This window comes from Phaseolus vulgaris, chromosome 1 (genome assembly GCF_051622355.1).
Source record: "Phaseolus vulgaris cultivar YP4 chromosome 1, ASM5162235v1, whole genome shotgun sequence".
Taxonomy (NCBI): domain Eukaryota; kingdom Viridiplantae; phylum Streptophyta; class Magnoliopsida; order Fabales; family Fabaceae; genus Phaseolus; species Phaseolus vulgaris.
In genome coordinates, this window is record NC_143498.1 from 29,676,812 (window position 1) to 29,820,990 (window position 144,179).

Here is a 144,179-nt window from a genome sequence, read left to right on the forward strand (position 1 = left end):
CAAGTTCACTTACCAAGCCTCGAAGCCATATAGCCTCTTTCATACCTTCTGTAGCAGCGATATATTCTGCTTCAGTGGTGGACAAAGCCGCAATGACTTGAAGTGAAGAATACTTCTTTTGTGTTAGAAAAAGTTTTCCAGCTTGACGATCTCTGTTGATCTTCATTCCTAAAATTTTCTTGGCAGGACCTAAGTCCTTCATATCAAATTCACTACTAAGTTGGGCATTTAGTTTGTTAACTAAAGATTTATCTCTTGCGGCAATCAACATGTCATCAACATATAACAACAAGTATATAAATGACCCATCGGATGTCTTTTGAAAATATACACAATTATCATAGCTATTTCTGGAGTAGCCATGTCCAACCATGAAAAAATCAAACCTCTTATACCATTGTCTTGGTGATTGCTTCAAGTCGTAGAGAGATTTCTTCAAACAGCATACATGGTCCTCCTTTCCAGGAACAATGAACCTCTCAGGCTGCTGGATGTAAATCTCTTCCTCAAGATTACCATAAAGAAAATCAGTTTTTACATCTAACTGTTCCGACTCCAAATCATACAAGGAAACTAAAGCAAGTAATATATGTATTGAAGTATGACGAACAACAGGAGAAAATACTTCGTTAAAGTAAATACCTTCCTCTTGATCAAAACCTCTTACAACAAATCTTGCTTTATTCCTTGTACTCTCAACACCAGGGATCCCTTCTTTTCTCTTAAAGATCCACTTGCAACTAATGACTCATTTTCCTTCTGGTAACTTCACCAATTCCCTTGTTTCATTTTTTAGAAGACTCTCAACTTCTTCTTGCATAGCAACAATCCACTTTGTTGAGTCGTCACTAGAGATAGCTTCAGAGTAATTCTTGGGTTCACCTTCTTCACCCATCTCTTCTGCAATAGTTAAAGCATAAGCAATGTTGACAGATTCTCCAATTAATCTTTGAGTCGGTTTTCTTGGTTTCTGTTGTGGAAGTTCTTGAGCCATAGACCACGGTTGTGGTAACCCTCGTCGTTGAGTTGGACATTGCTCATGTGGACTCAAATGTTCATTTGTACCATCAATAACAGTTACTTGATCATCTTGAGTACTAGAGGAATTGAGAACATTTTCCTCATGAGCGGGTGTTTTAATCTCAAACTCCACCTTCTCTCGAGCATCTTCCTGATCACCTGTATCAATTGAGGAAATGACAGTATCTTTTACAGAAGAAAGCATAGCATTTTCATTAAAGGTCACATTCCGACTGTGAATTACTTTGTGAGATTCTGGGTCATATAAACGATAGCCTTTAACCCCTGAGCCATAACCCAAGAAAATGCACTTCTTAGCACGAGGTTCTAATTTCCCATGTTTACATGAGAATAAGCATGGCAACCAAATATTTTAAGATTAGAATAATCAACAGGGTTACTTGACCAAACTTCTTTTGGAATGTTGCAATCAATTTATCTGTTAGGAGAGCAATTTATCAGATAACGTGTCATTAAAGTCACTTCAGCCCAAAAATATTTTCTCAAACCAAAATGGGATAGCATGCAATGAACTCTCTCCAGGATAGTTCTATTCATCCTTTCTGCAACTCCGTTCTGTTGTGGATGGTGAGGTGTCTGAAAATGCCTTCCTTCTTGCAGAAATCATTGAATTCATTAGAACAAAACTCAAGACCATTGTTTTTCTTTAACCTCTTTATATTCTTTCCAGTTTGATTCTCAAACAATAATTTCCACTCTTTAAAAGTGGAAAATGCTTCATTCTTATGTTTAAGAAAATACACCCAAAGTTTTTGTGAGAAATCATCAATATTGTCATCATATAACAATATTTACCTCTAGAGGGAACTTTTGACGCACCCCTAAGATCCGAACGAATATAATCCAAAGTACCTTTGGTTCTGTGTATGGCTTTAGAAAAACTAACCTTTTTCTGCTTACCCAAAATGCAATGTTCGCATAAATCAACCTTTCCAGTACAGTGGTTACCAAGGTGACCCTTCTTCTTAAGGATTAGAATTCCTTTCTCACTCATGTGGCCTAATCTCATATGCCACAACTTGGTGTTATCTTTGTCGGGTGAGGCAACAGCTGCAAAACCTGTAACTGTTTGCAACACATAAAAACTATCACATTGAATTGCCTTTAGTAACACAAGAGCTCCTTTAGACACTTTTAAAACTCCACCTTCGGCTGAGTATCTACACCCATGAGATTCAAGGGTGCCTAAGGAAATGAGATTCCCTTTCAACTCAGGGACATATCTGACACCTGTTAAAGTTTTAACAATTCCATCATGTGTCTTGATTTTGATTGTTCCTACCAACAACTTTGCATTGAGCATCGTTTCCCATCAAAACAAGACCATCATAAACTGGTTCATATGTGGTAAACCAGTCACTATTGTGAGACATGTGAAAAGTACAACCACAATTAAGAATCCATTCATTTTTAGACCTTTGTTCAGTGTTGGAAGCTACAAAACAATCCCCATCAGATTCAGTTTCAACAATACTAGCTTCGGCAGATTTTTCTGGTTGTTTACCATTTCCCTTATCTTCTCTATCTTGCTTATTTTTCAATTTATAACATTTAGAGATCACGTGTCCCTTTTTCTTGCAATAACAACAATGTTTCGAGGTCTTGCCTCTAGATTTTGAGCTGGATTTATATTTCTTGTTCTTACATTTCTCTTGGTTTCTCCCTCTAACTACTAATCCTTCACCAGAACTTCTAGAATGAATTTCAGTATCAAATTTTTCGTTGGCTAGTAAATTAGTCTTGACATCATCAAAGCTTAAGGTAAGATAATTACCGTATAACATAATTTCTTTGAATTGTCGATACGAGGGTGGTAGAGAAACAATAAGTAGAACAACTTTATCCTCATCATCAATTTTAACATCCAAATTTTCTAAATCAATTATGATGGAATTAAATTCATCAAGGTGAGATTGGATAGGAGTACCTTCGGACATTCGAAGTGTAAAGAGTCGCTCCTTTAACCGGAGTTTGTTTGCAAGAATTTTGGTCATGTATAGAGACTCCAATTTACTCCATATGCCTGCTACAGTTTTCTCATTGATGACCTCACGCAACACTTCACGGGACAAGCATAACTAGATTGCATACAATGCCTTTTCATCCATCTCATCCCACTACTCATTCGTCATAGTGGTTGACCTCATCATTTTACCTGTTTGAACTTTCTTTAAACCATTCTGGGTGAGAACAGTTAGCATTTGGACTCGCCAGATAGCAAAGTTGATTTTACCATCAAATTTCTCAATATCGAATTTTGACATTATTGAACAACAAATCCTGGTTGAATTATCGAGAAGCTCTGATGCTAATTTGTAGGGATATCGTGTGTGGAAGCGTGATAATTTCAACCAAAGATTATGAGAAATTAAAGTAACAAGCAAATGAGAATAATAGCAGAAATTTTTAGGTGGAAAACCCCTTTAAATAGAGGTAAAAAAACACTGGCGAGAGAGCCAAAACTTCCACTGTAATGGTACTGGGAGTACAATGAATTCCTCTCAGGCTAATAGAGAGTATATGAAAAGAGAGAGGAAGCCAGTGTATGTTGTTGTTTGTTGTGTTACATTGCTCGAAGGAAGCCACTATATATAGTGGTTCTAGGAGACAACAATAATAAAAACAATTAATGGTAAGTAATCTCCATTTGATAACAATTAATTGTGAACGGTGAGTAACCTCCCAATGATTTCAATTAATTGTGAACGGTAAGTAACCTTCCAATTATGCCAAGAAAACGGCAAAGGTGAGTCATATCCCACAACACTGATGACTATTTTAATAATTTGTCTTTAAAGACGGATATCTAACTCACAATGAATAGTTAAATTATTAAGTATAAGATTCACTAAATAGAAGACAATAAGTAAAAGTTTGTAAGATGTTGTGGTGTATGATTGCAAGAATGTAAATGAAGCAAAGTAAAGAGTTGTTGATTCAATTGGAAAAATTGGGATTGGGGTTCATCTTTCTTACATTTTTGTATTTTGAAAAGCATAATAATATTCTATCATTTGATTGATATTGATGCCCATATAAAATTTATTTATATTGATTTCTCGTATATAAAATTATTAAGATGGTCCCCTAAATATCGATTTCTCGCATATTTACAAAAACTTCTTATCTTACGATTAGATGTTGATAGCAATTAACATTTCAAATCTATTCACTAGCATTAAATCTCTATTCATTTTCAAAATGGAAAAATTCATTATTAATGCTCTTCCATTCAAAGAAATAGTTGGATGATATGGTAGTCTATCACATTTTCTCTTATTTGCATATCATTTAAGGTTTTTGTTATCATTCAGATTAACATGAAAAAACTTAACCCTTAGAATTATTAGAAGAAAGCAAACAACCTTCACAATAGGACTATCCTTTCTCATCTCCTAATTATTGTGTTAGTCATTTGTAATGTAAAAATGTACACTCGGGAAATCTTTTTAACTCTTCAAGCTTTTTTTTTTGTATAAAATATAATTATTAAGGTATGTATGTAAATTTTTATACTTCATACCCATTGGAAAAATATATATTTCTTGCCTTATAATTTTGATTGGATAATATATTCCCATCTACAAGCATATCTTTCAACAACTGCACCAATTTTGTAAAGTTTTTATTAGTCCACCCTTTACTTTCCTTCAAATTCATCAACTTTAACATTGTTGACAATTATGTGAAGTTAGGTGAACCAAGTTACAACAAAGTCTTTACATTATTGTATATATTTTCATATACATGTTCTTGAGCAAAAGATTTAGCTTCAACTTAACAGATCATGCCATCCATTTTGTCATCCAGGTCGAATAAAAAAACTCATTAGTTTGTTATACGCTTGGCAAATTTAACAACTTACCATCCCATGTTCATATTGCATAAATTTCAAAGAAAGTTATCATATAGAAGATTCTCCATAATTCTAATAATATGCAATCCTCTCTCATAAAAAAAAATTCATACATGAACACCTAATATTTACTTCATTGTCAGCACTAGTGACATTACGTTGCACAAGCTGTTTAAAATTTTCATTTCTCTCTCATATCCACCATTTATACATATTAAACTAATGCAACTTCGACCCATGTCCATGTCTACATTTTGTACATGCATGACATTAAGTTTTTTCACCAAGCATGTAAATCTCCTTTTCTAATCAAAGTTAGACTCTATCTTTTTAAAAAAGAATCACCTATTTATAGTTTATTAGAACATAACTTCTAATGAAAAATTTCTTATATTTCACAAAATCTAGTAACATTTTGCATTGATTTTTAAGTGACAAAATGAAAGCAGTGACATGAAAATCAATCAAAATCAAATATGCACCAAAAGATCAACACAAAATGAAATCAACCAAAATTTCATGAAATATATTCAATTGAAATTGAAACATACATACTAATGAACTATTAAAAATTAATTAATCTTTTCAAACTGTTCAATCAAACAACTCAAGATTCACTACATCGATTGTCATTACTACCTCTTGTTTTAAATAAAAAAAATCATAGGTATCAGTCAAATTGGAGTTGTAGTAAATAAATATTTGTATTGAATCTCAAATTAGAAACATAATGCTTGAAATACAAACTTTTCAAAACATAAACAATAAAATTTGTTAGGATATAGACAACGCCAGATTCAATTTTGTTCAACAGTCATCAATAAAAATAATATCAATTTAAATAATGTGACACACTAAAATTATAAATGTTGGAGTTCACACATTTTGGTTTTCCATAACAATAACAAAAAGTAAAATAGGATATCATTTGCTACTAGTATATGAAGCAAACAATGTATATGAAGAAAACAAATTGAATTCCTCAAACTAAGCTTGACTACATTGAATAAAATAAAATTAGTTGTATCAAAATATTTAACAATATTTAGAGGAATTAACTTTGATTGCATACCTTTGTATTCCCACTAAACACATCATATAAGCTATCCTTTAATCACATTTTGCTTCACTAACAAAACCCACAAAATATCATATAATCTAATACCACCATAATTAAACAACTATATATTCCCACTAAACATATAATCTTCGCTACCCTTTAATTACATTCCCTCTAATCATAAAATTCACCAAATATCATATCATCAAACAACTCTATTATCAAACAAATTTATATTACAACAATGATCAATAAATTTATGAAAGGGGCATAGAAAAATGACCTAAGGAAGATAACGGAAAGGGAAAGATTGCCATAATGGACAAAGGCAAGATTGAAAAGGCACGAGAGACTTCCTAGACTAAAGACGGTGCTTCTAAAATGGCGAGAAGAGAAAAGCAGCTAGTATGAACAAAAAATGTACTGAAAAATATAGAAAGAAAAAATAGATGAATATTATAATGATAAACTCTATACAAATGCCTTGATTTTGATTTAAAAATAGGATATGACGATTATTTATTGGTAATTCTCATAAAAAATTACATATGATGACGATTTTGTAGATAATTTTCATTAAAAAGTGAATATGACAACATTTTGAATCACTTGTAGTTAAAAAATTCAACAAATTTTCAAAAATTTGTTGTTAATTTCAACAATATTTCTTAATAATTGTTGTGGAAAATGATCATTAATGTTATATTTTACTCTAGTATTATGAGCATAAGATAGATATTATAAAGGTATTGTGAGATTTTTTATTGTTTTTTATATATGTATTCTATTTAAGAACTTTTGTAAATATTATTAAGGATAATTAAAGATTGTGGTTTAATATTTAGCACTTTTATTTTATTTTAGGATTTTACATGTTCAAGAAAGCACACATTCTCTAATAAGTATGATGAGAAGTTTTACTAACTTAATCTAAATTTAATATTAATCTTCCAAAACATATATTTATAATATATATATATATGTGTACTTGTATAGATTGATTCGGCCTAGATAGTACTTGAAACTGGTTGTAACAATTACCTTTAATCCCATGGTCGCTCCTCCTTCGTTCTTCTCATACTCGCTCCTTCATGCTTGGTCGTTCCTCCTTTCTTCCTCTTATATTTCTTAGCTCTTCACGTACTCGCTCCTTGGTGTCCGATCGGGAGTTAACCTGCAAAAGGTTCTTTGACGATCAAGTAAGTACTTTATATAAGAGTAAATGATCTATTTGATAAAAACGTACCTTACTCAAAGGTTTATTTTAGTATTTGGTCATGGGACCTTCGTTATGATGGATCGAATCTATCAAATATTAGTGTTAACTTATTTTTAGGGAGGTTCCCTGATTTCCCAAGGCATTACCCAGATTTGGTAGGATGTGCCCCTAATCTCAGGGAGTCTGTACAACTGCTTTAACTGATATTTATTATAACTGCTTTAAATGAATTTTAACCCAGTCGGTCGGTCACCAAGGTCGAGTGACATGGCTTGTCAAGTACCGACTAGTACACTTGCCCCCAAGGCTCGAGGAACATTTACTTCAAAAGAGTGTAGATGTGACTGTTGGGTGCTTCGAGGTATGAAGTGACTTCTTGTCCTTCTTTGATTGTCAACCAAACGACCTTACTGTTTTTTATCTTTATAGTAGTTGTTTGAATCCCTTTATTGACACTTCTATAGTTTTAAACAAAGTATGTCAAACAATCGTTAGAACTAAGATCCTTTGGACGTCGCTCGGGCTATTGAATAGCTTTACAATTTTGAATGCCAAGCGTATGATGGAATCAATACAACTTAAATAAGCTGATTCTTTAACATATTGAACGTCAACCTGATACTTGAATCAAAATATTTTCAATATGTTGAGTCTTTAACAGATTGAATCTCGACCTGATACCTAGATCAATATAATTTAAATAAGTTGTGTCGAGCTTGAGATAGGTTTAACATCGATCGGGCATTGAGGATTTTTGTTTTATGACAATTTCCTTAATCCAAGCAAACTTTATTTTAACCGTTCGGGAAGGATTGCCTCATGGGGGCAAAGCTTCCTTAGCCGAAGGGTATAGATTGATGATATCAGTAGGGATTGTCGTTTTAAGGCAAAGCTTCCTTAACCATACCGGTGCATTGTGCATTCATTGGGAAAGGGCTGCTAACTATTAAGCAAGTTGCTTTGGCTAAAGAGTTCGTTCGAAAAGGGTTGTTAATTTTTAAGAAAGTTGCCTTGGTTGAAGAATTGCATGTAATGTCGCATGCATTCAGCAAGGGCTGTTAATTGTTAAGCAAACTTCCTTGGCCAAAGAAGGGTTGTACGTGTTAGAATATATGGCCTTAAACAAGAGGGGGGTGAATTGTTTAAAAGGGGTTTTTGAAAACTTTTTCAGGTTTAATGAAATTCTTTGTATAAATCCAAAACAGGAATCAAGTTAGCCAAGAACTCAAGCAATTATACAGAAAAACAATCGCTTGTTTATATCAGCTAAGCTTAAAAAAGAATTTAAATGGGTTTAGGGTAAGAGAGAATCACACAAACAGTTTATACTGGTTCACTCTTAAACCAAGAGCTACATCCAATCCCCAAAATACCACTGGGTAATCCACTAAGCAATCAAACCAGATTACAAAACACAAACCACCAAAGTAGTGAACTTGAACCCTTCAAGAAACACACTACCTTTGGCAAACCACACCAAGAGTATTGATCTTGAACACCTCAAGAACACACAATACTCATTGGCAACACAACACCAGAAATACAGTAGGTTTAGAAAGGATTACACCTAAACACAGTACAATCTGAATTGAATACAATTGCAATCCTATTCCACTCTCTCTTGAAAATCCAAAGCTTAATGTGAATCTTGAAATCTTATAATCAAATCTGTCAAACTGAATTTCTCAAAATTGTTTCTTACATTTTGAAAACATAAACAAACCATTTATATTTTCCAAAGATTGGTCAAAGCAATTAATGAAGGAGCGTATTCAGTAAGAAAACATTTAAAACAGATTCACCATCCAAAACTGAATTCTGTTAGGATTTTCAAATAAACAATCGGTTGAAACCACGAAACAACCGATTGTTTTGGCTTGATAGTTAAGTCAACCAAACCAAAACTGTTTTCAACCCTTTTCAAAACTCCTAAGAGCAAAACAACCGGTTGATTCGACAAAACAACAGGTTGTTTTTCACTTAGTTGGAAAAACTCTTGATTTCAAAAAGGTTTTAAATCACACCAGTTTTAGATTCAACAAAGGAGTGGATCTCACTTTATTCTACCCAGATCCCACCTAAACACAGCAGCAACACCAGCCTTTCATCAAACACCTTGGATTTGGATTCTTCAAAGCACATGATCACTCTTGATCAACAGTATGTAGTGTCGTGTTCGTTCGGCAAGGGCTGCTAATTGTTAAACAAGTTTCCTGAGTCGAAGTGTAGATATTTTTAAGCATTTGAAGGAATTGCCAATTCTTAGGCAAAGCTTCCTTAACAGTGCCAAGCCTTAGGGTATCAAGAAGGGTTGTCATGTTAAATAAGTCGAGTCTTTAACAGATTGAATGTCGACCTGGTACTTGAATCAAAATAATTTAAATATGTTGAGTCTTTAACAAATTGAATGTCGACATGATACTTGGATCAATATAATTTAAATAAGTTGTGTCGAGTTTCAGATAGGTTAAACATCGGTTGGGCGTTGAGGATTTTTGTTTTAAGACAGATTCCTTAATTAAAGCAAACTTTATTTTAACCATTCGGGAGGGATTGCCTCATGGGGGCAAAGCTTCCTTAGTCGAAGGGTATAGATTGAGGATACCGGTAGAGATTGTCGTTTTAAGGCAAAGCTTCCTTAACCGTATTGGTGCATTGCACATTTATTTTAGAAGGGTTGCTAATTGTTAAGCAAGATGCCTTGGCTGAAGAGTTCGTTCGAAAAGGGTTGCTAATTGTTAAGCAAGTTTTCTTGGTCGAAGAGTTGCATGTAATGTCGCGTTCATTCAGCAGATGTTAATTGTTAAGCAAGTTGCCTTGAAGAAGGGTTGTATGTAGTGTCGTGTTCATTCGGCAAGGGTTGTTAATTGTTAAACTAGCTTCCTTAGTTGAAGTGTAGATAATTTTAGGCATCGGGACGGATTGCCAATTCTTAGGCAAAGCTTCCTTAACCGTGCCAAGCCTTGGGGTATCGAGAGGGGTTGTCATGTTAAGGCAAAGCTTCCTGAACTAAATGGTGTTCAAAATTTTGTCATAATTGAAAACTTCCTAGATTTGTGGAAGTCATAATGAGATGAGGGGGCTCAACCTGTTGACAATACTCCAAAGATCAAGTGGGTAAGAGTATAAAATATATCAGTGTTAGTATTTATTGCACAAAATAATACTTATCTTATTTTTAGGGGTCATCCTCTATTTATAGAGTTTTGGCTTATCTCCTTTCATTCGCCTTTTTTCAAGAGAATAATATCACAACATACTTAAATATTAACAATCATATTTGTTATCTTCATAATAATATGATAACAGATTTAAATAAAACAATCATATATGTTATCTTCAGAATAATATGATAACATATTTAAATAATAACAATCCTATCTTTTTATTTTCAGAATAATACCATAACAGATTTAAATTAATAAAAGCGTATCTTACTCGAAGATTTATTTTATAGTATTTGGTCATGGGCCCTCCGTTATTATGGGTTGAATCTATCAAATATCAGTGTTAACTTATATTTAAAGAGGTTCCTTGGTTTTATTGGACATTACTCAAATTTGGTGAAATGTGCCTCTGATTCTCAGAGAGGCTATGCAACTGCTTTAAGTGATATTTATTTTCACTGTTTTAAATGTATTCTAACACGTCGCGAGGCCAAGTGACAATTATAAGTTTAATATTTTTAAAAGAAGTAATTGTTTATAAGAGTATTGCAGGTAGATATCTAACTAGCTTTTTTATTTAAAATATATTAAATAGGTGTTAAAGGTACTTTAAACGAACTTAAAAATTAAAATAAATTATAACTTTTATTTTGAAACTATGTATTTGTGAAAAAAATATATATAATATTTTTTTATAAAAATATTATAGATTATTTTTCTTGTCTTTACCAGAAATATTTCTGGTTCCGCCGCAGCCATTAATGGATGTACAGTTTAAGTGGGATTACACATTGTCATATATTTATTTATGGTTACATTAAATATTTACAACTTGGACTTTATTTTTAATAATCATACTTTAACTCCAGAAAAATTATATTTTATAAACAAAATAAAATCACATTAGCATCTCCTAGGTTTTTCGGATTAATCTTACATCCGATTTTTTTAAAATTTGATACAAAAATTCCATTTGATTTAAAGACATAATATTTTGCACACTTCTCTTAAACTTTAAAATACAACTTAAACCATTGTAATTGTAATTGTAAAAGAAAACAAACAGAGATATAAGTATAATTTAAAAATACTCAAAATAATATTATTGTAGTTTACTCTCTCTCCTCCCCTCTCTATATATCTATATCTATATTCTAACAAAATCATATTTAAAATTAAAAAGATATGCTTGGATTTACCAATAAATACCTTTTATTAAAAATAAAATAAAATAGACCTTTACATAAGTTTTAGTTAGTTTATAAATAAATTAAAATTTTAAAAATCATACAAAAAAGGTTCTAAAAAATTAACACAGATATTAATTAACTTATATAAAAGTCGATTCCAATTTTCCTTCTAATTATTGACATACAGAAAAGTTAGTTAAAATATATTCCTAATCTTAAAAATTATTGTTATGAGTTGACGAGCAATGATTGGCGACAATTTTTTGTTGCTTCAATGAAAAGCGTTTATTTAATGTGCGAAAGCACTTTAATGGTGAATGAAGCTTCTTCTAGTGTCCGTTGTAAAAACAGTTTTATTTTGTTCCTTTTTTCGTTGTCTTCATTAGAAGGATAATGTCATAACCTTTTATAAGATTATATAAAACTATTATATATATATAAGTTTATTAATTTAGTGTGGGAAAGCATTTTCAAGGTTGTTTTATCTAAATTAAGAAAAACATTTAATATTTTTTTATTTTCAATTATACACAATACAGCTTTTAGTTTTCTCTCTCAAAATGCATTATAAAAGTGGAAATAAGAGTATAATTTAAAATATATATATACATTATCTTAAAGTTTTAAAAACAAAGTATAAAAAAGATCAAATTTTCTTTCATTATATATGAATAGAAGGAGTAATTGATAAGCATCACTATAATTAAGGGAAAAAATAAGAAAAATGAGACAAAAATGATGATATTGTTGGATTGAAGGAGTAGTAGAATTGAGGACAGAAAAAGGAGACAAAAAAAGAATACCATTGTGGCTCAATATTCATGCACTCATGGAGGTAGAAAGTGTAATAAGTTTAATGAAGGAAACTTCCCAAGAACAATAACAAAGATACATTTTGTAACTTGTTCTTTTGTTCATTCTCACCTTAAGATTTCCAATAAGTTAAGGAAATTTCCTAAGATGTATTTATAATGGATAGTGTTACTTGATCCATCATGGAAAATTTGATATACACTATACTCTTGTTTTGAATCATCAACACTTTTCTGTGTCTTTGTGTTCTTTTTTTCTGGTTACAGACATCTAAGGAGAGAATGTTATCTTTTACCTAAAATACACAATTGGCCATAGATATTGGAATTTGATGCTACAAATTAATATTTTATTTTGTGAACTGTTTTTATCTCACAGCCACACAATTTTTATCTTCTCAACTCATCATTCTTTCAATAATTCAACTCAGATTGCACGTGGAAGAAGTGGATTATTCTACATTTATACCAAAAAAAAATCGTGAAATAATTATAACTTATGATCGTTAGTGATGATATGAAATAAAAAAAGTTATTATTAAGAAATCTATGTAATAGATATACAGTTTATAAAAAATATTCCTTTTCAATATATTAAAACTTCTTTTTGATGACATAATTATAAGTCAAAGTAAACAATGCACCAAATATGATGTGGCAAACAATGTAAAGGATTCAGCACTAAGACCATAAATGTGGACCATCTTCTCCCTTATCTTCAACCAAGAGGTCAAAAATTTATATTAAAGAAATTTTATTTCATAAGTTTAATTTATAAATTGTTTCTCCTCTTAACTTAACAAGATAGTTTTTAAATAAAATATACACTCCTCCTTTAATTTTGTGAAATTTTTAATAAAATTAAATATTTATAAAAAGAAATAATACCATAATTAGTGAATTTAATATTAATAATTACTATAATATCTGGAAAATCCAGGTTCATTGTATGAACATAAAAAAGTAATATTAAGTGTCCATGATTAATATCAATGTATATAATGAATGAATGACTTGTTTTAAAAGATAGAATTAAAAATTTAATTTAGATAGTATCTTTGGAAATATTTTCCTACAAAGATCACAATAAATGAGGAAGAGGCAATGAAAAATGTACCGATCAGGTCATCGGGTGTGATGATGTGGCAGCAAGCGATAATAAAGGCGTGTTGAACGGGACACCTGGCTGACAGAAGGGAAGTAAATCGGGAAGTTAGTATAGTCGCCGATCGCTGAATTGGCGTTCTCCGATCTCTAGTGTGTGTAACCGACGGTCACCAGAGTTGTGTCACCGTCGCCGTATGAGAGTGCTAGAAGATCGGGCGGTTAGAGATCGCCGGGGAATGCTAGGAGATCGGGTGGTTTACACACCGCCGAGAGGGGCACATCGCCGAACGATCAGGAAAGCTTATTTAAAGGTTTCCAAGAGGTACAAGTATGGAAGACGAGACCATAGTGATGGTGCACGTGTTGGCACCCAGTACTCGCCACTTAAGGGGTCGCGCTCCAAGGAAAGCCATGCATCAAGTTACTCCCTGCGTGGATAACTTAGTCGAATGGCGGAAAGAATAGAAGTGACGCTCAGGTTGTGGAAGCTCCAGATGGTGACACGTGTACAGCTGGATGCGAGCCACGTGTCTGGAGGTGTAACCGTCAGGAGAGAGAAAAGCTCAGGTATATAAGGAGCGCTTAACAGACTTTTGAGGTACGCTTTTAGAATACTTTCTAGTACACTGAGATTCACTACGCACGGTTCCTTGAGTTCAGATATTCTCTCTGAGTTTTTGGTGATTCTTCCACTGACTTGAGCGTCGGAGCGCGATCGGCCGCAGAGGCGCCACTTTGTTTTCTTCAGGTTCTTGCGAGGAATTGAGACGTGAAGAGCAAAAGCTACGTGGTGCGAAGCTGATCCAAAGGAGAGATCTTTGACGTGGCAAGACTCTTGCACTCAGGTCAACCGGCAGGATCAAAAAAAAAATAAAGAGGATAATTATTTTCATAAGAAATGTTGATCTTACCTCTCTCGTACACAAGTATTCTACACCTCTCCAAGTAATTCTAATCTCCTCCTAAGATTAAGACCTCTCAATAAATGAGAAAACATCCTCGACAAGAGAGCAAACAATGAAAGCTCACAAGATAAACTTCACGTAGCGAAGGATTTACAATATATGGTTCACTCCCCAAACTATGAATGCTCTAGCATATATGAAATATTCTCTCCGAACACTAATACAATCAAGACTAGAAAGAATGTAATGATCTCGGTATGCTCATATGCTTCATCGTTTTGTTCTTCATCCTCAAGGTCTTTATATATTGGTTCAGATACTGATCGTTGAAGCTTTCATTCATTCCTTTGTTCACATAGTTCTTAGACGTTAGATTAGGAAATATTTTATCTTGATTGATTCAGTTATGTCTTGGACTAAATTGTATTTGAAAAAATTCTTCTTTCGATCCCAATGTGAACGTTGATGTATATTATGTATATATTCAATATAAATTGGAAGTATATTGAAGTTTAACTTGATGTATTTTACATGTGTGTGTGGGGTGTGTGTTTTAGTCATTTGAGGTTGAATTTAAATAATTATATAGGAATGCATTGAATTATATACGTTATGCTTGGATTCTATAATTTGAGGTCATATACATGGGATGGTATATCGAGTCAATTTGTACCTTATAGTATGGAGCACAGGAACCTATGTTTGGAAGAAATAATCTTGCTTCAGTGATGGTCTAAATCATGTAGATTAAGACGTCAAATAATAAGAAGTTAAGGGAGAGTTTTTGCATCACTAGAACACATTTGTGTACTTAATACAATTATTTCAAAAGATGTTTATTTTGTATTTGATATCTTGTATCCATTTTAAGCTTAATTAGGTCTACATTTGATCTAAAATATTTTGAAATGGATTAGGTAGAGTCTTTAGATTTATGTTGTACTATAAATTATTAATTACTATCTTAATTTTGTATAGTTTACCCTATTGATATTTGTTTTATGACTTCTTATCGTGAATGCACTTGGTACATGAAAAAAAAATGATAAACCTAGATACGTAACCATTAACCATGGTGTGTGTATTATATAAGTATATGTCCTTATGTATATTTTTTTTAATTAATTGGTTTTGTAAACTCTGATTTGAATAAGCTATAACTAAATTATGTTTATGTAAAGTGAAATACTTAATAAATATTCAAAGTTAAATTACTATGACAAAAGCAAATCAAGATTAATAGTCTTCTTCTTGTTTATTACCATTCTAACTTCTTTTAACATTCCATTCATTCCCACACACTTTTAGAGGTGACATTTAAACAATAAGTTCTTATGTTTCTTTATATTATTTGCATTAAGTTTTTTATACAACTTCATCCAGAACGAAGCTGGGAAGAATGTTGGAGCCTACAATGCTAACATGATAATAGTGATGGCAAAAAACCTTTGATTTGAGTTGATTTTAAGATTGCACATAAGATGGAAGGAAGCAAGATGATGACCGAATAAAAAATGAAGAACAAATAAGCAAATGGAAATGGAAATATGGAAGGCATAATGGAAGAAAGAAAAAGAGAAAGATGATAGAAAGCTTATGGAATGGAAGATGGATCACTCCACTTGAAAGGATGGGATTTTCCAATATGAGTGGTGAAGAGCTGTCAGTTTAAGTGCACTATACTCACAAGATAAGACCCAAGAACCTTTAGGAGACTCAGCTCACTAAACACTCTGACAGAGTTTCTTTTCTATTCAAAATTCAATGTGTAAAATACATGAGGCAAGACACCCTTTATATAGGACAGAGTGACTTGGGGAGCAAGAGTGAGAGGCGTAGGAGTGTAATTTGTGAGAAACCTTCTAAAAGGTAGGTCAAAGAAACCCTAAACCTAAGTGAACATGTCATGAAAGGTGGGCTTGACACAAGCTCAAATTACTAAGCACACCGTACTCTAGCTTATTCTTCTATTTTGATCCTAGAGTGGGTCCAACTTATTTACATAAACTTGCCTTTTAAAAGCCCAGAAGAAAGAACATAATAATCTGGCTTATGTCCAGTTCTTCTTCTGTTGAGGTCCTTCTGAAGTTTGATGGGATCTTGTCTTGGATGCTAAGATGACTGACTTAATTGTGAAGTGTCTGTTGTGTCCTTGGTTATCTCCTTGTCTAATTGGGTTGTATCAACCTTGCACTCATCCCGAGTTTGATGAATAAAAAGGAAGTTGTTGAGTTCGGGTTCATTTTAACGTGATAAAAAATATTTGGATTCAGGATCAGACATGATTAGTGTAATCCTAACCCCACTTACCATTTAATCCCAAATCCTAAAATATTATTCTTGTTGCTCCTCCCATTAGTTTTCACATTAAACAATTTCTTCTCCTTAAACTATTCAAGCAAATTACCACACCATCATTCTTCTTCTTCTCCCACCCTTCACCTTCTCAATCCTTCTATTATGGGGCAATTACTTATGCACCTTCATGCCTTATTCATGCACATCTATAGAAGAAGCGAAATGACAATTTTACCATCTTTTTCACCTTCTCTATTGAGCATCCCTTTACATCAATCTCCAACTCCAACTTTCATCGTCACAGTAGCTCTCCACATCCAACGCCACCATCACGGTAAATGCCACCTCTAGTGCCATTATCACGACACCTCCCGTGTTCAACGCAATTGCCGTTGCAGCCCCTCACCTTCACCATCTAAGAAAAAAAATATATATTTTGAATTGCAAAGTACGAAATACAAATTAATGGATTTAATATATTATGGATTTTAGAATTCAAAATACAAAATTTGTATTTCAGATTATAGAATTCATAATACAATGTATTCTAGATTCTATAATTTTTCTAGAATCTGGAATACATTGTATTCCAAATTCTATAATTCAAAATACAAACCATAATTTATATTTCTGGTTGTAAAATCCAAAATACGAATTTATATTCTGAATTAGATAATTCAAAATGCAAATTTTGTATTCAAAATATAAAATTTTGTATTTTGGATTGTAAAATTCGAAATATAATATTTTTATTTTGAATTGTAAAAATCAGAATGAACAATTTCAATATTTTAAAAAATTTGAGGTATCAGAATTGGAGGTACATGGAGAATTTGTCTCTACTATCTATCTAAGTACGCCCAAAAATTTGTTTAGTTTTATGTTTTTATATCTTTGCTATGGCCATTTACAATCAAGCCAACTAATTGCTCCAATACCATTCATTACTTGTGGTAGACATTAATAACTTGTTTTCTTATTCATTCCAACTTTTCTTATCTAAAACTATATATTCAATTGCACCACAATAATAAAGGTATGACCACTTCAATAAGCTTTTAAAGTCTTTTTTTTTAGTACCCTTTATATTCAATTGATTTTTAATACCATAGTCATCAAACTTATGACACATGCAGCTAATCTTGTAACAACGAACACAAAACAACAAAATTAAGGAATTCATAGTTACTCTTACCTCTATTTGTTTAAAAGATAAGAAAACAAAGGAAATAATTTTTAAAATTTTGAAATGAAAAGAAAATGAATAAAAGAAAACTTTCAAATTTCTTTTCTATAAAATACCATTATATTTTTTTCTCTTTTTCTCTTTAATCAAACAAAAGAACATACATTGTTATTCGCATTTTTATTTCTCAATTTTCTTTTCTTCTAATTACATTAAAATATTCTAACTTAAACAGCGATATCTTAAGTTTGAGTTAGAAAAGATTTTGAAAGAAAAAATGAAGTATAAGACAAGAAAGAAAAGTAGATTTATAGAAATAGTTTGATATATTACTAATTTTACCTCTATATTCAAAATTTAATTTTTTTAAAACAATTCTATTTATTGAGTTTTCTTTAACTTTTTTTAGTTATTTTCAACAATTAATAAATAACATTTTATATCCTTTATATTTTCAAAAATAATTTATTTTCATTTTCTCAATTAGCTTTTATTATCAAAAAATGTTTACATTTTAAATAGTATATATAAAGACAATTTTTACATTATACTAAAAAAACAACCTAATCACTTTTATTAATTCAATCAAATCAATCACATATTACGAAATTTCTACTCAAATTTAATATCTTTTCATTAAATCAAACCATTTTACTTTTTCTCTAAATCAATGTTCCACTTTCCACTTGTTCACCAAATAAAGCAGAAAAGAAAGTTTGTCACTCCTTGACCACAATTTCCTTTAGTAGAATCTACTTATAATTTTGGAAAAATTAGAACAAATAAGTTTTTATGAATGAGAAAACAAGATACTGTATGTCAACTCGTTCTATAAATTCATTGGAATGTAAACTTATCATTGTTCTATCATCTTTACTGATAAATAAATAAGTATAGTATCTAGTACTATTTATCACTTCAGGTAAAATGAAGATCAAAGAGACTCATCCCCCACTAATAACAAATTATTCAACCCACACATTCATATCCATATATACAAAACAAATGCTCTTAAACAATTAGAAGACCAATAACCTCATGATTTAGACTAGCATGCAATTTCTGATTGTGAAGCATTAACAACTGACAACAAATATTGAACTATTGCCTGAAGAATGGGAAGAGATTGGATTCTAACTTAACAGTATATATACTTAAATAAGGTGTTTGTTATAGTTTTCATTTCACACCAGTTAGCTACTACTTAATACTTTCTGTGAACCAATCCAGCCTCTATAATCAGAGTATAAAAGTTACATATCTAAGCCATGAAATCATCACCCTAACTGCACAGAGATCAGAAGATTCCCCAAGTTCATTCAACCTACCATTAGCAATTAGTCTGAGGAAATTAGCATTTATCATCAGTTTTTTGTCCTCCAGGTGTATTCTGTGGAGACTTAATAATGCAGCATTTAATTAGGTGCATCACCTGCCAAAACCAAATGTTTCATACAATCATGAAAATAGACAAAGAAGAAACAGAAGAAGAATATTAGCAAAGTATCTTTACCCCTCTTCTCTAACACATCCTTCACTTTACCAAGTGCTTCAGTTATATCTATTTCTTGTTCCTGGAACAAATTATATATTAATATGATACACACTTTGTTAGAATTGTCTAAAGAGTGAAGACATATATTTAAGGTAACTTAATGCATCTCAATAGAAAGACAGTACCCTAAGAGTCCTTCTTGCTATCTCAATATCAACTGGGTCAGGTTTCTCTTTACTGAAAAGCATCTTCTCAACCTGCCAAAAATAACATAAAAAAGATCCTACTCAGTAACTCATTGAGTAAGAATCATTCATATCATAAAAAAGAAACCATGGACGAAAAATATGTGAAGTTTTCAGTAATTTACAAATTTTCATTTAAGAAATGAGACTTCTTAAACGCCACAATATTTATATTCCAATACCTTACAGTATATTTCACTTTTTACCCTTTCATACTCATCAATATAATCTGTAAAATGTTGAATATGAAAAAATTAGCACCCTTTAAAATGCAACAGAAGAAAAGGAAAATCCTTTGCTAGGCATAAAACCTTCTGATTCTGACAGCATATTACAGTTGAGTAATTTTGTTTCTACATGTGCAGTAGAATGCAGTAATATCACAAAAAGAAATGTATAATTCATGTTCAGGTTGCTAAAAAGGCTTTAACTGAATGACTTTAGAAAATTGGTCCTGACAGGAAAAAATTGCAGCTATCAGGTATACCCCAGAAATAGATTGTATCAATAAAAGAGGCTGAGATTCCCCACAAATGAAAACAAGAAAAAAAAAAAAAAAACAGGAAGAGGAAGGTAAGGAACGTGCCCTGCTTTGCACTTTTTATTTAATATTAATAAAAAGTACTCAATGTTGGTGCAAGATTATAGGATGAGATCCAAAAAAATATCAATAAGAACACTTTCCTACGCTCCAAACTAGAAGGTACGCAACAAACTTTATAAACTGTATTCTTTCTTTAATAAAATCAAAGTGTAATAAGAAACAACCTAACAGAAGTGTATACACAATTTTTATCATTATCTTAAAAAAATTTATCATTCTTCCAGACTGGTCATATCTCAGATAACTTCAAATCATTGTCTGAACACAATAAAAGTCTACAATAGAAGCTATGACCGCCTACATGTCACCTAAAATCCTCAATTATATCCACATAAGTACTCTGACGAATATTAATAGCAACCTCACAGATTTACTTAAACTTATCTAGGCCAAATTATACAAGATAATCAGATATGAAGTCCAGGGATTTACCAATGCATTATAATGCATTGGTTTATGTCAATACTTATATCAGATGCTTTACCAATGCATTTCACAATTTATTTTATCAACTAAAAATCATAATAGTGTTCCTTTTACCCCATGATTTATTAAGGTTAAAGTTTATCATTTTATTATCCGTTCCAGAATTATAGACATTGGAACAATTAATATAGTAATGTGCCTTTTCTATATTAATTTTCTCCCTTTATCTTTAGATGATAAATAACTATTGAAGATGTATCCAATAAAATGAATAAGCAGAGCTTGTTTATGTCCCTGTAAAACCACTTTATCTTATAAAAAAGGCAGAATCAAATAACAACCTTTATATTTTCTGGAATTCTTAACTCCATATCCCTCAAACTGTATTTACCCATTCGATATTCAATCCAATATTTCAAAATCATATTGCACACACTGACAAGGCTATTACATCCAGAGATACAATGGATTTATTAAGAATTTTTTATAGACGATGATGATCAACATCTAAGCATGGCTTTATGCACTACAAAGTATGTTTTCTGGTTATCTCTTCATGTCTATAAGTTCCATGAATAGCGAGTGAAAATGAAAATACCGAAAAGCCAATAAAAATGTACATGCATATAAAGATTTTGCTTACATCATGAATAACCCTATCTGTTGGACGAAGCTGAATTAAATCAGATCTTTTCTTGAACTTGGCAGAGTGAGATCTGTAAAGATCCTTCTGCAACAGATGCTTTCCTTTCAGTACTCTCCCTACACCAACAGGTGGTAACCGAACACTATAGCTGAACATTTCCATAGATTGTTGAACTTTTCCATGGACAAATTCGGCAGTCAATGGATCATCATTAAATTTTGGCTGGCACAGACAAAATCACAGTTAAATAAGCCTGAGGCTCAACAGTTTTTTGTGATGTAATTTTGAATGATGAGATATACCAAATGAAGGCATGATGTGAACTGGGAGATTTTGGAGGACTAGTTTTCAGCAAAACATACTTTAAAACTAATTGAGTAAGAATAGTTTTTTTTATAAAAGAAGGAATTCATTAATGAAGGCCATGAAATATTCTTTAACCCAAGACCAAACAGAAAACAAATAAAAGAAAGAGGAGAAAATTAATGGAGAGATGTGTTGGGAATCTCTCGACATAATTTTACAAGGGAAACCAGTCAAACCACATAAAAAATGGCATTTGCATTTTCACCATCAAATAAAAGACAACTATACTTAACAGCATGCTTAGGTCAAGTGTTGGACCATAGAAACCTAAAAAAGGTCAAGTTGTGCTCAAACCCAATGCACTAAAAATGTAGCATAAAGTGAACATTGCCAAAAGTTTTGCCTCTTTACTCCTATCAAAGCCAGGAAAGTTAATCATTAATAACTAATCCAGAGACCTGGGCACACCTAAGATTCAGTTTACAAAAATGCCAAACAGGAATACTATAAAGAAACAGAAGCAGAACAGGCATGAAACTGATTCCTAACAAGCACCACACACATAAATCAGTGAACAAGATGTATGCCGCCTCCAACTAGAATATGTCATAACATTATTAATCTATAAAGTATTGTACATGCCAAATAAAAGACAGAGGTAGCTTTAGAGTTCCAAATGGACTTGTCAAGAAGAAAAGCAACCCTATTCAAAGAATGTGTTAGGAATTGCAAAATCCAGAACATAAAAAAAAAATTGCCAGAAGATCAGTGAAAAGAATCAAATTGATTGTACAAGAGCTGATCTTAAAAGGGTAAAACTTTGGACACAGTGAGAAAATATTATCTTCAGATAGCAAATTATATAAAAGAATGTTTACATTCAATTGTTGCAAATGCATGATAAGGGTATTTATGTAAATATGTTAGGAAGTGTGAGAATTGATTTTTAAGGACAAGTAACAGTTTCTCATTTTAACTTTCAGACCCCAACATCAATTCTCAAACTCCACAATCAATTCTCCTAAGGTTCTGCAAAAAAACGTTTGACATGCTGTTCATTAATCAGGCCTTGTTTCATGAGTGTCTAAAATCTACATCAAACGGACTCCAGATGAAGCAAGAACGCAATACAAATTTAATACTTGTATTAGGCTCGATTGACTCACAGGCGTTGAAGAGGGAATAGGAATAGAAACAAGAGATGTTTGGCTGCGTGACATCTTCTTCTGAGAATAAATTGCAGCAGAGGATGGAGTTTTCAATTTCATCACTGCATTTCCCATTGAAGCAGAAGCACCACGAGGACCACTGGCTTTAATATAATCCTTACCATAAGATGACAATTTCCTCTGCTCCCTGTGAAATAAAATGCCAAAAGTGGTAAAGATCCTAGTTCATAACAACAATCAAAACAAATGTGCATCAGAGATTTAGCTCTTCAAGAGTGAGAAAATGTGTAAACAGAGAAAGTAAAAGTGCATCTACTGTTATTGAAGTATCGAAGTACAACGTAACTTAACCAAGTTTAAATCAATGGTGATATACGTTTAGTCACTTTAGAGAAGTCAAATCCACGTATCAGAATATGGAACCAGAAGACAATCACCTTATCTGCTTAATTAACTCATCGGAATTGATTTTCATTAGGATTTCTCCATGTTCAATATCTGTAACATTTAGTTCCTTTCGCAGCTCAGTCATAAGCCCCTCTTTGCCCTGCAGCCACAAACAAATTTTCAGCAGAAACCTTGTGCAAAGAGAGGCATTGGCAATAGCACATTCAAGATGAGCCAAACTTGATGACAGAGAGCAGTTTCAGAGTAAATATTAATTTACCCAAGTAAGAAGATCAGACTGAGCAATGAAAGCCTTCAAAACAGAACTATAAGCCTCAGTTTCCAGATAGTGGATTTGATGCTCCAAGTCCATTACATCCCTTATCCCATGAGGTTCTGTGGTCAATAAACATTTACTTGCATTTTACATCAACTCCCAGTGATCTAGTGATATAAATTCACATAATGCACTAAACCTTTACTTGCATTGACAAAAATCAATGGCATCAATACTAATCAACATATAACATGAGAAGCATGAGCCAAACACATTTTATAAAACTAATAGCATTTAAGAACAGTTGCATGCACAATTTAAATTGGGGAAAGCATAAATGCTATTACAATCCTTACCATAACTAACTATATATATAACACATCTTGTGGTACTATCAGATGTTGTAGAGCCAAGTGGGACATGATATAGAAAGTGACAGATGATCATGTGCTATAAAATGAGTAATGGGTCCATTCCTCAATAAATATTTTCACAACTACACACTAAAAGACATCAGTTTATAAATCTGAAAATTGCTCCATCTCTTCAAATGGGATTCCTATTTTAGCATAAAATTATTTCCATTTCCAATTATAATGCGGTGCAGGATTGTCAAGGTATAAACACTAGTAAATAAAACCACAAACAGCCCTACATCCTTTAATAAACTATTTCTCATAAAAAAATATAGAGAAATAAAAGAAAAATATATATGAAACAAAATTCAAAAGGGGTGACCAAAAGGTCAGCTATATGTCACAAAGAATCTTGGCAGCATAAGTACTGTCGGCCACTCTAAACCTCAGACTCCATGATCACCCTTTTGAAAAAAACTATTTATTTATTCATTTATTCAACCAGGGTCATAAAATAAACAAATAAGATACAACAAGAAAACACAAATACACAGTACCAAAGCAAAGAAACACATAAAGTTCCTTCCTTTGCATTTGACTTTTAGGGGTTCAGTGCCCATTTATTTAATTACTAGTTTATTTAGTCTTGGGTGGCCAAAACGAATGAACATGCAAGAGGGAACGATGGAAGGAAGTTAACAATAAAATATGAAAAGCAATTCCCAGAGAAAGAAGAAAAAAGAAGAGGGTTTACCAACGGTGGGGTGATTGGTATCGTAAGTGTAGTCCATCATCACTTATTCCCTCACACACTGTTTACCCTTGTCTCTCTTCACTGCTCAGGTTCTTCCCTTAAACCATAAGTCTTTTCAAGTTTAAAACTTCAACTTTAATTTTTTTGTTCAGGTTTCTCTTTCTTAATCCAAATTATGTATCTTTTATGTATATAAATTTTATGCTGTTATATACAGAAAATACGAATCAAATGATACTGCATTGTTTTAAAAAGAACTTGACAGTTCTGTTCTGAACCATGGAAATATATGTTTTAGAACATACAATAATGTCAGTTCATCAGAAAATTATAGGTTAGCATCATAAATTAGTTATAAATTTTTATTGAATGTATATTTTATTTTATTCTAATTTTAAATCATTATTTTTCTGATTAATGAACATCATTGTACTTTATTTAAGTGTATTTTATCCTCTTTTGTATGTAATTTTCTATTTTAACTGTTTTGTACATATATAAGTTATATATTGAACTATAAATTTGTTTTGATCAATCACTTAAAAATTTGAAATTAATTTTTCTTTTCAAATAAATCCATTTTTTGTTCTTTTTTTAAAAGTCCAACCGTTTGTTTAAATTGAAATAACTTATTTTATTTTAAGAAGTGTAAGTTTCAAAGTATATATACATTTAATAATGATAAACACCTCATATTTTTTTAATTTTCTACTAGTGGAAAAATGACCTTATGCTTTACATTTTTATCTAATAATATATATATAATTAAAAAAATAATCATTAAATTATAAGTATAATTAAGTTTATATTAAAATTATAATAAATATTGTGCTGGACAGAGTGCTCGGACTTCAGTGTACGGACAAGACTCTATAGCAGCGTGACCAACGAGGGTTGAGTTTGCCCTCGAGGGATCGTCCTAGGCCATTTTCGCAAGCGATCATGGATGAGCCTCTGCCGTGACACTACATTACGTCCAAGATTATTTTTACAGGGGTGGAAGACCCTGAAAATCATCTCGCGACATTCAATGCCCGATGATTGTTTCTAGAGGAACAAACATTGTTTAGTATAAGATGCTTATGAGCACGTTCACAGGTACAGCCTTACAGTAGTTCAGTGGGTTCCCCGATGGCCACATCACCACTTTTGAGCAGTTCACTAGATTGTTTAGAGAACAGTTGATGGAAGAGGGCCAAGCACCAACCCAAAGGAGAGCCAAACATCAAGACATATTGGGCCAATCACAAGGGCCATGGCTAGGAGGCTTGAAGAGGATTGGAACACTGCTATTGATGGTAGAGAGACTTACCTCTACATGTTCCAAGATGTCCTAATTCAAGCGTAGAATAGTTTTTACTTTTTGTCAAAGTAGCATAGTTTAATTCTTTTTATAATTGTGTTAAAACATGCAAAGCGGTACCTAGAAGGATAAACCTAAGTTTAATTAGAATTTCCCACTTCTAATTAAACTAAGGTTCGGCCCACATCTAGGCCTAATGGAGCGTAAGTTCTAGACCATCTAGCACATGGAAATATTCTAGAACCTACCTTCATTTGTGCTGAAAATAGGCGTCAGTTACACATGTGCCATCACTTTGAATTTCCCTCCTTTTTCTTCTTTGTAATCTGGCCTTTAAGTCCTATATAAGGAGTGTTTTGGCTATTGGTTTTCTAAGATTAATGACATTAGTGAAATGCTGCCAAATTTGTGCCATTCTCACTTTTTACCAAAAACCTCTTAGGTTAGGCTCTTAATCTTCCTAAACCGTCACCTTCCAAAGAGAGTTGGCCTCACCACTCTCTATTTCCTACTTCTCATGCACCTTCAAGATCACCATCACTCTTAGGAGGATCTTGTTCCACCTTCAATCCATGGAGCTTCCGCAAACCATCACCAAAACCGAAAAGAGGAGGACACAAATCCATCAACAGTTCTCGGTCAACCAGGTCAAGCCTCCAATATTGTATGACCTCTTCAACGTGAGGCAGAGGGAGGGGGAGTCGTTGAAGGATTACCTGAACAGATTCTAGGCACTTACGGTAACAGTCCAAACCCAAGATGAAGTTGTAATGGTCACCGCTTTCGAACAAGGGATCGCGACAAGACTATTTAGTGATTCGTTGATCAGGAATCCAGCGGAGACGTTCTCCGAGGTGCGGCAATGGGTTGTTGCCCACATCAATGCGCAGGAGGTTGTGGCAGCTCATTTTCAAGGCAGCCAAAGCCTAAGGGGAGTAGCCAAGCCCGACCTCTGAGGGTTAACGAGACCTCGACGGGGAACAGAATGCAGTTGAGGTACTACCATACGCAGCAGGAGAAAAGTGCCCAAGGAGAAAGCCAGAGGAGAGTTGTCATTTAGACCCAAGTTTCGAGTATCCTATAAGGAATTGTTAGGCGTGCCAGGAGTCGTGGAAAAGCTGAAGTTTCCTCATGAGACTGACAAGAATCTAGGGCCACGAAAGGAGGTATGGTACGAATTTCACAACGGATTTGGGTACGACGTTGAGCGGTGTATAGCTTTGGGTCACCAACTAGCGAATTTGGTGAAGGAAGGGTTCTTAAAGGAATACCTTGAGGCCGATCAAGAAGAGCCGAAGGGAGAGGTTGCTCTCAGGGGCCAAGCACACGAGATACTGGTCCATGGAGAGTTGAACACCATCTCGAGAGGATTTTCTAGAGGAGGGAGCTCTGCTTCTAAGCGTGAGCAGTACGCACGAGCAGTAATGTCCCTGGAGGCGAGGAGGCCCGACCACCCACTAGAGCCCGCTCTCTGCTTCACGAGCTATGATTTGAAGGACGTGGTTCCTCACGGGGATGATCAAGTGGTGATATTTGTTGTCACCGTCGAAAGGAAGGTACACAGAGTTCTCATTGACCAAGGGAACTCGATTGACATGATGTTCTGGTCAACATTCAACAGTTTGCAGTTATCTCCCGATCAGCTAAGGTCGTACAATGGGTGCTTGATTGGCTTTGTGGGAGATCAGGTGGAAGTACTGGGGTACATCGAGCTGATGACGACTTTTTTTTATGGCACCTCATCTCGAACGATTTCTATAAGGTACAATGTTGTTAATGCTTTTTCAACCTATAACTTGCTTTTGGGGAGACCTTCTTTGAACAGATTGGGTGCGGTAGCCTCCATGAAGCACATGGTGATGAAGTTGCCTTCTTCTGAGGGAGGAGTAATTACCATCGGGTTTGATCAAAAGACAGCGCGAAAATGCTACGAGAGTAGCCTGAAGAGCAAGAGGGGAACATACTCAATCATTGTTCAGGCGGGAGAGCCATAAGGGATCGTGGAGGCTGGAGCCGCCAATGAGAGGCGAACTGGACCTGCTGATGATGTTCAAGAAAGAGAAATAAAAGGGAAGAAGTTCAAGCTCGACACATCGATATGTCAAGAGTTGCAGGATAAGGTAGCTGAGGTGATATCAAAGCACATGGATGTTTTCTCTTGGTCATTCGTGGACATGCCCAGGATAGACCTAGATTTCCTATGTCATAGGCTTACTATGGATGAGAAAGTCAGGTCGGTAGTCCAGAGGAGGAGAATGTTTAATGAAGATAAGCGTATGATCATAAGAGAAGAGACTCAAAAGCTTCTGAATGTTGATCACATAAGGGAAATCCAATACCCTGAGTGGTTGGCAAATGTGGTGTTGGTGTAGAAGGCCAACGGAATGTGGAGGATGTATGTCGACTTTACCAATCTGAATAAGGCTTGTCCCAAGGATTCTTACTCGCTTTCGAGTATAGATTCCTTGGTGGACAATGCCTCGGGTTGTCGATTGTTGAGCTTCTTGGATGCGTTCTCGGGGTACAACCAAATTCGTATGCACTCGAGAGACAAGAACAAGACTGCCTTTATGGTCGAGTTCGCCAGCTACTGTTATAAGGTCATGCCCTTTGGCCTCAAGAATGTTGGCGCCACTTACCAGAGGTTGATGGACAAGATTCTCGCCCCAGAGGTCAGTCAATCGAAACATACAAGCATATGTGAACAACATGGTCGTCACATCAGAGGAGAAAGATCAGCACATTGCTGATTTAGAGAAGCTATTCACGATAATAGCTAAGTATATTTGAAGTTAAACCCAGAGAAGTGTGTGTTCAGGGTAGAAGCAGGGAAGTTCATTCAGTTTTTGCTAACTGAGAGACGTATAGAGGTAAACTCCGAAAAATGCGTTGCAATCATAGGGATGAGAAGCCCTGTCAACGTGAAGGAGGTTCAACAGCTAACTAGATGTATGGTTGCATTGTCTTGATTCTTGTTGGCTAGTAGAGATAAAGGGTATCCATATTTTCAGTGCCTCAATAAGAACAACCGTTTTATGTAGACTAGTGAGTTTGAAGAAGCCTTCATCATGTTGAAAGAGTACTTGACTAGTCCCCCTATTCTTTGTAAGTCGTTTCCAGGTACACCCATTCGCCTTTATTTTGCAGTCACACATTGGGAATCAACTCGGTCATTGTGCAAGATTAAGATAAGGTCAAAAAGTTGGTCTACTTTGTGAGTAAGGTACTACAGGGACCAGAAGGCGGTACCAAGCCATTGAGAAGGCCGCATTGGCAATGGTATTCACAACTCGGCGAGTCTGCCACTATTTCCAGAGCTTCACTATGATTGTGATGATTAATCTTCCCATTCAAAAGGTCCTCCAGAAGCCCGTTATAGCAGGTCGAATGGTCCGTTGGGAAGTTGAGTTATTCGAGTTTGATGTGCAGTATGAACCACGGGGGCTGATTAAGGGCCAGATGTATATTGATTTCATGGTAGAGTTATCATCTGAAGGTCCCCAACCTGATCCTAATGACTTCCAGTGGGTCCTTTCGGTGGATGGATCCTCTAACCAATAGGGGAGTGGAGGTGGGGTCATTCTAGAAGGGCCAAGTGGGTTGTTAATCAAGCAAGCCTTGAGGTTCACTTTCAAAGCCAACAACTACCAAGCTGAGTGTGAGGCCCTGATAGCCGGGATGTTGTTGGGCAAAGAGTTGGGTGCTCAGAGTTTACTAGTGAAGAGTGACTAGTTCCTTGCTACTAGGCAAGTCATGGGTGAGTACCAGGCCAAGGATTCACTTAGCCTCATATCTCAGGTATGTTATGCTTCTAAAAGCAGCTTTCTCTACGTTCGAGCTAGTCCATGTCCCTAGAGAATAGAACTCCCAAGCAGACTTGTTGTCCAAATTAGCAAGCTCAGGGAAGGGAGGTCGATAGAGGTCAGTCATTCAGGAGACCTTGAAGTCGCCTAGGACCGTAGAAGGGGAGCCAGCCGAGGTCAACCAAGTGGAGAACTTGGGGGTAAGCTCGAAACAAAGGAGAAGGGACCAGTCATTTTCTTAGGAGACCTTGAAAGTTCCCAGGGTGACCACCTATGGGTTGTTGGAAGATGAGTCTCTAGAGGTCCTACAGGTCGACACTGTAGAGACTTGGATAACTCCCTACCAGCGCTACTTAGCTGATAGTTTGCTTCCAGCAAAACCTATGGGGTCTAAGGCGGTTAAGAGGAATGCGGGGAAGTATACCCTCATAGATCGCAAGTTGTTCTGTCATGGTTATACTCATCCAATCCTCACTTGTGTAAGTGGGGATCAGTGTACCCGCATCATGGAGGAGCTTCATGAAGGCATTTGTGGGAGTCATGTCGGAGGAAGACCTAACTCGTTGAAGGTCACCCGAGCTGCATACTATTGGCCGACTATGAAGGAGGATTGTGTGAAGTATGCACAATGATGAGAGCAGTGTCAGAAGCATATTGATTGGCATCATGCACTAGCCGATGAGTTTCGATCAATTTATAGTCGATGGCCTTTCCATACATGGGGAATAAACATCTTAGGTCATTTCCCTTTGACAGTACGTCAGATGAAGTATCTCATAGTTGCCATTGAATACTTCACGAAGTGGATCGAAGTCGAGCCAGTCACACAAATAAGTGCTCAAAAGGTGCAACATTTTGTGTGGAAAAACATTGTATGTTGTTTTGGGATCCCTAGACACTTGGTGTCCGACAACGGAACCTAGTTTGCAAGTCAACAGTTGCACAAGCTATTTTCAGAGCTCGACATAAAACAAATATTTGCCTCTGTAGAACACCCTCAGAGGAATGGCCAAGTTGAGTCTACCAATAGAGTCTTGCTCAGAGGGATGAAGATGAGACTAAAGAAGGCTAAAGGAACTTGGTTAGAAGAAGTTCCTCGAATTTTGTGGGCTTATAACACCACTCCTCAATCGAGAACTAAGAAGACGCCCTTCAGTTTGGTATATGAGTCAGACGTTATGATACCGGTAGAGATCTAATAGAGCTCTCCTTGGTTCCAAGAGTCTAACGAAGGAAGGAAGGTGAATCTGGATCTTCTAGATGAAGTGCGCGAACAAGCTCGCATTAATTTTGAGGCTTTAAAGAGAATGGTGGAGTTGAGGCAAAAGACCAAGTTGAAGCCTTGTCGGTTCAAGGTTGTTGACTTGGTGATGCGAAAGGCTCACCCCTACCAACTGGAGAACAAGTTGTCTCCGAAGTAGACTGACCCATTTCGCGTAGTCAAGGTGCTCGAGAATGGAGCTTACAGGCTAGAAACCCTAGAGGGGGGGAGCTATACCTCAAACATGGAATGAGGTGAATCTCAAATTTCATTTCAGCTAAGACATTTTGTTTTAATGCTTTCTTTCTGAACGATGTAATGTTTAAGGTTACCTTTTTTTTTCCCTTAAAAGGGTTTTTTAACGAGGTCAGCTAATGATAAAATTGTTCTTGAAAGGTGGTGCATTAGTTTTGCTTATTTGTTGTCACGTAAGACGACCTGTCTCCGTAAGACTATCCGAGTAGGCGCCTTGCGTGTAAATTGATAATTTTTTTTCAGGTAAGACGACCTTTCTCGGTAAGATGATCCAAGTAGGCGTTCTACGTGTAAGTTGATTTTCTATTGTCAGGTAAGACGGCCTTTCTCGGTAAGATGATCTGAGTAGGCTATTTGTGTGTAAAATGGTCATCTATAGGTAGGTAAGGCGACCTAGCTCGGTGTCAGTATGACCACCCGGGTTCAGGCACTCTTCAGATGAGTATTGTGACTAAGTTGTCTAAGTGTATGATAAGTCGAGTAAAGCTCGTTGAGAGGACGATCACCCAAGTTCAGGCACTTTGTGGAATGATTAAGCAATGCGCGGTGAAAGTGTCTGCTTATGTTCATGATAGATTAGGGTTGAGTCAGTGTATTAATGAGCATCAGAGTTAGATACCCTAAGTGAGAAATGAATTGTTCTTAGCGCAGTATGAGATGACCAAACTCAAGAAGGTGCAACTTTCCGAGTAAGTGAAGCAATGTCTGGAAAGGTCAAGGTATATGACCCCTACCGAAGTATGTGAAGTACACCTATGTACGTCAAGAATGGGCATCAGTTCTTTGTGGTTAGGGGGTATAGTTTGTTAAAAGGTTAGTTCCTTGAGAACCCCGTGATTTCGCATGTTTAGTTTGAGCATTGAGTCCTTGTTATTACTTAAAGCTTAAAGCCTAAGTGTTAAATTGATCAATAGTTGTTCTTAGGCAAATCGAAGTTCACTAAGTTAAATAACAAGGCATGCACTAGCTTATACTAATCGAAATTTACTAAAGCTAAATAGTAAGACTAGCAAAGAAAGTCATAGTTAACATGCATGAAATAAAGTACTTGTAATTGAAGGGCATGTATTGTTCCAAATACTTAAAGATTTACATATAAATGAAAAGTAAGTCTACTCCTCCACTAATTGACCATTAACCACGGTTTTACCCAGGCCGAGTTGGGAGTAATCGATGTTGGGGTGGAGTTCTGAAGCTTCTTCAATGGTCGCCTCAAATCCTACAAGGTAAGCTTAGGCGGCGTCTTGTTTGCTTACTTCGTTTTCCTTAGCAAATTCTTCATCTTTGCGAGCTAGCTCCCCTTTAAGTTTTTCGACCTCAGCCAAGAGCCTTCCCCTTTCTGTCGCAACCTCTTGAGCTTGGTTTGCAGACTCTTTGGTCTTCTCAGCCAAGAGTCGCTCACCTTCTTGTTGGAAATTCTTGGTATGTTGGAGCTCGTTTTGCAGATTTTCCACCTCTTTGCGGAGCTTGAGGTCTCTTGGATTCTCAATTCTTCAGCTGTTATCCGTTTGTTCACCTTAGAAGCGGTCAAACAGCTTATGGCAAGAGCTTGGCCAAACTGCCTTATGGCCTCACGAATCAAGTAGCTTTCATCGCGGGTCATGAGTTTTTCCCTCTCCTCGGTACGCAACAAAACTTTTTTGAGGTAGGAGGGATCATCGAGGTTGGGGTTCCATAAGTTTGGTCTTCTTAAGCTTTCTGCCTCGCCCTCTTGGATGACCACCATATCCCGAAGTGGGGTTTGACCTTCAGAGGGAGCATCATGGTGCGAGGGAGCACGCCCATCCGAGTGAGAATGCTCGGTAGGAGTGGCGACTGCCTTCCTCTTCCTTGTGAAAACCAGCCCCAAAGTGGTTTCTTCGTCGTCAGTAGGGACTTGAGTGGGGATAAGAGCTTCCAGTCTTAAGGAATCCTTGGGCACGTTGGCAGCTACCCTCATCCTCTTTGCCATTTCTTTCAACTTTTTCTTGTTGTACTTTGACAACATCCTCTCTGCAAAGAAAAGCAAGCAAATGGTTAGTACAGGAATAAAGGTTTGTCTCATTAAGGGCAAGGAATGGGAAGTACTAGTGTAAGCCTTTACAACTTTGGGAAAGAGTTCCTGACCTAGGAGGAAGGAAGTGTCAAAGACCACCTTCAGGCTCGTGAGGAACTAGCAGACCTCCTGATTTAAGGGGGGTGGGGGGGCAGATCTTCCAGGCACTGAGCACCCTGGAATTGTGGGTCCAATATAAGGGGAACCCATCCAGAAGGGTTGGTTCCTCTTGTTACATCAAAATTTCATAAATTTGCCCTAATTTTTTTTATACAAAGCATGGAAAAGGGTGAGCAAAGCTCTTCCAAATACACCATTGAAAGAGACCTATAGTTGGCGACCCAAGCGTTTGGCCTAAAAAAAGTAAAGAAAAACTTGCACAATCGGCGAAATGTCGAGTTAGGAACAAAGAATGGAAAAGGCATGTGTGAATGCCCAACTATTTGGGTGTAGCTGGGCAGGAGCCACATTTAGCTCAGTTAGCAATTTTTTTTCAAAATTGGTTAAAGGGAGGCGTAAAATAACTTTTTTGAAGACAGTGGCGTAAAAGAAACAAAATGGACCCTCTGGGTCCGAGGATTTATCGCAACATACTGACTCATCCTCCCTGGATGGAACTATGTTCAACTTGTCATCCTCTTTGCCAAAATGACAATCACTCTTTCTTAGGGTTACGATAAGTTCATGCGAGGTATACGAAGAGGTTTTGATGGAAGAGGGTCAAGCACAACTTCACAAGAAAGACAAAAGTCAAGACATGAGCATCCAAAGCCAAACCAAGAGCGTCTAGGGCTAAGGGAGGAGCGTCTAGGCCAAAGGGGAGGAGCGTCTAGCTCAAGGTGGAGAGCGTCTAGGCCAATGAAAGGAGCGTCTAGGACCAAATTGCTAAGCCCATGGCCAAGCGAATCCATGCAAATTTGTTTATGCTACATGAAGGCCCATTAGGGGTAGCTTAGTATTAGTTGTGGTGTAAATAGCATAAACTTGATTCCATGAGACTTGACCTAGATTTGCTAAAGATTTTGTCACTTTCTAGAAGGATTCTCCACATGGCCATGTGCTCCATGTGATGTAAATTTGCATTTCATTTTGATTAGCATTAGGGTTGCATTATGGTCCTCTTTAGCCTATAAAAAGAGGAGCCTACACCTTGTATTTTCAAGTTTATTGTGAGTAAAGTTATGCTGTCATTTTGTGCCAAGCTTTGCTTCTCCCTAGAACTCTAGGCTCTAAACTTCACATCCTTCACCTTTCCTTGGACTGGCCGAACCTCCCTATGTTCATACCTATCATGCACCTTCAAGATCAACATCACTCTTAGGAGGATCTTGCACACACACCTCCATAGCTTCCGCACCATTTTCTTACATGATTCAAGAAGACCTTCATGAAATTTGCCATCAGGTTTCATCTAAGAGATTTTGGGGTGCCCAAGGATACAAGGCTTTGTAATCCATTTGCAGAGTATATCTAGAACACAAGCATAAACAGATATAAACGACCAGGCAATTTAAATCCATGCAATCATCGACAAACATCGGCAAAAAAGTAAAAAAGAGAAATTCCAAATTCAGGAAATATGACGAGCTTAGGCAATATAATCAACAAGATTGAATGGTTGATAAGGGATAATGGTAAAGAAAAAGTACATGTTGTAGTAAGCAAGCGAAAAACAAAATTTTCCTTGCTTTGGGAGAACTCGAGTGTGCGAGGAAGTGTGGAGAAGAAGCTAAAGGGTGTGCAAAGGGTTTGGAGGTTTTAGAGAAATGAAACAGTGAAAAAGAAATGTGTTTTCGAACATTGGTTTATACGAGTGAAGGAATATTAAGTGGCAATGCTTTCCCACTGTTGAGGGAGGTGCCACGTGTACGCTTGAGATTGAGTGTGGTGAAATGTCACCTCAGAAACGCTTTGTGCGTTGTGCCACACCTACCCACTAAGAAACTGTCATGTCTACCGCCAAAGCACTTAGAAGCCTCTTTGCTTAGCCAAGCTCAGCTCGAGCCTGGGGGGGCTTGTGTACTGGACAGAGTGCTCGGACCTCGGTGCACGTACGTGGGTAGGTCAGCTCGATTGTTGAGCCCAAAGGGTAAGTCATAAGTTTGGCCCAGTTATATTGGTAAGTCCATTAGAGAATAATTAAAATAATATTCTTGTTATATATTAATATAAGGATATTAATAGAATATTTCTTAACCTAAAAGATAAGTGCGCGTGGTTGTTAAGTTACGTAAATACATGCATACAGTTGTTGGTTGAAAAGATAAAGTTGTTAAATAAGAGACGCACCGTGAGTAAAGGTGCACACGTAAACAAAATATTTTCCTGCTGCTAGCACCTGAAGATAAGTGGTGCCCGTTAGCAGGTGATTTTTCTGTTATTATTTTATGCTTTCAGTAGAGATAAGATTCTCATGAGAGAAAACTTTTACAAGAGTAGTTATAAGAGGGGCATGAGAGCCTAGGTAAATGTACGTTGTTTCTGAGACTGAAACTGAATACTTCTCTTGTTTTGTATGCTCTTATTAACTTGATTGTCGGAGTGTGATCAATCGGTAGAGCCCCCTCTGTTTCAACGGAACCACGTTCCAGTGCAACAAGAAAAACAAGAAAACGTAGAACAAACTCCAGAATAGACAAATCAGAAGTGGAGCTTCTCACCAGAGTCAACCGGCGAGAACAAATATATACATGAAATAGTTATATTTTATTAATTTTTTATTATAGAAACTAATACTTAACGTGAATTTTTTAGGAAATTATTAAATTAATAAAATTAGTTATGTTGATAAGGATATAAAAAACAAAAGAAATTCTACATACAAAAAAAAGTTATGTTTTATGGTAAATACAATTAATTTTTAAATATTTTTTTATATAATAATATTATATTATAAGTTTATTTGTATTTTTTTAATTAATATATGATAAATTTATGAATATTATTACAAATTATGACATATATTTAATTATATATATATATATATATTTAAAAAGAAAATACTAATATGTAATGTTATAATTGTGTAATAATTAATAGTATGTTTATTTCTCACAATTGATTTCTGCTAGGCGAAGAAAACACAAAAATCAACTGATTTCCGCGATGAAGAACGACGAAGAAAGCAGACAAATCCACGAATAAAAGATCAAGTAAAATGAAAAAAAAGAGACAAAATATTTTTGACATTATTTGTATGTATAATTGCGAAGATTTGCAAATAAAACATAGCTATGATAATCGATTATGTGAATTCATAATCAATTATAAATACATATTTTATTATATACGTTTAATTATTATATTAAGTATATATTATATTTTTATTTTATTAATTTATTGATATTAATATTTATATTATAGTAAAATAAATCTAATTAATTTTATAATATGATATAAATAATAATAATTATTAAAATAATATAAAATATTATTAAACATATAAAATGATAATTAAAATAAATAATAAATTTATGAAATAACAACTATAATAAATAATTAAAATAATTATAAATAATAAATAAAATTAAATAATAGTAATAATAAAAAAATTAAGATTATTACTTAATTATAAAATTACTATTTTTATTTAGTTATATATTATTTTATAATTTTTAAACTTTATTATATATATTAAATCAATTACAATTTTTCATAAAAAAAATTTTCACTTTCCATTCTATTCAACTTAATTTAAACAACTTCACTTTCCTCACACATTCTTTTCAAATCCACTTTTAAAAAAACACTTCGTACTTTTGAGTTGAACATGTCATCCATAATTAAACAAAAAACTATATAAAAGAAATTAATACAATGTATTTATGACATATTACTAGTATAGTGAATAATAAAAGATTGAATAAATAATAAGAACTATAATTAAAAGAATTTAGAAAGTGCATATTATATATAGTACCTCGTTATTGGAGAGAGTAATTTTCTTTTTATCAAATTTGAAAATTGTGTTTTATTTGCTGTTAATGTGGAGCCTCATCTAATAGAATAAGTTTGCAAACGATGAACCTAAAATGAAGAAGTGGATCCATATTAATAAAAATTGTTGTTGTCATCATCATTATGCAACATTATTATACATTATTGTCAATTGATTTAACCAATGTTAGTGATTGGTGATCATTCCAAGTGTTCTATTATTTTACAAATTTAATTTTTTATGGAATAATGTCAATTATCAATAAATTGCAAAATAAACATATATGTAATATACATATATGTAATATACATATATTGACAATTACATGTTTGTGTAGACAAATGTCTAAATGTTATATTTTTGTATTTTCATTGAATTGTAAGTTCTCCTTGTATTTTACATTACCTTTAATCTAACAAATAGTATTTATTAAATATGTCTAATTAAGTAAAATATTAAGATATACATGCTTATGTAACACATAAATAAAAAGGAATATAATGATTTTTAGATAAAAAATTTTATTTATAAACAACATTTTTTTGTAAAATTTTCATCTTCTCCTTCAAGGTGTCATTCTTCAATAAGAATTTTTTTGAAGTTTGGGGAACACATATTGACAATGCAACATATAATTGATAATGATTAAAAACATGTTGTGAAAGATAAATTCCAACATTGGGTATATTTTGTCCCCGTGATTTATTTATACTAATGGAAAAACTTAGTTTCACAATAAATTGTTTCTTTAGAAACACATATGGCAAACCTGCTCTTTCTACTTTATGTTTAATTATTGGTAAGAAAGATTTTTTTTTCCAACATTATGACCTGTCAATATTTTAACATCAAACATGTTCATGTAGAACCAATGATAGAATAATCTTGGCTAATTACATAACCCAAATTTAGGGTTATGTTTCACAACAATATTAATGATGCACCTTTTTTAAGCTTTAAAATATGGGACGACAGGCCACTTGAAGCAATGAAGTGCAAACACTTTTGTACCGCCCTGGTAGTCGGAAGTAATGACGTGGCATCAAGCTATTATATAGGCGTGTTGGATGGGACACCTGGCTGGCAGAAGGGAAGGAAGTCGGGGGGGCTCGTGTAGTCGCCAATTATTAAGTTGGCATGCTCCGATCTCCAGCATACCTAAACCGGCGGTCACCAGGTTGAAGATGAAGTCGCCAGATGTGAGCCCAGGTGACCAAGTGATTAGAGATCGCCAAAACAAGGACGTCGCCGAAGATGAAGTCAGATAGTCATTCCCAGCCGGCCAGAGGATGAGCTCGGGAGATAGCACACTTGAGCATACACGGTGAAGCAAGAAGAGTAGATCATGAAGGCGGCCGGCGAGACCACATGGAAGGTGTGTACGAAGGCACCCGAACTCGCCACCCAGAAGAGATCACGCTCCAAGGCAATTATGCACTGAGTTGTGTCATGCATAAGTAACTTAGCCAAAACCCTGAAGAGTAAGAAGTGGCGCCCAAGTCAAGGATGCTCCAGATGATGGCACGTGTACAGCCGGATGCGAGCCACGTGTCCAGATGTGTAACTGCCAGGAGAGAGAAAGTGCCCAGGTATATAAGAGTTTCCAACGAACTTTGAGGTACGCACGCGTTTAGATTACTTCTTTACAACTGCGAGAACGAGAGTACGCTGAGAGAGAACTTTGCACGGTTCCTTAGAGTTCTTGAGTTTTTCTCTTAGTAATTGGTGGTTCAGTCGCTGACTTGGGCGTCGGAGCGTGATCGGCCGCAGCGGCGCCGTTCTGTCTTTTGCAGGTTCTTGAGGTAGATCGCGGTGAAGGACGGAGGCTAACACGGCGCAGAAGTCGATCCAGGTTTGACGAGGCAAGGCTCTAGCGTTTTGGTCAACAGGCAGGATCAACTTTTTTTGGTATAAATTTTGTGTGTCTCCTTCAATCTCATCATATGACAATAAAAGCATATAGTAACTTCTGGTATATTGTTTAAAATGTCTACTTTTAGACGAACAACCATAAAATATTTGAAGAACACATTTAGAACAATAACATCCGAAAATAACACTTTTTCACCTAAGCAACACATATATTGTGATTCATGGTAAAACAACCGAAATTTCATCATTGCAATAATATTTGAAAAGTTTCGAGCATTGTTATGCGTATGTTGAAATCTATGTTGCATTTCTACATTCTTAATAATTTGGAATAAATTTTTTTTGTATTTTTTAATAGAATTGCATATTAAAGGAGAAGTAAAAGTACTTTTCTAAACTACCATAACTTAAATATTATGATAAAAGTATACTAACCATATTCAATGTCAATTACATGTGTATTACTTAGTCATTTTTCATTGTCATTCGATCCTTGAAATCTTTGTTCTACAAAATTATCATTTGTCATGTTAAATAAACAAAAAATACACATAATATATATTATAAAATTAATTAATGATATATATAGAATATATTAATTAATTATTTTTCTTAACATGAATTACAAAGAATATAAAAAAATTTGAATATGTACTTATTGTATAAAATATTTTTAAATTTTATATTAAAACAAAGTTTACATTAGGAGAAATATAAATAAATTAGTAAAATATCATAAATTATATGCTGGTGATAAAAAGTGTACCAATCACGTTCAATTAAAACTATTTTTTTTAATGCAACAATCTTTAAATTGAAATACTTAGAAAAATTAAAAGAGAGGTATAAACGAATTAATAAAATATCGTAAATTATATGTTGGTGATAAAAGTGTACTACTCATATTCAATATTATTAACATGTATATTACTTGGTCGTACTTTATTATCATTAGATCTTTCAAAATTTTGTGATGCAAAATTATATTTAAATTAATTAGTAATTAAAAAACTCATATGATTATGTCTCTTTAATGTTATTTTATGATATAATTGTATTTTACTTACAATATATTTATATGATAATAAATTTGTATTATAATTTTCAACTATAAGATTATATAATTTATTTATTAATATGGAAGGAAATAAAAATTATATATATAACTACAATCATATAAAAAAAATTCAGAATTTATCTTTTTATTTAAATTTTGTTATCATAGAATATCTAAGAATTCTTTTATACAAAAAGTTTTACATTTTTTATGTAAAAATACTTTATAATATATTTTTGTAAAAATGTTTTACAGTTTTATAACTAAAAAACTAATATAAGATAAAATATAAAGTATTATTTTTTATTTAAATTTTATGTTAAATTAAAACTTAATTAAATTTAATTTTTATATTTGATTTGAGTGATTGTGGACAAATATCAACAGTTTTGAGATTTAGAAATCTTTTTGAGTTAAGAGAGGTGTAGGAAGAAATACAAAGGGTGCAGGAAGTATGAATGAAATACCGAATAAGAAAGCCCATAACCTGAGCGCGCGTCTGAACCAAATAGCAGAAGCGGATAACGGCAGCGTTTTCTCCTTCTCTCTCTTTCCTCTCTATCTATCACTCTCTGTTCCGCTCTCACTCTCACCACTCTCTCACTCTGAGAAGCAACAACTTCACCTCGCTCCACAGTCCAAAACCCTAACAGCGAAAGAATAATAAGACGATGCTAGCATGTCCTAGCAGCTCCCTCCATGGCCTCGCCACGCTGCAACGCCATTCACAATCACCTCACTTTCTCCTCTCCAATTCGCTCTTATTCCCTCCCTCTCCTCGACTGGCCACTTCCCGCAAATGCAACTTCCGCTCGCTTCTTTCTGGCAGGATTAGCCGCCGCTCCGCGGTCAGAGCATCCGCTAACTCACCGGAGGTGTCGGAGTCTGTCGTCGGCGACGGTGGCGCACTGCAACCGTATTCCGTGAAGATTCCCGTCGGTGATAGACATGTGAGTTTGGTTGCTTGAATTTCTTTCTGTTTTTGCGCTGTGTAGAAGTGTTTGGCTTGTTTTGGTTGGGACTGGGTTGTGGACTTAGAGGTTTGAATTATTTTTCAATTATTCAAATGTACTTGACAGATTGAAATTTGATTGTTTGGTCTTGTAAGAGAGTGGTTTTGCTTTAACTGTTGACTGAAATTTGAAAATGTTTCTCATAGCATAGTGAGCTACAGGATTTAAATTTTGGATATATTTATAGTCAGGTAAATAAAGGGAGTAGTCATCGGGTACTAATTGGTGAAGACATTTCAACCCAAAATACTTATTATCATCTCTCTCTCTCTCTATATATATATATATGTGTGTGTATTAATATAAATTATAAATATTTTAGAAGTTTTAATTTTTTTCAGCTTAAAGCGTTGACGTGAGAGAGATGCTAACTTTTCTTTTATTGAAAGATACTTTTACTTTTCTTTTGTAAAAGTTAAGTTACTAAATTTGTTTAAAGCATTTTAGAAAATGTGTTTGGCCTTGCTTCTTCTTCCAAGGAGAAGAGAAGTCCAAACCCAGCTGGGCAAACACTGCGTATAATTATTTATGCTTCCTTCTTCTGTCTCTTTGAAAGATTATCAATATACTTGATAGTTGTGCATCTTTTCTTGTAAAGGATTTATTGCAATTTTAATGTTGTTTAGGTCTGATTGAAAGTCTAAAGAGCCAAAGTTATCCATATTTGTGTTCTGAATTGTGAGGCTAATTTTTGAGTCATGAATCATAATCTGTATCGAATGTAAGATTCAGAAACAATGAAAAAGACTTCATTCAAATATATAATATTGGACCATATATATGGTTGAATTTAAGAGCTAACACAACTAAACCATAAGTCTCGTGAAATTATATTATTAGTTATATTATATTTAAGTTTGTGAAGCCTTTATTTTAGAAGAGTGGACATGAAATGAAACAATGAACAGCCAAACAGTGCATGCATTAAGTGAATAAGTAGCAAAAAAAGTAGTGAAATAATCAAATAGGGTAAGTTTGGAACTTATCCTTCAATTCCTTTTTTTAATGATTTAAGCTTATATGATTTCAATTTCTTTCAAGAAAATTAGTGAAAGAAAAGTAAAAAAAAGAAAAAGAATATTACGAATCGTTGAAGTATTTGATTTTTATTGATGATGCGATATTGCAGTGATTCACTTGTATGTAAGATCCAAAGTCATTTGAGATTCATCTTATGATATGAATCAATATCTAGCTGAATTGCATCGAATCATGGATAGTAATATTCTAATAGCTATGTCAAGAGAGTTTTACAGTGGAAAATTTAGGTACAGTTGGCTCTAGAGGGGTTGAGTGGAGTCTTTAACTCTTTTCACAGTGGATAACAACAACAGTCTAGTAGATTGTCTAGCTGATCATCTAATAGAAACATTTTTGTAGAACCATCTAACAAATGGTTTATCAAGAAGAATAGAGTAACCAACAAAGCATGAGTAACAAGAGTAACAAGAGATAAACACAAGAATTTATCCTGGTTCACCCATACCTGGATTACATATAGTCCCCTTAAGCAACGGCATAAGAGCTTCCACTAACCAACACACTTGGTTATAACGAGTATTCTTACTCTCCAGGTTATGAGTATTCTCATATCTTCAGGTTACACCTTCTTAACCTACCCCAGAGATTAAGAACTCTCAAGAAAATAAAGAATACTCCCAGAGAGAGCATAAAAAAGGCTCACAAGGGTATAACTTCACAATGTGAAGAAATACAATGGTTTAACACTCAACCCACAAGACTAGACGTGGTCACTATAACTCTTGTAATTTCAGCAAGATCATTTGAACAACTTGGCTTACCTTGCTTTTGTTCTTTACCTCTAATCCCTTTATATAGTTTTTCAAATCTGTCCTTTGATACTTGAATTGGTTAGTTTGATACTTGAATCTTCCTTTGTTCTTTTTGACGATAGACGCTTAAAACAGAAAACTTAGATTGCCAATGTTTCAATTTGTTTTTTCTTTGAACCTGTTTAAGAAACAAATTTGAAAGTATTTGCAATATGGATTAGTAAAAACAAATTAAAACATAATCAGAAAATCTTTTCATTTAAGATGAAACGTCATACTAAAATAGAGTACTCGAGATTTTTCATTATTCAAATTGTTTTTGTTAAAAAAGGTTTAGAAATATTTGCAATATATTAGAAATATATGTGCAAGATTTATTTGAACAAATTTGTTTAGGATAAGATAGATTTTAGAGTTTTAAAAATCAGGGTCAATTAGAGTCACTCCACAAAATATGTAGATTGAAATCTTTTCATTTTTGGATATAATATCTCTTTGATTGAACACACTTTTAGTAGATATATATGATTTAAAAGATTTTGTTTAATTCTTATAATCAAGAACCTGTTACATGTTTTGTTCATCAGACTGTCTATCATGAACAATTTATTAGACTGTCTGTCATGAACAAAAGTTGTAGACGCTTAGAGGATTTACTACATACTTACAAAACACTATTAGATTATTCAAATCACAAATAGAACATTCAGTATGAATTCTGTTATGCAATTAACAAGTTTTATCATATGGTCTATTATGAGCACATGCTATAGATGCTTAGAGGGTCTACTGAAAACTGTAGTTGTACAAAACATTGTTAGAACAATCAAGATACAAGTAACCCATTTATTTAGTTTTTGTTATCATCAAAACATAAAAATAGAAACTCCACTTATGATTTTCTGGTCATTAGACCGTCTAGTGGGTCATAGACTGTCTAGGGATTTAACAGACTGTCTAGGGGCTTGATAAATTGTCTAGGGGCTTAACAGACCGTCCAAGGGCTTAACAGACCGTCCAAGGGCTTAACAAATCGTCAATGGGCTTAACAGACCGTTCATGGGATTGACAAACTGTTTAGGGGATTAACAAACTGTCCAGGGTCTCAGCAAAAAATTTAAGAAGGATTGCTGGCTATTTCTTTGTGTAACCATGGGAAGGTGAAAGAGTCTTGGGTTTAATAGTTGTTGCCTTAATATATTGCCCTTAAGTTAAATACTAAGAGTTTCCCTTGGAACCTTGCTGCCTATGCCACACTTAAGAGTAAGGACTGGCAGGAAAGCAGGTAAAGTTGAGTGAAATAGAAAGGTTTGGATGGGCTGGGTGGAATATTCAGCTCTGCAGCAAAATCTCCATTGTTATGCTCTTGTTTTATTGTGTATTTTAGTTTTGATCATGACTTGTGTTCTAATGTTCTATTTTTGTAAGTTTGGGTTTATAAATGAAAAGTTTTTGAACTCAAGCTCATTAGTACTTACATTTAATTGGTTTGGAATGTTTGTTGATTAAGATGTGAATCACCCCTAATTTTTGGTTATCAACTAGGTGACTGTTGCAATAAGCATACTTGAGTCCATGGAAGTGACTGCCTTTTTGTAGCTTTAATATATATTTTTTTTATTTCTCTGCAAGATTTTATGTCCTTGAATGCATATATTTTTTTGTTAAATGACAAATCTTCATTTTATTTTTATGTTACATTATTGTTGTATCTAGGGTGTTGATGCAATATCCTACAATATCTTTATAGAATGGAAATGGTGCATTCGGTACTAGTTTGATTTACATATTAGGTTTTGTGGCATTTTACAGATATTGGTTGAGACTGGTCATATAGGAAGACAGGCAAGTGGCTCTGTTACAGTTACAGATGGAGAGACTGTAAGTTCCCATATTTCTTCTAGTAATTAGTTTATCCATGATTGCAAACATGATCACATGGATAAAAAATGTGTTAAAAGAAAAGAAAACTAATTGCTATCTGTGATCATATCTTAGGGTGCATTATGTTCTCAATTGTGTTAAAGGAAAAGAAAATTGATCATTATGTTCTCAATTGTGTGAAAAGAAAAGAAAATGGATCATTATGTTCTCGATGATGTTTATTTGTTTGTTTTAATAAACAAACAAGCTTATGCTTGATGTTAAGCTCAATCATATAAATGAGTTAAGCCGAAGCTTGATATTAAAAGCTCATGAATAGGGGTGGAGCTACTTGTATTTTGTGGGTGGTTATGCCTATGAAGCATGAACATGGACATGGATACAAAGATACAACTAAATTAAAAATTATAGGACATCATATATATATATATATATATTTATATTTATATGATTATAAGTCTATTAAAATGTGCTAATTTTATAATCTAAAAAAATCAAGAGAAACAATTATAGAAAAGTTCTACAAAAGAAAAATTTATGCAAACTATCATGTTTGATCATCCTCATGAAAAAACAACTTCTAAGTTTGGTTCATCAATAGTTAAGCTAGCAATCTTAGAATCCCATTATCATCCAATGAAAAGTCATTTTTTGCAATATCCCACAATTTAGTTGTCTCTTCATTGTATTTTGAGGAGTTTCTTGAGGGAAGATGAACATATACTAGATTCTCTGCATTTTGAGGTGTTATCCCATTTTGTTTCAAGGAATGTATAAAGGAGTATGTACTCCAATTTCTTTCACAACAAGAAGAACACGGTTGTTCAAGTAACTTAAGTGCTATCTTTTGAAGTGTTGGTGCATGAGTTCCATGAATAATCTCCATTATGATTTTGAATCCATTTCACCTTTATCCCTACAAGAGTCAACATTGGCAAAACCTTCCGTTCCATTTGGGAAGTTTGCAAAAATCTATATATACTTGTCTCCTTACATGCACATCATCAAAGTACCTTTTAAAACATTTCTTCCTTTCATGAGTAAGTTCCATTGCTTGATATAGAAGTTTTTTTGAATCTTTACTTAGCCGTTCATGACTACAATATCTACAACATTATAAATATATAAACAAAAGTTAATATAATTCTTAAGATATGAGTTTTTGTCTAAATTAACCTTACAAAACAAGCTTGTAAGGTAAGGTTTGAACCATACTTATATATTCTAATTTGGCCTTATCTTTAAACGCGGGACTTTCAACATGCCCCTCACGCTTAGGAATGCACATCTCGATTGTGAGATTAGATAATTGTGGGTGGTTCAATAACGACTCGATAATGGGTGATACAATAGGTCGAACACATCTTACTAAGATAGACTTTGAATGACTCTGATAGCATCTCAAGAAATGAGTTTATGCCTAACTTAACCTTACAAAATCAACTTTAAGGTGGGTTTGCATCCCACTTATTATGTATATTATAATTTGGCTTAATCTCTAGTCGTTGTTGCATCTCCAATAATAATATTATAAATAAAAATGTTCATAGCAAAATATAGTCATAAATTTTTAATTTAAGAATATAATGTATTACCTTGATGAAGGGATGTGATACTCTTAGTCTAACAATCAATTAAGGATAAATAGTTAGTTTAGTACAACAAGTATTGACATATTTTTTTTTAGTACAATAAGAAAAAAAACTATAGTCTTTAGTACAACACCTTTAATTCTGCTAGTTTGATTTGAACTTTGTTATTGGTTAATATAATTGAACACGTGTTTGGTCTCTAATAATGATCACGTGTGTCTATTAAAGGAAAAAAGCAAATGGTAAAAGGCTTATTTCAAGGTTAACTGCATATTAATGTTAATATTACCTTCAATAAACACATAACAATTAATAAAGACCAAACACGTGTTCAATTACATCAACCAACTGAGTTCAAACAAAATTAACGAAATTAAAGTTTTTGTACAAAGACTGTAATTTTTTCTCTTGTTGTACTAGAAACAAAATATGCCAATACTTGTTGTTCTAAATCGACTATTTACCCATCAATTATATTGAGTTTAATACTTCATAAAGGATGAATGCTCAATTTTTGTCTTTCTTTCATGTTAGTATATGACATTTCTCACATTTTCAATCATTGAATTTCATATGCCAAGTGAAGAGAAACTGTATTCATGTATGTTTTCCCAAGAACATCATTAATAGGGAAAGTGAATGCAAGTGTATAATTAACCTTTGTCTATCAATCATCAGCCAACAAAGTTTCTTGCACAAATTGTGCTTTATCCACATTATTCTCTTTGTTAGAAGACCTGATGCAATCCTAGCTTGCATGGCTTTGTGTCTTTTGTTTTATATGTTTGGGGTGCGGAATTTGGTGGCTAAAATGAGTGAAAGAAATCGTGAAGTATTGGTGTATGGAGAATGATAATGAAGCTCAAGAGAGGTTAGGCCAACTCGTTAGAGGTTCCATGCTAAAACACTTAGAAATAAGGCTAGCAAGGAGTGAGCTAAGAGACTAGTTGAGACTGAAATTTGGCAGCAATTCAATAGTCTATTCAAAGCTAATTTACATGGGGGCTAACACTTGTATTTATAGTGCTATGGGCAGCCAAGGTGCAAGATTTAATCCTAAAAACTCTCCACTCATAGAAGGACAAGTGAATCTTTCTAATTGGAGCAAATCCTCTCAACTTAGAGGTTGACAAGTGTCCTCCTCTATTGGAGAGTATCCTCTCCATTCCTATGAAGACAAATGGCCTTTTAGCATTGGTAGGAATCCTCTCCATTGAGGGGATGACATGTGGACCTTCATGCCTTCCTTGCCATTCCATGCTTTCTATTTGCACTCTAGTAATTTATTTGTGCACCCTAGATGTTCCAGAGTGTCAATGGGTCCAAGGAGGCTCAATTGTAACTCTAGCTAGACTTTTTTTTTTCTATTTACACCCTACTCTAATCGGCCCAATACATGGCCCAAAACATGACCCAAGAAAATGGTCCATACACAAGCCCAAAATAAAGCCTATACTATATACAATGTTTATAGAACTAGAGAAAAATGGAAGAGAGACAACAATTAATTCTCCTTGAGATGAGAGTCTTCTGAGCTCCTTTTCTGCTTCCAGTCTTCTTAGCCAAATGTTTCGAGGCTGGATGAGTTTTCATCAAGACCATTCATCACTAATAACCATCTCCTAAAGTTCTTTTTACTAACTTCTAAACCTCTTAAGCATAACTATGGCTGGAGAAAATCTTGTCGAAGCAACAAAAAGCAACTTGAAGAGTTGAAGTTATTGAACATTGATAATCTCATAGAGTACACCACAAATTATGTTTCCAATTTTTGTGATCCAAGAACATTGCTGGTTACTATCATTCTTTCTTTCAGTATTTTTGGTTGCACAAATATTTTTCAATGCAAGATTGGAGGTGTGCACTACACAAAGAGTCTAATAGATCGAAGGAAATTCTAATTCCATTAGCATTCTTGTTGCCTCATAAAATTAAGTTTTTAATATAGGTAGCATCATCTGCAATTTATGTGATCCAAGAACATTGTTGGTTAGTATCATTATCTCTTTAGTATTTTTGGCTGCACAAATATTTCTTTGACATTGTCATCTTCTCTGAGTCGTGTCTTTTCTCATCTCTTCAAAGAGGGGTGTGTGAGGGTTTTGTTTTGCCCACCACCACATTGTTCTCTATTTAATTTTTCCTATTATATTTTTATCTATTTTTTAAAATTTTAATACTAGTAGCGGACTTTGTTCTTTCTTTATTATTTATTCTCTATGTTGGATCTGTTTGTTTTTAGATTTTGTATTTTTTTTTCTATTTCTTGTTTAGTTGCAAAAATTTTACAATGTTTGGAAGTGGGACTGGTTTAAATTCTTCTAAGGCCAATGTAAATGCATCCTCACTTCCTAGACCTAGAAGTAAAAATGTTGTAGGACATGATAAATGTTGGGTGGAAACGTGGAAATGACATTTTGGGCAATGGAAAAAAGTTAATTGTAATTATTGGTCAAAGACATTCAATGGAGGAATGTTCAAATTCAAGCATCATCTTGCCGGTACTAGATATGATTTTGAACCTTGTACCTTAGTGCTGGATGAAGTTAAAATTGCAATGATGAAAGTGTTGGCATCAACTAAGGAGGCATCAATGAAGAAAAGAGTGCTGAATAACATTGAAGAGTTTGATGATGAACAAAGTGAAGGGGTGAGTACCACTCAATGTAGTAGTAACATGTTCAAAAATAAAGGAAAGGAAAAATCAAGTGATGATGTACAAGCTACTTTAAATCAGTTGTACAGAAAAGGGATTAAAGAAAAGTTGATGCTCAAGTTGTTGAAGAGGGAGATATTGAGTCTGATGATGAATAGATTATTTTAGAGGGAAATAATATTGAGGTTGAGCAAGTTCAAGGTGAAGGTAATGGTGGAAATGTTGATTAGTTGGACCAAGTTCAATTGGTCCAACTCTTGATGCACTTGATCTTGATAATATAGTTTCTGATGCTACTGTTGATGATGCACACTTTTTATCCTAGGAAGAGCTTGATGGTGATGAAGATGATGATGATTTTGGAGATGATGTTATTAGAGGATTGGAGATGGAAACTTGAGTTTTTTTTCCCACTTTTAGTTATTTAATTGTTGTGCCTCAAGAATTTATGTTATGTAATTGTATGAACTTATCTATTTTGGTGTAGTTTCAATTTACATAGTAGTCATGTGCACTAGTAAACTTAGTTATTTCATCATTATGGAATTATTGTTTACTATTTTGATTAATTATGATGTTGAAATGTTGAATTAGTATATTATATTTTTTTTCAGACAATGTAGACTCTTATGAGTCAACAAGTCGAGTTTACGTAGACTCTCAAGTCTAATAACCTTGAGTATAACTCTATCCTTGCTCATGAATAACCCAAGAATATTTCATTTACTATAATGAAAATGTCTTTTAATTAATAAATTAATAAATTTGAAAATTCCATCAAGAATGTATTTGATAATAGGAGTAAAAGATCAAACTTTAAATGACCTACAAAAAACGAGCTGAAGCTTCATATTTTTTCGACTAGTCAAGTCTAAGCTTTAAATTTGGCTTGTTTAAATAATTTTGTGAAGCTTAAGCATCACATTTGCAAGCCAAGTTTGAACTTTGAACTTTGAACTTTAAGAGTTCATCTTTTCTTTACTAGTTTACATGTCCAATATTTTTCTTCTTTTACAAAAAAGGCAATTATAGAAAATTTATTGTATTGTGGGTTCAAAATATGGTTAGTTTTTCTATGTACATTCTTTAAAAATTGGGTCAAAATTTGTTGTTATGTACATTCTGCAAATATATTATTAGCCTACTCAAGTAGAAAATGTACTGTTTTTTTGCCATAAAAGGAAAATTCAGCATTTATTCTTTTGAAAATTCAAGCTGCTGTTTTTATTATTGTAGATTGTGTACACTACTGTTTGCTTGGATGATGTTCCTAGTGAACCATCTGACTTTTTCCCCCTTTCTGTTCATTATCAAGAGCGATTTTCAGCAGCTGGTCGTACTAGGTATGGCATATACATTTCTGTTTCCAGATTTCTTTTTACTTATTGCATGATTTTTTTTATTTAGTTGTTTAATACTTCAATTTACAATTTTTCAGTGGAGGGTTTTTTAAGCGAGAAGGAAAGACAAGAGACCATGAGGTACTGTTTTTCTAGCCATTAACTGTGGCTTTACAGTAATGTCAATTGACAAATGATCTTATCCTGGACACCCATCTTAAATTTCAACAATTTGTGACATATACTGGCATTTTGCTTTCCTCTGTGCTTGAGATTCACTTTACTTACACGGTCAATTATTGATAGAAAACTGATACACTGATTTCTTATTATGAAAAGGGTAAAAGATACTAGATGAATATGAGACTTTGTTAACATAAGGCTATATATACAGAGCTTAGTTACAAGTTAGCTGTAACTGTCTAATAGAACAGTTACACTTGCCAACAGTACTGCTGCTATAACAAAAAACAACTTTCTCACTGAAACAACAGCACTGACAGACTCAATACATGTCAAACAGAGTATTAGACTCACAATTATGATCAACACTTGCATTCTAGTTTCCAATCAGCAAAACAATGAAATGTGGAGAGACTGGAAGATGCCTGACTATGCTGCTCCCCCTCCTCTGTGTTGCTATTATGCTTTTGCTTAAGGAGGACCCATTGTTCTCCTTTTTACGTGAAAGTAAATACTAACAAAAACCTTACCACTGTTTAAGGTTAGCTATATCATTTTTTACATAAAAGTAAATAATAGAGGAAATTCAGTCAAAGATACTTATTAAAGGAAAAGAAAGAATAGGGTCACTCCCTTGTGTTAGGTTATGTTTATATAAGAAAAGAAACATATGGGCTAAGCCCATTACATAAATATGAAATATCTAACAATATCTCATAATATCTATTAATATATAATTGAAAGTGATAAGCAATTAGGATGGCTGAAACTCATCATGCAGACATTGTATTTGTACTAAACGCATGGATGAGGACATACTATATATTTGAAAATGATAAAGACCAAATGAGAGTACAAGTATTACATCTTGTAAGGGTTTAGTAAAAATATTTGCTAATTGATTATTTGAATTAACAAACTCAGTCTTGATATCTCCCGATATAATCTTTTCTCGAATGAAATGATAATCAATCTCAATATATTTGGTCCTTTCATGAAAAACTGGATTTGAGCTAATATGAAGAGCAACCTGATTATCACATATAAGTGTCATTTGAATGACCTCTCCAAATTGCAATTCTTTAAGCAATTGTTTAAGCCAAATAAGCTCACAAGTAGCCGATGCCATAGCTCTATATTCTGCTTCTGCACTAGATCTTGCCACAACACTTTGTTTCTTGCTCTTCCAAGAGATCAAGTTATCACCAATGGAGACACAATAACCGGAAGTTGATCTTCTATCAGATGGAGATCCTGCCCAATCAACATCTGAATAACAAACAACTTTAGTATGATTATTATGACCATATAACAAACTTTTTGCAGAAGAGCCTTTAATGTACTCCACTATACGAATGACTGCATTCCAATGATCTTCACATGGAGAATTAAGAAATTGACTCACCACACTGATTGCGAAGGAAATATCAGGACGAGTAATAGTGAGATAGTTCAATTTTCCAACTAATCTTCTGTACTTCTCAGGATCTGAAAGAGGCTCTCCCTGATTGGGTAGAAGCTTGACATTGGGATCCATGTGAGTATCAATAGATTTCAAATTCATCAACCCAATTTCCTCCAAAATACCCAATGCGCATGAGAGATAACAATACCAATATTGGATTGTGCTACCTCAATCCCCAAGAAATATCTGAGTTTGCCAAGAACTTTGGTATGAAAGTGTTGACAAAGGTGTTGTTTTACTTGTGAGATGCCATGGTGATCAATGCCTGTAAGAACAATGTCATCAACATATACTATAAGATAGATACACCCAACACTCGAGTGACGATAAAAAACTGAATGATCTACTTCACTAAAATTAGGGTTTAATGGTTATGTAGTGTGATTTAGGGGATTAGGGTTTTGGTTTTTTTAGGTGGCAAAGTGGGGCGGGCCGGCCTGCTGAAAAAAAACGCAGGGCGGGTTGCTTATTTCAACCCACTGGCCCGCTTAGGCCCGCCCCACATAACCCGCAACTCGCGCGGGCCTAGTGTGGGGTGGGGCGGGTTGGCCCGTATAACTCGCATAATTTTAAAATGTATAATTTTTTTTTGCACCCCCATATTTTCTTCATGTAGCCTCATATTTCACATTCCGAAATTTTTAATAACATTTTACTACTCATGTCTCATGAAAATAGTATTATGAGATCATTTACCTAATACATCTAAATAAAAGAAAATCAAAATTTTTATTTAAAAAATATTTTTTAAAGAATTATTTCTTATGCGGGACGGGCTAGAAAAATTAGCCCGCAAATTCTATGTGGGGCGGGCCGACCCGACCCGCTTTTTGTGGGCCAAGTACGGGGCGGGCCAGCCCGCATTGCCACCCCTAGTTTTTTTAATTGGGCTGCAGAATACAAGATGGGCTTCATATTGGATTTTTTTTATTTAGTTGAGCTGCAAAATTATGTTTGTATTTTTTAATTGGTAAAAGTTGCTGCAAATTTTTTTTTTGGGCATAAATTGAATTTGGAGGAGCTGTATATTTGTATGAACTTACGAATATAAAAAGTAAACTCTTACGAATGTATGAGTCGAGTCTACGTAGACTCGCGAGTGTGACAACCATGTTTGAAAGGATTCTGAAGTAGGGCAAGATTGGAGACACGAGGTAGCCATTTGTCTATGGATATTATCTTTGGTTCCCAAGCCTTCAAGAATGAAGCCTGATAAGAAATTACTAGATAAGCCTTCCTTAAAGACTGATGTTTTAGTTTTTCTACACAAATGAGACAACAAGCATGTGATAGTGCAATGAAACAATAACTGGATGTACTTTATTTAAGCAACCCAAATAAACATAAGAAATGGGTGCACTTTAGGCAACCCTAAAAATCAAGGGACCGCAACTAAGGCGACAACAAATAATACGAGGAAGCTGAGCCCCTAGATCGGGGGCTCTAGTACCAACTTGAAAAGGGTTTGAGTATATGAGAGAATGGATCTTTATTGAATTGATTCAATTTGAAATAGTACATGGGGATGTATATAGCGATCTCTATTCCTAAAGTAATGATTACATAAGATCTCTAATATCTTACAACACCACACTTGTAATGATTACAGTATCTTGTAACTCAACAAAATATTTTCTCCTAACTCAACACTCTATTATCAATTAAGAATAATGATTTTAAAAAATATTTTCGGTGGTTGCTTTTCAAGAGTTGGAGTGCTGAATTAGGTAAAGAGGCCATGCTGCTGATGGAAAGAGTCCAAATAAATCCCTGTTTAGCATGTATTTCATGTGTTGAAGCTGGAAGTCCAAATAAACCCCTGTTAAGCATGCATTTCATGTGTTGAAGCTGGAAAACGTGATTGAATTTCTTATGGGCTTGAAATGATGATTCTGAAAAGCCACTTGAAGTTGTCAGTCATCGACCTCCCACCAAGTGGACCTATAGAATGAGGAAGCCCAGCAATACAATTGGGCCTGGGCTGTAGTCTAGAATCTATGAAACTAACAAATAGGAAAGTTGAAGGAAAGGGGGGCAGTTAATCAGTGTGTAATTGGTTGGGAGGCTCTAAAACACGTAGTAATCTTATACTCTTCCTTTCATGTTTTCTTTTTCAGTCTCTGTTCTTTCATCTCTGTTTGGGAATGTTTCCCTGGAGATTATCATCAATAGATTGGCTATGTTTACAGAAATCTTTTTATAGATTTAACCAGTTCTATGATTATGTACTAGGAGTTGGTGTGGTTGGGAAGTTTCTAAGCGTTTTTGACTGATTCAACTTCACTTAATATTGGCTTCTATGTTTTATTTACAATTTGGACGAACTGTCTTCTACAATATATTTTATAGAGAAGGTGATATCTTATTTATATAAATGTTTTGTTATCTGTAAAAGGTTTTCTTTTTAATTCTTGTCCTTAACTTTTCATCGCCATCTGTTGCTTGCAGGTTCTTATTTGTAGATTAATTGATAGGCCTCTACGTCCTACCATGCCAAAGGGATTCTATCATGATACTCAAATATTATCTTGGGTATAGTCCTTAGAATTTCACTTCTTAAAATTTTGTTGTTAGTGTCTACCTTTGCTTTATGTGCTCGTGGTCCAAATTTATTGTCTTGGGATAGAACTGCTGTTAAAAGAGTTCAACAATTATATTACAAAATTTTAGAAAGATATAACATCCATTGACCATTTATTAAATTTCAAGAAAAATATCAGATTGAGGAAGTTAATTTTTTCTTAATTGACTCAATTTATATATTTAAATAAATTATCAATAATTTTAAAACTTGTGAAAATTGAGATCCTACCTAGGAATGGAAAATAGGGAAAAGTATGCAATCCATGGGATTACAAAACTAGATAATGAAATTCTACTCCTCTGGATCCATAATTTTTTGAAAATGCATTAGTAGGTCACATGCTCCTCATGAGTCACAATCTCACATGTGCTAAAGTTACAATGCACGAAGCTAAAACACCAAAAGAAAATAGTCCAATCAGAGTAGTCAATTGTGTGCATTCACACCAGTGCACCGCACCCTAAGGGGGAAGGTTGCATCACATTAGACCTTGGGGTTGCAGTCGTTGCATGACAAAAATCACAAGAGATTCTTTTTTGGTGGTCTTTGCTGTGATTTATGTTTGACTTAAGGGACGGAGACTGAGAAATACTGGTGAAGAGTGGGTTCACCAAAAAAAATTTGAATCCTAACCCTATGCTCTAGATACCATATTAAAATATGAAAAGAAGAATAGGATAAATCCCTTGTGTATATTGAACACATAAGGTTATGTTTATATAAAAAAAGGAACATATGGGCTAAGTACATTACATAAATAGAAATATCTAATAATATTTATATTATCTCATAATATCTAATAATATATAATAATATCTAACATCTTACATAGAACACTCTCCCATGACCAATTCAGGGTTGTTATTAAAACCTCTTTTAAAGCAAAGGTTCAGCCTCTCTCTATTTGTGAATACCTAATATGCAAGACCCTCCTCGTTGTGATGCATTAGCAGTACTATTTTTATTTAAAAATTATTCGTCATGTACTAATAATCTACTTAGGTTAAAGTAATGGCCATCTCACTTGTATTTTCTCCCTGTAATGGTTTTTGAAGGCAGCCTGTCCATGCCACTTTATACTTTTGACTACTGAGTCACACTCTACATATTTCTAGCAAACTATTAAACCATGATTGTGATAGCCATCATTGTCCCGTTAATCTTTATCTTCTTCAATTCTTACAAAGTGGTTTAGGTTTAACTCAACTCTGTAAGGTCAGTAATGCCTCACTTATATTCTGTATTTTTACATTATCTTTGGTCAATGTAGGGAAATACTTTCTCACATCCAATACTATTGTTCATGGTATAATACGGTGACTGGTCCTTTTAATAGATTTGGGATAGGCTCTGACACTCCTAAGGCGTTGTCATTTCTTAGTGAAAGTCCAAAGAATGGAATTGAGTTAATCTCTACACATGTGTAGCAAATTTTGGAGTTCTCTATGTTCATCCCACAAGAATTGGACCATTGCACTGGATTTTTAGTTTTAACTCCGGCCATGACTACTACTGGACTGCAAAAACTTTGTAATCCTTGAGATCTTCTCGTTTCAAGCTTAATTATTTCTTCAACAATCAATTCCATACAATATCACATGTTTTAAAGTTGTTGTAGGTTTCATTTAAGCTTAAGCAATACCATTTTGTCATAGACACTCATCCATTTTGTTTATTCATTTTACAAAATTTATAGATAAATAGTTGTGGGAAAACATTAATTTTTATTATTATTTTCTTGTTGGCTTCAAAGTAGGTTTTAGGAAATACCATATGTTGAAAACCTCGTACCTGCATGTGAAACAGGACCGCTATCACCCTTTGCTTTGTTCTTTGTCTGTTAACAACTGAATGATGTTTATTTCATTACTCTGCTATTATGAAATGATGTATTTGTCATGCTTTTGTTCATTTTTATTTGGTGTATTGTAGTGACTGTACCTTGTGGAAATTTCACATGCTTTTTGTCTACTGTAAATTTTAGGTTTTGAGCTATGATGGACTGCACTCCCCTGATTCTTTGGCTGTCACTGCAGCTGGTATAGCAGTGTAAGTTCGTCATTCTGTTTGCTGGCAACTGAAGGACATTAGACCCCATGCAAAATGCTATTTATTTCCTATTTAAATTATTAAAATACTTCTTACTCTAATTTTTGTTTGCCAATACATAATACCGATGATAATTCAATGAAAGGGGAAATAAACAAAAGAAGAAAGGAGGATGAGATGATGGGATAATCCAATATAAGATGTAAAAATAAGGCACATATGTATTTTGACACAAACAAAGATAGACGTCAGTAGTCCTGAGATATCTTTGTCACATGCATTGTGCTATCTAAACATGCTCACTAGCACTCTTCATGGCTATTTATTGGAGATTTCACATCGATTAGAGTTATGGTCAAATTATATAGTATATTATATAGGTGAGGACAAACTTTGTTTTAGAAACAGTTTTTGGTAGGGTTGTGATATGTCTAAACTCACATTTAAGACTATTAAGCTTAATCGTTTAATTTCCAGTGCTCTTTCAGAAGTACCAATGTCAAAAGCAGTTGCTGGGGTTCGTGTTGGTCTTGTTGGTGATAAGTATATAGTAAATCCTACAACTAAGGAGATGGAACACTCTGAATTGGACCTCTTGCTGGCTGGCACAGATGGATCAATACTGATGATAGAGGTAAAACATTGTCCTTTCATGTGAACAACAGCATGATAGGAATACCAATATACTGATAGAGCATGTTAGATAATTATTTGTAACTTGCTTGCAATAGAAAATCATGCTTGTATAGCTATCCTAATATTTTGGAACTAGAAAATAGAAATATCTATGAAGGTCATAGACATTATCTTACTCTTCATGCAATACAACTATTTGTTCTGTATATGTTTTGCTTTAGCGTTTTTTCCCAGTTATTATGATAAACTCTGATCACTCAGACTCAAAGGATGAGCCTAGAGGCAAATGATATGATAAATAGCTTGCCATGATTTGATGCTAGAATACATATACAAGAAGGCCAGTATCCTCATTCCTGCACTTGAATAAATAACATGGAGAAAGCAGTGTGTTCAACCTACACTATTGTACCTTTTATTGATGGATATATATAGGTTATAAAAAGAGGCAAGTCACTTACCTTAAACCCTAACCCTAAAGCTGGGTACATACAAAAGAAATAATAATAAAATAACATTGCATTTCAACACCTGCTTTTGCAACCTGCTTGCTGAGATTAATAATTTACCTAGCCTGCAATTTGGTTGGGAGTGATTCAGAGTTCTAAAATTTGTCTCATTTTCACATTCTCTTTCTGTTTCAACTTGGCATATAAATAGATTATCACATATAAAGACCAACTGTGAACTGCAAAATGAAGAGACTTTCAGGAAGGCCAGCTGAGTTACCCTTTAGGATATTTATTTTGAAACAAATTTAATCGTGAAAACAGATGTTAGATGAAGTTTTATGTCATTAAGTTCAAATAATTGAAACTCATAATTAACATATTTGTAATCCTTATCCAAATCAAGTACTTGCAATCTCAACAATTATTTTTACTTGACCCGCAGCTGTCAGCCGAGAAGAGATTCAAAATTTTTCCTGCCCTTCTAATTTGTCAGTATTTTGAAAGCCAAGACCTTTCACCACTTTCAGCTGTCTTAGAGTCAAATTGCAGGAAATTGCATTGGTTGGTATAAAATAATAATGATAAAATCATATCATTGCAGAATCTAAAATATGTTGAATGTGAATCATGATTCTGGAAACTCTTATGGTTGTACTTTTATGCTGGCTCAACTGGTATATATATTCATTGCAGGGCTATAGCAATTTTATTCCAGAAGAAAAGTTACTCAGGGCTGTCGAAGTTGGTCAGGTTATTACCTTATAGTAGTACTATGTAGATAAGCTTATAAAACCCATTGTTTCTTAAATTATTATTTGTGCTGCATCATGCAAGACATTTATTTGTGGCCATTTGATATAGAGCACTGAAAGCAAAGAGTCTCCGCACAGGATTTTGATCTTTAAAATTGTTGTTGTTATCTACTTACAAATTTAACAATTTGAAAATATTTCAAAACAACCTTTTTGCTATCTACATCTATCTGTGTTGTTAAAAACTTCAATTCATTTTTCCATGACTATTATTGCTTGGAGCATATGAATATTTCACTAAAAAAGCTTATGTAGTGCAAGAGTAAGCTATGTGCCTCCATCCATAGCAGGATTTTAGTTATAGTGGAATTGTGATGTTTACAGTTTAGACATTTCCATCTTTGTGTGATCTGTTTTCTTTGATAGTTTATGAATAGGCCTGCTTAATGTTGATTGTATTATATTTTTCCTGTTGTTCACTATCAGGATGCAGTAAGAGCAATCTGTAATGAGGTAGATGCTTTGGTTAAGAAGTGTGGGAAGCCAAAGATGTTGGATGCCATCAAGTTACCTCCTCCTGAACTTTATGAACATGTTGAAGTATACTCCTTACTATCCTTTATCATTTTCTGCTATTAGTTTAGTCCAAAACTTTAGAATTACTCCTCATTTGTGAATGTCTATCTAAGGGCTTGTTATTCTCCCCTTAACAATTCCTACATTACTTGACAGCTCCTCTATAGTTTGTATATTACATGATTTTGTTGTTTGTTTGGACAATAGTGCTTCACAAGATTAATGCTATTGACTTAACGTGGGTGGGAACAGTGGCCAACAATAGGACAAATCACAAATATTAGCAAGTTAATCATAAAGGCTGAAGAAAAAGAATACTGAAATCAAACTGCAATATCTAAGCCAAATTTGGGGATTCTAAGAAGTAGAATGAGTGTGTTGAAAATATAGAGTTGAGTTTAGGTAGGAGTCCTATAAAGAAAGGAAGCTCTCAATATCAATGTTATGAAACTTGAGGATCGTAAGAGGATCAGAAATGGGATAAAAAATCATAACTTGAGGAGCATAACTCGACTCATAAATGTTACTAGTATATGAAAAATTATATTTATAAACATGTGCATCCATTAAAAATAATATAGATGATAAAGATAACCATACATAATAATAAATCTTTAAGTAGTAAGATTCAATATATAACAACTAAAAATAGTTTCGTAATTAATAAAGTGTTTATGCATAAAACAACTAATAAATTCATAAATATTTTATACAAACAAACTAACCAAGGAAATCCTTCATATTAAACATAGGATAATCATTGTCATCCTCCACATGATCTTCATTTTCATTAATGTTATTTCCTCCATGACCTTCATCATAGTTGAAAGGAAAAATTGAATATATTTTTGAATGTGTTTACAAATGTGATTGCAGTGTAAATTTATAGACTATTTACAACCTAATTAAGGAAATAAACAAGTAAAACAAGAAATAATAGGTAATTAAAGCTATACAAATCAAATCAAATCACCAAAAGATACTAAATCTATCCTAATAAAGAGAAAACAAAATCTGCACTAATTATGGAATAATTATCTCCTAATTATGCAACACTCCCCCTCCAGCTCCAGCTGGTGAATGTATATCTATCATTCCCAGCTTGCTTGCAAGTAAGATCTTTGAAATGTTTTATGGGAAGCCCCTTAGTGAACATATCTGCCAATTGGAGTATTGGAGTTTTGAAGGAATGTACTCGGTGACTATAAGATCATTATCCAACTTTTCCTTAATGAAATGTCGGTCTATCTCGACATGCTTAGTTCGGTCATGTTGAACTGGATTGTGTGCAATACTAATGACGGACTTATTCTCACACGCCAAACCCATAGGAGCTTTATATTTTATTTTGAGGTCATCGAGTATGATCTTCATCCATAATAGTTCACAAACCTTTTGAGCCATGGCTCTAAATTCTGCCTTTGCACTTGAGCTTGTGTTGGAGATCTCACATCGACCAGAGATTGAGATAATTCATTCTTTATAAGTGGCTGCAAACCTCACCTCATAAGCCGGTTTTATGAGGCTGAGTTAGGCTTAAAGTTCACTTCATAATACGGTATCAGAGTCATTTTCGAGTCTATCCTAGCTAGTGTTGGTTGGGCTTATCAGGCCACCCGTTATCGGACCGTTATCGGACCACCCATAATATGTTGTCCCTCGCACGAGCTATCAGTCTCAGTGTGACGTGGTGTGTTGGAGATCCCACATCGACTAGAGATTGGAGTAATTCATTCTTTATAAGTGTGTGCAAACCTCACCCCATAAGTCGATTTTATGAGGTTGAGTTAGGCTTAAAGTCCACTTCATAATAGCTTGCAACTACATTTTGTTTTTTGCTCCTCCATGTTGCCAAATTTCCACCCAAGAACATGCAATAACCTGTGGTGGATCTCCTATGAACAATTGATCCTGCATATCCAACATCAGTATATACTTTCATGGATAAGTTTTCCCCTTTTTTGAATAGCAATCATTTCTTTGGAAAGGCTTTTAAGTATTAAATAATTCTATTTACTACCTGCAAGTGTCTTTCTTTTGGATCATGCATGAATTGTCTAACCACACTAACTGCATAGGCTATGTCTGGCCTAGTGTATGATAGATAGATAAGTTTTCCCACAAGTGTTTGATATTGTGTCTTCTCCACCTTTGGGCTTTCCTCTTCATTCCCAAACCTATGATTTTGCTCTATTGGCACTTCAGTGGTCTTACACCCCAACTTACTAGTCTCTTTTAGGAGATCAAGGGTGTATTTTCTTTGAGAAACAAAGATGTCCTGTCTAGAGTAAGCCACATCCAAGGAAGTACTTCAGCTTCTCAAGACCTTCATTTGAAATTGAGTAGCCAATCTCTCCCTCAAAGTCTGTTTTTTAGTTTCATCATCATTTGCAATAATCATCCTGAGACCAAAAGTAGAGTGAGTTTACCATCCTGAGATTGCTTTATAAACAGAGTATGTTCACCTTGGCTTTGTCGGTACCCCAAAGATACCATAGCTTGAGTAAAATTTCCAAACCTAGTACGAGGTGATTGTTTAAGACCATACAAGGCCTTCTTAAGTCTGCACACCTTATTCCCTTCATTAGTGGCACCATAACCAGGTGGAATCTCCATGTATACTTCTTCCTCCAAGCTTCCATGCAAGAAGGCATTTTTAACATCAAATTGATGCATTTCCCAACCAAAGTGCGCTGCCAAGGAGAGAATAATCCTGACTATATTCATTTTTCTCACTGGAGCAAAAGTTTCCTCATAATCGATCCCATAGGTTTGGGTGAACCCTTTTGCAACCAACCTTGTCTTGTACCGGTCCAATGTGTCATCAGACTGATACTTAACTGTGTATATCCACCTACAACCGACTGCCTTCTTATCTTTTTGTCTTTCTACAATCTCCCAAGTCTCATTCCTTTCTAATGCATCCACTTCTTCATTCGTGGCTCGAATTCAATTCTCATCTTTTAAGGCTTCTTTTACTAATGTAGGGATTTTGATAGACTCAATAGTTGAAAGAAAACTTCAGTGTTGCATAGAAATCTAGACACAAATTGGGATATAGTATATTTGGCACAAGATCTTTTTTCTTTTCTCAAGGAAATAGGTAAATCGTTGAAGTTAGGTTCAAAAGCAGTATTTAAGGTGTCCTCAAGAGTCTCTTGGTTTTGAGTTCTTTCCTCCGGTTCGGACAATTGAAGTTGTTGTTCGACCAAGACGGGTTCTTGTTGCCTTCGCTGATATTTTTTCTCAAAATATTTGTCCTTATTATTCTTCTTTGGTAATGATGTTGATGTAGGGTCTTTGTCATCCTCCCTAAGAATGAAATCCTACAACAAAAGAAAAGGTGACAACTCAAGAACCTTGACTTCTTGAATACTCTCCCTAAAGTTGAGAACTAGGAAAGAAAGACTCTGTTTTATGAAAGGTGACATCCTTGGAAACATAGACTTTACGACTTTGTAGATTTGTACCACTTTTTGTTGGGGGCATAAGCAATGAAAACACATTTGATGGCGTGAGGATCTAACTTACCCCAATAAGGACTATGAACATGGTCAAAAGCAGGACAACCAAAGATACGAATATGAAGACTAGTCAAAATGGGAATAGAAGTCTAGAATTTGGTCATAAGCTGATAGGAGTAACACCCTCTAGAACCCGAGAGGGTAATCTATTAATCAAATAAGTGGCAGACAAGACTGCTTCCTCCAGTAAGATCTAGGAATAGACGTTCGGAGGAGAGATGACAATTTTTTCTTTCTGCAACCCCATTACCCAAGTTAATTCATGAAAACTCCATTTTCCTTAAGGAACTTGGAAAGGTTTTGGTTCAGATATTCTTTTCCATTATCAGAACTCAATCTCTTAATTGGGCTTCCATATTGTGTTTGAACCATTTTGTAAAAATTGACAAATAAGTGAAAAACTTCGGACTTATTTGGCATGTGGAATATCTAGGTAACACAGTACAATTTTTAATTAATGAAACAAACCATTTTACACTCGAGGTATTAGGAATAGGTGAAGGTCCCCATACATCTGAATGAATAAGATCAAAAGGTTTAGAAATTTTATTACCATTGGAAAGAAAAGTTGTCCGATGGTGTTTAGCAAACTGGAAAACATCACAATGAAAAGACTCAACATACACTGCTGTAAATAAAACAGGAAATAAATACTAAATGGAGGATGACCAAGACATCTGTGTTGAAGCCATATCTGAGAAGATAACCAAGATTCAGGGTCTTGCTGAAGATTAGAAGCGTGTGCTTGTAGTCCAACACACTTTTTGTATTTTTCTTGATGTAAAAATGTAACCCGCCTGCTCTTTGGCAATTTCAATAGTCTTCCCTATGGCAAGATCCTGAAAAACACAATGGAAATGAAAAAAATACAATTGCACAATTTAAATCTTGGGTAAACTTTTGAATTGACAAGAGGTTATTAGATAGTTTGGGAACATGAAACACATTTTTTAAAGGAAAGGAAGGTTGAAGGTGGATGTTACCACGATCAGTAATGAGGGTAATGGAACCATTAACAACCGTAATATGTTGGTTACCAAATAAAACAATGTAGGATGAAAAATAAAAGGAATGAGGTATCATATGATTAGTAGTACCAGGGTCTATATTCCAAATATTTTCAGTACTAGAAGCATTAAAGGATAAGAAACTAGAACTCTTACCACTCATAGTTGAGTAACAATAGCTAGATGTCTTACTAAGGGAGTCTTGAGAGCCAAAACCAACTGAGCTTTGCAAATGGGCAAATTTTGGTCGTGTTCACACAAAAAAGGTTAGCCGGAAAAAAATTTCTGACATCGGTTTCCCATGGATTCCGATGGTGGTAGGCAGCGGCGGTCAATGGTGGTGGCAATGATGGTCAATGGTGCAAGGTGGTGATCAATGGAGAAAAGAGAGAAAAAAACAGTTGCAGCAATTAAGGCTGCCCGTAAAAAGTAATTGTAGCAATGAAGGATGCCCAAAAAAAGAAAATAATTGCAGAAAGAGTCTCCCAGATCGAGAGCTCTAATACCAAGTTGAAAGAAGAAAATTGAATATATTTCTGAATGTGTTTACCAATGTGATTATAGTCTAAATTTATAGACTATATACAACCTAATTAAGGAAAAAAAAAAGTTATTTAAAGCAAGAAATATTAGGCAATTAAAGCTATACAAATCAAATCAAATCACCAAAAGATACTAAATCTATCCTAATAAATAGAAAACAGAATCTGCACTAATTATGGACTAATTATCTCCTAATTATGCAACAATCATTATCAGCAATTGGAGGAACCTCCAAATCATCCATCGGTGCAGCAACATCTTCTCTACAACATCTTCATCTTCTCTAACTTTAACTAAGATGCTTCATCATCTAATCTTGATTTTGCTTCATTGTGCTCCATAATCCATTTATCATTAGAAGCAAGATCATCAATGTTATAGTCTTTTGTTTTCCTAACATCCTTCTTCTTCAATCTTGAATTAGCCTTCACAATCACCAGATCATTCATGGTCTTTTGCGTTAAACAGTTTCTTTTCTTGGTGTGGACCTAAATAATTATAAAATTAATTAACACATCATATTATCCTAAAATTTAAATTCTTACCCTTTCAAAATCACTCCCATTACGCTCACAACCAAATGAACTACAAGTCAAACTCAATACTCTAATCGCTAATCTTTGTAATTCTAGATGTTCATCATCATATGATTCCCACAATTGTCATGGAGTTTTGGTTGAGTGCACTTTGAGCTATTGGACTACCAAAAAATCTAGACTTGCTCTTGAAACTCTCAATATGAGCATAATCTTTGTTATCTCATCAATGTCTCCCACCAACCTATCCAAACAATCATACATTTCATGTTTCACCTCATAATCAACTTTAAACTCCACTTCTTTTTCGAGTTGCATCACCTAAACCACATAGATGCATTTTTTTACCTTCAAAATCTAAATAAAAGTAAGTAGCGACAAACACCATAGGAAAAGGAACAAAGAGAAACAAAGTGATGAGTAAAACAAAAAGAAGCAAGAACAATAATAGAAGAAGCAAGGATGGTGAGCTTTGACGACTGCAATGGCGACGAGCGATGGTTGTGACTCTTTACATGTACCGTGTGCCTTGTGGGGTTGTGAATTTTCATTTGCGATGCGACCCTAGTAGAGAAAAAGGTACGCATATAGCACCACATACTCTTTGCAAATTGGGCCTTATCTTGTTTTTTTAAGCAATAGTTAGGCTTCAAACCCTACCAATAGAAGATGAGAAGGACCGACATGGCCCAACGATCCCCCGATTAAGTGAGCAGCATCGTGTACTTGCTATGATCTGTGCTGTTTGCATTGCTTTCCGCGTCAACTGATTCCTCCTCATACCCGTTAAATCGTGCAATTTTGTGATTTTAGTCACTAATTTAATAACATTGCTCAATATTATTAGAATAATATTAATTTGGAGTTAAATTATGCAAAAAACACTAAGATCTATGTTATTTATGCTAATACCAATCATGTGTATTGCTAATGTAATGAGGTCATCAAAGGCATTAGGTGTCCTTAAGAGGCTAATGGCTTTTAATGCCTTGGGGACAGGGAAACAAAAGGCACAACCCCAATTGAAGAAAAGTGCTAATAATAATAAATTCTTTTAACCCTTATTGCATCTCTTTTTCTACTGTTACAACTCTGCATTCTGTTGTCTTCTTCTGGGATGTTTTTAAAATGTGTTGGGCTAGTGCCAATACGCACTGGGCAGTGGGCCCAAAGAAGACTTCCTTGAATCAGGGTTATCAATTGGGGGCAGTAGAGGTACTATAGTGCTGTCAAGTAGTGGCAGGTGGCTGCAACAGGTGCTCAAATTCATTGCGTTTGTGGGATGTGGCCACTGTGCTTAATCACAGCCACTATAATGGAAACAAATGTGGCTGTTTTGGCCACTTTGATAAACAGGGGTTAAAAACACTAATTTTTCCTTGATTTGAATTTATTTTCTTGGGATAGTCTCAAGATAAAGCTATGTTGTTGTGGTTGTCTACTCTGCCTTGAAATACCTTGGGCCTCGCATTTGACCTCATTCCAAAGACAATTCTTCCACTTGTGTAAGTTGTGTCATACTGAAATTTTGCCATTGAAACTCAAGCTGAGATTCTGGGAAGAGTTTGAAAGGACTCAGTACCATTTATATACTTCTTTGGACTTAGGCCAGATTTATCACTTCTTGCATGTTCATGTATGAGAGGACTATACTTTTACTTTATTAATATTTGTTAGACAAGATAATTGAAGACTTCATTAAATAGTTTTGTTGAATAGTGTTTGGATAGATACTGAAGTGAGAGGGAATCTGCAGGAAATTGCTGGTGATGAAATAGTAAAAGTTCTTCAGATTAGAAACAAAATACCCAGAAGAAAAGCGCTTTCATCATTAGAAGAAAAGGTTCTGAATATACTCACAGAAAAAGGGTTTGTCTCAAATGACTCAAAACTGAGGAGTAATTCCGAGACCATTGCGGAGATTCTTGAGGATGAGGATGAAGACGAGGAAATAATTGTTGATGGTGAAGTTGACGAAGGTGATGTTCATATAAAGTTGACTTCACACAAACCAGCACTGTTAGTAAGTACCATGCACATTTCTAAATTTATTCCCTATTTTTTTGAAATGTATTAAGTGATGCATATATGGTTAACTTAGGCTTAGTGCTCTCAGTTCTTAGTTATTTTTTATGGCCATTTCTAAGGTATACATGCAAACAGACTGGATTGCTCAAATAAGTTGATTTTTCTTGTTCTCTTCTTTGGTTCTGTAGTTTCTTTGTAGCCTTAGGAGGCTTAATCGTACTTCTCTCTTTTTTTTCTTAATGATTTCTTTTGCTAAAACTGTATTAGCAAATGTTTTTGTTATTTCTCCTCTGCTTGTGTGCAGGAAGGTCCTCATGTTATCTGTTGATTAAAGGATTACTAAAATTTCTGAAAGGAAGATTGCCAATACGAGGTTCTTTAGGGATTCAGAATATGTTACTGCTGACATGATTTATGAAAGAAATTAGGAGGCTACAGCTACTACTAAAAAGTTGTCCTGAAACATAATTCTTCCCAATTTTTCTGTTAAGGAATTTAATAAAATTGTTCATGATTTCTCCCTAAAATTCTTAATGTGTTGTAAGAGAACTTTGTGCAGCAGAAAAGTGTAGTTGAATGTGTGGATCTGTGTACGAAATATTGAAGGACTTTTACACTTAATTTTTAAAAACCAAACATGGCTTGCATTGTGATGAAAGCTTCTCTTCCCTAGACTGAATACATCAGGATGTGCTTTCCCCAGCTTCAGCAATCCTAGATTGAAATGTGTCTAACAATCTACTAATTTCAGTCAGAGTTGACAAACACCTAGCTAAGTGTTCATGCTTCTTCTACTAGTGTATAGGTTTCCCCTCTCTTGTTCTCTGCTTGTGATTGTTTTAGGTTAAATACCATTCTTTGCTACATTCTTTACCCCTTTGGTTTTGTTTTCCTTAAATTTCTCTGTTTATGATGATACCCTACTCCGTCATATTATTTTTTCTGTTCTATCTCTTATATGTCTTTATTTATACCTCCCCCCAAGAACTGAGACAAAAAAAGGATATTACTCATGTTATATTTTCTTTGTTTTGTGTATGCAGTATCCTAGTCTAGGTCAATCTTTCTGGCAATTGACATTGTTCTTTATAATTTCTTTTGTGTATTTGAATTGTTTAATGTTTATACTTTGTTCCTTGATTCATGTAGAGATCATGCCTTGCCCTCTTGTATATCTGTTTTTCTGAACCCATTTGGTCTTACTATTTAACATTATCTATTTCATTTCCCTCTACAGTATTCTGAGGTAGATGTCAAGTTGGTATTTAAGGAAGTTACATCCAGATTTTTGAGGAAGCGCATAGTAGAGGTATGAATACTTCTAATGAAATAATTAAGATTACTATCCATCAAAATATTATGTGTGCTTTTTGTTGTCTATGGGAGAGTTCTGTCAAATAGTCTCTAAGTGTCTGTTTTCTTCATAATGGAAAAGCTCTTTCATTAGTGTTGAAAGTTTTAGTTATGAGCCTAAGGGAGTAATCTAATAATCGTGGCAAACACATCTGTTAGTCTTTGTGGAAGCACAAATGGAACATGTATTCCTTCAAAAGAGTCTTAACAGGGTTGCTGTTCTCAACTATTGAAATTTAAACGTGTGATGTTATTCCATTCCATGCTATCAAAATGCATTTATAGTTTCAACGGGCAATTAGGTAGGAAATGGATAACTATTTATCATGAATTTATTATAGCAAACACCAATCTGTTGGATATAAAATTAGTTGTAGGCGTGCATGTTAAACAGCTTAAACAATTGGTGACATGGTATTAGACTGAAATGTTATGTTTCATGTAAAACAATGGAAAGAAATAGATGAAATATATTTCTGAGATATCTTACAAATATGATTATAGTCTCTATTTATAGACTATTTTACAACTTAATTAAGGAAAGAAATAATAGGTAATGAAAGCCAGAAATAATGGGTGTTTAAAGCTGTACAAATCAAATAAAATCAAATCACTAACAAATCTGTCCTAATAAATATAAAATGGAATCTGCACTTAATTATAACATAATTCTCTTGATTATGCAACACTCCCCCTCAAGTTGGTGAATGCATATCTATCATTCTCAACTTGCAAGTAAGATCTTCGAATTGTTTTGTGGGAAGTCCCTTAGTAAACATATCTGTCAATTGGAGTCTTGAAGGGATGTACTCAGTGGCTATAAGACCATCATCCAACTTCTCTTTAATAAAGTGACGGTCTATCTCTGTGTGCAATACTGATAGTGGACTTATTATCACAAGCCAATCCCATAGGAGCTTCATATTTTATTTTTAGGTCATCAAGTATGATCTTCATCCATAAGAGTTCACACACCCCTTGAGCCATGACTCTAAATTCTGCCTCTGCACTTGATCTTGCAACTACATTTTGCTTCTTGCTCCTCCATGTCACCAGATTTCCACCCAAGAACATGCAATAGCCTGTGGTGGATCTCCTATCAACAATCAATCCTGCATAGTCAACATCAGTATATACTTTCATGGATAAGTTTTTCCCCTTTTTGAATAGCAATCCTTTTCATGGAGAGGCTTTTAAGTATTGATTGATTTTGTCTACTGCCTGCAAGTGTCTTTCTCTTGGATCATGCATAAATTGGCTAACCACACTAACTGCATAGGCTATGTCTGGCCTAATGTGTGATAGATAAATGAGTTTTCCCACAAGTCTTTGATATTGTGTCTTCTTCACTTTTGGGTTTTCCTCATCATTCCCAATCCTATGATTTTGCTCTATTGGCACTCCAGTGGGCTTATAACCCAACTTACCAGTCTCTTTGAGAAGATCAAGGATGTATTTCCTTTATGAAATAAATATGCTCTGTCTCGAGTAAGCAACCTCTATCCCAAGGAAGTACTTCAACTTCCTAAGATCCTTCATTTCAAATTGAGCAGCTAGTCTCTCCCTCAAATTTTGTTTTTTAATCTCATCATCACCTGTAATAATCATATCATCTACATAGACCAAAAGTAGAGTGAGTTTACCATTCTGAGAATGTTTTTTAAACAGAGTATGGTCACCTTGGCTTTGTCGGTACCCCAAAGATACCATAGCTTGAGTAAAATTTCCAAACCTAGTACGAGGTGATTGTTTAAGACCATACAAGGCCTTCTTAAGTCTGCACACCTTATTCCCTTCATTAGTGGCACCATAACCAGGTGGAATCTCCATGTATATTTCTTCCTCCTAGCTTCCATGCAAGAAGGCATTTTTAACATCAAATTGATGCATTGCCCAACCAAAGTGTGTTGCCAGGGAGAGAATAATCTTGACTGTATTCATTTTTGCCACTGGAACAAAAGTCTCCTCATAATCGATCCCATAGGTTTGAGTGTACCCTTTTGCAACCAACCTTTCTTTATACCGATCCAGTGTGCCATTAGACTTATACTTAACTGTGTATATTCACCTACAACCCACTGCTTTCTTATCTTTTGGTCTCTCTACAATCTCCCAAGTCTCATTCCTTTCTAACGTGCTCATTTCTTCATTCATGGCTCGAATCCAGTTCTCATCTTTTAAGGCTTCTTGTACCGATGTAGGGATACTGATAGAATCAATAGCTGAAAGAAAACTCTTGTGGTGCATAGGAAGTATTTTTGTAGACACAAATTAGGATATAAGATATTTGGCACAAGATCTTTTTTCTTTTTTCAAGGCAATAGGTAAATCATTTAGGTTAGGTTCAAAAGCAGTATTTAAGGTGTCCTCAAGAGTCTCACAGGTATGAGTTCTTACCTCCGGTTCAGACAATTGAAGTTGTTGTTCGACCAGGACGGGTTCTTGTTGCCTTCACTGATATTGTTTTCCAAAATATTTGTCTTCATTATTCTTCTCAGGTAATGATGTTGGTGCAGGGTCTTTGTCATCCTCCCTAAGAATGAAATCCTGCAACAAAGGAAAAGGTGGCAACTCAAGATTCTCAATTTCTTGAATACTCCCCCCCTGAAGCTGAGAACTAGGAAAGAAAGACTCTATTTCATGAAAGGTAACATCCTTGGAAAAGTAGACTTTACGACTTTGAGGGTGACAACATTTGTACCCCTTTTTGTTGGGGGCATAACCAATGAAGGCACATTTGATGGCGTGAGGATCTAACTTACCCCGATAAGGACTATGAACATGGAGAAAAGCAGGACAACCGAAGACACGATTCTGAAGACTAGTCAACCTGGGAATAAAATGATAGAATGTGGTCATAAGCTGAATAGGAGTAACACCCTCTAGAACCCGAGAGGGTAATCTATTAATCAAATAAGTGGCAGTCATGACTGCTTCCCCCCAATAAGATCTAGGAACTGATGTTTGGAAAAGTAAAGCTCGAGTAACCTCAAGGAGATGGCGATTTTTCCTTTCAGCAACCCCATTTTGTTGAGGAGTGTCCACACATGTTAATTCATGAACAACTCCATTTTCCTGAAGGAACTTGGAAAGGTTTTGGTTCACATATTCTCTTCCATTATCAGAACGCAATCTCTTAATTGGACTTTCAAATTGTGTTTGAATCATTCTGTAAAACTTTACAAACAGGTGAAAAACTTTAGACTTATCTTTCATGAGAAATATTAGGTAACCTGAGTACAATCATCAATAAATGAAACAAACCATATTACGAAGTGGACTTTAAGCCTAACTCAACCCCATAAAACCGGCTCAATGAAGTGAGGTTTGCACCCACTTATATACAATGAAATGTTCTCATCTCTAGTCGATGTGGGATCTCCAACACACCCCCTCACGCCGAGACTGTCAACTCGTGCGTGAGACTATATATTATGGGTGGTCCGATAGCGGCCCGATAGCGGGTGGCACGATAGGCCCAACACAAACACTCGCTAGGATAAGCTCGAAAATGGCTCTGATACCATATTACGAAGTGGACTTTAAGCCTAACTCAACCCCATAAAACTGGCTCATGAGGTTGAGGTTTGCACCCACTTATATACAATGAAAGGCTCTCTAGTCGATGTGGGATCTCCAACACACCCCCTTCACGCCGAGACTGCCAACTCGTGCGTGAGACTACATATTATGGGTGGTTCGATAGCGACCCGATAGCGGGTGGCCTGATAAGCCCAACAAATACTTGCTAGGATATGCTCGAAATGACTCTGATACCAAGTGGAAAGAAATAGATGAAATATATTTCTGAGATATCTTACAAATGTGATTACAGTATTTATTTATAGATTGTTTTACAACCTAATTAAGGAAAGAAATAATAGGTAATGAAAGCCAAAAATAATGGGTGTTTAAAGCTGTACAAATCAAATAAAATCAAATCACTAACAAATCTGTCCTAATAAATATAAAATGGAATCTGCACTTAATTATAACATAATTCTCCTGATTATGCAACAAAAACTATTCCATGTCATGGGGCTAGCTTATTAAGCTTTTAGTTTGAGTTGGTCCTAATAAACAAAAGGCATCATCAAGTGATTATATTTTTAAACATTGTTAAAAATATGATTTGATTGCATTAAGTAGGGAAATATGGTTTGAATTGATTACATCAAATATAGAAATATTATATGATTTTATCACAACAAATAGGGAAATATCTTTGTTCCTTATTACTGATTCTTTTCATTGTAACAGTACTCACGTGCGTATAGGACACACAATTACAATTTTTTTTTCTTTTTCTATATGGTTTCCTTGTGGTGCTATCCTCTATGACTTGCTTTGTCAATATTTCATTGTTTAGTTCCCTAAACAAAAAGAAAAAAAGAATGCAACTCTAATTAGTGACCTCTTCTAGCATGTCTAAGATTTTGTGCCACTTCGATTCATAGATGTTGTTCATTGACTTTGTCTCTCTAACTTTTGCCCCTCTTGGGTAAACAAAACACCCATTGCATTATGTTTTTCTACCCAGCCACACCCTCCAATCATTTTTGTTCCCAAGCAGCGCAGCCTTGCTCTCTAGTAATTTTACTGTGAGCCCTCAAGCAATTTTACTGTCAGATTTCGCACTATCTAAGCCATTTGCTCTTCAAAACTATTGTACTCTTCAAATATTTTTTCTCTTCGGCAACCACCATGCTCATTTACCATATTACCATCAAATTCTCTAAGCAGTTTTTCTCTTTGGAAGTCATTGTGCCCTCCAAGCATTTTTTTTTCTCTCCAGCCATTGCGTCCTTCAACCTCAAATGCTACCTCGCAATCAGAGCTTCCCTTCTCTGGTTACCACTATGCTGCCTCTCGGCCACCCGCCAACATGTTCTGTTGGCACACCTGCACCAAATTGATGCGTGAAGCTTTGCCATTATTGACTTTGTTAGGTCCAGCAACCAATTGACTGACAAGTTCACCAAGTTCCTCAAGGGCTTTTGTGTGATAAGATTTTGTAACAAGCTTGACTCACATGATGCGTATGATCTAGTTTGGGGAGTGTTAAGGTATGATTTGATTGCATTAAATAGGGAAATGTGATATGATTTGATTACATCAAATAGGAAAATATCTTAACAAATATTCCTATCATTAGTAAAAGGTCTTATAAATAAGAGTATCCATGAGTGTACAAGATGCAATTACAAGTAAACCCTTTCAACATATACACTCACTCTGACTTGCCCTTGAGGATGTTGTTGAGCGCTCGGTTATCCCTGTAATTAAAATTGTCAAATTTCAATTGCTTCATATATGGAAATGTACGGCAGTTCGTAATTCATAATCCTAACAATATCTGCCTCATGGTAGTTATAGCACTCTAAATTCTTAATATTAATGTCATAATAACTGCCATAGTCACTGTCTCATGACAGTTATTGCATTCTATGTGCAGCCCATAGTAAACTTTGCAAATGGATGGTATGTCTGTACTTTGTATCCTCTCCTTGTATTTCATTTTCAGCTTTGTGTGGGCCTTGGTATCTTCCTTTGACATACTGTCTGATATGGAATTAATATTTACACCAGAGATGTTCAAATAACTTTTTTGTTTTTCATTTCCTGTTTCTACCATTAAAAGATAATGCAGTGGCATCACTTTTTGCAATATTTTTGGATGCTAAAATAGCAGATAAACATATCTGTAGTACCTGTATGGGGATGCGATAATGCAACACTTTTATTTTTATGGATGCTGTTTGCATGCTTTGAAAAACATGATAAACAGGTTTAAGTGTTAGTTGTAACAGTTTAAAACTGTTTTACCTGCATCTTATGCAGAATTAGGTATTATAAATACCCACTCTTTTCTGTTCTTTGTAATATTCTGAAATATTGAATAATACAGTTTTCTCTTTCTTTCTCTCTACAACCTTTTATTAAGAGATCAATTATCTGATCCATGTTATTTATTAAAGAAAATTACATCCGGAATAGGAAGAGGTGTACAAGGAAAAGGCTATATCTAGGTAATTAATAAGCAAAACAACTTTTTAGGACAGACTACTTAACCTATCGAAACAAGTTATATAATCAAGATAAATTAATTTAACACCCCCCCTCAAATTGGAACATACAAATTGTCTATGCCAAGTTTGGAACATATAAATTGAATCTAAGGTCCTCTTACGGATTTTGTTCGCACATTTGCAAGTTGATCATTGTTTGGCTTCTCTTGAATAAAATGATAATTAACTGTCTTTGGTCCTCGTATGGAATACAAAGTAGAGGAAATGTAGAGAGCTGCTTGATTATCACAATACATCTTCATTTGATGCATGTCACAATTTTAATTCTTGAAGAAATTATTTCACCCACACAAGCCTTTTTGAGGTTCCTTAGGATGTAGTGATAACATTCCAATGATCAATACAATGATTTTGTGTAAACTAACTAACCACACCAACTGCAAATGATGGATTAGGTCTAGTAACGGTGAGATAAATAAGCTTCCCAACAAGTGTTCTATATCTCTCTAGGTCAGAGAGAGGTTAACTTTGATTTGCCATTAATTTTTTATTTAGATCCATAGGGCTATCTACTTGTCTACAATCAGTTATGTATGTTTCTTCCAAGATATCTAAAACATATTTGCTTTGAGAAACTACAATGCCTTCCTTTGATTGAGTCACTTCAATGCCTACCAAGTATTTGAGATATCCAAGGTCTTTTTGGTATGAAAGTTTTTGCATAGGTGTTCCTTTAACTTTGAGATTCTAGTAGGCATCATTCCTTATAATGACTGTTATCAACATACACAATTAAGTAAACATGTTTTACATATGACAATTGTTTTTGAATGATGACTCATTATGTTTTAGTCCAATCCTTTGAACAATGTGACTGAATTTTCCAAACCAAACACAAGGAGATTGCTTGAGACCATAGAAAGACTTCTGTAACTTAAAAACCAAGCGAGACTCCCTTGATGTAAGAAGACATTTCTCCAAGTAAATCTCCTCTTCTTGATCATCATGAAGGAAAACATTTTTTTACATCTAATTGGTGGTGGAGAGGCCATGATGTATAACTACCATGGCAAAGAACAAACAGACAATAGTCAATTTGACTATGGAAGAAAAAGTATCACCATAATCAAGGCCTTAGATTTGAATATATCCTTTGGCTAACAATCTAGCTTTGAGGCGATTAACTTCACCATTTGGCCCAACTTTAATGGTGTAAACCCAACAACAAACAATAATCAACAACCTTCTGCCCAAGTGGAAGAGGAACTAAGTCTCATGTAGCATATCCGAAGAAGACACGTTTGATAGCTCGTGTTGACAGTGTGTCCAAACTTGGAGACACATGTACCAAACACACACAAATTGAGGAGAATGGAAAATAGAGGTTCATCTGGAAAGACAATAGAATATGAAACTTTATGCTCCAAAGAAGTAGAGAGCATTCATTAATAAGATAACTCGAAGTAAGAACGACATCACCGTAATGATGGACAACTTATTGACACTAAGTGTCTATTTTTTTCTATGCTATACCATTTTCCTGAAGTGTATGAGGACAAGTGGACTGCTGTTGAATGCAATGTGAATTTAAAAGAGTGAAAAAACTAAAAGAAAAATATTCTTTGTCATTATCACTCCATAAGATCTTGACCACTTTGCCAAATTGATTTTTAATTTCATTAAGGAAATACAAAAAGATATTCAAATTGGGTAGATAGTCGGTTTAGTACAACAAGTATTGACATATTTTGTTTTTGGTATAGTAAGAAAGTAAAAGTATTGACATATTTTGTTTTTTGGTACAATAAGAAAAAAAAATTACAGTTTTAGTACAAAAACTTTAACTTCATTCATGCTTATTGATTTATATTCTATATGCTATAGGGGGGAAAGAGGAGCGATGGGCGGACACCAAATGGAATACGTCCAATCTACTCTAGATGTGGTCTACTACCTAGAGCACATGGAAGTGCTCTTTTTACAAGAGGCGAAACACAGGTCTGAGCCAACTTTATTTGTTTACAAGTTTATGCTTTGGATGATGTATGTTGGTGTCTATAAATGCTTGTCCAGTCTTGTTATCTCTTTTAGTTTGTTATCTCTTTTATTAGAAGGGATATATAATGAACAAATACAAAGGAGGAACAAAACTAATAATATTGACTCTTTGGACCTTTATCACAAGGGATTGGAACAATATATGGAAGGATGGGATTCTATATTTTCTCAGCCTTAATGATGAAGGAATAGCATGTTATCTGTTGAGCCTTGTGTATTGCGTAGAACACCATATTTAGTAATAATTTATAATCTATCTTTTATTTCTATGTATAAACTACTACTCTTAATTGATGCCCAACAAAACATAACCACCTTGGGAAGAGTTATTTTCTCCAAATGCTCTTCAAGAATGCCAGACACTTCAATTTTGACTTTCTTGTGTTAAGAAGCTTCTACATGGAAAAACATGTGTTTTTCATTCTGACTTTACCTAAAATCATAAGAGTATGTTTGTTTCTTCATCATCAATTTTTGGGTCTGGTCACTAGTCTTCATGTTGCCCCATTTTTGCAATTGTGTAGTAGAACCTCTCATGATTACTAAAAAAATCTATAATTTTCTACTCTTGTACTTTATTATTAGTTTCACTTTCAGTACTAGTAAGTGATACTGATATCTGCATCTTAACCTGACTGATTACTTGGCTTATCTGGTTGGCAGTCACTAGCAGTTGTTACACTTGGGGATAAACAAATGGCACAAAGAATTGATGGACTTGATGGTCATGATGAATTAAAGAGGTTCTATTTACAGGTCTCTTAAAATTCTGCAACTTTTATGTTCTTTTATATTTTTGTGGATGTTACCTATTCTGAGAAATTTGAGCATATTTGAAAAATCAACTAGATTGACTGGCTTGACCTGTGAAAAACTCAACTAGTTTGGATTAACCCAATTAACACAAGAATCCAAATCAAGTTTGTTAGATATTATTAGATATAATTAGATATTATTTGATATTATGAGATATTATAGATATTGTTAGATATCTCATATTTATGTAATGGGCTTAGCCCATATGTTTCTTTTTCCTATATAAACATAACCCTATGTGTTCAATATACACAAGGGATTTACCCTATTCTTTCTTTTCCTTTAATATGGTATCTAGAGCATAAGGTTAGAGTTTAGGGTTTAGGGTTCAATTTTTATTGGTGAATCCACTATTCACTGGAATTTTCCAGCCACCACCCCCACTGTCTCGCCGGACCTTCGTCGGACCTTCACCGGACCTTCGCCGGACCTTCGTCGGACCTTCACCGGACCTCCGCCGGACCTTCACCGGAACTTCGCCGGACCTTCGCCGGAGACGCCGTCGGAATCTCGTCGGAATCGCTGTCGGAGCCTTCATCTTTGTTGCTCCCGCCAATTAACCGGTGACTGGATTTGTCCTTATCTTTTATGGCTTCTTCCGCTTCCGCTGCCACTATGGCTTCTTCTTCAATCATTATGCCGGATTCATCTATTTATACTAATTACGTCAATGTTCATCTTTCCATTGACAAATTGGATGAAACCAATTATGACACTTGGGCATCAGATATTAAATTATGGCTTAAGAGTCAAGGTTATGTTAATCATCTTACTCATCCTACTCTTGCTGAAAATGAGGTTGTTCGTTGGTCGAAAATTGATGCTCAATTATGCATTGTTATCAAATCGACCATTCACTCATCTTTAAAACAAATTTTTCGTACCTATGAAACATGTTCAGAAGTTTGGGAACAAGCAAAATTATTATACACCAATGATACTCAACGTCTTTATGGTGTGTGTCAAAATCTTCTCACAATTGTTGCTCCCAAACGTCTTGATGGTACAATGGCAGAATATCTAGGTAAACTTCATGCTCTTCTTCATGATTTTAATGAGTTATTACCTCCTGCCTCTACTCCTTCTCAAGAACTAGAACAAAGATCCAAGTTCTTCATGTTATTGGGTTTACATGGTCTTCCTGATGATTATTCTCACGTTCGTGATCAAATTTTGGGATCTCCTATTGTGCCCAATTTTACTTCCACTTGTTCTACCCTTTTGCGCGTGCCAGGTAAACACACCGCTGATATAACGTCTCATGTTGATGAATCTTCTGCTTTAGTATCTCAGCATAATGATCGTACTCGCCCTCACAAGCCGGGCAAAGGGCGTCACAAGTGTGACCATTGTGGCAAACTTGGCCACAAAATTGACAGATGTTATGCCTTACATGGTCGTCCTCCTAGATCTGTTGCGGTTGCTCAAATTGCCCCTGTGCAACCTTCTACCATGGACCATACTTCAATTGATACCCCAAGCCAGCCTGCTATTTTCAATGAATTTCTTAAATGGTATGAGGATCGTCAGAACCCTAGTTCCACGACTTCTGTTGCACATTCAGGTACATCTTTTGTCGGCCTCACTCACTCCACTTCCCATGGCCCTTGGGTTCTAGATTCAGGTGCCACTGATCACATTACTGGTAATAAATCTTTTTTCTCTTCCCTATCTACTACGGGTTATTTACCTTCAGTTACCATGGCCAATGGATATAGGGTACCATCACATGGTGTTGGTACTATTAATCTTTTTTCATCTTTATCTATTGATAATGTTCTTTATGTCCCTGGGTCTCCATTTAACTTATTATCCATTAGTCGTCTCACTCGTTCCCTTGACTGTGTTATTTCTTTTACCAAAGATTCTGTTACTTTACAGGACCGGAGTTCGGGACGGATGATTGGCACCGGATGTGAGTCTCATGGACTTTATCAACTACAGATCTCTGCACATGTTGGCGCAATTATGGATTCTCCATCTCTCATTCATGCTCGGTTGGGTCATCCTAGTCTTGCCAAGATGCAACAGCTTGTTCCAAGTTTGTCTAATGTGTCTACTTTATCGTGTGAGTCGTGTCAGTTAGGGAAACACATTCGTAGTTCTTTTCCTCGTAGTGTCTCACAACGTGCTTCATCTCCTTTTGCCTTAGTTCACTCTGACATTTGGGGACCAAGTCGTATTAAGTCTAATTTAGGATTTCAGTATTTTGTTACTTTTATTGATGATTATTCAAGATGTACTTGGGTATTTTTAATGAAAAACCGTTCTGAGTTGTTTTCTATATTTCAAATATTTTACAATGAAATTAAAAATTAATTTGGAATTTCCATCCGAATTTTGCGCAGTGATAATGGACGTGAGTATCTTTCTCATTCTTTTAAAAATTTTATGGCTTCTCATGGTATTCTTCATCAAACTTCATGTGCTTATACACCTCAACAAAATGGGGTAGCTGAGCGCAAGAATAGACATCTTGTTGAAACAACTCGTACTATTTTAATCCATGGTGATGTTCCTCAGCGTTTTTGGGGTGATGCTGTTCTTAGTGCATGTTATCTCATTAATCGCATGCCATCTTCAGTTTTAGATAACAAAATTCCTCATTCTATTTTATTTCCACATGACCCTCTCCACTCTTTACCTCCCAAAGTTTTTGGGTCCACATGTTTTGTTCATAATTTTAGTCTTGGTCTTGATAAATTATCTCCTAGGTCACACAAATGTGTCTTTTTAGGGTTCACTAGATCACAAAAAGGATATAAATGTTTCTCACCGTCTTTAAACCGTTATTTTATTTCAGCAGATGTCACCTTCAGTGAATCTTCCCTTTACTTTAAGTCTTGTCCTTCTCCTTCAATTTCTTCATCTAATCAAGTTAATATTCCTCTTGTTGTGCCTAGTGCACCTAACAATTTACCACCGCCGCCAACTCTTCAGGTGTATAGTCGTCGTCAACCGTCTCATCGTCCATCAGCAGACTCTATTCTGGTGCCAACACCTCATCCCCCTCCGGCTCCTATAGTTGAACCTCCGACTGTTGAACCTGATCTTCCTATTGCTATCCGTAAAGGTATACGTTCTACTCGTAATCCCTCTCCACATTATACTGCTTTGAGTTACCATAGACTATCTCAACCCTTTTATACCTGCCTTTCGTCTATTTCTTCTGTATCCATTCCAAAATCTGTAGGTGATGCCTTAGCCCATCTTGGTTGGCGTCAGGCCATGCTTGATGAAATGAATGCGCTTCAGAATAATGGAACTTGGGAACTTGTTCCTTTACCATCTAGGAAATCTGTTGTTGGTTGCAGGTGGATTTTTGCTATCAAAGTTGGTCCTGATGGTACTATTGATCGTCTCAAAGCTCGTCTTGTGGCTAAGGGTTATACCCAAATTTTTGGTTTAGACTATGGTGATACTTTTTCTCCAGTTGCAAAGATGGCCTCTGTTCGCTTATTCATAGCTATGGCTGCTCTTCAACAATGGCCTCTTTATCAACTGGATGTTAAAAATGCTTTTCTTAATGGGGATTTGCAGGAAGAAATTTATATGGAGCAACCTCCCGGTTTTGTTGCTCAGGGGGAGTCTTCTGGATTGGTATGTCGTCTTCGCAAATCCTTATATGGCCTCAAGCAGTCTCCTAGGGCTTGGTTTGGAAAATTTAGCAATGTTGTTCAACAATTTGGTATGACTCGCAGTGAAGGCGATCATTCAGTTTTTTATCGTCACTCGAGTGCTGGGTGTATCTATCTTGTAGTATATGTTGATGACATTGTTCTTACAGGCAGTGATCACCATGGCATCTCACAAGTAAAACAACACCTTTGTCAACACTTTCAGACCAAAGATCTTGGCAAACTCAGATATTTCTTGGGGATTGAGGTAGCACAATCCAATACTGGTATTGTTATCTCTCAAAGAAAATACGCATTAGATATTTTGGAGGAAATTGGGTTGATGAATTCGAAATCTGTTGATACTCCCATGGATCCCAATGTCAAGCTTCTACCCAATCAGGGGGAGCCTCTTTCAGATCCTGAGAAGTACAGGAGATTAGTTGGAAGATTGAACTATCTCACTGTTACTCGTCCTGATATTTCCTTTGCAGTCAGTGTGGTGAGTCAATTTCTTAATTCTCCATGTGAAGATCATTGGAATGCAGTCATTTGTATAGTGAAGTACATTAAAGGCTCTCCTGGAAAAGGTTTGTTATATGGTCATAATAACCATACTAAAATCGTTTGTTATTCAGATGCTGATTGGGCAGGATCTCCATCTGATAGAAGGTCAACTTCTGGTTATTGTGTCTCCATTGGTGATAACTTGATCTCTTGGAAGAGCAAGAAACAAAGTGTTGTGGCAAGATCTAGTGCAGAAGCAGAATATAGAGCTATGGCCTCGGCTACTTGTGAGCTTATTTGGCTTAAACAGTTACTTAAAGAATTGCAATTTGGAGAGGTTACTCAAATGACACTGATATGTGATAATCAGGCTGCTCTTCATATTAGCTCAAATCCAGTTTTTCATGAAAGGACAAAACATATTGAGATTGATTGTCATTTCATTCGAGAAAAGATTATATCAGGAGATATCAAGACTGAGTTTGATAATTCAAATAATCAATTAGCAGATATTTTTACTAAACCCTTACGAGGACCTAAGATTGATTACATTTGTAACAAGCTGGGTACATATGATCTATATGCACCAGCTTGAGGGGGAGTGTTAGATATTATTAGATATAATTAGATATTATTTGATATTATGAGATATTATAGATATTGTTAGATATCTCATATTTATGTAATGGGCTTAGTCCATATGTTTCTTTTTCCTATATAAACATAACCCTATGTGTTCAATATACACAAGGGATTTACCCTATTCTTTCTTTTCCTTTAATAAAGTTAATTAAATTGGTTCATAATTTTAGCCTAATTGGACCCAACCCAAAATAAAGGAATCAAATCTGATATTTATTAATTCAGGTATCAGATACTTGTTATTTACAAATATGATAAACACAAACCAAACCAATGGTGTGATATTTTCTATTTAGTTGATGCAACCAAATTACAATAAAATACATTCTTTACAAATTTTAATGATAGAATCATTGTGAATTTTTGGATATTACCTTTATTCAAAATATGATTTTGCCCATTCTTGATCAGGTTGGTATGGTTTTGAATTGTGAATTTGAAAATTTGGAAGCTTTGACTTGTACTAAAAAAATGGACAAATTGGAAGCTTTAATTCTGCTAAAAGAAATTGAAAAATTCTAACCAAGGAAAACTGATTGGTTTAAATTTCATTTTTTTCTAAATATAATTCACACTGAGCCATGAACACCCTACATGTTGTGCCTGTTGTTTATCTAGCTTAGTGCCATTTGGTTTTGCTGGGGTTATTGGAGCGGTTCTCTATTTTTTTTTATGCTCACTGAAGAGTTGCTAGAGTTACCAGAAAAGTCGACATAAAAATTTGATACTTTGTAAATAGGGAGATACTCTAGGAAAATATGTATAGCTAAAATCAGGGATTATATCCTTCATTACTCTTTATTTTGATTCCTTATTTTTTATTCTTGATCATTATAAATAGAGAATCATGTCTGTTTTGACATATTTAAAGGCTATATTTCCTATTGATCTGCCGGAGAATGTGGCAGAATGTTAATACCTGTTATTTTTGTTTAGCTCTATCTTGTTTGCTGTCTGTTATTCTTTTTGTTAGGCTGTTATAGCTTTCGACATCATGACGCTATAACTGACACTGCTGTAGCTATAGCTTTCTGTTAGGCTGTTCATATATATAGTGTTAAAAGCTTAGCATCTTTCTCTCTCTTTCTTTGTATATCCAATATGGTATCAAGAATATCAGATCTTGCTTCTTTCTTATTCCCGTCTATATCATAAATAAACTTCTTGCTGCTCCTCTCAACTCTAAGGTTTGTTATGTTGTTATTGTTTCAAATTCGCACATGAGTATAACATTCTAAAATTGTTTGGATGTGCCTGTTTGTCAAAACTACAACTTAAACAAGCCTGTTTGTGAAAACTACACCTCAAACAAGCTCAACTAGATGTAATTCTCGAGTATCTTTCTCAAGTATTCTTCCCATGCAAACTAGATGAAAATATGACATAATCCAACCTTGTCTCCATCTATACTTCTTGCGCATGCGGGACCTTGTGTACTAAGAAAGAATGAGATATATTTGTGTTATATTTTTTCCCCTTAATATCAGAATGCTAATTGTTCTCTACCTCATAAATTGTGCAGTATTCATTTCCTCCTTCATGTGTTGGGGAAGTTGGTCGGATTGGTGCCCCAAGCAGAAGAGAAATTGGCCATGGGATGCTTGCTGAGAGATCCCTTGAACGAATATTACCTTCTGAAAATGATTTCCCTTACACTATACGTTTAGAGAGTACTATCACAGAAAGCAATGGCTCTTCAAGGTGAGTGTTTTTTTCTTTTCGTTTTCAACTTCACATTTTCATTATTTCTTTGTCAATTGGCATGATTATTCTAAAAAATCAAGATTGAATGAAAAGGTTTGTTTGGGTACACATTTGTTCTGGTATTTATAGTTTAACTTTCAATTCGAGTGATTACAAGAGTTAGGGTCTGCTTGGACAAGCTTCTTCATAAGCCCTTCTAGGAGAGAAAAATAAGAAAGGAAAAATGAATTTCATTATGCATAAGCTAAAATTAGAGTTGAAAGAAGTTTAGATGAAATGTATTTCTGAGATATATTTACAAATGTGATTATAGTCTCAATTTATAGAGTGTTTACAACCTAATTAAGGAAAGAAATAATAGGTAATGAAAGCAAAAAATAATAGGTAATTAAAGCTATACAAATCATATCAAATCCCTAAAAGATATAAAATCTATCCTAATAAATAGAGAATGAAATCTGCACTTAATTATGGAATAATTATCTCCTAATTATACAACACTCCCCCTCAAGTTGGTGAATGTATATCTATCATTCCCAACTTGCAAGTAAGATTTTTGAACTTTTTTGTAGGAAGTCCCTTAGTAAACATATCTGCCGATTGCAATCTTGAAGGGTTTGGATTATGTGCAATACTGATGGCAGACTTATTATTACACGCCAAACCCATACGAGATTCATATTTTATTTTAAAGTCATCGAGTATCATCTTCATCCATAATAGTTCACAAACCCCTTGTGCCATGGCTCTTATTTTTGCCTCGGCTCTTGATCTTGCAACTACATTTTGTTTCTTGCTCCTCCATGTCATCAGATTTCCACCCAGGAACATGCAATAGCTTGTGGTGGATCTCCTGTCAACAATTGATCCTACATAGTCAGCATCAGTATATACTTTCATGGATAAATTTTTCCGTTTCTTGAATAGCAATCCTTCCCCTTGAAAGGCTTTAAAGTACTGAATAATTCTATTTTCTGCTTGCAAGTGTCTTTCTCTTGGATCTTGCAAGAAGACATTTTTAACATCAAATTGATGCATCTCCCAACCAAAGTGTGCTGTCAGGGAGAGAATAATACTGACTCTATTCATTTTTGCCACTGGAGCAATAGTCTCCTCATAATCTATCCCATAGGTTTGAGTATACCTTTTTGCAACCAATGTTGCCTTATACCGATCCAGTGTGCCATCAGACTGATACTTAACTGTGCATATCTACCTACAACCCACTGTCTTCTTATCTTTTGGTCTCTTTATAATCTCCCAAGTCTCATTCCTTTCTAATGCACTCATTTCTTCATTCATGGCTCCAATCCAGTTCTCTTCTTTTTAGGCTTCTTGTACTGATGTAGGGATTTTGATAGAATCAATAGCCGAAAGAAAATTCCGGTGCTGCATAGAAAGATTTCTCTAGACACAAATTCGGATATTGGATATTTGGCACAAGATCTTTTTTCTTTTCTCAAGGCAATAGGTAAATCATCTAGGTTAGGTTCAAAAACAGGATCATAGGTGTCCTCAAGAATCTCACGGGTATGAGTTCTTACTTCGGTTCGGACAATTGAAGTTGTTGTTCTACCAAGACGGGTTCTTGTTGCCTTCGCTGATATTTTTTCCCAAAATATTTGTCCTCATTATTCTTCTTTGGTAATGATGTTGATGTAGGGTCTTTATCATTTTCCATAAGAATGAAATCTTCCAACAAGGGAAAAGGTGGCAACTCAAGGACCTCAGCTTCTTGAATACTCTCCCTCTGAAGTTGAGAACTAGGAAAGGAGTCTATTTCTTGAAAGGTGACATCCTTGGAAACATAAATTTTACGACTTTGATAGTGATAACATTTGTATCTCTTTTTGTTGGAGGCATAATCAAGGAAGACACATTTGATGGCCCGAGGGTCTAACTTACCCCAATAAGGACTATGAACATGGACAAAAATAGGACAACCAAAGACACGACTCTGAAGACTAGTCGTAATGGGAATAGAAGGATAGCATGTGATAATAAGCTGAACAAGGCTAACAGCCTCTAGAACCCGAGAGTGTAATCTATTGATCAAATAAATGGCAGTCAGGATTGCTTCCCCAAGTAAGTCTAGAAACATCTGGTTGGAAAGTAAAGCTCTAGTAACCTCAAGGAGATGATGATTTTTCCTTTTGGTAACCCCATTTTGTTGAGGAGTGTCCAGACAATTTAATTCATGAACTCCATTTTCCTTAAGGAACTTGGAAATGTTTTGGTTTATATAATCTCTTCCATTATCATAACACAATCTCTTAATTGGACTTTCAAATTGTGTTTGAACCATATGGTAAAGATTTACAAAGAAGTGAAAAATTCCAGACTTATCTCTCATGAGGAATATCCAGGTAACGCGAGTATAATCATTAATAAATGAAACAAACCATTTTGCACCCAAGATGTTACGAATAGGTGAAGGTCCCCATACATCTAAATGAATAAAATAAAAAAAGTTTAGAACTTCTATTATTATTCAGAAGAAAAGTTGTTCTATTGTGTTTAGAAAACTGACAAACATCACAATGAAAAGACTCAACCGATAATTTTGTAAATAAAACAGGAAATAAAGACTTTACGGTACTAAAACGAGGATAACCAAGACGTCTGTGCTGAAGCCATATCTAAGAGGATGACCAAGATTTAGTGCCTTGTTGAAGATTAGAAGTGTGTGCCTGCAATCTAGTACACTTTTTATTATCTTCCTGTTGTAAGTAATATAACTCGTCTTGCTCTTTAGCAATTCCAATCGTCCTGCCTGTGGTAAGATCCTGGAAAACATAATGGGAATAAAAATATCACTACACAATTTAAATTTTGCATAATCTTATGAATAGACAAGTTTGGGAATGTGAAGAACAATTTTTAAAGGAAAGGAAGGTTGAAGGTGGATGTTACCACAACCAATAATGTGGGTATTGGAACCATTAGCAACAGTAACATATTGGTTACATATGATCAGTAGCACCTGAGTCTATAATCCAAATATTCTCAGTCCTAGAAGCATTAAAGGATGCTAGAACTCTTGCCACTCATGGTTAAAGAACAAGAACTAGAAGTCTTACTAAGTGAGTTCATGAGAGCTTATAAACGTTCCAACTCTTCTTTGTACAGAGTTGGGACCTCCTTTGCTACGGGAGGGGAAGGTTGGGTTTCCGCAATTTCAGAGTCAGATGATGCTTGATTAGCATGCCTTTCTATGGTACCTTTGAATCCTCTGCTGCATTGCAAGACCTTCTTCGTTCCATGAAGTTTGAAGCACCTTTCCTTAGTATGACCCGTCTTCTTACAATAGTTGGATCAACGATCATCACGATTAGCCTTTGTGGGAGGCTTTCCAAATGAAGGGAATGGACCTCTTATAGGGCCCTTTCCAGTAGCCAAATTGAACTAGCAACAAAGTTGCCAGCAACCAGAGTTGAACTATCAACGGAGTTGCTCCATCCAACATTACTGACCTCCAAGTTTCTTCCTCTCCTACAATGTGAAAAACCTCTGAGAGTGAAGGAAGTTTTTCCTTACCCAAAAATCTGAATCCGAATTGGATCAAACTTAGGGTTCAATCCAACAAAAAATTTAAATATTCATACTCTTTCAAGGAACTATACTAGTGTGATAGAGTCATTTGTGCACTTCATTTTCAAATTTTGATGTTGATCTAATTCGATCCTTAAACCATTCAACATACTATAGTAGTTTGATATTGAAAGGCTGCTTTGGTTGGTATTGAAGATCTTGTTTTCTATCTCGTAACATGCTGCAATATCCTTTTTCATAGAGTACGTTTGACAAAGGTTTTCCCAAATCTCCTTAGCAGTGGAGAAGAACATACAATTTTGGCTAATCTCTGGTGTCATAGAATTGCATGACCAAGTCATGATAAGAAAGTCTTCATCGTCCCAATCTTCATATTTAGGGTTAGTATTGGCTGGAGGGTTCCGTTCTAGGTGATTCAATTTCTTCCTTCCCTTGAGGGTAGCACGAAATTACTGGGCCCATTTCAAGTAATTGATTCCATCCAGACGATAGTTTCTTTGTAACACCTGCAGATCATTCGACCTAAGAGGGGTTGTCTTTTTATTCGACATAGGCAAGAGTTCACAGCAATGACACAAAACTGATTGGGCTTTGCAGATTGAAAAAAAAACCTAGAGGTTGTCCCTGTTCGGAAAAAAATTGCCGGAAAAATTTCCCAGCAGCGGCGCTTAACCGTGAATGTCGGGGCTTGTAGTGGCGGTAAACGACACATAGTGGTGGTCAACAGAGAAAAGAACAAAAATAGTTGCAGCAATGAATGCTGCCCAGAAAAATAATTGCAGCAATGAAGGTTGCTCAGATTTTCTTTTTTTTGCAGAAGTAGAGTCTCTCAGATTAGGGCTTTAATACCAATTTGAAAAAAATAGATGAAATGTATTTCTGAGATTTATTTACAAATGTGATTACAGTCTCAATTTATAAACAGTTTACAACCTAATTAAGAAAAGAAATAATAGGTAATTGAAGTTATAAAAATCAAATCAAATCACTAAAAGATATCAAATCTCTCCTAATAAATAGAGAATGAAATCTGCACTTAATTTCAGAATAATTCTCTCCTATTTATGCAACAATTAGCTTGTGCACAAGTTAAAAATAAAAAAATAGAAAAGCTATATGAGAGAGCTTCTACAAATTAGCTCATGCATAAACTAGTTTTAGCTTATGTAGAAGCTATGCTCAATTTTTCTTATTTTCTAATCTAGAAGGATTTTATGAAGAAACTTGTTCAAACTGACTCTAATATTTGCTAATCAGACACTAATCTCCATCCTAATAATGTAATAACTAATGCTTGATCTAATCTAATAAGCTTGAATACCATTGTTCGAGACGGAGCACACATTGCCGGAAATAGGAGCATTTATTGAGTATTACTCTTCCAAGTAGCTTAGTTATTGTGTTTAGCTTAGTTTGTACCTTAGGAAGTAGTAGTAGTTATTTATTATCTTTGTAACTGGTATTATTATATTTGTACACATGTGTACGCAACACACAATTACAAGTAATCCTATTAATAAACATTCTTATATTTTTGCACACTATACTATTGTTCTTTTCTCTTAGCTTTTAAAGTTTCCATGTTTAATATTAATTTTTTATTTTATTTTATTATAGCATGGCTTCTGTTTGTGGAGGTTGCTTAGCATTGCAAGATGCTGGGGTTCCTATTAAGTGTTCCATTGCTGGAATTGCAATGGGTTTGGTACTAGACACCAAAGAATTTGGTGGGGATGGAACTCCGCTTATTCTGTCTGACATAGTTGGATCTGAAGATGCATCTGGAGATATGGATTTCAAGGTTGTGATTTACATCATTGAACTTGTGATACTTATTTTTTCACGTGATTATTTTGATGATATTTTGGAAGTTAAGTTGGGTTCCTTCCGTGTTTTTTGTTTCTAGTTCGTTTTAGTTAAAAGAAATAGATGAAATATATTTCTAAGGTATTTTACAAATGTGATTACAGTCTCTATTTATAGATTGTTTTACAACCTAATTAAGGAAAGAAATAATAGGTAATGAAAGCAAGAAATAATGGGTGTTTAAAGCTGTACAAATCAAATAAAATCAAATCACTAACAAATCTGTCATAATAAATATAGAATGGAATCTGCACTTAATTATAACATAATTCTCCTGATTATGCAACACTCCCCCCCAAGTTGGTGAATGTATATCTATCATTCCCAACTTGCAAGTAAGACCTTCGAATTATTTTGTGAGAAGTCCCTTAGTAAACATATTTGCCAATTGGAGTCTTGAAGGGATGTACTCAGTGGCTATAAGACCATTATTCAACTTCTCCTTAATAAAGTGTCGATCTATCTCTATGTGCTTTGTTCGATCATGTTGAACCGGATTGTGTGCAATACTGATAGCGGACTTATTATAACACGCCAAGCCCATAGGAGCTTCATATTTTATTTTTAGGTCATCAAGTATGATCTTCATCCATAATAGTTCACACACCCCTTGAGCCATGGCTCTAAATTCTGCCTCTGCACTTGATCTTGTAACTACATTTTGCTTCTTGCTCCTCCATGTCACCAGATTTCCACCCAAGAACATGCAGTAGTAGCCTGTGGTGGATCTCCTATCAACAATCGATCATGCATAGTCAGCATCAGTATATACTTTCATGGATAAGTTTCCCCCCTTTTTGAATAGTAATCATTTTCCTGGAGAGGCTTTTAAATACTAAATAATTCTATCTATTGCCTGCAAGTGTCTTTCTGAGAGGATGACCAAGACGTCTGAGTTGAAGCCATATCTGAGAGGTTGACCAAGATTCACGACCTTGCTGAAGATTAGAAGTGTGTGCTTGTAGTCTAGCACACTTTTTATTTGCTTCATGCTGTAAATAATATAACCCGTTCTGCTCTTTAGTAATTCCAATAGTGTTCCTTGTGGCTAGATCCTTAAAAACACAAAGAAATATTCCTCATTGTTGTTTCTTTCCTCACTAGCTTTTATCATCTCATCATCCATATTAAGGCTTTATTTCTTATTTAATTTTTGTTGCAAACCAACAATTTCCCACACTTCCTTTTTAACTTCATCAGGAGCATCCTTGCATGCTCTAACATCCTTTTGAGTACCAGGCAAGTGATGCTTCAATTGATAAACTCTCCATGTTAATACCTTTTGACCGTATTTGCATAGAAGTTTTCTAGTATCACAAACAACTTAAATATAGTGGTCCAAGCAATATCTCTCCTATTTCTTGGAGCATTTTTGGAGTTTTCGTCACGGGTGTAGAAGTCATTTTAATGATGGGAATTCGAGATTGCAGTCTGGGTACAGTGCAGTGGAAAAAAAAATGAAAAGAAAATTGCACTATGGTTGTGGTGAGAAAAACAAAGGAAGAAAGAAAATTGCATCTGGAATGCAGTGTACAGTAAAATTAAATAGATGAGGGGAGGGGAGAGTGGGAGTCATGACTTTTTATTCTTGGAATTATTACAAAGTGGACTTTAAGCCTAACTCAACTCCATAAAACCGACTCATGGAGTGAGGTTTGCACCCACTTATATACAATGAAATGTCCTAATTTCTAGTCGATGTGGGATCTCCAACACACCCCCTCACGCCGAGAGTGACAACTCGTGCGTGGGATAACATATTATGGGTGGTCCGATAACGGCCCGATAGCGGATGACCTGATAAACCCAACAAACACTTGCTAAGATAGGCTCGAAATGGCTCTGATACCATATTACAAAGTAGACTTTAAGCCTAACTCAACTCCATAAAACCAACTCATGGAGTGAGGTTTGCACCCACTTATATACAATGAAATGTCCTAATCTCTAGTCGATGTGGGATCTCCAACAGAATCCAATCACTACAGTGGGGAAGTTGGAAGAGAAGGAGTCCATAAATTGGCTTAGAAAAAATTAATTATGGGGTAGCAACTGTTCAGTGAGTACTGTGGGAGAAGTTGGAAGAGAATGAGTCATTAGGTTTCAAAATATTTAAGTGAATTGCAAATTGGTTTAAAAAAAAGTGTGGCATAACATTCTCTAGCCGTGGGAAGTTGGAAAAGAATTAGTCATAATGTTATAAGTTGGTTTTATACGGTTGAGTTAGACTTATAGTGGAGGAGGGTTTGGACATCACACATCGACTAAAGATAAAGACATTTCATAGTATATAAGTAGGTACAAACTTCATTTTATAAGTTGATTTTGTAAGGTTGAGTTATGCTAGTCCACTTTTTTTAAGAGCCACTAATATATACATGTCACGAGAAAAGTTGTGGTCAATGAAGAAGGATATTGGAAGATGTACCATGAAAGTGGGTAGTTCACAGTGATGGTGGCTGTTTGAGGTTGTGGATGACAAGAAGAAGGGTCAAGCGAACAATAAACTTTTGACAACATAATTAGACATAATGAATGGTTGGAGTTTCTATTTCTTTTGTCTTTGGGAACTCGACATAGAAATAGTGACAAAATGGGTCAAAGAGGTTGGTACCAGTATGTTACCATGTTGAAAGAGAGAAAAGGTATTGGACAAGCTAAATAGTGTCTAGGGTAAAGAACAAAGTCCAGTTTATATAGGATGTTCGCAATAACTTGTAAATAATTTGGAAATTATATTCATAATTTGGAAATTTTATTCCTACCTATATGTGATATGATATACCTATGTATCAAACTCTAACAAATCTGATTCTTATGAATGAGCCTATAAATACAAAGAAGAAAAGAATTCATAATATATAAAAGAAGAATAATTCTCTAGAAATCATGTATAGCATACTCTAAAATATTCTAAATATAAAAAGTATATCATTAGATATTTCTCTTATTTTATAACAACAATGATAAAATGCAGGTTGCTGGAAATGAAGATGGCATAACAGCATTTCAAATGGACATTAAGGTAAATATTATGAACATTTTAATTATATATCTTGATATGCTCACTTCCTCTTTTTATGTTTGTTTTGGATTTTGAAAGCCTACGTTTTTCAAGGGAGAACATTTATGTATTGATTAACTACCTTTTACTTATTATTTATTCATTTCTTGTCCTGAATAAGTTATTTTAGTTAGTGTCTATATTTTTTATGTTATTGTTTGCTAATTGTTGCAGGTGGCTGGAATCACTTTGCCCATAATGAGAAAGGCACTCCAACAAGCAAGAGAGGGCAGGAAGCATATACTTGGTAAAGTTAAAACTTGAGTTTTATATGTTGCAATTAATGAATTTGTACATTTCGTAACAGTTGAAAGAAATAAATGGAATGTATTTCTGATATATTTTACAAATGTGATTACAGTCTCTATTTATAGATTGTTTTACAACCTAATTAAGGAAAGAAATAATAGGTAATGAAAGCAAGAAATAATGGGTGTTTAAAGTTGTACAAATCAAATAAAATCAAATCACTAACAAATCTTTCATAATAAATATAGAATGGAATCTGCACTTAATTATAACATAATTCTTCTGATTATGCAACACTCCCCCCAAGTTGGTGAATGTATATCTATCATTCCCAACTTGCAAGTAAGACCTTCGAATTATTTTGTGAGAAGTCCCTTAGTAAACATATTTGCCGATTGGAGTCTTGAAGGGATGTACTCAGTGGCTATAAGACCATTATTCAACTTCTCCTTAATAAAGTGTCGATCTATCTCTATGTGCTTTGTTCGATCATGTTGAACCGGATTGTGTGCAATACTGATAGCGGACTTATTATAACACGCCAAGCCCATAGGAGCTTCATATTTTATTTTTAGGTCATCAAGTATGATCTTCATCCATAATAGTTCACACACCCCTTGAGCCATGACTCTAAATTCTGCCTCTGTACTTGATCTTGTAACTACATTTTGCTTCTTGCTCCTCCATGTCACCAGATTTCCACCCAAGAACATGCATTACCTTGTGGTGGATCTCCTATCAACAATTGATCCTGCATAGTCAGCATCAGTATATACTTTCATGGATAAGTTTTCCCCGTTTTTGAATAACAATCCTTTTCCTGGAGAGGCTTGTAAGTACTGAATAATTCTATCTACTGTCTGCAAGTGTCTTTCTCTTGGAGACTGTAATCACATTTGTAAAAAATCTCAAAAATATATTTCATCTATTTCTTTCAACTGTATTCTTTTTGAATTTCACCCATCTTTTTGTTTGATTAAACAAGATTACAATTATTACTTTTAAAGGCACTATTGGAACTTCCAATTTTCACTTGCGTTGTTATTATTCTACCGTAAACATTACTTCTAAGTTGAGAAAAACAGGTGATATACACAAGGGAGGGTTGAATTGTAGTTTTTCGCAAAATCTTCGTCTGATTAAAAATAGTTAGATAAAGTTTAATTGGACAAACTCATTGTCAAGATGTTTTCTCAAATCTAGTTAAGACTCTTCTTCTTCAAGGTTAGATTATAGTTCAATAATATCCCATCTCAGTGTTAAGAGTAAAGGTGGATTTACACTTTATATTTTTATATTGGTTTGTCTGTTAACAAAGATTATCGATTTGATTGTGTTTCACTAGGTAAACTTTAGCTGCAAAATACAAGACGACTATGCTTTGGATCTTAGTCACTCCTAAACAACCAAGTATTATTTGAAACGCAATCATTCTTGGATTGAAATTTAGTAGACACAATTTGGTTGAAATAGTCCCTAGCATTGTCAGACTTAAATCTTTTTATGTTGACCCCAACTTGATTTTGAATCATTAATTAAAACAGGGAGCAATAGTGCTCACATTAGATTTTTGTTTAAGGAAATAGAGCCGAATAACCCTATTGCAATTATCAATAATAATTACAAACCAATGCACCCCTGAGATCTTTGGTATAGTAGATGGTCTCCATATATCATTATATTAATTGGAAAGGTTGTGATTTCTATTATTGCTAATTCGCAAGTCTCACAATGCAGCTTTGTTGTATCTAGACATTCGAATAAATGGGGAAACATAATTTTTAAAATAGAAAATGAAGGATGTTCTAAGCGATAGTGGTATAACTAAAGAGTGTCTTTATTTTATATGTTGAGTAGAGACATGGATTGGTTAGGTTTGGATTCTTGAGATGGTTCTGAGTTGTAAAGTCCATTTCTTTCCTTAGCAAGTCTAATCCTCCTCCCAAATCCTGCTCCTGTAAAACACACAAAGATGGAGAACACATTGCAAGGCAAAAGAGGTCATATGTTAGCCTTTTGACAAAGATAAGACTTGTTGAAAATTTTCGGATATGTAGAAGATTTTTAAGAATAAGTTGGAAGATAAATAGATATCTCCATATCCTGCAAATGTAGCTAAAAGGCTATTGGCAATAATAATTTTCCTACAGCTTGGAGATGGGGTATAAGAAGGAAAGAGTTGAGGTGAGTATGTCATATGATCTGTAGCTCCCGAATCTACAATTCAAGAGTTAGCACTATGAGACACTCATATAAGAAACATTACTTGAAAGAGTAAGAGAGTACAATTCAGAGAGTTTATCAAGTGTTCCCAATAGGTCTTTCAGTCTTTCTATCTTCTCAATATTGAGTCCTCACTCTATGATTTTGGCTCAGACATCATGTTGATGCAAATCAGCAACTGGTTGTCTAATGGGTGATTTTACAAATAGGAGGAAACAACAATGCAATGAAACTGCAGCAAGTAAGGCTGCACCCTCTTGAAGATATAAAGGCAATGATGGTCATAAGTGGTAAAATTAGAAACCAGAACTCCAGGAATAACCTAGGGCTCTGATACCATGTTAAAAAAAGTGTTGGCATTAAGCAATAATTATGGAATTATTATTCTTGATCTAAAAAAACAATATATTTGTACGTAAAGGAAAAATGAAATCCTAATAAAAGGAAATAAATCTCTAGACATAAAGACTCTAAATCTACAGAAACTTTACCAAATAAACTCCTAATCTCAATCTCTTAATTTTAGGGATTTCTTACAAACAAATCTATATTTATTATCCAATCAATCTATATTTATTGTACAGTAAATGCATCATATTTACACCATATTTCAACATTATGCTTAAATTTATTGCTTTGATTTAAATAATAGGGATGTGAATGTAACTTGATAATAAACACTAGATAGGTAAGTGTCTAACTAAAAACTAAATGGAGGTTGAGTGTCATTTGGGAAGAGTTCTGGGAAGAGAATGTAATTTTTATGTACTCAGCAAAATAGCCTGTAAACAGGCATCTCTGTACTCAGCAGTTAGTCAGATCAATCAAACGTTGAAACTTGTATAATATGTGTGTGAATACAGAAGAAAAAAAAACTTTTTTATATTTTTGAAGTTTTAAATTAATTTTCTTTGATTATTGTTGACATCTTAAATATCTTTCTCCCTTTTGTTACCTAATTTAGAAGCAATGATGAATTGCTCACCTCCTCCAGCAAATAGGCTTTCCAAATTTGCTCCTTTGATATACGTTATGAAGGTCTGTTTCTTGCTTTCCTTTTTCTCCTTCATTGGCTATCACTCTATCATCTATGGGTTATCACGTGCTCATTTTTTATAGGTAAATCCAGATAGAGTAAATCTTATAATTGGTTCTGGTGGGAAAAAAATCAAGAGCATTATCGAGGAATCTGGAGTAGAAGCTATTGATGCAGACGATAATGGCACTGTACGAGAACAATCAGCTTGTTGACATGCTCTTACAATATTATTTATTACAGTTAACTATTCTATTGGTATACAATAAGTCTTCTTGGGCTTTTGCAGGTGAAAATATTTGCAAAAGATTTGCTAAGTTTAGAGAGGTCTAAAGCTATTATTAGTAGTTTGATGATGGTTCCAACTATTGGTGACATATATAGGTAGCTATCACTTCTTTTTCTGATTATATGTGTTTCCTCATTTATTTTTCTTTTTCTCACAAATTTCTTTCTTATTATGATTCTCACAACTGTTCCCCGGAATTCCTTAGTTTTACTTTTTTTGTACCCATTTAGTCTCTTTGTTTGGGTTCTATTTTGGGACCAAACAGAAAATGAGTGATATTTAGAGAGGTTAGAAAATAAGCAAAATGAGGTCTAAATTACAACCTTTTAAAAATGAGGGATCTAATAAAAATTCATAATATTAAAGCTTTTCAAAACATAATTTAGCCAAAAAATATTCCTCTTTCTTTTCCTTAATTATTTTCTAATTTGTTTGCAAAAGAGAACTATTGATAAATTGTATGTATAATTGTGCTGCCTTCTATACTTCAGGAACTGTGAAATCAAATCAATAGCTTCATATGGAGTTTTTGTAGAGATAGCACCTGGACGAGAGGTACATAATTCCACCTAGTTGTTGCCAAAAACATAAACATAGATAATTAGAAGCAGATATCATTTGATTGCTTCTTACACTTAATTCAATTTTGGGTTTTCTAGTGAAGTTGTGTCATTTGTGTTTTGTTTCTTAAACCTTGTAAATGTTTTGAAGTTATACTTCATGTTATTATGTTAATAACTATCAGATGATCAGAAAGCATTTCCTTTTTGATGTTTGCAAATTTTTAGTAAATGCTTTAAAAAGTTTTGAAAGAAAATGGGGTTTGCTTCTGTTGATCGGAAATCTCAAACTCTATCACCACTATTTGGATACAACGCAGGTTTAAATTAGAGAAGTATATGCATTAATCAGGATCCTAAGAATTGAAAGAAAAAATCAAATTATATACTAAAATGGAACAAATCTGTACCCCTATAATTAGAAGAGTTGAATGTATTAAAAATAAATCCCCTGACCTTAGCTATAATATACTGTTGTAAATAGGGGACTATTAGGATAAAATTATCCTAATATCTGTAGTAATAAGGAAAAATATCCCTAGAATCTACACATTTGTTCCAGTTGATTTTATTCCTCTTTTTAGAGAAGGTTACAAATAGAGGACTTGAGAATGTAACTAGCATGATTGTAATTAATAAAATACTTTTTTATTCCTTCCCATGATTCAAGTTGGTGTTAGAGCTTCCGACTTTTGGGACCTTGTTTCTGCTGCTGCCACCATCATCCGTTAGTTGTTGCTGTTAGTGGTGGGACAAAAGTGTGCATCTCATTAGTGATCACAACACCAACAATTGGGTCACCGATAAAAATGGCACGCACTACTATCGGTATTGGTATGTGCAGTTCACACGCCCTATTTGCATCTAGGACATAGAAAAGGCTCTTAGCAAGTGGGTTTATGCCTAACTTAACCTCACAAAACCAACTTTTAAGTTGAGGTTTAGCTTATAAATAAATATATATATATATATATATATATGTGTGTGTGTGTGTGTGTCTTATAAACTGGCCTTATTCTTACTCATGGTTATCAAACTCGCGAGTTAACTCGTCCGAGTTTACGTTCCCACTCACCCTAGCCGAGTTAACTCGAAAGCAAACTCGTTTTTGGACCAAAATCGGTAGACTTGTCGTAAACTCGGTTGAACTCGCGAGTCTGTTTTCTAGTTGGCAAGTCCAGATTTAAACCTAAAACAATGTCGTGTTAGGGTTCCCGCGTTAGGGTTCATCCTATTTATGGTTTCCTTTATCGCTCGCCTCGTCTCTTTCTGTGATCGTGTTCGTCTCAGTTGTGCGATGATTGCATTCGTGATTGTGTGGTGGTCGTGTTCATTTGGTGTGGTGGTGGTGGTTGTCACGTTCATCTGGCACAATGATCATGTCGTCGGGGTTTCAATCTGCGGTGGTCTCTCTTATTAGGTAAGAGAAGACGTGGTGTTGTTGGTTTGTGTTTTCTTTGCTTGGTGCAAGATATTTCTTTCTAAGTGGGGAGATTAGGGCAGACACTGTAATTAATTAGGGAGATTTGAGCAAACACTACAATTAAGGAGATTTGAGCAGACATTGCAATTACTTAGGGATATTTGAGCCAAAACTGCAATTAATTAGGGAGTTTTGAGCAGTGCATATCTCCATATTACAGACTATGAAAATTTTGAATTTATTTTGCAATTGAATTGTATTTTTAATTTCAGAATATTTTATTTTTTAAATTCATGATTTTTTAAGGTATGTGTCTGGGAGTGAATCAAATTCAACTGGGGACAATCCATATTTTCATCTATTGAAAGTATAAGTAAAATTGTTCCATGCAATAAATCAGATTTTGGATAGAAGCACGAAATAGAAATTAATGGGATTGGTAAAAGGGTGAAAGATAATTATTGTTTAAAGATTGTGAGTGTAGGAATATTTAGATTCAAGTATCATTAGAGAATTGGACATAAACTTGACATTTTTTTCATTTTGTAATTATTTAATTTCTATGACTTTAACAACCTAACTTTTGTAATATTTGTGTAAACCTATTTATTTGGGATACTTTTGAAGTTATATAATTCTCATTCACTTATAGTTATTTTAGTTAGTTATGGACTTATTTGCTTTAACTACTTTGATTAATTATATTATTTAAATAATTTTTTTCATATATGAGTTGAGTCTATGGAGCTCCCACGAGTTTACTTAGACTCTCGAGTTTGATAATCTTGTTCGTACTTGATATGGGATTTCCAACATACCTCCTCACACTGAAGAATGAACATATCAAGCATAGCATAAGATTGTAGGTTGTTCAATAGGAGCTCGATAACTGCCACAATAGCCTCAATGAACTTTACTAGAATAAGCTCTGTTATCATATTAAGAAGCGAGTTTAAGCCTAACTCATCCTCATAAAATTGGTTTATAAGGTGTGATTTGGAACCAAATTATATATTATAATTTAACCTTATTTCTAATCAATGTGAGTTCTTCAACATCTCCTCATGCTGAAGACTGGACATCTCAAGCATGGCATTTAGGCATAACTCAATAGTAGGTGACACAAGGCCCACTTATATATTGAGATATGATCACATCTCTAGTTAATGTGAAATCTCCAACAGAGCCAATATATGCACCCGAGACAAAGATAGAGCTAGGGTTGTCAACAAAAAAGCTTATGGTAGTAAACAACAACTATAATTTATACAATGAAAAAGTGATAATTAAATAAGAAAACAAATCATGAATTATAAAAGAAAGTAAATCCTAAGACATAATCTAAGCACGCTAAAATATTCTAAAATAATATCATCAGAAAATTTTCATATTTCTAACCATATCCAACATTTCTTATTTTATGTAGGGACTTTGTCATATCAGTGAACTGAGTTCAAGTTGGCTACCAAAGGCAGAAGATGTAAGCATTTTCTTTTGATTACATTTTCCAAATAAAATTAACAGCATAAGCAAATAATGCGGGAATAATATTTGACTTGCATCCCTGCAGGTGTTCAAAGTGGGAGATCACATTGATGTAAAGCTTATAGAGGTATATCATGTTACTAGATGTTAGTTATGAATCATGCTCAAATTTACCAATCGCTCAATATGCAATGTTGTAGTAACTCTTTTTTCTTAATGGTGCTATAATTAAGCCAAGCTATGTCTTCATTTGGTGTTTGTCAAATTTAGTGGGTTATTTTAGTGAGTTACATACATGTTTTGAGTTGAGGGTGTTTGTAATATTCTATTGATAATTGACTGCATGATTTGTGCTTTATTTCCTTCGAGAAACATATGGTAATCATATTATTTTGTTCATGTAATTTAGTATAATTTGATGATCAGGGACTTGAAAGGATAGTATTGAAATTTCTGAATATCCAACTGTTCAAGGTTTTACAATGTATAAAAATCTGCATGTCTGCTTTACTAAAATATACCAAACAATACGGAAACTTAAATTTATCCTAATTAAAATATTTACGAGATTTAATTACATACGAAGTCTGTCAGAATAGGTTATGTAAAGTACAATTTTACTGTAATGTGTACGAATTGTCTTACCTCATTCTTTCTGCTCTGCTCTCTAATTTGCTCGTTCTGCCTCCATGACTAGAAAACAAAGGGAGGAACTGGTAGAGAAAAGTGGTTGTTTTAATTGAACTTAGAGCAGTGGTTAATGTCACTATATTTAATGTTATTTGCTTTATATGAATGATCAGATCTTGGGTTTCTATCCCTTAAATTCCTGCAATACATGTTTAGCTTTCAACTTACCCATTAGAAAGGAACTGAACCTAATTCATCCCAGCATCTAGCTCCAAGGGAGAGCATTTTCTGAGTCAGTATTTTTTCCATATTTGTAGCCAATACAAGACATCTTATACATCTCCTTTCCCATTCTCTGAAGTGGAAGTGAAGCTGAGCTAAACAGTACTTGATAGAATAATAGATACAGTCAGTTCTTTGCCTTAACCATATCCATGCCTTTGTGGATGGCAGTTTCAGTTTCAGTAAGAATATTAAGGAAAGCCTAAAGACTATCAGACATTGTTTAGTGATGTCTGTAGTAATCCATTTTACTGTTATGAACTCTGATCAGTGAATACAGTTCTTATGTTTTTATGCATTTGGCTAAGAATCATAACCAACGCTATTGGCAAGTCTGTTGTAACAGACAATCCTGTGAGTTGTTGATTTGTTGTAATGGATTCTGACAATCGGCTCAATTATGGAAGAATTATCTGTCAGCTATTACACGTGAGAGACATTCTTACAAACTGAAATTTCTTCATTTTTAATTTTTAATTTTTTTCTATATTCTGCTTTACAGATTGAATTTTTTTTATGAAATTGGTAAAATTGGTCAAGTTAACCACCTTTTCATTACTTCCAGACCCACTTTTATGAAGTATTAACTATGTCGTTTTACTCTATCTTGTTAAAAATCAAGATATATCGTTTCTTTAATTTAGAGACTTCTTGCTGATAAACTACTGCACAGAAAATGTAGAATATTCTATTCTGATTTTCAAATATCTGACAAATATGATTCTTGATTTGATTTTACCATATTGTGAGGTAGGTATTCTGTCTTATGATTTTAAGCATGCACTGCAGATAAATGAAAAGGGCCAGCTGCGCCTGAGTCACCGGGCACTGCTTCCTGATACGAATCCAGACAACTCAAATATTAAACAGTCTACTGGTGAACTAGCTGACGACACAGAAACTTCATCAAAATCACCTGAAAAGTCTAAGGATAAGTCTAGCACTCCCAAAATCACAGCCTCTTCTAAAAGGAGTTCAGAGGATGATTCAGTACTTCCGTCTAAAAAGTTTGTCAGGAGATTGGTCAGCTCTTCCGAGGATAAGCCTTTCACTAACAAAGACAAAACAAAGAAGAGTAGCAACAAAGCAGTTGGTAGTGGGTCTGTCAAAGATGAAAGCAGTTTGGTTAGTGGAGAGGCGTAAAACTGAGCCAAAATATTTTCAAGCAGAGACAAGTGATGATACTTGCTAGAAAAAACTTGGTTTCATATGCACAAGAAGGCTGAAATTGCAAGCACTTAAAAACTAACAGTTGAATGGTATGAGCAACCTATATCAATTCTCTGCTTATTTTTTGTTGCATTGGTATACCTATCTACAAATACCCAAACTTTCAAATTTTCCCTAAAGGAACTTTCATATTGGTAACACTATAAATTATAAATAAGAGAAAAATGCCTGTATCAAACTGCTCAACCCTGTTAAGTGACTGGCAATTCAGTGGCCACATTATTTAGAGGGTAAGCCGTGGCACAATGAGAAGGTTTCTGACTTGTGAATGGGAAGGTCACAGGTTCAAATCATAGAAACAGTCTGTCCCCTTATGGGGATAAGGCTTACATCTATCCTTTCCATTCCTCACCAGCCAGGAGCTTCATGGACTGTTGCTCTTTCTTAAAGCTGAGGTTATTTATAATGATAATTGCTATACCTTGATCGAAGTTGAATTTTTTTTTATCTATCACTAATTATTTTGATTGCAAGTATCTGATCCAAAGTTTTGGTTTTTTGAGAACTAAGCATGATTCAGGTTTTGGTGGCAGGTTTTCTATTACCAGGTTATTTTACTTGCCCACTGATGATCCTGATCTTATTGGCAGGGAATTTTTTTGGAACAAGCTGGTGCCTAAACTACGAAATCATGTGACTTGCCCCTTTCTAAGGCAGATAATCTTGCTTAATGGGAAGGTGAAAAGGAATACTCTGTATGGTCTGTACATCTCACAAATGCTTCAGATGTTTGTGATTATGAATACATCATGCCAATTTTGTGTGTTTTATCCCCCGATGACGCCTCTATCTATAACCTGTTTCGTAGTTCTTTTTCCAATTACTTTTTGTGATGACTCCCACTTGTGAGCTCCTATTTTGGAAGTATCAAATGTAAATCTTAGTTCATCATTAAGGGAGAGGGGTGAAGCTTTACACTGCATTGTATTTTTTGTATTCTTTTACTTTAACAATTAAAATTATGATATTTTCGATACTCCAAATTCTTCAGTTGTTACTAGACTCGATAATACTATTCTTACTGTGGGAGAAAAAAGGGAAGAACGTTGAATAAAACATGGAATGAACAGATAATTTCATAATTTTTTCAAAATTAAGAGTAAAAAATATTTAGCTAATAGTGTACATCTTAATTAGATATCCGTTTATAATCGCTATTGAAGATATCAGATATTTAATACCTTGCATGATTTGTTTGCCAAATTGGAACGTAAATTATAACTTCGAATTATTCTGATGCAGCTGTAGTTCTTTCTATCCATCGCCAAGCTTCCTATAACTTGAATTTTGGAAGAAAAATAATCTTTTATTTCTTTATTTTTCCTTTCAGCTCATCTTTGCAAGATGAGTTTTAAATACAAAATAAATTTAAATATCCATCAGACTTGCTAAAGTTTTGATTATAAATTACTTTAAACAATAAAATATTTAGGTTATAATTCCAGTGAGATAAATATCCTTTTCTGCCTGAAAGTAAATAAGTACATTTTCAGCTTCTCCACCTAAAACCATTGACCTTTTACCTCCATTTCAAAAAATGTGACTTGTCTTTTGGTTATTAATTAACTACAGGAAATGTAACCAACATCAATTTTATAGTAGTACCTTACTTCGAAGTGTGAATCATGAATTTCCAATTTCTGATGGTGTTTGATAGCCACAAAATATTCTCCAACTTTGCTTGTCAAAATTCATTTCTGTTATCATCAATCTTCTTTCTCGAAGGCAGGCATTAACAACACAGCAAAGTAACTTCTTTCAATAAAGCAATTTCAAAACTCCTAAAATCAGTTATTGAACATCCCAACATTCATGCTCTCATTAAAGCCCCTCATAAATTGCATCCCTTCTTTATGCTTCCTTGCTCACTATTAAAGCCCCCATCCAACACAATCCGAAATCACCCTCACTGCACAATTTCAACCATCAAATTAACCATAACCTATGTAAAATAATAAAAAAAAATAGGACGGTTTGGTTATAGGCAATTTTTCTCTGCATCATATCATTTTTTATATCCATTTTACATAATTTTTTAAATCCAACTTTGTCCTTGTCTCCTTTATTTTGGAAAAAGCTATAGAGAAGCTTGGTGTTTATTTAGCTACAGAGGAGTTGGTGTTGTGCAGTGTGGAGGGTAGCTTTCACTTTTAGTTGCGGTGTACATTTTTCTGAGATAAGAAATCATCATGCATGTTCGTTTTTGTCATTTTTGAGTTGAGATATTCTCGATGCGATATTTGGATATATGCTTACAGATGCATGAATTCGGAAGCCATTTTCACGATCTCCAGATATAACAATCTGGGAGGTAATTTTGATTTCCAATTTAAGGTTTTGAATGCACATTTCGGAAGTGAGGTATGTGTTCTTGATATTCATATCCATAAATGGTTTTTGAGTTCTAAATATTTATATCCATAAGTGTTTTCTGAGTTTTGGATTGCTATATCCAAAATGCTTTGATGAAGATTATGGATATTAATATCCGAAAGGCAATTGATATGTTTTTCTTCCACCATTGACAATGGATACAGTGGGCTCATACATGGGAATTTTAGGAAAGATTGATATGTGGAGGTGGATTAGATGATGTTGATATGGAGTAGTCAATAACTTATAACGCATTAGATAATGAACATAGGGCACTTGAGTGTAGTGAGGCGTTTACTACAAATGAGGTAAGGTAAATGTTATGCGTGTGAATTGTAGTTTATAAATGATTAAAAAATTTGACATATGTTATTGTAAGTATTTCTTAATCGAGATACTAAAATGAGACAACGAGGAAGGATGACGTACGTATTATTAGGTTGTGAGAGAGGAGGTAAATACAGACAGTATAAAAAAAGATGTAGATACCAGTTGAACTGGAAGTAGGAAATGTGAGTGTCCTTTCAGATTGCATGACGAACTCGTCAAAGGTGGTCAAGGGTAGAATTAATTTGTGGTTCTCACAATCATGATTTGGCAGAGACATTAGTGGGTCATTTTTTATGTTGGAAGGTTAAGTGTTGAGGAAAAGGCTATGGTTGAGGATATGACTAAGACTTTAGTAAAGCCAAGAAATATTTTACTAACCATGAAAGAGAGAAATGAGAAGAATGTGACAACGATAAAATAAGTTTATAATGCAATGAATGTTCACCAAAGATCACAACGAGGTCACAAAACAAAAATGCATTAGTTCATGTTGTTATTGGAGTGAGACATGTATGTGTATTGGTGTAGGTGTGAAAAGGTTTCAAATGTCATGCAAGATATGATTTGGACACACCCAAATTTAGTAAAGCTAGTGAACTCCTTTAACATTATCATATTGATGGATAGTACGTACAAAATGAACAAGTATAGGATGTCGTTACTTGAGATTGTTGGGATTACATCAACTGGTTTGACTTTTTCTGTTGCATTTTGTTTACTAGTAGCTGAAAAGGAAAATAATTTTGTGTGGGCCCTAGACAGACTTAAAGAGTTGTTTTTTATAGTTGATTCATACCCTAGGGTGGTAGTATGTGATAGAGATATTGCCTTAATGAATGCAATCAGAATTGTGTTTCTTGAAGCTTATAATTTGCTTTGTCGATTTCACATTGATAAAAATGTGAAAGCAAAATGTAAAATGTTGGTGCATCCAAGAGAGGCATGGGATCGAGTAATGCAAGCTTGAGGATTTGTTGTGGATTGTGATATTGTTGAGGCCTTTTAAGATTTTGTCAATGCTTTTCAAGTTGTTTGTTCTCCAAAACCTATATTTGTTGATTATGTAATGGGTACATGGTTATGTCCACATAAAGAAAAATTAGTAAAGGTGTGGACAAATAAGGTGATACACTTAGGAAACACAACAAGTAATAGGGTTTAGGCAACACATTGGAGCCTAAAGAGAATTCTTCAAAACTCCACGGGGGATTTATGTTTTTGTTGGAATTTAATCAACAAGATGATTATTTTACAACATAATGCAATCAAAGCTTCATTCCAAAAGAGTCTACATGTGGTTGGACATCGGTTTAAAGTTACAACATACAAAAAATTGTTAGGTTTTGTGTCTAAATATGCTTTGAACCTTGTTGTTGAAGAGCTTGATAGAGTTAAATTTATGGGGTTTGATAAAAGTAGGTGTGGTGGATGTACTCTTACATGTACTCATGATCTTTCGTGTGCGTGTCAATTGGCTTCATTTGTTATGGGTAGCATACCACTTAAATCAATACATGTTATATGGATTCGATTAAGCTTTGAAGATATTGCAACTCAACAATGCTCATTTGAGTTGTCATTTGAGAAAGAGTTTGGGATGATCTCGAAGCGCTTTAAAGAGTTGGACGTTGCAGGTAAGGTTAACATTAAAACTAAATTACAAGAGATTACCTTTTTAGAGAAGACATCTATCTATGCACCACATGATAAGGTCAAAACAAAAGATGTTGTAAAGATGGCTCAACCAAGTGAATCCCTTCTTTCTTTGAACATGTGGATTTCATTCACTCACAACATGATAGTTGTTCGAGTAAAAAATCTAGTGAAAGACAGATACCACAAATTCTACCAACACAATCCATTCATTTGCTTGATCAGTTCCTTATAGGGTATCACCCGTACATTTTTTATGTTGTCGACGTTAAGGCTGATGGCCACTATGGGTACCTTGTTGTTGCTGCCGAATTGGGTATGGGAGAGGAGTCATGGGTTGTTGTTCGAATGATTTTTTTAAAAGAACTAAGTGAATGAAGATTACAATATTGATGGAAGAAGTGCCTTCATGTTTGACGAAACTTGAATGTGTTGGGTTTAATAGTGCCAAAGTTCAAGAGGGGGGGGTGAATTGACCTTTTAAAACTTTCTCGCAGAAACAGTGTTTAACACAGTTTTACAGAAAATAAATCGATTTATGTGAAAATGAACAGATTTATTTCAGCATTGTTTTTGTTTGAAAAGCTTTTAATTCAGCAAGGTTAATTACAAGATTATGCAGATAGAATTTACAGATGCACACACACAGATATCAGATTGAAAAACAGTGTAACACAAAAACCAGCAAACCTTAATTCCAATTCGTGTGTTTTAGGTTCAGTTAAGGGCTTGACAATTAGTGAGACAATTTATCACACACAACCTGTTTGATTAGCCTTTAACAGATTGTCAGTGTTCTTATTGAAATCAGACAGTTTACTAGGAATTAAGAACAATGAATCACAGAACAGCAAGCTTCAACTTTAAGCAATTGTTTAAGGTTCAATTAATAGCTTTGACAATTTCTTGAGCAACCTATACCAGTCAATCTGTTCCAGTGGCTTTTAGCAGATTTTATATGTTCTTATCAGATTCAAACAACTTTTCAGAAATTAAGAACAGTATGCACAGTGCCCAGAAAGAACAGATTTATTTTCAATTGAACAGATTTATTTCTTTGCTGTTTTATCAATTATGCAGACGAAATTGCAAAGAGTGAGAGAAAATGAACACAAGCAGTTATACTGGTTCACTCAATTGAGCTACATCCAGTCTTCACCAAAACCAGGTGGAAATCACTAAAAAACAGTACAACCAAGTACAATTCCCACTGTTCTTGAAACCTACAAGAACTTAGGTACTCTTGCTGAAAAAACCTATTTCAGCTCACACACACACTCTCCAAGAAAACCTATCAAGAAGAGTGTTCAACCAAACAATTACAAGAAATGAGAAGTGAAACGATTACACTTGATTGAGGATACAAAGATCTGCCTTAAACCAGTAGGCAAGATTGCTAGAACAGTAGCAGCACCTCACACCAAGCTTTTGGAACCAAACCAAGAACAAGCACTTTGTGATTTTTTAAATCTTTGAAGAACAAATGCTAATCCTTTGTAAACACTTAACTCTCTGCTGTCAAAACTTGTTTTTGCAAATGTATGAATTGGTATTAAACTCAGAAACAAGTTTGCATTTTATAGAAAACCAACTTATAACAGATTTTTGAAAAACAGTTAAAGCTGTTATAAAATGAACAGATTGAAAATAAAATGAACAGATTTATTTTCAAAAGCAGTTAGAGAATTTGTTAAGTGAGGAGACTTAGTCAACCATTCTGGTGCTGAGATAAAACTGAAAAACGTTTAAGCTTGACATGGCACCAGAGACAAAAAGAATCTATTCATTTACAGATGAACAGATTTATTTTTCAAAACGAAAACAGAGAAAGTTTAACTATTTAAAACTCAGTCGTTTTGAAAAGAAGAAGACTTAGTCAAAATACCTGATGCACAAAAACTAATTTTTACAAGACTTAGCCAAGACATCAGTGTAAAAATGAATCTGTTTATTTAGAAAAGAACAGATTTATTTTTATGCAGTAAACGTGTTTTTTGTAAAACATGTGAAAAACAGTTTAAGAAAACTTATGCTTGTTCTTATCACATGGCCAGTGGTTATGAGGTGAGATACTCAGCAAAAAGCCCACTCTTAGACAACCTCTAAGCACTACTTAAGACACACTTAAAGCAAAGCAAAATACAAATGAAATGTACATATAAGTCTTCATCAAACACAATCTTGAAGGGGCAGCAACCATCTTCAACAGAATGATGGTGGCAGGAGCATATGAAAGAGGCGTGCAAGGATCTTCTAAGAGGTGTGGTATCCTTGAAGGTGCATAAGATGTATGATGAGTGATAGGTGAGGCCTAATCACTTGGAGGGTGAAGAATGAAGATCAAATGTCTATCCTAGGGAGAGTAGGAGACAAGAGTGCAATTGGCTCAAATTGGGCAGCAATTCACTCATATGATTAATCTTGCAATTACATGAGCCAAGCCCTCTTATTTATAGTGTTTAGAGGGCTGGAAATTCAAATGAAAGTGTAGGGAAATTAAAATGAATTCCCTCCCAAAAATAGCGCCCAAAGAAGCACATGGGAGGGGTGTGGCTAGTTTGCATTCTCACCCCCTCTATGGGCTTTCTAGACCGGCCTTGGTAAATTTAGAGGTTTTTAGAAACTCTAATTTTACCTAGGTTTGTGTTTTAGGTGCCAAAATTAATTCTAAGAAAAATTACAAATACAGTTCCTATGCTAATTTTGACAAGAAATTAAAGTCTACTCTACACTAGAGCTTATGGCATTTTGAACATGTATAAGAAGGTTTCTTTGCCATCAGTAGCAGCATTCCAGTCTTCTTGGATCCTCTTGGCCATGGCACTAGTGGTTGGCCGAAATCTACCCTTTGGTGGGCTTTTATGTGAGCTTTGCTTGGGCCTCTTCCATCATCCTCTCTCTCTTGAAAATGATTTGTCCTCAAATCCAATGCTTCTTCTTCGTCTTCTTCATTGTTACCAACAAAAGAAGTTAAATCAATGACATTAAATGTATCATGTACCCCATGCTCCACAGGTAAATCAAGTTTATATGCATTGTTATTTATTCTCTTGAGGACTTCGAAAGGTTTATCACCTCGGGGACTAAGTTTGGACTTTCTCTTAGTTGGAAATCTATCTTTCCTAAGATGAAGCCAAACTAGGTCTCCTTCTTCAAAAATTATTTCTCTCTTTTGATGTTGTATTTGTTCTTTAACCCTCTCATGCATTTTCTTAACAAATCCAGCTTTTGTAGCTCCTTCATTATACACAAATGTGTGTGGATTAGGAAGTGGCAACAAATCCAAAGGAGTAAGAGGATTAAACCCATACACAACTTCAAATGGAGAAATATTAGTAGTCTTGTGAACTACCCTATTGTATGCAAAATCAATATGGGGAAGGTACTCATCCCAAGATCTATGGCTACCCTTCATGACTGCCCTAAGCATAATAGAAAGAGATCTATTGACTACTTCCGTTTGGCCATCCGTTTGAGGATGACAAGACGTTGAAAATTGTAGTTTAGTGCCATGTTTTTCTCAAAGGGTTCTCCAAAAATGACTGATAAACTTTGGATCTCTATCCGAAACTATGCTTCTAGGTAACCCATGAAGTCTTACCACTTCTCTAAAGAAGAGTTTAGAAACATTTTGAGCATCATCCACCTTGTGGCATGGAATAAAATGTGCCATTTTACTAAATCGATCCACAACCACAAAAATGGAATCAAAACCTCTTGCGGTCCTGGGAAGTCTTAGAATAAAATCCATGTTAATGTCTTCCCACGGAGCATTTGCAAAAGGTAAAGGAGTATAAAGTTCATGAGGCATTGTTTTAGACTTAGCTTTTAAGCATGATATGCAACTAAAACAATGTCTTTGGATGTCTCTTCTCATATGTAGCCAAAATAACTTTTCTTTTAAAAGCTCAAGAGTCTTATCAACTCCAAAATGGCCCATGAGACCTCCTTCATGAGATTCTTTTACAAGGAGTTTTCTATGGGTGTCGTGAGGTATACAGAGTTTTCCTTCTTTAAAAAGATATCCCTCAGACACATAAAATCCTCCTTGTGCTCTATGTTCACATTTAGCAAAGATGGATGCAAATCATGATCTTCTTTGTAAAGTTCAATTATGTTGTCAAATCCAAGAATTAGGGCTCCAAGTTTTGAAAAGAGGGCGTGTCTTATGTTAACCTTTCAAATATTTTAAAGATTCATGATCACTATGAATGACAAATTCCTTAGAAACTAGATAGTGCTCCCAAGTCTTTAAGGCCCTCACAAGTGCATAGAGCTCTTTATCATAGGTGGGATAGTTAAGGGTGGCTCCATGAAGTTTTTCACTAAAATAAGCAATTGGATGTCCACCTTGCAACAACACAACACCCATGCCTACTCCCGATGCATCACACTCTAGCTCAAAAGATTTTGCAAAGTTTGGTAAAGCTAGAATGGGTGCATTAGTGAGTTGAGATTTTATCCTCTTGAAGACTTGATCTTGCTTCTCGGTCCAACAAAATGGAGTGTCCTTTTTCACTAACTCATTGAGTGGTGAAGCTAGACTTGAGAAGTTCGGCACAAATCTTTTATAAAAGCTTGTTAGACCATGAAAACTCCTAACATCTCTTACATTTTGTGGTGTTGGCCATTCTTGGGTAGCTTTGATTTTCTCGAGGTCAACATGTACCCCATTTATTTTTGTTAACTATAAAACCCAAAAACACTACACTATCAACACAAAAGGTACATTTATCACTATTAGCAAACAAACTATTAACTCTAAGCACTAAGAGAACTTCCCTAAGGTGTCTTAGGTGGTCTTCTAGGCTTTGACTATAGACTAATATATCATCAAAATAAACTACTACGTATCCCTTAAGACATGATTCATGAGCCTCATGAAAGTGCTAGGTGCATTAGTGAGACCAAAAGGCATCCCTAACCATTCATATAATCCAAATTTGGTTTTAAAAGTGATTTTCCACTCATCACCCTCTTTAATTCGAATTTGGTGATATCCACTTTTAAGATCAATTTTAGAAAATATGATGGACCCATGCAATTCATCAAGCATGTCATCTGGTCTTAGAATTGGATGCTTATACTTGATGGTGATGTTATTGATGGCTCTACAATCACAACACATTCTCCACTTGTCATCTTTTTTTGGCACCAACAAGACAGGTACAACACAAGGGCTTAAGCTCTTTTGAATCGAACCCTTCTCCAACAAATCTTGTACTTATGATTCTATCTCCTTAGTTTCCTCGGGATTAGTTCTATAAGATGGTCTATTGGGTAGACTAGCTCCCGAAACTAAATCGATTTGATGTTCTATACCTCTAAAAGGAGGAAGTCTTATGGGACCTTTCTTAGAGAATATATCATCAAATTCTTGTAAAAGTTCTTTTACTTGAGGAGGTAGAATACAAGTCTCAACAAGTGTGGCAGTGCATGTAAGTGTTCCTTTACAAATTAAAAGGCTTGAAAGTTTTTCAACAAGAAACATGTTTTCAAATGTATTTTCAATTCTTTTTTCTTGTTGAATGACCTTGTGGGAAGGAACACTCTTCTCCCACGCCTTTTGCTCCCTAAGGGCTTTTTTTTCTTTCTATTTTTGTTTTTTTTTCTCTTCATCCCTCTTTTGTTTCATTTGTACGTTGATCTTTTACCACTTGGGAATGTGATAAAGGATAAAGTATAAACTTCTTTTCTTTGTGGGTGAAGGTAATCTCATTGGTTAGACCATTGTGCATAGTTTTCTTATCAAATTGCCAAGGTCTACCCAACAAAATATGACAAGCTTCCATGGGAACTACATCACATAAAACTTTATCTTTGTAGTTTCCCACAGAAAACTTGACTTTCACTTGCTTGTCTACAATTAATTCCCCATCTTCATTGATCCATTGAAGTTTGTAAGGTTTAGGATGAGGTATTAATTGTAGATTTAGCTTTTCAACCATTCTAGCACTACAACAATTGCAGCAAGATCCACTATCCACAGTGAGAGAACAAACATTTTCAAAAACTTTGCATCTTGTATGAAAAATTTTCTCTCGTTGTGTCTCTTGGTTCACGCTATATTGATTGTTGAGGGTTCTTCAAATCATCATTAACTTCCCCTCACATGGATATTCTCCCTCACTATTCTCCTTCTCTTTCCCACTAGGTTCGTCATCATGGCTACTATATTCATCTACCCCTCTTAAAAACATAGTTCTTTGGTTTGGGAATTGAGCTTGAACATGATCTCTACCATAACATTTAAAGCATTTAACACCCCTACTAAGGGTGGGTGGAGTGAGCACATCTTTTCCTACACTCTTGGGAGTTTCTCTTGGTTTTTCTTTAGGTACACTTTCCTCTCTCTTATACTCCCTTTTTGGATAAGAGTTAGAGTATGAGCCTTCCTTACGACTTGAAGTTTTCCTCAAATTTTGTTGTTCAACTTTGATACACAATTGAATTAAATCATTCAAGTCTTGGTAGGGAAAAAGTTCAACTCTATCTCTAATCTCAAGGTTAAGCCCACTTAAGAATCTTGATATGGTGGTGGGTTTAGACTCCCTAATTGAGGCTCTCATCATATATAACTCCATTTTCTGCCTATATTCCTCTACACTCACGGTCTTTTGTTGTAGTCTTTGGAGCTTGTCCATTAACTCCCTATTATAGTAGGAGGGAATATGGCAGCGTCTTAAGGCTCCCCTAAGATCATTCCAATACTCTATGGGAGGATCCTTATGAAGACGCCTATCTCTCTCAAGGGTCGTCCACCAATACATTGCATTACCTTGGAAACTTAGAGTGACTAAGGGTACTTTTCTATCCTCACTTACTCTATGGCAAGCAAACAATTGTTCTACCTTCATTTCCCAATCTAGGTAAGCTTCTACGTTTTCTTTTCCATGGAAATAAGGTTGATCTACCCTAACCTCTCCTGGGCTCTCTTTTCTTTCCTTTCTAGCTTTCCTAGGGGATGGTTGATAGTATTCATTAATTCTAAGGCTTAGTTCCTTAAAAGATTCATTACCCTTAGAGCTAGATGCATGAGAACTATTTTTGGATTTGGTATTTTCATCTCTCTCTTTAACCATTTTCCATTCATCTTGTATCAAAGCAAATTGAGCATCCCTTTCTTTGAGTAGGGTCTCATGTTGCAATTGTCTATATGAAAGTGCTTGAACATCTTGTGCTATTTTTTTCAAAAGAGATTTGACAAATTCTCCTTCACTTTCATTAGAATGACGAGAATGAGAAGACATGGTTAAAGCTATGTGTTGTAAGTAATTTACCCTAAAAAAGAGAAGGAGAGTAATGAAGGTAGCTTCCCAGGAAAGGGAGGTGGATCACTTGGATCTCTTAAGTACCAAGTCTTTCCTTTCCAGAATCTATCCCTCAAGACTTTTCACAAATATTTTTCTAAGTAATTCACTTAGATCACAATTAAGGATGAAAAACACAATTTTATGCAAGAAGAATGCAAAGCAATTAAACAATACAAAGCAAGTAAACAATGCAAAGCAATTAACAAAAACATAATTGAAGTAGCTAACTAGAAAGCTTTTAAGCTAGACGAATCCTATGGTGAGGTGATCCTGTCGCCAACTCAAGCGTGGAGGAATTGCTTTGTCGCTTCCTTACCCCGCCTATGCAACTGTGCTATCCGCAAGAATGCTCTTAGAACCTCCTCCGGGAACTTCAAACGCAACCTGCAAAAAACACAGACGGCGCCTCTAGCGGCCGTTTGCACTCCGACGCTCAAGTTAGGTCACAGAACCACCAACAAAAATGTCACTGAATCTCTCTCTGATTCTCTTTTTTCTCTCTCTCTGTGTCTGTGCCTAACAGAATTCTGTTACGCTATCCTCTGCGTGTGTCAGAATTCTGTTACGCTATGGTGCGAAAACGTACCCCAAAATGAGTAAAAACGTGGGTGTGTGTACCTTTCACGACGCGGAGTGCACTTTTATCTTGGCCGCGCCTCTCTCAGATGGTGACACGTGGAGGCATGCAACTCACATCTAACCGTACACGTGCCACTACCTGAAGGGCTTTAGCGCATCTCTTTGTGCGCCTAAGTTATTCCCTTGCGGAGTAACTTAGCGCGTTTCTTCCATCTGGGTGAATCGCACACTCCCAGGAGAACGCCAAGTGTGGCTGGACTAGGCACACTCACCAAGCATTGCTCTCTGCACAAACGATTTCCCCTTCACGATGTCATGCACGTAATGGGTTAAGAGAGTCACCAATCACTGACCGGTTTACTAACTCCCTCAGGCCACTCTCGTGCACGATTCTACCGGCGAGCAGCTCCTCTTTCTCTGAGATATGATCATGCGAGGTCCATGCGTAACGCTCTCGCTGGGAATCTCAGTCCCAGTTTAACTGCGTGTAACACGAAACCCCGATGACCATGCACCCGATGACTGATCGGTGCTCCATTGTTTCTCGCGTTCTCCCCCCAGGTGTTTATCTTGGAACTGATCTGTCGGTGGCCACTCGGTTACTGACCACCGATCACCGTTCTGGGTGATCTCCTCCCTGATTTCTCTGCCACCTGATCCACGTGTCACCCTGCGAGTGGTCCACGTGGTTATCTGCTGCTGACGTCATCGACTACCGATGACCGACCGGATCATGAGGCTTCTAGGCACTTAGAACCATTGAAGACACACTCGTCGTTCAATGCGTAATTATTCCACTAATTAATCAAATTTTAATGCAATTACAACTCAAAGAAATACAATGACAAATTGAATTGACAAAAATTAGAAATCCTATTTTATGTTCTTCTTTTGCTTGTTGGCACTCCTTTTTGTTGTTACTCTTGCTATTGGCACCCACTCTTTGTGTATTTTGTGAACTCACTTGTTGTAGCACTCTTGTTCAACCTCCCACAAATATTCAATTTAGATCTTCAAAACAGCACCTACTAAGTGACAATGGACTCACCACAAAGGTTAGCTCCAACTTAATCTAGCACCGCTTTTGAAAATTTTACCACCAATCAAAGAGGTCAACAAATTTCAAAGCAAAGAAACAAATCAATTTGGAATTGGACAACAACAAAGGGATTAATTATATGACACAACTTGAAAGAGTATTGAATGAATATGACAATCAAACAAATAAGGAACTCAACAAAAGGTGGCACACAAATTGAACCTAAAGAATGGCACTAGAACTGATTAATAAAACCAAAACAGTACTATTGGAATTTTGAGGCACAAAATGCGTGACTTAAAATATTTATACTGAGCTGTATAGTTCAAATTTTAATTTGAAATTTGAATCACAAACAGTTCAAGATTTTAGATAAATTTTGGCACTGGAATCAAACCAAAACAATGCACCAATTAATTTTGATAAACTTTTTAAAACTGATGCTATGTCACCATTTTTTTCGCGCCAGAATTTCACATTGATTGTATTTGATTTATCATTTTTTTTCTATTTTGAATTTGGCTTCAATTTTTTTTTCACTTTTTTCTAACACTTCAATCTGTTTAAATCCAGAATTTCATAATTTTTCTCCAACGAATTTTAATTTCATAAGCAAAAACAGCCAGCACAAAATCAAAAACAGAGGAATCCTAAGAAGGTTTCTCTACCATCGGTAGCAGCATTCCAGTCTTCTTGGATCCTCTTGGCCATGGCTCTAGTGGTTGGCCCAAATCTACCCTTTGGTGGGATTGTGCTTGGTCTCTTCCATCAAATATGTTGAACTGTTTGGTGGTGATGAATGATATGAATAATTGGAAAAGTCATTTATAGTTGATCTCATGTCAATGGTACCAACCACTGATAACCTTTCATTTGCACTTTGCATTTGCTTTCTTCATTTAACTTCGTCCGTCATTTGTACTTACAGTTGCTCATAAATGTGGGTTAACACAATTGTCACCCAATCATATCCCCCAGCCAGCCTCAGATCGACAAAAAATCCAAGATATATCACATTCACCGAAGTAGCACTCTTCACATCAATAGTGCAACCAACAGGGTGAAGTAAATAAGCTTTGGCTGCTACAATCCATTGCCTCCTTGAGCATGCGTCCTCATACACATCTCTCAAATAACTCAGGTGTACATGAGCTCCTAAAAAATGTCTTGTCTCTTCAGATGCAACTTCATGGTCAACACGTATGGATTTTACTAACAAATCATTCGTTTCATCTGCATCTAAGGTCTGGTGCGTGTAAAATTGGCAAAAAATGGGCAAATGCAACAACTTTGACTCATCATCAAGAGTGATGGTCATCTCCCCAATAGGTAAATGAAATGCGTTTGTCTCTACAAGCCACCTAACTTATTTATCTTTCTCCTATGAGAAACGACCTTCAGCTCATCATGATCCTACAATAATCAACATATATCATCAATAAATACATACATACATAGATACATAAGATACTCAATTATAAGAAACTAAATTAATGTTCATTACTTACCAAACCATCTCATAACTGTCTGACCACATGATCTTCATAATTAATCAGCAATGACTTATCCATTGGCCCTCTTGGATAGTCTTCATCATCAATTTCAATTTCTTCTTGTTCAATATAATCTTCAAAGTCCTCATTTGGAACTAAAGTAATAGGACCACCACCCTTCTTCTCACAGATGTAGTTGGTCGCACACGGTCCACATTAGAAGATCCTTCTCCTCTAGTCCTCACCATGTTCCTAATCATAAAGTACCATCAAATCAATAACAAAAAAACGCACACACACTGACTTCTGGATTTCCACATCCAAAACCACTCGAAAACACTATCTTTAGGATTTTCTCATCTAAAACCCATACGAATCCAGAAGCAATTAATAAAAAAACCCTTCCGAACATAACCATGCAGAAGTTCTCTAGATATACACTTTCAGAACACAATAACACACTTCCGAATATAGAAATTCGGAAATCACAGAATTTATGAAACTTTACTGTTTTGCACTACGTATCCTCCTCTGTCAACGATACCTTACCTCCTTCTCGCTACGCTGCCGCTCTCTGTCTTTATCGTCATGTCTCAAGGAACGCTAGTTGTGTGTATGGAATTGCGGATATGTTAAGTTCCGCCCTAGCCTTAATGATCAAGAGGACTGAATGCAGCGTGGCAATGTTAAGTGTTGGGTGCAGCTTAAATGTAACCTTGTTTCTACTTTATCAAGGGTAAATAGTCATTTAACATATTAACATGTTAGATGCCAATATAAAATGATATGTGTTATAAGTAGCAAGTACACTAATCAATCCACATTCAATTCATATCTTGTAATAAACATTTCAATAAATTATAAAGAAATCTCAATACAATCATTATATGTCTTCCTCTTGTTCATTATTAATTCTTATACTAAATCTAAAAATATATTTTGAAAAATATTTTGAATTTTGTTATCTAAACATAATTTTACTATCAAAATCTAGATCGTAAGCAATTTAGACTTTTCCAACGCTTCATGAAAATATATGAAGAAAGCATGGTAGTGGAGAAAAAATTATTCCACTGAAGTGGTTCGTTGAATTTTAGCGAAAACAATAGAGAAATTAAGGATTATTGTTTTTCATTTTAAGGATGTTAAAAGACAATAAATAAAATATTTACAATTTTTATTGACCAACATAATATTATAGGAGGGACGGGAAGTCTTTTGAGAGATCTGACTTAGTATGTGACATTAAGCTCCTAACCACATAAAACTTAATTACTAGGAGAGAATTGAACCTATTGGGGAAACGATCATGTGAATCGCTAGGAATTCTGATCTTTAAAGTTTATAAACAAGAATCTTTAGATTTTTTTTTTTAAAATGCTTTGAAATGTTTTATGTTAAAAAAATAGTTTAGGTATAGAACTTTTAAACAATTTAAAATTTTAGAAATTTATGAAAATTATTTGATTATTTAAAGTTAGATGATTTTAACTTATACCTAAAATGAATTAAGGATTTTCCAATTCATGTATTTATCTTTCATATTTTCACTTTGACTCAATTTCGATCATGATATTATCATCACGACTTTAACCAAGACGTCATTAGTTAGGGCTCAAAATTGTTAGAAATAGAGGAGTTAAAAATGTAAATAGCATGATTGTAATTAATAAAATATTTTTTTATTCCTTCTCATGACTCAAGTTGGTATTAGAGCTTCCAACCTTGGGAACTTTGTTTCTACTACTACCAGTGTCATTCGCTAGTTGTTTCGCTAGTTGTTGTCGTTATTCTTGAAGATGGTGGTGGGACAGAAAGATGTGTCTCATCAACGATCACAATGTTGACAATCATGTCACACTAGTACAAAAAGACTAAATAAGAGCAACTATTTTACATTTACAATAGTGACTATATAGTCGCATTTGATCAACACGCATTCATAAATTGAAGAGATACAAGAATGACTATATAGTCACATTTGTAAATACAATTTATAAGGACAACTATTTCTGGTAGTCGTCCTTGTATATGCTTATGAATCAGGGTTTAGGGTAATGCATTTATAAGTGCGGTTATTACCATAGCCGCACTCGTAAATGTAAATGTGATTTACAAGGGCGGCATGGTAATAACCGCACTTGTAAATCCTGAGTTGGATTTATAAGTGTGGCTATGGTAAATAACCGCTCTTGTAAATAGTGGTTTTTTTACTGCAATTTGTTTAGTGCTAATTGATGGAAGAGGTCCAAGCACAAATCCACGTGCAAGCCCACCAAAGAGGAGATTTGGATCACTAGAACTATGGCCAAGAAGATCCAAGAAGATTGGAATGCTGCTACTGACGGCAGAGAAACTTTCTTATACATGTTCAAGATGCCATATACTCTAGTGTAGAATAGACTTTAAATTCTTGTCAAAATTAGCATAGGAACTTTATTTTTAATTTTCTTGGAATTAAATGTGGGCACCTAAAACACCAACCTAGGTAAACTTAAAGTTTATAAAAAAAACTCTAAATTTACCAAGGTCGGTCTAGAAAGCCCATGGAGGGGGTGAGCATACAAACTAGATACACCCCTCCCCATGTGCTCATTTAGGCGCCACTTTTGGGAGGGAATTCATTTGAATTTCCCTTCACTTTCTTTTGAATTTCCAGCCCTCTAAACACTATAAATAAGAGGGCTTGACTCATGTATTGGGAAGATTAATATAATAGTGAATTGCTGTCAAATTTGAGCCAATATCACTATTTGTCAAAAACATCTCAAGGTTAGACTAGTAATCTTCAATTTCCATTCTACCAAAGAGAGATGGCCTCACCACTCTCATTTCATACCTAACCTGCACCTCCAAGGCATCCACGTCTCCTAGGAGAGCCTTGACCGTAGACCTCCATTAAGCTTCTGCAAATTCGACCAACAAACCTCCAAGGATTAAGGCACTCTTACATCACTAATTCCCATATAAATTAACCTGTTCAATTATATATACCCATCCAGACAAATACATAAATTCATAGAATCAAATATATATTGATCAAAATGTACATTACAAACACTAATCAAATTACATGTAATCCCTACACTATTTATCAACTATCCTAGAGTTATAAAAATTTATGAAATATGTGGACCAAGAATGTCTCACATATGCTATGGCTTCCAAACTCATTGGTATTTCTTACGTGAATAATTGCATTTCAAAATATAGTTGACATAAATTAGTTTTAAGATACATATATGTTCAAGAATTATAAAAATAATTTAACATATCATGATACTGTTAGAATGTATGGCTTTAAACTAGAGGGGGGTGAATGGTTTAAAGAGGGTTTTCGCAAACTTTTAAGCCTAGAATGAAATTACTTTGAGAATAATTTGATTAAGAAATCAGTTTTCCAAAACACAAAGCAAATAAGCACAACACCAGAAAAACAATCGGTTGTTTCGCAGAAACAATCGGTTGTTTATACCAGTTTACACATATAAAACTGAAATTAAAGAGTTAAAGGATAGAGAGAATGCACACAGAGGTTTATACTGGTTCACTCTTAACCAAAAGCTATATCCAGTCTTCCCAGAAACCACTGGGGAATCCATTAAGCAATCAACCCTAGATTACTTACACCACCACCAAAGAAGTGACCTTGATCCTCTCAAGACACACACTTCCTTTGGCTTCAGCACAACACAACTAAGAATGTTGATCTTGACAACCTCAAGAACACACAACACTTCTCAGCTATACACACAGAGTTTCTTTCAAAGTACAGAGGATTACACTTGTTACAAAACAAATCTGAAATCAATACAAGATGAAAATCCTATATCACACTCTCTTTGATCCAGCAATCTCTAAGTCTTTCAAAAGCAAAATCAGTGAAAAACTCAAATATGTTTTTCTTTGATTAAAACTTAGTTGTTTGTTACACAAACATAACAAACTATTTATTGCTTTCAAAGACTGGTCAAAGCATTTAAAACTGGAGCGTATTCAGTTATAAAATCATTTAATGCTCAGTCAAAGCACAAAACAGTTTTCTGTTATGGTCCCAAAACAAACAATCGCTTGTTTTCACGATTCAATCGGTTGTTTTGGTTTGACAGCAAGTCAACCATCAAAAACAGTTTTCAACCTTTCGAAAAACACCTAAGTATAAAACAATCGGTTGTTTCGACAAAACAACAGGTTGTTTTTCATTTAGTTTGAAAAACTCATTTCAATTAAAAGGTTTGAGATTGCTTATGCTTTGGATTCAATCAAGAGTGGATTTATACATAAAATCTACCCCAGATCCTATCTAAAGACAACTCAGCAACAACAAGCACATCCAACCTTTCATCAACTTTAAAGGGGTTTGGATTCTTCAAAGCTTGAACACACTTGATTCAACAGATACCTCTTTCCAACCAGTTTTAACACCTAGTCTTACAATGGTAATCATCCATTGCATAACGTAATAACCGCACTCATAGCTTCTTGGTTGTTTATTACACTATAATTCAATCAAAAGTAAAAGTTAGTCTATTGATAAACAATGAAAAGAGAAAGAAAAAAATTACAAACCTTTATTCTTTTGAACTGGATCGACCTTTTAGGATGTTATATCCACGCCATGAACTGGTTAATACAAAAAACCTCGTCAGTAGATGGTTAATTAGTGTTCCTACCGGTTGACAAGATCGTGCTTCGTGCGTAGCTAAGACTTCGCGTATCAGGGACTCCTTCTTCTTTGTTCCAGATCACCACCCTTCGTCGTCGTGAGTACCTGAAACAGAGAGAACAAAGGGCGCCCTCGCGGCCGTTTGCACTCCGACGCTAAAGTCAGTAGGCAGAAAACACTATGCACCTCCGTATCGGAACACCGTAACTCTGATGTTCTGAAGGCGCGTAACTGTATTCTAACGAACTTCTCTCTCGTGCTCAAGTCACTCGTGCGTATAGTGTGTAAGCTAGCGAATGATTCAAGCGTGTGTAAAGTGTAAGAACGTACCTCACTAAGATTTCAGAAAAGCTTATATACCTTGGGTTTTAGTGTTACTGCCACGTGTCACTTATGACTTAAGCGCAACTCCACGTGGAAGGCCTTACGACGCTGTAACCCAACTCAGGGAAATCCCAGCGCGTAAGTCTTCCCTCCTCGAAGTGCATCCGGCGCAGGGGGTGACTACCTGGGTGCCAACTCATGCGCCGCAGCCTCTAGTCACTCGCCCTGGGAGTGTATCAGCCTTCCTCTCGCACCATGCACATAGATTACCCCTGGGACGTGGCCCTCTCCCGGGTCGTGTCTGTCCCAGCGGTTCTCCAAAGGTGGCGTGGGTAGCCACGTCCCTACACCTCATGCATGGGTACTTCACGAGTCAGGTCACTCCCTGCTGGTACTGGGAACATGACCTTGAAGCCACCTTTCTCTTCTCTTTATTACTGTTCTGAGGTACCGGGGCCCGAGGCCTCCTCGTCTGTACCGTGGCATCTCACTGTGCCGCCCCCTCCACGGTCTTCCCTACCCGTGGGTATCGGAGGGTGTCACCATCTGGGCCAAAGCACACTCTTAGGACAACGAGTCACGCCTTTAAGGTGGGAGACGCTTAAACCTGTCGACGCCCACACCTGGCGACGCCCATACCTAGCGATGCCCAAAGCGGTCAACACACTAACTTTCCTCCTTGGAGCCCATTGGTGGGTCCCATCGTATGTTTGACTTTGGTCAACGCCCGAGGACGGGTCGGTACAATTAGTAACATACAAAGTTAAGTTTATAGTGTACTTACGTATCAATGATATTCTTAAGATTTGTGGGTATCTTCTTGTGTATGGAAAAGAACCACACAATAGTCTTATCAACCATTGATAAGACAAGTAACTACCAATGACGCCTATATCATCCATGAAAAGAGTTAGTAAATATTCAAAACATGAAATAGTGATACTTGACGACATATAATTAAACTTACTCATTAATATAAGGGCATAAATAAATTTGTTTTCCTTATTTTTCCAGGGTGTTAGTGATGTATGATTGGGTCTTAATTGCCTTTGGTCCAATGGGATTAGTATATGCAGGATGTAAGAATCCATACACATTTTCCTTCTCCTCAGTGAGATAGACTCCATGCAAAAACCTACAAGTTATTAGTTAAAGCATAATCAATAATAATTTAACATAAAGTAAATTGAAATATACGTAAAGATACTTATATCATAAAAAATTGAATTATATTTATATTGAGCTCCTGATCCCTAGCTACAAATTCTAATAAATATGTGTTGTACATGTACAGTGGCAGTTCAGTGTTTATTTGAAAAAACTTATCATCCCAGGGAACTTCAAAAGGATCATGACCAATCTGTCTAGCAGCTAGAGCTAAGGAAGCTATAGGATCGTCAACCGGAACCTGATGCTTCTTTTCTGGACTTGGTTTCCGACGAGGTTTCTACAAAATAAAGAACATTTGTATTCGATTATATTTAATATATAAATATAAATTAATATAATGAAATGAAATTATTACATGAGATTTTGGCATAAATTGAATGAGGTGTTTGGGCCAGACAATGAATGCTAGAAGGCATTGGCCATAGTGGTTACCTCATCTGAAGGTAGTGGAACACGAGCATCAGGTACTCGTACTCTTTCAACTATTACCTTCGCCACATCAGGGGAGAGAGGAACGTTATGTAAGGTGGTGGCCTCTTCATAGACTTTTCCAAGGGCCACCACCTGAGGAAGCTTGTCGCCCGCTACCAGTAGCTCACATTCCTTCGTCTGCCCAATGATATCCTCCCCTGATGTTGTAGGAGCCGCACAACTCCCCTTTGTGATCTTGGGAGTGGGACTAACAAGGGGTTGAATCGGCTTAGCACAAAGTTGTTGCGATAGAAACTCTTGTCGCATTCGATCATTCTCCTTTCTCATCTCTAGCCGCATCTGATCAGTCTCTTTTCTCACCTCCTCCATTAATTATTCACGTATCTTAGTCTTCATTTCTACTTCGCTCTCTTTGGGGGAGGATGACTGTCGTTGTGAAACTCCAAAATATAGTTTAATTCCAACCCCTTTTCCAGCTGCACGAACACGACCACAGGGCTTAAGTCATCCAATTGCTTCAACCAGGATATCATGACGACCTTCAGGAACAAAATTACCTTGAGATTCTAAGGAATCCTGCAAGAGACAAAAATCATATAAGTTTTTAATATAATTAATGCTTTAAAATAAATGAAAAAAAAAACTAAAAATAACTTACAATTTTTTCGATGATAACCCCGGATTGCTCAAAACTTGGTGCACCCGACTTCTTAATTTGGGCCCTCTTCCATTTTACATGGCGAAAAGGTGGTGATGGAGGAGAAGTGACCCCTGTTTCCACATTCTCAAACGATGCTCCCTATCCAGATTGCTCCTTTTCCACCATCAGTGATTGCTCAAGTTTCTGATACCTCGAACAAGAGAGTACGTGCGGGGTAACATTCTTCAAAGCTATCTCTTGAGTTTTCTTCTGACGATCCTGTCATAATTGAAATAAACAAAGTGAATTAAATAAGATAAACTTATTAATGTTATATAAATAAAAATAGTTAAGTTACTTCACTTACCATCCAAGCTTCATTTTCACGGCTTTCTTTAAAAAGACGTCATGTCTCTTCATCAATATGTTTGTACTTTAAACATGGATTTTCGTCTTTATGGTCGCCAAAAACATATCTCGAAGTCAGTCTTGACTTAAAGTGACGAAATTTAAGTCTGATATTGGATATAATCTTTGATCGAAGCGGTTCCACATCAGGAATTTCAAAGTTTGCCTGGAAAATAACATTGTTGAATCAAGTGTGTTCAAGCTTTGAAGAATCGAAATCCTTTGAGTATGATGGAAAGCTGGATGTGCTTGTTGTTGCTAAGGTGCTTTAGAATAGGATCTGGGGTAGATTATCTTTGTAAAATCCACTCTTGATTGAATCCAAAGCTAAAGTGTTTTTCAAACCTTTTGAATTGAAAGTGTTTTTCAAACCTTTTGAATTGAAAGTGTTTTTCAAACTAAGTGAAAAACAACCTGTTGTTTTGTCGAAACAACCGATTGTTTTACTCTTAGGTGTTTTGAAAAAGGTTGAAAACTGTTTTTGGTGGTTGACTTGTTGTCAAACCAAAACAACCGATTGATTCGCACATTCAACCGATTGTTTGTTTTCAAATCATAACAGAAAACTGTTTTATGTGTTGACTGAGCTTTAAATGATTTTGTAACTGAATGCATTCCTGTTTTAAATGCTTTGACCATTCTTTGAAAGCTATAAAGAGTTTGTTCATCTTTTTTAAAAAACAAGAACTGAGATTTAATAATAGAAAAACAGATTTGAGTTTTTCACTGATTTTGCTTTCAAGTGTTAAAGATTACTTTGAGCTTGCTTTGATCAAGAGAGAGTGGAATAGGATTTCATTTGTATTGATTTTAGTTCATTCTGTAACAAGTGTAATCCTTCTGTACTTTGTGTAAACTCTAGTGTGATAGGCCAAGAAGTGTTGTGTGCTCTTGAGGTTGTCAAGATCAACATTCTTGGTGGTGTATGTGCTGAACCAAAGGAAGTGTGTTTCTTGAGGGGATCAAGGTCACTTCTTTGGTGGTGTGTGTAAGTAATCTAGGTTTGGTTACTTAGTGGATTCCCCAGTGGTTTTTGGGAAAACTGGATGTAGCTCTTGGTTTAAGAGTGAACAAGTATAAACTGTGTGTGCAATCTCTCTCTCCCTTAAACTCTTTAATTTCAGTTTGCATATTTTTCAACTGGTATAAACAACTGATTGTTTTTCTGGTGCTGTATTAAATTGCTTTGTGTTTTTGGCTAACTGGATTCTGAATCAAGTTTTCTCAAAGGAATTTCATTCTAGACTAAAAAAAAATTTGCGAAAACCCTCTTTAAACCATTCACCCCCCTCCCCCTCTAGTTTAAAGCCATACTTTCTTACAAACATCACCAAATTAAAACTAGAACGAAAAACTTAGTGTAGTCAACGTCCTATATCTCTTCTATAAACCCATAGTATGCCATTGATCCAAGTACTGGATTTGTATCTTTTGAGGTCGAAAACTACATTGACTTGGCTTCAAGAGTAACACCAGAATATGAAATGTACTCTTTTCATCCACAGACTTCGTGTAAAATATACAATTATTCACTTTGTACACTTTACATGAAATGACATCAAACTTCAATCCAACAGCCAACCAGTTTCAGGTCTCTGATGTCGTTGAATCCTTTAACACCTCGTCTTTAAACCAAGGCATGAAAGTTCTATTATGTTCCATCAAGACCCATTTCTCTGCTTGTCTTGGGTTATTTGCCTTCACAATGGCTTTATGAGCTTCTATGTAAGGTATAACTTCATTTGTGTTATTCAATATATACAAATGTGCTTGCAAGACTTCTGATCGAGATTTGCTTACAATATTCACACCACGTAAACATTTACTTGTAGAACGCCTGTGGTGCCATGAATTAGCTAGAAGACCTATTGAATTTGCTTTTGACATGTACTCTGAACAAAATTCAATACTTTCTTCAGGTATGTACCTTTCAGTCATTGAAGCTTTTGGACGATAGTGATTTTTCACATAACCTTTCAAAATTTTCATATACCACTCAACAGGATACATCCATCTTAAGTACACTAGTCCACACAATCTAACCTCTCTTACCAGATGCACCACTAGATGAACCATGATGTCAAAAAGAGATGGAGGAAAAAAATCTTCAATTCACACAAGATAACAACAATTTCATTTTGAAGTTCATCTAGTTTTAATGGATCAATGACTTTACAACAGATGGAAGAGAAGAATGAGCACAAACGGGTTATGGTATGTCTAACATTTTTTGGTAAGATCCCAAGAATAGCTACTGGCAACAACTGTTTCATCAAGATGTGGCAATCATGAGACTTTAACCCAATTAACTTCAAATCTTGCATTTGAGGAATGTCCCTATGGCACTTTCACACCCTTTAGACATTGACAAAAGCTATTGTTTTCATCTTTTGACATTGTATAACAGGTTGGGGGAAAATATGTACGCTTACCCATTTCTATGGGTGCCAAGTTGCCTCGTATGTTCATCTCAATCAAATCTAAACGAGCATTTGACCATCGTTCGTTTTCTTGTTAATGTTAAGAAGTGATGGAAGAGGCCCAAGCACCACTACAACTGAGAGCCCACCACCATGTCATTTTGGGCCAATCACTAGGGCCATGGCTAGGAAGCTTGAAGAGGATTGGAACACTGCAATTGATGGCAGAGAGACCTATCTATATATGCTCAAAGACGCCATAGCTCCTAGTGTAGAATAACTTTTAATTTCTTGCCAAAACTAGCATAGAATATTTCTTTTGTAATTTTGTTAAAAATTCAAATTGGTACCTAAAATGTTAACCTAAGTTTAATTAGAATTTCCTAAACTCTTAATTAAACTTAGGACTGACCCAAGCTAGCCCAAGGTCGAGCGTAAGTTCTAGATCTATTTGCACATGCTAGATTCTAGAACTTACTTCCCATGTGCTGAATTTTAAGCGCCAATTCACTCTTTGCATAACTTTGAATTTCCCTCCCATTTCACCTTGCGTAAATCGGCCTCCAATGCTATTTAAGGAGTGCCTTGGCTCTTAGTTTTACAAGATTAATATACTTAGTGAATTGCTACCAAATTGTGCCAATTTCACTTCTTGCCCAAAAACCTCTTAGGTTAGGCTATTGATCTTCACAAATCTCCCTTACCAAAGAGAGTTGGTATCACCACTCTCAATCCCTACCTTTCATGCACCTTCAAGGTCACCATAGCTCCTAGGAGGATCTTGTTTCGTTTTCACTCCATGAAGCTTCCACCAATCACAAATAATTCTACAAACAATGAAGGCACTTCTCCATCAAGAAGTGTACCAATTAAGTTATCACACACATTCTTCTCAACATGCATTACATCTATACAATGTCTGACTTCTAACCTCGACCAGTACGGAAGATCAAAGAAGATTGATTTCTTCTTCCAAATGTTTGTCACAGATGACTTTTTGTTTGACTTACCGAAGGTGTGGTCTATGTTATTTACCTTTTTGTAAACCTCAACACCAGTTAATGGAATTGGTGGACCACTAGCCTCTTGGTGTCCATTAAAGGCTTTATTCAACCTCCGGTAAGGATGATGACTTCTAAGAAACCTTCGATGCCGAAGATATACTATCTTCCTTCCATGTTTCAACTGTTGAGAAGCAATGTCTTCTTCACATATTGGACATGCTTTATGACCCTTAACACTATAACCTGATAAGTTACCATATGCTGGAAAGTCATTGATGGTGCAAAATAACATGGCATGAAGCTTGAAAGTTTCATTAGCAAATACTTCAAAACCTTGGTCCCACATTAACTTCAAATATTCAATTAGGGGACTTAGATAAACATCTATATCATTCCCTGACTGTTTCGGACCGGATATCATCACAGACAACATCATGCATTTTCGCTTCATGCATAATCCAGGAGGTAAGTTGTAAATAACTAGTAAAACAAGCCATGAACTGTGATTTGTATTCATATTACCAAACGGATTCATTCCGTCTGTAGCTAAACCAAGTCGGATATTTATTAATTCTTTACCAAACTCTGGAAACTCATCATCAAATTTCTTCCACTGAATAGAATCAGCTGGATGTCGGTACATGCCATCACATTTCCTTTCATCTACATGCCATCTAAGATTCTTATCATCGTCTAGGTTTGCAAACAAACGCTTCATCCTTGGAATGATGGGAAGATACCCCATAACCTTCACTCGGGGTCCATGCTTTTTTATATCTTCAATAGTATCATCATCTTTTTGTTTCAACTTAAAACGTGATAACCCACACCTTGGACAACTTTTCAACAATTCAAAATCTTTCCGGTATAATATACAATCATTAGGACATGCATGTATCTTTTTATACTCCATACCCATTGGACAAAGAATCTTTTTGGCCTCATAATTACTATTAGGTAGAGTATTTCCCTCTGGAAGCATATCCTTCAACAACTGAAGCAATTCCGTGAAGCTTTTATCAGTCCATCCATTTATTGCCTTCAAATTCATCAATCTTAACACCGTCGACAACCGTGTGAAGTTAGTTGATCCAGGATACAATGAAGTCTCTGCATCGCTTGACATACTTCCATATCCATGCGCTTCTGCAAAAGACTCAACTCCCACATTACGAATCATGTCCTTCAATCGATCATCATCTACATCACCATGTACTACATCATCCATGGTGGACCCCAAATATTCTTCAATTACGGAAACACGTTGTAAATTTAACAATTCACCATGCCATATCAAGTTTTATAAGATCGAAGAAACCCATCACATAGAAGGTGTTCCCTCATTATCTTAACATCTAGTATCCTTCCATTTAAACAGTTAACGCACGGACACCTGATCTTTGCTCCATCATGACCACTATTAATCGCGTTACGTTGTGCAAATTGTATAAATTCTTCTACCCCTCTTTCGTACTCATCACTTATGCGAAGATAATTAATCCAATTTCGATCCATTCTATTCTGAAATAGTCATGCAAGTAATTTTTAATCAATGTTCTACCTAACGCGTTTGCTGAGGGTCGAACACCCCCTGACTCATACCAACACGTATCAATTGTCGAGGGTGGAACACCCTCAGACTCAATACAAGCACGATAATTCTATTCTATACTAACAACTAACATAATTTAAATTTAAATTTAAATCAACACTAAATAATATAAATTTTAAAAAGTAAAAATTATAATACATAAAAAAAATCATAACATTAAAAAAAATTCAAAAAATACAACCAACCTTGTGTGTGAAGGTAACGTTCCCAAGGTGGCACTGCGGTGGCAGCGGACGAGGCAGTGGACGCGGAAGCAGCGACGGAGCACACAAGCTAGAAGAAAGAAACCTACGAAGGCAATGCAACAGTATCAATGAAGGCAATGCAACAATATGAACAATATATATAACGTTGTATGATTGAAAAATACATTGGTGAAGAAGAAAGAGAGCTCACAAACTTACCATGAAGGCACAAAAGCTTCAAGAACAGAGGAACGCGAAGTGCAAATGAGAGCACAGTGAATGGCGAAACGCTTCTAGAGAAAGAAAGAGTAGTGAATGGCACTCTTCTGAAGTGGTTTAGGGTAAAAAAAAGATTTACGAGGGCGGCTATTTGTAACAGCCGCACTCGTAAATCAAGCGCTTTGATTTACAAGTGCGGCTATAATAAAAGCCGCACTCGTAAATCAATTGCTTTGATTTACAAATGCGGCTATTTGTAATAGCCGCCCTTGTAAATCAAAGGTTTGATTTACGAGTGTGGTTGTTACTATAGCCGCCCTCATAAATCAAAGCGCTTGATTTACGAGTGCGGTTGTTACAAATAGCCGCATTTGTAAATGAATTTAATTTAAAAAATGTCACCGCGTTTTGTACGAGTGCGTTTGTTTGTAAAACCACACTTAATAAGGCCCCTTTTTTTTCCTTTCTGCACTAGTGTCACCTACAAAAACATCATGCACCAGTATTGGTGTTGGCACATGCAACTCATATGCCCTAATCTGATCAATGGCATTAATCTGCTACCATCGCTACTACAAGCATGCTTGCATCCGTCATGTGGATTTTACTGATCTTTCAAATATGGTGCATCCCTATGGCTAAAAATTATTTGCAGTGGAGCCAGTACATTTAAGGAATTCTAAAATAATGATCAAGGTCATACCACATTGTATGTGGCATTTTGTGGTTCCTGAGTAAGTCCAAATTATATGTCTTAGTCCTTTGCAAAAGAAATTTGGGATGACTTAAATAACACTTTTTCTTTGAAATGTACTTTGCTCCTTATTATGACATTGAAAGCAAGGTGTTTAATATCAACCAGGGTTTTCTCTATATTGGAATATCGCACAACTTTGAATGGTTGTGAATCGAACTATAGTGATACCAAAATTTGGAGTTGTGAAAAACATGTCACCGCACATTCTAAAGCCATTGAAGGATAAAGAATTTTTAAATTCCTACAGCATTTGAACCATAAACATGACCCAAGGGAGAGAAAAATTTCATGCTTTATCAAGTGTCTATTGTTAGAGTTGATAGTATGCGCATATGCAAATCTAGGAATATAGTGTTAGAATCATCTATTTAATTAAAGTGTGTTTTATATGTCTCATAATGGTCAATAGTTTCATCTCTATACAAAACCCAACAAAAGACAATAACTTATACTCATTTAATTTTCAAAGATTCAATCCTCCACTCACAAGCATTCTAATTAGGTACGTAATGATGGAAGAGGCCCAAGTACAAGCCCACATGCAAGCCCACCAAATGGTAGATTTGGGCCAACCCTAGAGTTATGGCCAAGAGGATCCAAGAAGACGTTCTTTTACATGTTCAAATGCCATAAACTCTAGTGTAGTAGACTTTAATTTCTTGTCAAAATTAGCATAGGAACTTTATTTGTAATTTTTCTTAGAATTAATTTTGGCACCTAAAACACCAACCTAGGTAAACTTAGAGTTTCTAAAAAAACCTCTAAATTTACCAAGGCCGGTCTAGAAAGCCCATGGAGGGGGTGAGCATACAAACTAGACACACCCCTCCCTGTGTGCTCATTTAGGCTCCACTTTTGGGAGGGAATTCATTTGAATTTCCCTCCACTTTCTTTTGAATTTCCAGCCCTCTAAACACTATAAATTGAGGTGCTTGGCTCTCATTTTGTAAGATTAATTTGAGTAATGAAATGCTGCCAAAATGTGCCATTCTTACTCCCTTGCCTAAAATCTCTTTAGATTTAGGTCTCTAATCTTCAAACCTTTCACCTACAAAGAGAGTTGGCCGAACCTCTCTCACTCTCCTACTCTTCATGCACCTCCAAGGCTGCCACAACTCTTAGGAGAGCCTCGTTCCACCTCAATCCATTGAAGCTTCCGCCAAAACCACCACAAAAACCGCAAGGAGAAGAGCTCAATGCCATCATTAGGTATCTAGAGCTATGGTCTTCAAGAGATAAGTGTCTCTTTGTATTTTTCTGCTTGAGTTCTTCTTATCTTCATGTTGTTCATCTTGTGTTCATGTTGTCTTGTTGTTTTTACATTTTTAATTTGATTTAGATGCTATTCTAAGCATTTCAATCAGTAGAAATTGTTCAATTTGTTCTTGAGCACCTTATTTTCAATTTTGTGTAGGATTCTATGGTGAATTGTGTTGTTGTTTTTATTTTAGGATATTTGAGTCTTGCTTGAATTTCTATTTGGTTCATTGATGTGTTTGAGTCATTTTATTTTCTGAATCTATAAGTTTTGTCTAGTCATGTGATTCCAAATTTGTCAACAAATCTTAGTAGTACTTTTCTTGATTCATTTGTTTCTTGTTTTGATTTGAGTGCTTAATCTGAATTCTGTTTTGATTTGATCCTTTGGTGCATTTTTCCTTTTAGTTTGAGTTCATATTTGTATGTTAGATCCATACAAATTCCATCACATTTATTCCATTGTGTTTTTGAAGTATCTCATTCTGTTTTTAATTCCAAATTTAGAATCCTCTGTTTTAACAAATTCTGTTATGGCTGTTTTGTTTTATGAAAATTAAATACGTCAAAAGAAAATTATGAGATTCTGGATTTCGATGGATTGAAGTGTTAGCAAAAGAAGGCAAAAAGAATCAGTTGAAAAAGCAAAATAGAAAAAAAAAGAAAAAAAGATAAATCACACAAAAAAGTATGCATTCTGGCGCTACAACTGGCGGTAATTGGACACTGATTTTAGAAAAATTATCACAATTAATTGGTGCATGTTCTTGGAGTGAAACCAACGCCAAATGTTTGTTAAGAAACTGAATTTTTTGTGTTTAAATTTTCAGAAGAAAATAAAAAATAGCCAGCTCAGCATAAATCATTGAAGTCAGGCTTTCTGAACCACAATATTTTCAATAGTGCTGTTTTGGTTTTTCAAATCAAATCTAGTGCCAATCTTTAGGTTCCTTTTGTGTGCCATCCTTTATTGAGTGCCTATTTTATTTGCTTGTCCAATTTCATTCTGAACTCTTTCTAGTTGTGTCACATTATTAAATCCAATTGCAGTGGTGATGTTTTTAAATTTTAATTGTTTCCTGCTTTCTTTTCTTGACCTCTAAAATTGTTGGTGGATAAATATCAATTGGTGCTTGTTGAGTGGGAATTGACTTGAGGAGAGTCTAGCTCTACCTGGTAGGTACTGTTTTGGAGAATTTAATTGCTTAAACCATAAGAGGATCAAGGCAAGGGGCAGCAACAAACACAAATACCAAAATACACCATACACTTTGAAGGACACAACAAAGAAGAGTAACAACAAGTCAAAGGAGTGCCTTGCTGAAATTTAATTTGTGCAATTTAATTTCTTTGCATTTCTTGAATTGTAATTACATTTTACTCTTGTTAATTAGTGTATTAATCACGAATTAGACGGTGAGTGTGTCTTCTAAGGCTCAAAGTGTCTAAGAAGCCTCACCTAGGAACGACTAGTTTAAGCTTTCTAGGTTAGCCTTTGTTAATTGTTTTAGCTAGTTTTTCCTTACGTCATTTTTTTTGCTTAATCTTGCTTTAATTTGCTTATGCTTATCTTTTTTTAAAGCTTTGATAAATTGTTGTAGTTGTTAGATAGCTTTGCATTGTTTTCTTGCATAAAATTTGATTTCTCCGTCCTCATTGTGTTCTAAGTGATTTACCTAAAGAAAGAATTGTGTGAAGATTTTGAGGGATAGTTTTTGGCTAAGGCAAGACTTGGTATTTAAGTAGTCCTTTGTGACTCACCTCTCTTACCTGGAAAACTACGTTCATTAACTTTCCTCTTCCTTCTTAAAGTAAAGCATTTCTAAACACAAAGTTTTAGTCATGTCTTCTCACTCCTCTAAATCTATTGAAAATGATGTGAAGTCCTTAAAATCTCTTTTTAGACAACTTTCCAAGGATGTTCAATTAATTTCATATAGACAATTGGAGAATGAAGCCAAAATCAATGAATTGACTAAAGCAAAGGATGAGAATTCTCAAAAATCAAAAAAATCACATACGCATGCATCTAACTCCAAAGATCATGATTCTCTAGGGGAGGAAAGTCTTAGAATCAATGATTACTATCAACCACCCCCTAGGAGAAGTAGAAGAAGAGAGCAAGAAAGCCCAAGGGAGGATAGGGTAGATCTACCTCATTTCTATGGTAAAGAAGATGTAGAAGTATACCTAGATTGGGAGATGAAGGTAGAGCAACTTTTTGCTTGCCATAGGGTGAGTGAAGAAAGGAAAGTACCCTTAGCCACCCTTAGCTTTCAAGGAAATGCCATGTATTGGTGGACCTCTCTAGAGAGAGATAGACGTCTTCATAGGGAGCCTCCCATAGAATATTGGAATGACCTTAGGGGAGTCATAAGACGTTGCCACATACCTTCCTACTACAATAAGGAGTTAATGGACAAGCTCCAAAGACTCCAACAAAGAAATATGAGTGTGGAAGAGTATAGGCAAAAAATGGAGCTTTACAAGATGAGAGCCTCTGTTAGAGAGGAAGAGGTCACCACCATAGAAAGGTTCCTAAGTGGGCTCAATCTTGAGATAAGGGATAGGGTTGAACTTCTCCCCTATCAAGACTTGAATGATTTGGTTCAACTTTGCATTAAAGTTGAACAACAAAATTTAAGAAAAGCTTCAAGTCAAAGAGTAGGTTCATATCCTAACTCTTATCCCAAGAAAGATTATAAAAGGGAGGGTAGTTCATCTAAAGAGGAACCAAAAGAAACTACCAAACCTTTAGTAAAGGATACCTTCACTTCACCCATCCGAGTTAAGGACACCTAATGCTTTAAATGCTTTGGAAGAGGACATGTGCAAGCACAATGTCCAAACCAAAGATCTTTGTTCTTAAAAGGTAAAAATGAATATACTAGTGGTGAGGATGAGCCTAGTGAAAAAGAAGAGGAAGGGGGATGGTGAGATGGTAAATCCTTTAGAGGGGGACTTATTGATGATTCAAAGAACCTTCAACAATCAACCTAGTGCATCCATAGAAACACAACGAGAGAACATCTTTTATACAAGATGCAATGTTTTAGAAAATATATGCTCTTTCATTGTGGATAGTGGATCATGCTGCAATTGCTATAGCACTAAGATGGTTGAGAAACTAAATCTACAAGTAGTTCCTCATCCCAAACCTTACAAGTTACAATGGATCAATGAGAATGGGGAACTAAGTGTAGATAAACAAGTGGAAATCAAGTTTTCTATAGGTAACTACAAAGACAAAGTTTTATGTGATGTAGTACCTATGGAAGCTTGTCATATCTTATTAGGTAGACCATGGTAATTTGATAAGAAAACCTTGCATGATGGTCTAACTAACGAGATTTCCTTCACCCATAAGCACAAGAAGTTTGTACTTAATCCTTTACCACATTCCCAAGTGGTAAGAAATCAAATACAAATGAAACAAAAGAGGGATGAAGAGAAAAGAAAAATAGAAAAAGAGAGGACTCTTAGGGAACAAAAGGCGTGGGAGAAGAGTGTTCCTTCCCACAAGGTCATTCAACAAGACAAAAGAATTAAAAATACCTTTGAAAATATGCTTTTTGTTGAACAACCTAGCCTTACCTTTTGTAAAGGAACACTTGCAAGCATAGTCAAAAAAGAAGAATCCTTAAAAGAGGCTTGCATAGATAAAGATGTCGTAGATTATTTTTCATATGTGCTGAAAAATCACCAAGTGAAGGTCAAGTTATCTATAGGCATCTACAAAAATAAATTTTTATGTGAGGTAGTGCCTAAAGAAACTTGTCATGTCTTATTGAGACAACCATTGCAAAGAATTTTCAAGAACAATGGTTGTAGCAATGAGACTACCTTCACACAAACAAAGAAAAATCTTCATGAAGAAGAACTCATGGGCCAAATTAGAGTTGATAAAACTCTAGAGCTTTTAAAAGGAAAATTCTTGTCACCCATGAGAAAAGATGTTCAAAGACATTACCCTAGATACATTTCTTGTTTTAAAAATACATCTAAGGTAATGTTTCATGAACTCTATACTCCTTTACCTTTTGCAAATGATCCATGGGAAGACATAAGCCTAGATTTTATATTAGAGCTTCCTTGGACAACAAAAGGTATTGATTCCATTTTTATGGATAAGCTCTTCTCTAGAGAAGTAATAGGACTTCATAGTTTATCTCCAAGCATGGTATTGAAAAGAGCTCCAAAATTTGAAAACCATTTTTTGGGGATACTTTTAGAAAAACTTGGAACTAAGTTGTACTCTTCAAATTCTTATCATCCTCAAAAGAATGGTCAAAATGAAATTGAAAACATAGCTCTTTCTACTATGCCTAGAGTAATCATAAAAGGCAAACACAACTCTAGAGATGAGCATGCATATAATAAAGTAGTTCACAAAACTACTTATATTTCTACATTTGAGGTTGTATGTGGGCTTAATCCTCTTTCTCTTTTTGAGTTGTTACCATTTCCTAAAGGATTTGTGCCTAAGGAAAAAGTAACAAAAATTGAAAATTTTAAAATGCATAAGAGGATTAGAGAACTCATACAACGACCAAAAAAGAAATATTGTAAAAAGTTGTCAAAAACAAAAGAAAAACAAAAATGGCAACTTCATAAAATTGATTTTTATACAACTGTTCAAACTAACTCATTTGCTTTATTTAATGATTCCCATATATGGACATTTGATCCGGGAGGACGAGCATAGTTGTCAAAGCAAGAGGCTGCTATTCGAGATCGACCCTGTAGATCTGAGGATAGATCTTCTCAAGAAGGAGGAGATGATGGACACCATCCAGCCACATTCATCCCCCTAACATTGAAGAAGAAGAAGCATTGGATTTGAGGACAAATCCTTTTCAAGAGGGAGGGGATGATGGAAGAGGCCCAAGCACAAGCCCACATGCAAGCCCACCAAACGGTAGATTTGGGTCAACCCTAGAGTTATGGCCAAGAGGATCCAAGAAGACGTTCTTTTACATGTTCAAATGCCATAAACTCTAGTGTAGAGTGCAAGTATCCAATTTTGTGCTTTTGATTCAAGTTTGAAAAGGTTTAAGAGGTAATTGTGTTTGTGTATTATTAACTTTCATTTTATTATTAATATTATTTATTATTATTAATTATTTTTATTTATTCTTTCAGATTTTAAAAATTTACAATTCCAAGATCATTAATTACCTTTCTGATTCATATAAAATGTCTATTATTACTATTACTATGATTTAGCATTTTCTTTGTTTGTGCAAATATTTCGCTTTCGTTTTCTTCTGTTCATTTGCAGGTATCCAATTTTGTGCTTTTGATTCAAGTTTGAAAAGGTTTAAGAGGTAATTGTGTTTATGTATTATTAGCTTTCGTTTTATTATTATTTATTATTTGTTATTATTGTTCCTGCTGGTTGACTCGCTTCGCCGGTTAACTCCAACGGTAGCCTTTAGCTCTTCTATCTCCGCATGAGAATCGTACTTTCTTGATCAAGAAACCACTCACCTACAAAGACAAAGGGGTGCCTTAGCGACCGTTTGCACTCCGACGCTCAAGTCAGTATTAGGGCAAAGAAACACCAAGAATGTATGTTAGCTTCAGTCTTAGAAACTGCGTACCTTCACCTAGGGTTTCAGCCCCTTTTTATAACCGCACATGCAGCAATTGCACTTGAGATAAGCAAATATTAACTGAAAATAAGCACATTATCTTATATTTCTAACAGAAAACCACCTGTCACATGCACCAATGACCTTTAGGTGCTAAACTGCATGCCACATTCTGTTATACATACACCTCCCTATCATTTTAGGGTTAACAACAGGTATTTTATGAGCAACAAACAGATAAAATACCTCTTTATCTTTTATCTCCAAAATAACAACAAATAAAATATCTCTTTATATTTTATCTTTAAACACATGCAACTTGAATTTAAATCATAGCACATCATTAGAAAACTAGGCCCATTAACCAAATAGACCCAACACCGCTACCTTGACTCTAAGTCCATGGCCAAGCTGACCTCTGCCCTACCCGAGAACCGAGTAGTAGTCGGTCCAAGACTGAGGACCGAGTTCCTGTCCGGTACACAAGCCCCCCAGTCTCAAGCTGAACTTGTTTCAGTGAAGAGACAAAGTTGCTTTACACCTGTTTCAATGGCTCAAACCACAACGGTGGCGAGCGGCGACTTGAGAGTCGCTATGTACCTGTTCGGGTGCTTGAGCCAGAAAGGTGGCGAGCTGCGACTTGAGAGTCGCCATGTACCTGTTCGAAGGCTTGAACCACAACGATGGCGAGCTGCGATCAATGGTGCCCATGTCCAGATTGTCTCTGAGCCAGGGGTCAGTGCACCTGAGTCGCAATGTACCTGTTCAAGTGCTCGAGCCACAACGGTGGCGAGCTACGACTTGAGAGTCGCTATGGACCTGTTCAAAGACTCGAACCACAATGGTGGCGAGATGCGATCAGGGGTGCCCATGTCCAGATTGTCTCTGAGCCAAGGGTTAGTGCACATAAGTCGCAATGTACCTGTTCAAGTGCTCGAGCCACAACGGTGGCGAGCTGCGACTTGAGTCGCTATGTACCTGTTCGGGTGCTCGAGCCACAAAGGTGGCGAGCTGCCATCAGGGGTGCCCATGTCCAGATTGTCTCTGAGCCAAGGGTCAGCATACCTGAGTCGTGATGTCCCTATTAGAGGAATGGTTCCGATGGCTTGACTTTTCGCCGATAGGCTTCGTCGTCCAACACTTATATGACCCTGCATGGTGTAAAAGTTTGATGTTGTACTGCCCTTTACCGTCGAGCTACGGTAGGACATAATCATTTGTGATTCTCGACTCATGAGTTCTGGAAAATTTGTCAAAGTAGATCTTTTTTGCATGTTGTAGATCGTGAACTAGTACACCAGGTATGTTCCCAGGAAAGAGAGGTGGGTCACCAATGGACATGCTTAAATACCAAGTCTTTCCTCGTCAGAACTTTCCTAGACATGTACTTTTTCAGTACTATGCTCTATAACCAGTAACAAGAATAACTTCTCTACTGTGAGAGATCATGATTATGATAGCAATATCACAACAGTTTTAAATGATAACTAATCATTATGGTCATCTTCAGAGTAACATGATAACAGATTCTTAAATATCCGTTCTTTTCATGATAATATGATAACATATTTAAACAATAATAATTATATCTTTCATCTTCAGACTAATATCACAACAGACTTAAAAGATAATAATAATTTATCTTTGGAATAATATCACAATAGATAAAATATCTCTTTATCTTTTATCTCCAGAATAATATCACAACAGATAAAATATCTTTTTCATCTTCTATCTTCAGAATAATATCACAACGGATAATATCACAACAAATAAAATCTAATATCGCAACAGATAAAATATAATATCACAAAAAATAAAATATCTTTTTCATCTTCTATCTTCATAATAATATCACAACAGATAAAATATCTTTTTATCTTTTATCTCCAGAATAATATCACAACAGATGAAATTTCTCTTTATCTTTTATCTCTAAAATAATATCACAACAGATAAAATATCTTTTTCATCTTCTATCTTCAGAATAATATCACAACGGATAATATCACAACAAATAAAATCTAATATCGCAACAGATAAAATATAATATCACAAAAAATAAAATATCTTTTTCATCTTCTATCTTCATAATAATATCACAACAGATAAAATATCTTTTTATCTTTTATCTCCAGAATAATATCACAACAGATGAAATTTCTCTTTATCTTTTATCTCTAAAATAATATCACAACAGATAAAATATCTTTTTCATCTTCTATCTACAGAATAATATCACAATGGATAAAATATTCCTTTATCTTTGTTACCTTTTCTGGGCTAACCAACATCTGAGTCGAGCTCACGACTTACTTCTCGTGCCCAAACACCGAGATGACCTCCCCTAAGCATTTGGGTCGAGATGACGAGCTCTCCTGCATGGTACACATGCCCCTGTCTTACCTGGCACTAGGTAATCATTTACTCACGGGGCGCCTATACTTGAGTGGTTGTACTGACACCGAGCTAGGTTGACTTACCTGTCCTGTGCTTAAGCAAATCAACAAACAAATCAATCCCACAGAACGCCTATGCTCGTACTTATACCGAGCTAGGTCGACTTATCATGTGCCAATTCAGATAAATCAACAAAGTTAAATGCATCATCTTCCTAGAAAAATTTTATCACACATTGTTCAAAGAGAAAGCATTAAGCATGAATATCTTAGTTGAAATACAACTTGAGGTTTGCCACATTCCACGCTCAAGGAATGGCCTTAACTGGTCAGCCTTGGCTTCTTCATTCACTGATTGGAGGGCTTCTCCATGATTTGTTGTATAGTGAGGTTATCACCTCCTTTTGATGTTGTGGGACCTTTCCTAGTAGTCCTCATACTGCTCAGTAGCTTCAATCACAAATGTGGATGGGACCTAGTTTTATCAGGCTCCACAGTGGGCGCCAAATGTTCATGTCGGTTGACTCGCTTCGTCGGTTAACTCCAACAGTAGCCTTTAGCCCTTGTATCTTCGTTTGAGAATCATACTTCCTTGATCAAGAAACCTCTCACCTACAAAGACAAAGGGGCGCCCTAGTGGCCGTTTGCACTCCGACGCTCAAGTCAGTATTAGGGCAAAGAAACAAGAGTCTATGTTAGCTTCAGTCTTATAAACTGCGTACCTTCACCTAAGGTTTCAGCCCCTTTTTATAACCGCACATGCAGCAATTGAACTTGAGATAAGCAAATATTAACTGAAAATAAGCACATTATCTTATATTTCTAACAGAAAACCACCTGTCACATGCACCAATGACCTTTAGGTACTAAACTACAGGCCACATTCTGTTATACATACACCTCCGTATCCTTTTAGGGTTAACAACATGTATTTTATGTGCAACAAACAGATAAAATACCTCTTTATCTTTTATCTCCAGAATAACAACAGATAAAATATCTCTTTATATTTTATCTTTAAACACATGCAACTTGAATTTAAATCATAGCACATCATTAGAAAACTAGCCCCATTAACGAAACAAGCCCAACACCGCTACCTTGACTCTAAGTCCATGGTCGAGCTGACCTCTGCCCTACCCGAGGACAGAGTAGTAGCCGGTCCAAGACCGAGAACCAAGTTCCTGTCCGGTACAATTATTAATTATTTTTATTTATTCTTTCAGATTTTCAAAATTTACAATTCCAAGATCATTAATTACCTTTCTGATTCATATAAAATGTCCATTATTACTATTACAATTATTTAGCATTTTCTTTGTTTGTGCAAATATTTCGCTTTCGTTTTCCTATGTTCATCTTATATTTTTTTGCAATTTGTTCATCTACAGGTATCCAATTTTGTGTTTTTTATTAGTTTGAAAAGCTTTAAGAGATAATTGTGTTTGTGTATTATTAGCTTTCATTTTATTATAATTTATTATTATTTATTATTATTAATTATTTTTATTTATTCTTTCGTATTTTCAAAATTTACAATTCGAAGATCATTAATTACCTTTTTGATTCATATCTTCTTTTTTTACTTCTACTGCACATTTATTTCTAATTCCAATATTATTATTATTTATGTTGAGTTCAGTGTCCAATTTGGATTGTGACGTGTATTGATTGATACTTTATTATGTGTATTATATTATTTCTAATGACTCCAGTGTCCAATTTGGATTGTCATGTGTATTGATACTTCGTACATTATACGTTATGGTTCACTTATTTTAAGTACCACTGTAATGTTCTTTTATTTTATTGGTGGAGTAATTGCATCAATTTATGTGCCTAACTCCAAATTCAAGTTTTTGTAGAGAAACTCACTACTTTAAATACTTGCAAAACTCGAAATCATGTATTCAATAATTTGTCATATTGGTTTAAGTACATTTATTTTAGGAATTATTTATTATTTTAATAGCATAGAATTTAAATCTAATGTAATTTCTATCTAATATCTATTTTGTTCTTTGTTGTTTTAAATTTAATCTGAAATGAATTTTACAATTTATAATGTTTACCGTCTTTGTTTTCTTCATAAAAACATCTTGATAACTAATTCATTGTATTTTTTGTTAATATAGTCAAACAAATATACAAATTATATTGATTAAATCATAAACTAAATCATAAATAAATACTTTCAAGCAATGAAGCATCAATTATTCTTCATGATCTTTAATTTCTGTACTTTTTTTTACTTTTGTTTATTTAAAAATATTTTTTTATTTCATGAATCTTAAGTCATGTTTTTTTTTTCATTACCTGTATATTTAGTATAAATCAGACATCAATTATTCTTCGTCCTATTTAATTTCTGTATTTTTTTTGTGTTATGGACATCTTTTAACTAAATTCCTATTTGTGCTTAGGTAAAACTATTTTCAATTGCAAAATGGGAATAGTTTCTTTGTTTGAGAATTCTTTCATTATATTTTCTTACTATTCTTGGTCCTTTTATTTATTCCCTACTTAAAATAAATAAATAAATAAAATTTATAAGTTTTTGTAAATCCTAAATAAATATAAATTCACTTAATTTTAATGTCATTCTTAAATAAAAATCGAAAATGAATAAAGTTACTAAATTATTCAAAATTCTAAATAAATACGTATTCTAAATAATTTAATGTTATTCTTAAATAAAAAATCCCAAATAAATAATTTTTTCTAAGTTTTTCAAAATCCTAAATAATCACAATATCTTAAATTGTTTTATTTCCTACTTAAATAAAAATCTAAAATAAATGAAGTTTATAGTTTTTTCAAAATCATAAATAAATATAGGTCCAAAAATATGTAATGTCATTCTTAAAAAAAATTCAAAATCAATACAATTCTTAAATTATTTAATGTCATTCTTAAATAAAAATCTAAATTAATTAAATTTCTATGTTTTTCAAAGTTCTAAATAAATACAAATCCTAAATAATTTTATTTCCTACTTAAACAATAATCTAAAATCTAAAATAAATAATATTTCTAAAAATTCCAAAATCCTAAATAAATACAAAATCTAAATGATTTAATGTTTTACACAAATAAAAGTTAATTCAAAATTTATAAATATCAAATATCATTAAATAAATGTAATTTTTCATTCATTTTGATTTTTCAACTCATCCAATAGTTTACTCATTGTCGTTTTTCAGCTCCTGCAGTACTTCATTTGTTGTCTTTTTTTCAGCTCCACGAAAACTTCATTCATTCTCATTTTTTATATCCTCAAAACAGTCCATTGAATTGAAGTGATTCTTTTTTTTGGATAAAGAACCTGTTTTATGTTAATCATCTACAACATAAGACCTTTATTTTTGTTTGGTTTGTGTTGTTAATAGTCAAGCTAGGACCACAGGAAGTGTGTGATTAACAATGAGGTGGAAAGGGGATAAAGATTTCATCTTTTGTCATTTTTCAGAGAAAGTGTTAAACAAGTTTGTATTTTTAATGTATTCAAGTCAAAGATAGGTTTGTTTCTTCATTTTCATGTTTGCAGAGGATGTGTTCATAAAGTTTTCATTTTTACACAATTATCCCATTTGGTTCAAAACACTTTCTCTAAAAAATTTTGATCTGACATTCCCATTTTCTACTTTCAGTCAACTTAGATATGATTTTAAACCATTACCCGCATGCGTTGCATTGGCTTTTTTGTTTCTATTACCTTATTGGCTTAAGTCATTGTTGTTTTGTGTTTTTTAGTGTGTTTTTTAGTAATCTGTCAATGCCACCGGTACTTTCATAGGTTTGTATCTTCATTTTCATGTTTTACAAAGGAAGTATTAAAAAGTTATCATTTTTTCAAATATCATTTTGTACTTTCAGTAATGTTAGATATGCTTTTATACTTCTACCGGCTTTCTTACATTTGGTTCTTTTGTTTTTATTACCTGATTGTGTTAAGTCATTAATGTTGACCTCTGTGCTTTCTATCTCACTTTTTCTCCTCTTTGATTTCTTTACGTTTTCAGTAATTTGTGAACGCCACCGCTACTTTTCTAGCTTTGTTTCTTGACTTTCATGTTTTCTGTACTGACCAGGACATCGGAGGTGATGACGTGTTTGGCACGTGACCATGTGGGGCGTGCTCAGCAGAACACGTGGGCATGGTCGCCGGTTCATGGAACCGGCGCTCTATAGTGAACATAGTCGGTTGTCGCCGGTTTTGTGTGTCATCGACGTGTTAAATAACGGGAGATCGGGTGGTCTGACGTCGCCGCGAGGAGCACATCGTCGGATCTCCCAGTGAACTCAGTTGAAGCTGCTGGAGGCTCAGAAGAGTAAGCTCAAGCGTATAGTTTCAGTAAGGTGGTTGTTGCGCCAGCATAGGGCGTGAAGGTCGTGTGGGTTGAAGGGGACAGCTTGCCCATCAGCAACAGGATTCCCAGAGTGGACATTTGTTGGTGGCAAGGTTCCCTCAGCTAGAACATGCTTGGCGTAGCAATAAGGAAGGTGTCACTAGCGACAAGCGATGTCACAGAGATGGTGCACTCCGCTGCATCCGATACTCGCCTGGTTGGGTGGTGTTCCAGAACGTATTGCACGCTGGGTTACTCCTTGAGTAGAGGACTTAGCCGCGCGGTTGGTTACTACACAAGTATAACGCACGAGTTATCCCAACCCAGATGACGACACGTGTAGGGTTGGATGCTACCTGTTACCCCAACCCAGATGATGACACGTGTAGGGTTAGATGCAGTATGGAAATGGCGCTCGAATTACCCTAGCTCAGATGATGACGCGTGTAGGGCTGGGTGCTACCCGTTATCCCAGCCCAGATGGCAACACATGCAGGGTTGGATGCGAGCCACGCGTCCAAAAGCATAACGGCCTGGAGAGAGAAACAAACCTAGCTATAAAGGTAAACTTAACAGAATTTGCAGAGGTACGTTTTTCATTACGGCTCATTGCTAGGGTTGTGTGCACTTTTAGTACGGTTCTACAGAGCATATTTTCTCTCAGTTTTTGGGTGTTCTTGTTACTGACTTGAGCGTCGGAGCGCCA

At 35.0% G+C, this 144,179-nt stretch overlaps 3 protein-coding genes across 4 annotated transcripts; 2 read left to right on the top strand and 1 right to left on the bottom strand.

The window, feature by feature from the left end:
* Window positions 1-18,865: 18,865 nt before the first annotated feature.
* LOC137813822 (uncharacterized) lies at window positions 18,866-24,646 on the bottom strand. Its single transcript, XM_068616264.2, has 8 exons — window positions 24,507-24,646; window positions 23,400-23,515; window positions 23,170-23,279; window positions 22,730-22,919; window positions 21,255-21,479; window positions 19,522-19,593; window positions 19,355-19,415; window positions 18,866-19,273 (listed from the first exon to the last, which is right to left on the bottom strand). The coding sequence occupies exons 1-8, from the start codon at window positions 24,544-24,546 to the stop codon at window positions 19,257-19,259; spliced, it is 831 nt and encodes a 276-aa protein (XP_068472365.1). The 5' UTR covers window positions 24,547-24,646; the 3' UTR covers window positions 18,866-19,256.
* Window positions 24,647-25,761: 1,115 nt separating this feature from the next.
* On the top strand, window positions 25,762-27,803 carry LOC137815778 (uncharacterized). The gene is made up of 2 exons (XM_068618891.1): window positions 25,762-25,804; window positions 26,905-27,803. The coding sequence occupies exons 1-2, from the start codon at window positions 25,762-25,764 to the stop codon at window positions 27,801-27,803; spliced, it is 942 nt and encodes a 313-aa protein (XP_068474992.1).
* Window positions 27,804-40,518: 12,715 nt separating this feature from the next.
* On the top strand, window positions 40,519-102,233 carry RIF10 (polyribonucleotide nucleotidyltransferase). Of its 2 annotated transcripts, XM_068616265.1 has the most exons (25): window positions 40,519-40,979; window positions 44,648-44,716; window positions 50,204-50,310; window positions 50,406-50,448; window positions 54,404-54,487; window positions 56,524-56,588; window positions 57,066-57,222; window positions 58,370-58,426; window positions 58,915-59,028; window positions 66,371-66,637; window positions 67,880-67,951; window positions 75,909-76,022; window positions 76,746-76,838; window positions 83,187-83,365; window positions 88,538-88,721; window positions 91,764-91,811; window positions 92,025-92,097; window positions 95,287-95,360; window positions 95,442-95,549; window positions 95,648-95,742; window positions 96,139-96,202; window positions 99,057-99,110; window positions 99,201-99,242; window positions 100,817-101,286; window positions 101,848-102,233. In XM_068616265.1, exons 1-24 carry the CDS (start codon window positions 40,701-40,703, stop codon window positions 101,168-101,170), a joined length of 2,796 nt encoding a protein of 931 aa, XP_068472366.1. In that variant the 5' UTR covers window positions 40,519-40,700; the 3' UTR covers window positions 101,171-101,286; window positions 101,848-102,233. The 2 variants fall into 2 exon arrangements, with proteins under 2 accessions (XP_068472366.1, XP_068472367.1); XM_068616266.1 differs by lacking the exon at window positions 54,404-54,487.
* Window positions 102,234-144,179: the final 41,946 nt, after the last annotated feature.

Excerpts from the sequence above, each read along its gene's own strand:
- RIF10 (XM_068616265.1), top strand. The coding sequence starts at position 40,701 with ATGCTAGCATGTCCTAGCAGCTCCCTCCATGGCCTCGCCACGCTGCAA. Across the intron at positions 58,427-58,914 it reads GGGCTGTCGAAGTTGGTCAG|GATGCAGTAAGAGCAATCTG; the intron begins GTTATTACCTTA and ends GTTCACTATCAG. Across the intron at positions 66,638-67,879 it reads CACACAAACCAGCACTGTTA|TATTCTGAGGTAGATGTCAA; the intron begins GTAAGTACCATG and ends TTCCCTCTACAG.
- LOC137813822 (XM_068616264.2), bottom strand. The coding sequence starts at position 24,546 with ATGATGGACTACACTTACGATACCAATCACCCCACCGTTG. Across the intron at positions 22,920-23,169 it reads GAGTTAATTAAGCAGATAAG|GGAGCAGAGGAAATTGTCAT; the intron begins GTGATTGTCTTC and ends TTTATTTCACAG. Across the intron at positions 21,480-22,729 it reads CTATTCCCTCTTCAACGCCT|CCAAAATTTAATGATGATCC; the intron begins GTGAGTCAATCG and ends TGTCTGTGCCAG.
- LOC137815778 (XM_068618891.1), top strand. The coding sequence starts at position 25,762 with ATGGCTAGGAGGCTTGAAGAGGATTGGAACACTGCTATTGATG. Across the intron at positions 25,805-26,904 it reads TTGGAACACTGCTATTGATG|GCGTGCCAGGAGTCGTGGAA; the intron begins GTAGAGAGACTT and ends AGGAATTGTTAG.